The 144,179-nt window shown below is 39.0% G+C and overlaps 1 protein-coding gene and 1 non-coding gene across 2 annotated transcripts; one reads left to right on the plus strand and one right to left on the minus strand.

Annotated features, from left to right (window-relative positions):
• Nucleotides 1-18,056: 18,056 nt before the first annotated feature.
• On the minus strand, nucleotides 18,057-91,092 carry ACTR3 (actin related protein 3). Its single transcript, XM_007964759.3, has 12 exons — nucleotides 90,747-91,092; nucleotides 66,909-66,964; nucleotides 63,076-63,200; nucleotides 52,960-53,070; nucleotides 49,024-49,119; nucleotides 46,289-46,396; nucleotides 40,912-41,055; nucleotides 38,667-38,840; nucleotides 25,426-25,518; nucleotides 25,146-25,271; nucleotides 20,964-21,047; nucleotides 18,057-19,299 (listed from the first exon to the last, which is right to left on the minus strand). Exons 1-12 carry the CDS (start codon nucleotides 90,788-90,790, stop codon nucleotides 19,204-19,206), a joined length of 1,257 nt encoding a protein of 418 aa, XP_007962950.2. The 5' UTR covers nucleotides 90,791-91,092; the 3' UTR covers nucleotides 18,057-19,203.
• A 44,175-nt stretch (nucleotides 91,093-135,267) lies between these two features.
• Nucleotides 135,268-135,371, plus strand: LOC119620603 (small nucleolar RNA U13). The gene has a single exon (XR_005237093.2). It is a non-coding gene; the product is annotated as a small nucleolar RNA U13 (small nucleolar RNA).
• The last annotated feature ends 8,808 nt before the right edge of the window (nucleotides 135,372-144,179 follow it).

The following is a 144,179-nucleotide window of genomic DNA, read 5'->3' on the forward strand; positions in this document are numbered from 1 at the left end:
AGGAGAGTACAGTGTCTCCCCAGTCCCTTCCAGGCCCGGTTCAAGGACAAGCAGCACTGGCCCAGGAATCAGAGGCCAAGGGGCCATGTACCCCAAAGGTTCGGAGCACAGGCCCGGGAGCCCAACCCCTGGGCAAGTCTCATTTCCAACATTTACCAGCTCCATGACTGGGCAAGGTATTTACCCTCTTCTGTCTCAGTTTCTTCATCTGTCAAGCGAAAATAAGCTGGTGTGAGGATGTGATTAGTTAATCTAGTGAGTACATCTAAAGCACTTAGAATAGGTGCTTCATCATCTTAGCCACTGGTTGTATTATTTGTACTATTAAATCACTGAGTATCAAGCACCTGAGTGACCCTGACCTTGGACAAGTCACTTCACTTTGCTAGGGAGGGATCTCAGTTTCCTCATGCTTAAATTGAGGGGATTGCTTAGATCATTCCTAGGGTCCTGGCCAGCCCCAGGACTCAGTTTCTCTCATTCTTATCATGTCATTCAAGGCTCACCCATCCACACACATTTTCACACTACAGCTGTAATTTTGGGCTCACTCTTGTATCAGCCTTTGTTCCTACCCCTGTTCAGCCTAGCATTGTCGCTGCTCCCTTCAGTGTGTTGTCAGTCTTACCAGATTATAGGACAGAAATAGGCCTCTTTTATCTTTGTGTGCACACACAGGGTCTGAAATAGCTTCTTCTACATAGGTTTTCAGGCAGTATTTATTAACCAAATTGATGCGGAGCACGGATTGCTTTTGGCCACTTTCCAGCTATTCATCTTGCCTGACTCTACCCCTCTGGAACCACTCCTCTAGCAGAAGCCCTGGAAACACTCTGGCTTTTTCAACTGCCAGTTTAATTTGCCACCATCTGTCACAGAGTATGAGTTCCTGGAGGCCTAGAGCACATCCTCTCCCAGAGGTTTAGCACAGTGCCCCATCCAACCCCAGGCAGAGGTAATTTATACGCAAAAAAAGGCCGGGGTCATTGTGGGAGAGGGGAAGGAAGGCTGAATTTGGAAGGAGACAAACCATTGCAGCCTTCAGTTTCTGAATTATTCTCACTCAGTTTGCATTGATAGAATTTTAGGAATTCATTTCTAAATGTTTAGAAAATGTTGTGTCTTTGAGTACAGTAATCTTCCAGAAAGAAGAGATCACCCCAGCTGTATTGTTTATTCTTTTGTATATTAACACCTGTGGCACCCACTGTAAGTTGTCTGAGGTTAGACCATGATAAGAGAAGAAACTGACAAAAATTCTTTTTTTTTTTTTTTTTTTTTTTTTTGAGACGGAGTCTCGCTCTGTCGCCCAGGCTGGAGTGCAGTGGCCGGATCTCAGCTCACTGCAAGCTCTGCCTCCCAGGTTTACGCCATTCTCCTGCCTCAGCCTCCCGAGTAGCTGGGACTACAGGCGCCCACCACCTCGCCCGGCTAGTTTTTTGTATTTTTTAGTAGAGACGGGGTTTTACCGTGCTAGCCAGGGTGGTCTCGATCTCCTGACCTCGTGATCCGCCCGTCTCGGCCTCCCAAAGTGCTGGGATTACAGGCTTGAGCCACCGCGCCCGGCCCAACTGACAAAAATTCTTAAGATCCACAGGAGTGGGAAAAGGAGGTGGGAAGTGACACTTTCTTCCAGAGGTATCAGTGATAAAATCTGTAATACAGAATAAAGAAGCCACCACTACGTGAGTGAGTGGGGCAGCTTTGGATCCGTGCCTTCTCCCTAGAAGGTCAGCAAATACATTCCTATATGTTTAACAGATGTATATTTGGGCCTGTTGCACTGGGCATACTGAGAACACTCACTAGAATTTCCAAGAACTGTAACATTCCTTTACAGAGTAGCCAGATTTCTAGCAAACACAGCCCTCCAGCACATAGCCAGGACTGTGGAGGTCAGGTAGAAAACACCACAGCATCACTGCTCCCCTGTACCACCAACGGATGTGCATTCAAGAAGCACAGAACAATTCAAGCCTGAGCAAACCGTGTGCTTGCAAGCATCATGTTAATTGTGAAGCCAATTCAATCTGCTGGGCGTCCCTTTTGTGCTGCAGATATAATTCTGAAAACGAGTGCAAACAAGTGCTTCTGAATCCAAGGTCTGGTATTTCCCACTTTCGCCTTGCCAACCTACCCAGCCAATGCTAATCTCCATTGTTAATGCTGTGTAGCTTGGCCTCTGATTAATCTGATCAAAGGACATGTGCCCAGTGTCTCTTATTAACGCTTCATAATAAGGTTCCTAAGCTAGGGCTTGCTGCCATTTGCTACGAACACAATAGAGTGGTTACAGAATGACGTTTGGGGGATGATCTCTGCTCTACCGTCTTGCCTGTAGCTGTTAGAAAAGGCCTCCTCTACGTGTGCTGCTTCAAAATCCTGCCTCCTGGTCCTTAAAGGGCACATTTTATAAATCTCATGTACTCAGAGTAAATATAGCAAAAAAAAAAACAACAACAAAAACCTCTTGAGGGGTTGTGGTCATGCTGGAGACCACCAGAGCTGGGACTGCTCCCTCCTCACCCTGGAATGTATCACCCATCCTCTTCTCCACTGCTTTCCAAGAAGAGGACTGACCCCTCACTCTTTTCCAGGATTAACTTACTTTTCTCTCACTTTCCATCCCACCATCTCTTACCTCTTCTGGAAGCTTGAGTCAAACCCATCCCTTCTCACTTCTGCCTCCTTAGCCTCAGTGCACAGGTATGCTTGAGGCTTCCAGGGGAACGAACCCAAGCAACCTGTTTCCAACCTATCCTCCAGCCCTTTGAGCTTTTTTTCTTTCTTTAAGTGCATATTTCTTGAAAAAAAAGTAATAACAACAAAAGTTGTTTCCAACGATTGGAGCTGTCTCATTATTCTTACTTCGGGGCTCCTTGCAATCCTCCAATTCCCACTTCCCTTCTGAAGTTAATCCTCAAAGGCCACCAGTGATCTTCCAATTGGGAAATGTAATGACCTTTCATTCAGTCTTTATCTTTGTCGTCTCTCTGCAGGCTTTGGCATTTCTGCCAGCTGTTTCTTTCATGTCCTTTGCTCTCCTGGTTGCCAGGATACCCTGCACCCACCCACCCTAACACTGTGGCCACCCCCTCCTTCCTTCTTTGACTCCTCTTTTTCCTTGGGTCTCCTGCATATCATTCCCCGAAGTCCTGTTCTTATTTCCCTCCTTTACCTTTCCTTTCTCAAGGTTTCAGCATTCACCTCTTCATGTATTACCCTTCATCTTCACTTGTAGTTCTGAAGATGCTATTGAACTGGTGATCTGTTTCTAGATCATGGAAATTATCTCCCATATACCCCTCAAAAAAAAACAGGTACCAAACTGCACTCACCATTTTCCCTCCTAAATATGCTCCTCTTATTTTAGATACTGTACCAGCCGCCATCCTCACCTCTACCCCAGGCACCTCGGTCACCTCCCAGGCTAAACAACTCAGCATTGGCCTTCCTCCACTGCCTTTCCCCAAGTCTAATTATGTCCTAAACCCCATCAATGCCACCACTGTACTAGCCTTCTCATAGCCCCCCTCCTCCCTGTTGCCATGCTCCACCCTAATCCAGGTCTTCACAGTCTCTTCTCTGGATAATTATGTGGCAGGCCAATTGCCTGAGATACTAACTTGTGTCTTTTGTGCTGCTTTTTCCCTTCTCTGTTCCATGAAAAACTGAGCACCCTGAGCATCCTTGGCTTTAGGTGAAGGCTTCCTGGCTTTTATTGAAGAAAGCACATTTAGTGTTTTTGAGGACAACAAGAGGAGAGGGAAAGACTTAAAGATAAAAGAAGTGGAATACTACTCAGCAACAAAAAAGAAATACTAAACAACAAAATGGTATGAACTATTGATTTCTACAATATGGGTAAATCTCACACATACAATGTTGGGTAAAAGGAGCAGGACGCTACAGAGTGTATCCTGCATGATTCTATTTATATGAATTTCTAGAACAAGCAAATTAGTCTATGAGGATAAAATTTAGAAGAGTGACTGCTTTCAGGTGGGAAGAGGATGGACTGGAAGGAAGCGCAGGAGAATTTCTAGAGTGATAAGAATGTTCTGTATCTTGATTGGGGTGTGCTTACGTGAGTATTCATCAGAGCACATCAAACTATAAAATAAGGTCTATAAATTTCACTGAATACAGTTTACAAAGGTCAGAGACTGAGAGGGTGAAGGGAGCAACCGCCCAAGCTATACTGATGGCAGCACCCTGAAGAGGCAGCACTACTTCAGAGGAGATGGCTGTGTGGCCTCGTCCCTAGAGACCAAGCTCCTATGCCCTAAGCCACAGGAGGTCTCCCAGCTTCAAAGATGTCCATGGCAACCACGATGGGATGGAAATTAGGAATCCTTCCCAGGACTCCCAGACTCCTAGTCATCTTTCCAGATTCGAGAACATACTTGGGAAAGCAGGAATACCAAATCATGATTCAGACTGAATTTTCTACAAGCCCAGCAGAATGGAACTTGAAACACAACCTGAAGAAAATAAGGAAACGGGCATTTCTTGCACAACAGACTCAGGTGACTGAGAGTCATACTCCCTACAAAAGTAAACACCTCAAATTTTTCTCTCAATTCTTCTCATCCACTTCTGACAAATTAATCTTCCTAATTATAGCTTGGGTGATGTCTTTCTCCGGATAACACTTTCAATGATTCCATATTCCTTAAGGAAGATAAAAATCTATATCCTTTAACCTAACATTCAAGGGCCTCTTCTATCTCTCTACCTTTCCAACCTCATTAGCCACCACTCCCCAGTAGGGGAGAGAGGGAGGGGGACACTATGTTAAAAAGATTATTAATACCAAACAGAAGGAAGTAAGTTTTAAATGCTTGTGGTCCTGTTATTAGAAAGCCACACTCTATAAGACCATAACTGGTTCCACACACCATTTGGCCTATGTTCAGAGAAAGTGAACAAATTTTAATATTTATCTAACCCAAATATAATCTTAAGTGTAAACTGCTCAAAATCTGGGGTTTATTACAACCACATTTTTCATAATAGCCAAACATAGTAAGCCCCCATATGCGTGTGACTTAGGGAACGAGAGACAAACGCAGGTTTGGGATGAGACACAGGTTTGAATCCCCACTCTACTGTATTTGTAGCAGACAATGCTAGTGTGTATCCAACAACGAACATGCACATTCCCCACGTCTTCCAGAGAGAACTGGTTTTGTTCTAGTAGGACACACCCTTTCACTTGGTGTCTCACTGAGCCTGTCTTTGAAATCTATTCAACCTAGACACATGGTGCAGTTCTGACCATTAAGACATTAAGAACTCTTCTGGAAGACTTATAGGAAAATTTTCTTTCTCTTGCGAAGGGCCACCCAGGAAGAAATCTCTCTTCTTCACATGGATTTGATTATGTTGGGGCCTGAAACAGCAACCACCGTCTGTCAACAAAGGGAGGAGACAACCAAAGGACAGAACCTCCACACTGAGAATGACAGAACAAAAGATGGGAAAATACTGGGTCCCTGATGATGCTGGTGGGCCACTAAATCAATCAGTCCTGGAGCCACCTACCTATAGACTGCTTTGAGGTGAGATACCATTCTTGTTTAATAATTGGAATTGGATTTTTCTGTTACTTGTATCCAAAAGGGTCTAGGCAATACTCTGTGTAACCTTGGTCAAGTCTTTTATCCTTATAAAGTGTCAATTTGCTCCTCTGTAAATGGAATTAGCAATGCTAATTCATGAAATGGCTGCAGGATCCAATGCAAAACATCTAAAACATTCCCTGGCACATAGTAGGTGCTTGATAGTAATTTTATCTTTACCTACTTGGCAGCTTTGTTTTCCAGATGTAGTTCTTTAAGTACTTTCTCTTATTAATCTTTTTTTTTTTTTTTTTTTTTTTGGAGACGGAGTCTCGTTCTGTCGCCTGGGCTGGAGTGCAGTGGCCGGATCTCAGCTCACTGCAAGCTCTGCCTCCCAGGTTCACGCCATTCTCCTGCCTCAGCCTCCCAAGTAGCTGGGACTACAGGCGCCTGCCACCTCACCTGGCTAGTTTTTTTTTTTGTATTTTTTAGTAGAGACGGGGTTTCACTGTGTTAGCCAGGGTGGTCTCCATCTCCTGACCTCGTGATCCGCCCGTCTCGGCCTCCCAAAGTGCTGGGATTACAGGCTTGAGCCACCAGGCCCGGCCTATTAATCATTTCTAAACCCGATTTACCTTAAAGAATTTAACTTAAATAATCTTTCATGGAAAAATGATCAAAACCAGACTTAAGATCATGACTGAGAAGCTTATTTTTAATTTAACACAGTGCATTCAGGATTTGCTGACGCGTGTAGACTGTTGCAGTCAAATGTGAGAAGAGGATCTCGATACAGGCCTGACAATCTCTGGCAATGCATCTGGTCCTGAAAACTAGACCCATCCCCCGGAGGACTGGGGCAGGCAGGCCTTGGCAGAAGGTGGAGAAAGAGACCCAGCCAGGAAGAAAACCATCCTGGAGACCTGGAGACGTTCTGTTTGGCATCAGGAAACTCCATCAGCAGACACATAAGATAGTGATGTATAAAACAGTGGTTCCCAACTGGGGCAATAAAGACAGCTGCAGAGGGAGAGAGCGTTACCACCTCACAATAATTTTCTCCTCAAGAATGGTTCTCTCCCCTTCCCATGGTCCAAAGGAGAAATTCAGTTTGTTCCCCAACTCCCACTCACCCAAAAAAACATTTCCTGGTATTTGGAAATGTTTGTGTTTTACACACCAGTTGGAGGTCTGGCCAGCCTCAGAGTTGAGAACCGAGGCTGTGATGAGATACGGGTTTGCAGGCTTGTGGGGCTGCCACAGCGGAAGGGAGCTGTGTGTGCTTCAGCTGTGGCTGCCTCTCCTGGGAGGCTCATCACTGTCAGAGGAACTCGGGATGGCTCCGTTGTCATCAGGGCCCAATCTTTCACCATCCAGCCTTAATAAATCTATAGCATTAGGAGTCAGATTGGCAGCAACAACACATCACAGAGAGGAGAGCAAACGTCCCAACCTCTCACCCTTAATACAACAGGAGTAGGGAACCGGGGAGAGAAGTCAGACCCTGGGCCTCAGCCTCAAGTTGCTGGAGCAGTCCCGCCTAAGTCAGCTTGTAGTAAAGGATAGGAGCTCTGAAATGACTTCAGACTGCAATTGTAATATACTCATTAGAACACAAGAGTTGACTGCAATGGATTTAACAGAAGAGACTGGGGTTCACTCCCTCCTGTTTCCTTCAATGAGTTGGGCAGGGGAGGGGCAATAAAACTGTTACAGGCCATTCTTGGCATGTATATATCTCTTGAGGTACTCTCGCTTCATTAAACCAGTTGGAGTCTAGAAGGATGTAGGAACAGGGACAAAGATAAGTCCCTTGTCACTAGCTCAAAATATAATATAGTGGCACTTGTTAGGGAACAGATACCAGACAACAAAGCTTCAGAACTTCACATCAAGCAAGAACTGAGGAGACATACTATCGGGTAAGAGAACAGGCTAACTTAGAATACTAACTGTATCAAATCCTTTCTGGCTACTCAAAAGCCTTTTTCTATTATTAATTCCCCACTTTTGGAGATTCTATGAGTAGGTGAGGTCACTGCATACCCAAGTTTCAAGTAAGGAAAAGTGTCACTGTCGGTAGATCAATGACATAGATCCACTTCTAGCCACAGAGAGGGAGAGATTTCTGTTCTCCACTAATCCTCTACCTAAAGGGCATGGTCTGCCTTGAAGGCACATCCAGTAAACTGAAGCTGCTTTTTCTACGCTACTATATTCAGATCTGTTGACTTCTTCAGTGGTATACTGAGCTACTTTTAATTTATGGTTTATTTTGCTATGCCATGACTAAGGTAGTGGGTGAACAAATGTAAACATGCAAAGCTTTGAAAAGCAAATTAGATTGCGGTGAAGAACTGTCCATTTACTTCTGCATATTTTCAGGTGCAAATGACATTCTATATTTCCTTACAGTAAAACCTGACAGCTTATGACCTCTTAGTTCCTATGCATCTATTTCATCTCTAATGACACTACTAACAAGGGTTATTTGCACTTATCACACATTATGACAAACACATCTACCCATTGACTTTTAGGTGACTGCAGACAAATGAAGCTATAAAAGGCTTCAATTGCACAGCGCCTCATTGCTTAAGAGTAATTTGTGCTTTATTAGGCAGAGGTGAAACTATGATGAAGAGGATGTCACTGATGATCTATTAGGTTTCAAACTTCAGGAAAGTTTCAAGGAAATAGCTAAGATGGGAAACTTCTTTGATTCAATGTGGAAAGCATTTACTAAATATTTACTGTGTATCCAATGCTGGCCAAGGCAATTTTAAAAATCAGGTGGAACTGGCTGAGCACGGTGGCTCACGCCTGTAATCCAGCACTTGGGAGACATAGTTGGGCGGAGCCCTTAAGATCAGGAGTTCGAGACAAGCCTGGCCAATATGGTGAAACCCCGTCTCTAAAGTACAATTAGCTCGGTGTGGTGGTGCATGCCTGTAATTCCAGCTACTCAGGAGACTGAGGCACAAGAATCACTTGAACCCAGGAGGCAGAGGCTGCAGTGGGCTGAGATTGCGCCACTGCACTCAAGCCTGGGTGATAGAGCAAGACTCTGTCTCAAAAAAAGAAAAAAAAAAAAAAAAGAAAAATACACACAAAACCATTAAAAGTGGAAAACACAGGATAAAGGGATATATGTTACATATTATGTAAATACACATACATGATGATAAATTGAGAATTACTGAAATAAAAAAAATCAATACAGTTTTCTTGGTCTCATGTCTGCAGTATCAAATACTGTTAAAAATAGTGACAACAGCCAGGTGCAGTGGCTCTTACCTGTAATCCCAGCTACTCAGGAGGCTGAGGTAAGAGGATCATTTGAGCCCAAGAGTTCAAGATCAGATTGGGTAACAAAGCGAGACCCGGTCTCAAAAAAAAAAAAAAAGTGACAATAAATACTATGAATACAACTGCTTTCTTAAAGTGTTCCTGACCACTCAGTTAAAATCAATTTCTCTATCCTTTTGTACTTTTCACTTGGAATGTACTTCTATCTAGCACAGTCAGCCCAAAGCCTCTGACAAACATGACCCATTATCATGAAGGAAACTATGCACAGAGTAACCACGGAAATTAAGATTTAGGGGAGGGGTAAAATTCAAATGAATCAGTATTTCCATAGGCTCAGAACCAAGCAGGGTGTCTAAAGGGATCAGGTGTGCAAGTGGGCCTAGCATCCTGTATCCGTGGAAACTGTAGTTAAGATAGATGTAGAATGTGTGTCCAAGAAGTCCTTATCTGAAGTTCTGCATTTCCTTTGGGAATGAAGGCTGCTTCTCTGTGTTAAAGTGAATTACATAAAAGTGGGATGTTTCATTCTTACTGAAAGAATTTTCAACAGTAAAATTTCTGATAGTCTATGATTTTAGAGAACAAAGTTTCTCAGTGAGTAAGAAGGCAATAGTCACTCGAAGGGAGTTATGACAGGTTACAGCTGCAGCAGGTCCTTGGGAGAAATACTGTCTCCTGCCTTTATCTGTGTGTGATGAAGGACAAGGCAGATTTATACTTTCTCAGTCTGAGTTAATTTTTACTTACCCACTTCCATTACAACATTAAACACACACTGTCCTGCATTTTGTTAGTAATACTCAGGGCTGTCTCCATGGTACGCTATAAATACAAAGTGCACTGTATTCCCACCAAGGTCTAGCACAGTGTCTCTCATATGGTACATACTTGGAAAAAACTTTTGGACTGAACCTGATTACCAAGAAGAGGCAGTATTTCAAGTTTATCAACCTAAAGAGGTTAGGTCAAGTGGCAGGTTAGGGAGCTCTTCTATAATTAGAAGAGCTTCCCACTTGCAAAACTGAAGGCAAGCCACTCCTCCTCAGCTGGAAAAAAACATTATTTTAACAGTATTTCACTAGGAATCCATTCAACAAAGTTGATCCTACAAAGGGAATTTTTCAAAGGAAACAGCTATGCACACAGGACAGCCTGTGTAAATTCTGTTTACACAAATATACTTTCAAACCTGCACCTTTTAGATGTTGCTCCTTTTATGGATGATGACAACGAGCCTTTTCCGTCTTATCTTACCCTAGGCATACATTAACTGCTCAAAAAGGCATAGCCTATCGAGTTATTACTCAAATAATGTATGTTCAATCATCTCAGCTCAAATATATCATTATTAAACAATCACACCCATTATAGAGAACATAATGACACCATTTGGAGTGGAAAGCTGTTCTCAACCCCGTGGTAAAGGGCTTTTGTGTCATAGGAACACTTTCCACTTCATCTCATCATGAAATGTTAATACACTGCAAGGAGTTGTTTGTAAATTAGTCTAGCGGGTGTAAACCAGAGAACAGACAGTACAAAAAGCTGTTGTTCAGAAGAGTGAAAGACATGAAACTAGAACTTCTCTGTGTTTAATAATTCTAGGGTAAACTCACTGGGATTTAGTGAACATGAGATGAAACTTCCCATCTGATAAAGCAGTTCAGCTCTGCACCAAAATATAATCAAGTTCATCAATGTTTAATTACTTAATTAAAACTAGACTAATACATGAAAACCATTCCTAAAGAGAAGTCCTTACCAAGTATTCAGCCATGTCCTGTTGATCAGCCACATGTACTAGAACTGGCCCTTATCTCAGAGATGACACATAAGGTGCACATTCAAAGGCAGCAGTGATGACAAGTGTCAGGAAGGCCTCTCCATGTAAGACTGCTTTGTCTTTACTCTAAGTGTGGAGCCCCCTCTTGAGGTCAGGAGCGACATCACACATGCATTACTACAGCTGCTACTTAAGTCAGATGTGTAAGAGACATCTTAGAGCAGGAGTCCTACTTGGCACAATGAGATGCAGAGGGAAAGCGCCCTCACTCTAAAATAACTCAAGGCTACCTAAAAGACTTTTGTACTGTCAGAACACATATTTATTCTATTTTTCAAAATACTTACAAGCTTTCATTTGTATCTAACCTCAGGCAGCTTTTATCTCAATCTGAAGTGCTATCCCCAAAATTCACAAACTGGGATGAGGATCTTCTTTATAAATGTTAGCTTTAAGCTATCAATTTTGAGTCCATTTTGCAGGTTTGTAAGGATACTGTAAAAGAATCTGGCAGCACATGGAGGAAAGAAAGCTGCTTGCTTTCTTGATAAAGTATAGCTTCAGCTGGTTTGTTTACTACTTAAGCTAAAATGGCCTGCATCCACTTTCTTAAGGAACTTTACTTCCTTCTATAGTTGTTCATTTGTAAGTTGATAATAAGCCCAAAGAGGCCAGCTGCTTTGGAAAGGGTAATGATCTAGCCAAGGATAAAGTGACCCCGAGCACATAATGCCTGGACCTCAGAACACCACACAATTTCAGTTAGTTCTTAACATAATTTTATAACTTTGAGCATTTTTAAGTTATTGAAATTTTCTGTGGAAAAGAGCCAACTTAAATTGTTAGGATACAGAGGAGAGTATACCTTAAGAAAATATGTTTTGGGATATAAAATCAAAATCACAATCTTCTTTCATGGTAAAGTTCACCTTAGGAAAAAGTATCTTGGGAGTGGCATACCAATGTCAGTTCTGTGCTAAAATAATAAAGAGCAACTGGTTAAACCAATCCGTGCTATCACTTAGGATTCAGATTGAAACATTAAAAACACACCACTTATGCAGTACTAGATCACATGTTGCAAATACGGAAATAGTTTCTCAACTTTCTTTTCCAGGGAAGAAACCTTCATGTATAGTACATACATTCTCAATGGACACATGTAGAGCCAGTTTATGAGCACCTCAAATCTCCACGATGAATTAAAGCCAGTTATCATGTATGTATAATGTAATATTAAGGGGTAAAAACGTCTTACATGTTTCAGTAGACTATGCAATTAACTTCTCATCTTTTCAACTGCAGAAATTGTACAAAGTCTAACCTTAAAAGAAATGTAGAGAACACTAGTAAGTACTGTAAAAAGAGAATTTTAAGGGCAGAAAAAAACAAAAAAGAATCTTAGAATGTTACTCAATCCTTTACCTCTCCTGGATTTCATTAATGCAAGAATGTACACAATCTTATTTCTGATTTTGAAATTTTAACATTACTTTGTTGTAACCTGAATATACTTTTCAAGTTCCAGAAAACAAAACTCACGTGTTTCATTCACCACTACCCACAGCACCTTGAAGAGTGCTTGGCACACAGAATGTTCCAAATCAATACTGCTGATAAATAAATTCCACTGCAAATTTCTGTCACAGCCTAAAGAACATCTTTGGTTTTACTGAAGTCATGGGTATATGACTGAAAATGGCGTGCTTTAAATGGGAAAACGAAACGCATTATTTCTATGGTACAGATTCAATTTGCTTTTAATAGTAAGCCTTGCTGAAATATATTCACTTATAGATAAGGGCAGAAAAGAGACACATCTAGTGGGTGGAGGGAAGGAGTAAGCTCAGAAGCCACATCTGCCATTCCTTCCATCTCTTGGCTAAATGTCTGAAAAAGCCATTTGTCAACTTTGTGAAACAGGTCAAAGGGATGTTGCTACTTCAATTTCAGAAAGAATACTAGAATACTAATGACTGAATGAAAAATCTTCCACTTGGGGTTTAAGAAGTCATTTCTCCTTGAGGGGAAAATACATAAAAGCATTTCATTCATTGTTCTAATACCCTGAGGAATATTGCCCACAGAGTTGCAACCTTCCACTTTATAAAGGTGTAGATAGATAAATAGAAAAAGATAGTACTGCCCAAACCAAATAATGCTATTTCTTTTGAGATATACCAGTGGCAGGGGACTCCAGAGACATTTAACTCAGATGTTATCTTAAGGCGATCACTAGCAGATCTTTGAGCTTGAGGTCATTAAAACATATATACACATATAAGGGCTGATCCATTTTTTCAGTGGACCATCTTAAAAGGAAGATAACTTTATTCACCAAATGTTTAAGCATCTGCCACATGCCAGGCATTGTATTTTATAACATCATCACAAACTTCCCTTTTACTTGTAGCCTAAAAATGTTTTACTAGTCTTTATAAGTAAAGTGAGGTACTATTTCATAAAAGATCCAGTTATGTCACAGCCAAGTTGAACTTTCAGTATTAGTGAGATCAGAAACGAGGTACACAAATTTAGCACCAAAGTGCAGATACATAGCCAAAATGTGAAAGACCTCAAGTATGCTCCGTGGCAGAGCTAGATTAGGCGGTGTGAAATCCCCATGGTTTTTCTGTATATGGAATGTCACTTTTCTTTTAAGAGCTCATTGCCTATTCATAAAGTCCAATCCAATCTCAAATAGACTACTGAGTTTTAGGTTCCTGCATTAGTTCCGCACATTAGCCTGGTAACTGTAGTATCAAACATGACGTGGTCATCTGATACCTCCCTCTAGTAGTCTAGCACAGTAATGTTGCTATCAGCTTTCCCAATAGAATTAGTCAGAGAAGGTAAGAAATGTTGCCAAATTAATTTTGAAAAAACATTTAATAAACCATATGTTATTCAGTAAAATATCAAAAGAATTATAACCAATAAGTTCTATTCTGCCACTACTTGTGTGGTCTTTGCAGTCACTTTTTCCACAATGCTATTTATGTCAATCATGTCTGTGATTTCAACCTGAACAGCATCAACTTTTTCAGCCAATGTTTGTATTCGAGGGTGTGTTTGAAGGTGTCAGATATCCTTCAATCTTCCCTCCCACTCTTCTCCTAACCACAATATTCTATTCCCTTCCCCAATTGCTGTAACTCAAGTTGCTTCTGCCATATCTAAAACATTGTTCCCACCTACTCTCCATCTACTAAAACATTCATCTTTCAAAGTCTGGGGTAAGAAAAATCAGTCTACTGCAGTAGAAACTACCCCACTAGTGCTTTAGTCATCTCATGAATATATACATTATTCCAACTAATCATTATGGCATTAAAAACAAGTCTCAGATTTTCTTGTTGTTCACGAATTTATTTGGGAAAGATCCCATGTACCCCCCAATAAGAAAAAGACGTATGGTTCCAATTCCGATATCAATTTTCTAAAATAATTCCAAATAAGATTAACAGTCTACTGCAACCTTGAATCTTATTCATCAAAAATGGAGGAAGTTTAGAATTAAGCCATCTCTAAATCAAGTGGTTTAACATGGGCTCTGGACAATAAAAGAGAGTCAAAACCGATCAATAAAAGCCAGAGGTAGAAATTAGTCATGTTTTTACTGCTCATGTTGAATGTTACAAGACATTTCAGGACATTTCAATTATCCTTGTACAACGATCTGATTTAGAGCCCATGATCATTTACACTACAGAGATTTGGAAATGACCAAAGACTTAGATAATTATTTAAGACCTACTTCAGAAAAGTTATGATCACTTAGTAATCCCCCACTATTTTACGCAGAATTTCACTTTTAAAGTGGAAACCAGTGAACAGAAAAAAAGTCGTAACTCGGTCATATTTGACAAATATGGGTATTATGAAGGAACAAAAGTTGTATACTCATGTAATTCAGTTTTAATTTTAACATGAAAAATAATTTTTATTCATTCATTCATCAAACACATCTACTGAGACAACTACTATATGCCAAGCAATACGTTAAGGCACTGAAAATATGAAATGAATAAAGAAGATGCTACTGTAGAATTACTTTCTTCATCTGTTGTTAGATGTAACATTTAGGTAAAAATTTTAGGAGCAAAGTACTAATTTTTAAACCATAGATCCACTTTTACAAGCCCCACTTTCACCTTACACAGCTGGATTTCTCCCTCTAAACAACTATCACTACCATTTTTAGAAAGAGATATTTCACACTTACTGTCTCTCAGATCTTATCTAGGCAAAATATTTGTCCCTCCTCTAAGAGTGCCTTTACTATTAGACTAGCCTCTAAGCCAAGGACAGAATATTAATTCATCTTTACGCACAGTACTTGAACCACAGTAGACAGTCAATAAATGTTCTGGGATTGAAGGCCCAAAACTTGATGCAATATATAGGTAATATAAGTGAATGCTGGTGCTTGAATAAAAGGGAAACTTTATTTTAATTCAGCATCTTAGTTTTAATGTAATTATAAAGGTCACCAAAAATTGACAGAACACTAGAAAACAATTGCTAAATCAAAATAGAATATCATATACTTTTAATTTTTCATCTTTTTCTTTCATGTTTTTCAGCTGCCTTCTTTCCTAGATCATGTATTTCTATTGTTTCTTTTTTAATGTTCCTGTGACCAGTGGAGCACTAGTAATAAATCCTTAACTCAAATAGGTTATATTTAATTTCAGCACCCAAGCTCCAAATGCATCAGCTAAAGTGGGTTATAGCATGGAGAATACCTCAGATGACCACATATTTTAATTTATTTTTGTTAAGAGTCTATCAAGACCAAGGCAAATTATAATAAAAGTTCTCATATAATAGAAAACAAATTATGTGGAAAAGGATAAACATTTATACAGTATTGAAGCATTATCAACAATGAGTAGCAGAAAATCTTTTTCACTGAAGTCCAAAAGCCATGCCAGGCCTCCAGCAGATCCAAAGATTCTTGCTAAAGGTCAATTCAGGATATAGACCTAATATAGGAACCAAGCATTTACTGTCAAGATTTGCTATGAAAGTCCCACATAACTTGTAATAACTCTGTCTTTGGCCAACTATATATACGAGGTGCTGTTACAATGAAATATATTTTAAGGCACAGGATTCCAAACTGAGTAGAACATTTTGCTCCGAGTTTGCATAGATTTTGGATTATTTATACCAGCTAATAGAATTAGTACCAATTAACCTGAGTTGGAAATCTGGGTGCTAACAGAGAGACTTCAGAGGGCTATCCAAGGTACTCATGCCTAGTGACTATGAACTATGAAAGTTCAGAAAGAATGGGTCACAGGAATCAAGGTTGAGCTGGTAAGAGAAGGGGGAAAAGACTGGACTTCACTACTGACAGATTAGCCCAGAATGAAGGGAACAAAAACATTCTTTATGGTACAAATAAGTCTTTTACAACACAAATAATCTCCTCAATAATTTTATAAACATTCTAGTATCTGAAAGAAGTTTCTATAAATATATTCTCCAGTATTTTTCTGTAGAAATTAAGAATAAAGATCATAATTGGCCTATTATCCCTGTATTTCATATTATTTCTAAATATATTCCTAGAAATATCTGCAAGAATAGTTATTTTGATCTTTAAGTAGCTGTGAATATAAAGCAAAAAACTGTATTGGGGGTCTGAATAACCACTTTATCTCTTACAGAAAAGAAGATAGGTAAGAGGGTGAGTACTTATAGTAGGTGCCATGAATTAATGTCTAAGGGTTAAGACGTGAAAATTGCTCACTTTTTGAAAAGCAGGCATCAAGTTAAGATAATGACCATTGATTTTATTTGTCCATTACTATTTCCCACTTGATCAAAGCACTGCCTATTAAAAAGGATAAATCAGATAACACCTTTAACTACTACAAATGAATCAATAGAAAAGGCTAGGTTTTGCAGTCAGAATCTACTACACTGCTAATATTGCTATTATTAAGCTACATTATATTCTAACAACTCAAAGAAATTGTAGGATAATCCAGCATAATGCCTTTACCTTATATATAAATGGAATTAAGGTCCAGAGAGTTCAAATACTTTGTCCAAAATAATAAAAATATATTTTCCAAGTTTTAACAAAAAACAAATTTCGAGGAGCTATATCATTAATTATCAGAAACAGAATTAAAAATCCAACCACCGGCTTCAGTTGGTGCTTTTCCAATGTACCGTGCTCATGTTGCTTGATATCTAATCAGTGTTACAGACTTTTTAGTTCACCTTGGTCAACCTCTACATATTTCCAACTGAAGTTGCTTTAAGCTGAAAAAACGATATACAATCACAGGAGAGAGATATAAAGAAACAAGAATGCTGTTACCATCCTATTAGGGTTCACTCCTCCAAAAGTAGAGCAAAAGGGGTATCAGGAAATACACAAGAAAGGCTGGAATTTTGTCTCCCCAAATAAGTGTAAGCTTAAAGTTTTTGACCTTCACGTTTTTGTAGCAAACAGTTAAGAACATCTCTGTATAAATATGCCTGAGATTGTCATCAAACAGCTTTATACACATGTCTTTCTAGCTTATTCACTTACTACCCAACCATCGCCGGTGGAAAAGACATTTATGATGATGCTAACAATATTTTATTGGGCCAGCAGCAAGACATCTTTACTGCTTATCAATATAGTTCTTTATCAAAAGATCTTTAATAAAGCAAAGTGCAGAACAGTATATACAGTAAGTTCCTATTTGTGTAAAATAAGAAAGCTACATTTATTTCTATCTACACAGAAAATTACAATACAAGGACATCTAAGACATTCCAAATAGACTGTGTAATGATGTAAAAATGAGACAGGCTAGGGAAAAAAAACTTACTTTTGCTAATCTACTCTTTGGTACTGTTTGAATAGTATTTTTATAATGTTTGTGGAATACTTTTTCCAGTTAAAAAAAAAAGGAGACCTTTGATACTGACGATGACACTACTATAGGATATATAGTTTGTCTGTTACAATTCCATACTCAAAGAAGGAAGATTCACAAAAATGATTATAGGATTTTAAATATTCAGATCCACTCTAAACAAAAACTGAAGTTTACTCCCCAATTCTATCTTCATAGTAAAAACAAAAAACTAAACACTTTATATTATTTCACTTTTGAATAGAAGTATTCTAATCCTAACGTGTTATTTTCATGAATAATGGAGTTCAAGTGTTCACTGACAATTGCTAGTAAAAAGCCTATGAAACATTTCCCATTTTATCTTTCTATAAATAACTGGTAAAATTTTAAGGTCACAAGAAATTTTCCACCATACACATTACAGAGATTTCAATAACTCCCAAATCTCAACAGAAACAGATATCATATCACATACATAAAAACAAAGTAGAATTACATTACTTTAAAAAAAAAAAAAACATTAGAAAAGGTAATTCAGTTTTAATTTATTTTCATCACTTTTTCTTCATAATCCAGATATTTTAAAATGCAAAGAAAATTAACTTTCAATGGTATGTTCAGGGACTGGCACTAAAAAAAATTTTCAGACTGCAAATGAGTTATACAAATGAAAATATCAAATGGAGATCCAGTTATCAAAATGAAAGCACTCGACATATTAAAAGTTCACAAGTATTTGTATTGAGCACATTAAAAAAGTCAGCTTGCTAACAACTGTTGTGATTTTAAAGAACTATTGCAGAAGTTTGAAGAAAATAGATTTATTAGTTAACTTATAAAGAGATTAAAGAGCCTGAAACAAGTATTAAAAAGAAATTTGTGCCTTTATTAGAATGTTGTTAGGCTTTAAATATGCCAATTTTGATAAATTATTGTTGTTGTTTTGTTTTTTTTATAAGAAACAACACTACAGAACTGCAATACTGGTCCAACACTCTTGTCTTTACTCTTCTTTTAAAGCAAGAAACAGAATGCAAGTAATCAGAAAGCACTAGCAGGCATCAGTTAATCCAAGATACTAGCTCTTAGTTCCAAAAGCACTTGCAAAGAAAACCTTTTCGGGGGAAGGGGTGGAGAGGGATGGAAGCACTCCATAATAACTGGAATCCCATGAGTGTGTATGCCAAGTCTCATGAGGCTATTTTTTGAATTTATCCTTTACTTGGTCATGGTTTTTTCCCTCAAATACAATTTTTCTTTGACTTTTTTTCCTCAAAGTATAAAAAGTATGAAATATAAACAAGCTCTTGCACTGCACACTTAGAAGTGTACAGTTCAAGCATTATAGAGCTATCTACACACTGATAAATCCCATCAAATCTTGGATAATTCATTAATATACAAAATATCAGGGCACAGAAAGAACTAAAACCCACTTCTTTTTGTTACACATAAGATTCAAATATTCAATCTAAAGAAAAACACAATCACTTTCGCTCTCTTCTACATCTGCATGTTGATACACTTATTAAAATATTCCTGTATAATCATGTTTGGTGTTACTATTTCAAGTCAGGTTTAAAACCTCAAAACCAGCCATCCAGACAAAACAGGTAATCAGAAAGATTATCTCTTCCCCACCTCCCTAACCCCAGTAACTATGAAGTCAATTTTACGACATGACTCCAAACACTGGATTGTGACGACAAATGCTAGGTCCAATTTCTTCATAGTCCTTTTTGGTGTGGCATACTTGGTAGAACTCAGGCTGAAAACAAAAAATGTGTATTTTTATAAAGGTCAAAAATCTACCATCTTCAAAGTATACTGAAATAAATTTTAAGAGTGATGCTTTAAAATAGATGTTAAGTCTAAAATGTTTATTATTAGTCCATTTCATGGCATGAAAGCTTAGAAATTCTAGCAGCCATGACTTAAAACCAGCTATAAATCTTTATCGGAACTCCAAAAGAGCAATTAACTCCTGTCCCCCTATCCTTGTCTCACACACCTGCCGCGAGGATTCTGAAATTTTGAAGCATGGAAGGTTCTCAAATGCCTAGTCTTCTGTTGAGACTTTCCCACACTTTCATTGCACCAATAATGTAAAGAAGCAGCATTCGCCTAACTACAGATAAACTACTCCTAGTCATGCTATGATCATTTTTTGTCTAGTTCTAAGAAATGTCTACATCATTTGCCTTCCTCACTCAAGGTCTGGAAAAGATAGACTGTTCCATGCTGTGTTACCTCATTTCTCAAGGCAAAGTCACAAACTCAGCTAGGTTATAAGGCCCAACTGAAGAAGACTAAAATTGAGGAAGAAAATAACTTTCACCTCCTATTTTGGAAACGGTTTTAAATCCAAAGTTGTACAGTTATTCAATAATTCAGATAAAAGCTCCTTCATTTTAATATTCCATGCACTACCAGAACAAAACACCAATACTTCCTAAGTTAATGGTATTAGAACACTATAATACCTTTTAAGGGGACTTTAAAGACATTTTAATTTGGGGACAGGATTTAGAATAATTCCCTTTACTCAGTGGAGAACATCATACTTTCTATGCAATGAAACTTAACTTACCTTAATGTTTTTAAATACTTAAACAGAACAAACAAGGACCTTCTGATGACTAAATTACCAGCTTTAATAGAACTTTCCCTACAGATTAACTTTAAAACATAGTATAAAATGGTCACTCTAAAACAATGGCTAGCAAGCTTAAAAAAAAAAATTAAAATGACTTCCAATTAAATTTAAATTACTTCCAATTTTTAAAATACTACAAATACATATAGACAAAGTTTCTTATTATTTTTAGATAAAATTTAAAGGAATTTGCTTTGTTCTTCACTAAGTACAGATAGACTCTTCTACCTTAAAAAAATATGTATAAATTTAAACATAAGCTTCAGGCAGGCGCAGCAGCTCACACCTATAAACTCAGCGCTCTTTGGGAGGTTGAGGTGGGACGATCACTTGAGCCCAGGAGTTTGAGACCAGCCTGGGCACATAGTAAGACCCCATCTCAATAAAAAATAATAATAAAGGCCGGGAGCAGTGGCTCACGCCTGTAATCCCAATGATTTGGGAGGCCGAGATGGGTGGATCACCCAAGGTCAGGAGTTCGAGAGTAACCTAGCCAACATGGTGAAACCCAGTTTCTACTAAAAATGCAAAATTAGCCAGGTGTGGTGGCACACGCCTGTAGTCCCAGCTACCTGGGAGGCTGAGACAGGACAATCACTTGAACCCAGGGGGCAGAGGTTGCAGTGGGCCAAGATCATGCCATTGCACTCCAGCCTGGGTGACAAGAGCGAAACTCCATCTCAAAAATAAATAAATAAATAAATAAATAAATAAATAAATAAAATAAGAAAACAGTAATGATAAAATAAAATAAAAGTAAGCTTCATCACACTCACCGTGGAAGCCAGCATTGATCCTCCAAACCAAACTGCGTATCGCTGCATGTGGTGTGTAATGACTTGTACATCAATAGGTTTTGGCTAAGAAAGACATAGTAAGATCATCTTCATAGTAAATTCAAATAACAATTTCTGTGTCATTTAACCTTAAATGTACATATACAAAAATAATATTTGTACTAAATTCAAGTGGTATCTTACAAACCAGAAACAACTGAGACTGGCTATCTCAGAGAGAAGGGGTTGGGAACACTGTGGAAGAGACTGGGAGGGAACAGAGCAGAATAAATGGAAGGAAAACATCAATGAGTACACGTTTTATACAGTTCTGACTTGAAGAACCTAAATGTTAGTGTTTTACATATTTAAAAATAATACCTTAAAAGAAGGGGAGGTTGGGGCAAAACAAAGTACAGCAAAAGCAAATTAAACTAATTGTACTTTTTTCAAACATAAGCATACTAAGGTGAGGAAAGGGACTAACTCAAGCAACTTGTGAACACAGTATTTTGCATCTTATAAGCCTTCAGGCTGAAGATAAAATATAAGCAAATACTGAACTCTAGTTTTGGGTCTATTTTTCACAGTGGTATGGATTAACAATTCTGAAACTATTATATACATATTCTGGGATTAAGCAAAAACATAAATATATTATATAGGTAACAGGAGCCAGGCTTCTCACTGTCACAGAAGGGCATTACAATACGGAAGGGCAGAAAACTAGAGTGAACCCTCTACAACTGGAGACATCCGTAAAAATTCATGGTTTTTAATTTATGTAGAGAATTAGATATAGATGTAGACACACACACACACACACACACACACCCCTAACTCTAATCACTGAGAAGTCCTAGACTCCATGATACCCCAGTAGTAATGAGCACAAAGCTTGGTTTCTTAGCAATGTTCTCCACTAAAAGGAACAAGACAAAGATGTCTTGAAGAAAGAAAAGGGGGGGAAAAGGCTGATTCCAGGGCCAGAAAGAGAAAGTACAAGATCAGCCTGAAACACCTTGCTATGCCAGGAAGTACAGAGGTAGGCAAAAAAAGATGTGGCCACAACCAAAAAAAAAAAAAAAAATCTAAGAGCCATTTTAATAACTCCCACTGGTCAAATCTGGGAAAAAAAAAAAAAAAAAGTGCCAATAAAATTAATGATGAGTGGTATTACTGGTATTATGATATCACAGTGATATTAAAGATACAGACCACGAAATGAGAAATCAGGAGTTCATATAGATATTACTAAAAGAATAAATGAACGTGGGAGAAGGGAAAACTCTTCCTTATAGTAAAACAAGACTTAAAAACATACAAGGAATGATGGAATTTGCAAAATGCCATTTAGCGACTACCACAGCAATAACTGTTTTAGGAAAGAATCACAATGGATGCTAAAAACTAGTGACTGAAACTTTAATGAGCAACAGGATAGTCTGAAGGTGTCTCCTCATAAGATTCTTATCAAATATAAAGGAAAACAAAATAACTTTATAGTGAAGAAACCTGGCAGACACAACTTCAACCAAATGCTCAAAATCCACACACAGGACAAATTCTATCATGTGTCTACTGATACAACGCACTAAAAATGACACAACATCAATTCTGTGGCATCACTACCAAAAGTACATAATCTGAACCTAGTCAAGAAGAAATATTAAACAAACCCAAGGTGAAGGATATGCTACAAAATAAATGACTGTACTCTTCAAAAATGTTACATTCATTCAAGAAAGACAAAAAACATTGACTATGTAACAGACTGAAGCAACACAGTAAGTAAATGAAACATGCAATCCTTGACTGGATCCTGGATAAGGGGAAAAAAAAGGTATTTGGTTTTCCTTTTGTTATAAGGGACATTAGTGAAACAACTGGTAAAATTAGAATCAGTTCTATAACTAGATAACACTGGATGATCAAGGTTATGTTCATGATTTTGACAACTGTAATATGTTCCTGATTTTAGAAATATACTAAAATAATTGGGGATAATGAACCATCATATCTACAATTCAGTGTGTGTGTGTGTGTGTGTGTGTGTGTGTACACACACATATTTATAGTAACAGAATGATATGGCTTTTTTTTTTTTTTTTTTTTTTTTTGAGACGGAGTGTGGCTCTGTCACCCAGGCTGGAGTGCAGTGGCCGGATCTCTGATCACCGCAAGCTCCGCCTCCCGGGTTTACACCATTCTCCTGCCTCAGCCTCCCGAGTAGCTGGGACTACAGGCGCCCGCCACCTCGCCAGGCTAGGTTTTTGTACTTTTTAGTAGAGACGGGGTTTCACCGTGTTAGCCAGGATGGTCTCGATCTCCTGACCTCGTGATCCGCCCGTCTCGGCCTCCCAAAGTGCTGGGATTACAGGCTTGAGCCACCGCGCCCGGCCGGCTTTTTTCAAAGCTGTTTCGTTGCCATTAAAAATTACAGACTGAAGGAGAATGAAGCCAGAGATAGATAGATATATAAACACATGCTATTAAGACCTATAAAAGTTACTAGCAAGAAAAATTAAGGTGAAGAAGGCAGTCCTCCAGAACACAATGTTTTTCATATACATGATGAGCATCCCAAATCTGAAAATCCAAAATGCTCCAAGATCCAAAAACTTTTTGAGCACCAACATGATGCTCAAAGGAAATGCTCACGATTTCAGATTTTTGGATTAAGGATACTGAACCAGTATATAATGCAAATACTCCAAAATCCAGAAAAACTCAAAACCTGAAACACTTCTGGTACAAAGCAATTCAAAAAAGGGATACCCAACCTGTTTCTTTCGATATGTCGATACAGTACTGATCACTGGGTAAATTTATTTCTTATTTACAAGTGTAAAAAGAGTTTAAAAATGTTAAACGATCTTACTTTATTAAAATACTGTACTCAAAAACATACAGCATTGTTTTTTACTTATATATCTGTAATGAGTTATTAAAAGCTAAATGGCTACTTAATACATCCATAACCACACCATTAGGACAATCAGCGTCAATCTCTTAAGTATTCTAACAAAAAAACCGGAATATGCACTACATTCATTCACATAATCAATGTGATTAGTAGGATTCTCAGTACAGAGAATTTAAAATTATACTTGCAAAACCCAATGACTTCTTTTTTAGGTAGGAGGTAGGGTAGATAGGTATGTGGATAAGGAGAGTAGATGGATGGACAGATGAATGGATGAATGGGTGGGTGGGCTGGTGGTTTGGTTGGTTGGGATGGGGATGCAAAAGCAAAGGCAACATTTTAAAAGTTTATTGAGTAGACTTCCTTAAGTATGAAGTCATGACGTTATAGAGACAGAGTTCAATATTTTGCCTTCTACCCAAAACACACACTTTTTACTGCATTCCTACGGCTAGGTTTACTCAAGATAATCAAAATATAGGTGCTGAAAAGAGTCAGCCATCATGCAATTTCTCAACAATCAGCAAACCCTAGAGTGTTGTGCTTTACTTTTAAGTAATTCTGAATGATTGTGGAAGTCTCAGATAAAGTGCTCATTCTTGGTAATTTTCCAAGCAGAAGGTATTTTATTTAGCAACTTATCCTCTAAATCAATGTTCTGCTTCAATATTTAACAAGGATGAAAAAAAATGAAAAATCTATCTCTAAATATAGAAAGCAGACATCTGAGAATTTTAAATTAATTTTGATTTTTTTACCTCAAGCCTAAAGGTCCAGGACATGTAATACAAAAGTTACTTTGTTAAACCACCAATTTGATTGCACACTTTGAGGTTGCTATGTGGTAGCTAAAGTCAGTTTTTGAGAGCAGGCTTGACTACTCAACAATGGTGTCAATCTCAACTCAGCTTCGTTGTCCTTCTATAGTACATAAAATTTTGTGGATCCAAAATTAATTTTATTGTTGGTGTATCCAAAGAAATCTACTATATTAATTATCTATGAGAGAGGTATAGAAAAAAAAGTCTTTCCACAGGTATTACTAAGAATTATTTTCCAGAAATACAGACAATATCCTAAAAGAATCAAATGATCCAGAATATCATAGACATAAATCTATAACATTAACCATTTCCATTAGAATACCTGACAGGTTCCTCTTATTTTCCTAAATCAGAGGGAATGTTGGCAACTATTTCTCATCCCAATCAGGGAAGGCACCCTCAACCTTCTCACCAATAATCAAAAAAACCAACCTTCAATCTACCGCCACTCAATTCCTCACTTAATTTCAGCCGGGCATCTACAGTTCTTTTTAAATCTCTTTGCAAGCGACGTCCAAAGTCCCTGAACATGGTTGAACCTCCAGAGAGGACAATATTCTAGTGGAGAGAAAATAAATATAAATATTTAAAAAGAAAAGTTTAAAGGTATAGTACTGAAATGCTATTATATCCTTTTTATGAGAGGTGTTTAATATCAAAAAATGGACAGACTACATCAAAGTTTTTTTAAAGTTAGACCTTGAATAAATACCTTGTAGAGAGGACGCCTGACATCAATAGGACAATTCTGAATTACTTCATCTACAACTTCTGAGATAGGCTGTGTAAAGTCTGGATTAGCAAACTGAAAAATAAGTTGGATATATAATAGAGATCATATCACTACTGACAAATATCACAATAAAAGGTTAAGGTTTTCAGTTCAAAAACAAAAGGCCTTTTAGAAACTATTAATACTGGTCTCTAACAGATTCAAATTGAAGACACTGAAATCAGAGAAAACTCAAAATTATGATGATATATACCATTTTATAACTATCAGAATAGCAAACATGTAAAGTCATACATATACTACGAGCTGGCAAAAATCTGGGTAAATGGAAACTTTCATATGCTTGTGAGAGTATACACTGATGTAACCACTCTGGAGAATAATTTGGCAACCATAAAATAGTGACATGGTCTGGCTGTGTGTCCCCACCCAAATCTCATCTTTAATTGTACTCCCATAATTTCCGTGAGTTGTGGGAGGGACCTGCTGGGAGATAACTGAATCATCAGGGTGGTTTCCCCCATATTATTCTTGTGGAGTGAATAAGTTGCACAAGATATGATGGTTTCATATCTTTTCTTTCTGCTTTTGCGTCTTCCTCATTCTCTCTTTGCCTGCTGCCATCATGTAAGACAGGACTTGCTCCTCCTTGCTTTCTGCCATGATTGTGCGGTTTCCCCAGCCACTGGAACCGTAAGTCCAATTAAACCTCTTTCTTTTATAAATTGCCCAGTCTCAGGTATGTCTTTATCAGCAGTATGAAAATAGACTAATACAAATAGCTAACAAAATTGTAAATGCACATACTAGTAACTCCACTTCTTAGCACAAACCCTGAAGAAACTCCTCAAACATGTATGCTGTTACATATGCATATTTACTATAGCCTTGTTTCTAAGAGGAAAAACCTGTTAGTCCATCAACAGGGGATGAAATAAATAAACGTAGTCTAACCTCATTATTCATGATTCCATATTTGTGAATTTACCTGCTCGCTAAAACATATTTATAACCCCCAAATCCAAATATGGTTATTCATGGACATGCACATGTGCAGAGCAACAAAAATTTGAGTCCACTGATGTGCACATTCCCAGTTGAGGTTGAACAAGATGATACTCTGCTTTCTAGTTTCAGCTCTCATACTATAAACAAGTATCCTTTTCACAGTTCTATTTAGTGACACAGTTTTCATATTTTTGTTAGTGATTTCATTATTTAAAACAGCCCCCAACCATACTGCTGAAGTGCTGGCTACTAAACACAAGGAAGCTGTGACGTGTCTTACAGAGAAAAAGCCAAGTTAGATAGCTTTGTTCAGACATGTGTTCTAGTGCTATTGAATATAAATGAATATACTAAAATAATATACTAAATGCAGTGCCTTTAAAAAGAAACCTACGGCCGGGCGCGGTGGCTCAAGCCTGTAATCCCAGCACTTTGGGAGGCCGAGACGGGCGGATCACGAGGTCAGGAGATCGAGACCATCCTGGCTAACACGGTGAAACCCCGTCTCTACTAAAAAAAATACAAAAAACTAGCCGGGCGAGGTGGCGGCGCCTGTAGTCCCAGCTACTCGGGAGGCTGAGGCAGGACAATGGCGGGAACCCGGGAGGCGGAGCTTGCAGTGAGCCGAGATTGAGCCACTGCACTCCAGCCTGGGCGACAGAGCGACACTCCGTCTCAAAAAAAAAAAAAAAAAAAGAAAAGAAACATACATGAAACAAGGGTATACATTAATGGGATAACAAAAATGTTACCAGAGGCTCAAAGAAACCTAACACTGTATTTCCCTAGGAGCAACAGCTCAGTGTTCACTAATTCAGTGCTCTCAAGAACTTTTTGGCACATCTACTTTGAATAACATCAGCTGTATATTCAAACGATGATATACCACAGTCAAAATAAACTTACTCTTTCCAAACAGCTGGCACTAAAGAAAGACACACCTTTTAAAAAACTTAAAAAAAACAACAATAACTTGATGCTGGGCATGGAGGCTCACACCTATAATCCCAGTGCTTTGGGAGGTCAAGGTAGGACGATTGCTTGAGGCCCAGAGTTTGACACCAGCCTGGGCAATACAGTGAGACTGTCTCTACAAAAAAATTAAAAACTAGCTAGGCACCGTGGCACACACCTGTAGTTCCAGCTACTTGAGAGGCTGAGGAAGGAGGACTGCTTGACCTACGAGTTCAAGGTTACACCGAGTTATCATCACACCACTGCACTCCAGCCTGGGGGACAGACAGAGACTCTGTCTCTAAATAAATAATCAAAATCTAGCTCTAATTAGTCAAAAACAAACAAGTACTGCTTATCTCCTCAGCTACTCATTTTTATAATTAGGTTGTACTAATTGAGAGACAATATTCCTTTATTTATTAAACTGAGTCTGTAACTGTATTGATAATTAGTAGGCATGTGTCAATTTTTTTCCAGGTTTTTTTTTTTTGAAACCGAGTCTCGCTCTGTCGCCCAGCGGCGCAATCTTTGCTCACTGCAACCTCTGCCTCCTGGGTTCTAGCAATTCTCCTACCTCAGCCTCCCAAATAGCTGGGATTACAGGCGCCCGCCACCATGCCCAGCTAATTTTTGTATTTTTAGTAGAGACAGAGTTTCGCCATGTTGGCCAGGCTGATCTTGAACTCCTGACCTCAACTGATCCGCCTGCCTCGGCTTCCCCAAGTTCTGGGATTATAGGTGTGAGCCACCATGCCCAGTCATTTTCCAGTTTTTAAGATTAGTTTTAAATTATTTACAGGTTGTGCATACAATGAAAAGAGATTTAATGTTATCGAAGTGACACATACTAATACAAAATCTTTTAATTTAGATCATGTAAAACATCACTAAGAAAGATTCTACTGACCTTTATTATAATAAAAGAAAAGAACCTGGCAGTCAAAATCTATCTTTTTGAAGCATGCTGAGGAGTGTACATTAGGACCTCTAAGAGGAATACACACTGGGTATGAACATGTGGCTCATATGGAGCCTTTAGAACCCAACCTACAGACTAGGGTAAATTTTATCTGTCAAGGAAAACAGAATAGAGCTCAACTCAGCTGACTCTATAAGTAATTTAAAGACAAGCTCATGTGCTGGCAGAAAATGACTTAGTTACTGATTAAGTGTAGCGAGCAGCTTAATCCTAAAAATTTTATTTTCCAAGAACACATCCATGATCTTCAACAACCATTCTCAGTTTCAGACTGTGAAATCTTCTAAAGAGCCTTCAGTTCTCAAAACACTGTATTTTAATGATCCCAAAGTGACACTTTAACCTGAGAACCTATCATTTGCTCTAACTATAAAGAAAAGATTTACTTCTCCAAAATCTGTACAGAGAATATTAACGACCTGACAAAAATGTGTTCCATAATACTCATTTTTAAAAGTGTTATCAAATTGCTAACACAGAACTTGTAAATTTTTACATCGTCCTTTGTCGGCTGTACTCTTCAGTATTTGCCTAAAACAGTAACACACACACACACGTTAACCTTCCCATAGTCCTTTTCCTACCTTTAAGATAGTTTATCTGCTATACCATGCTCAAGTAAAAGGAAAAAATAAGATTATTCAGTACTGTGCTATATCTCTGTGCCCCCCTCCCTTTTTTTTTTCTTTTTTTTGTTTAAGATGGAGTCTTGCTCTGTCACCCAGGTTGGAGAGCAGTGGCACCATCTCGGCTCACTGCAACCTCCGCCTCCCGGGTTCAAGCGATTCTCCTGCCTCAGCTTCCCGACTACCTGGGATTATAGGTGCCCGCCATCATGTCCAACTAATTTTTGTATTTTTAGTAGAGATGGGATTTTACCATTTTGGCCAAGCTGATCTCAATCTCCTGACCTCGTGATCCACCCACCTCGGCCTCCCAAAGTGCTGGGATTACAGGCGTGAGCCGCCGCGCCAGGCCCTGTGCCCTTTTTATAGTAGTTTTTAATCAACAACGCACAGAAGAGGCCAGGCGCAGTAATCCCAGCTACTTGGGAGGCTTAGGCAGGAGAATCACTTGAACCCAGGAGGCAGAGGTTGCAGTGAGCCAAGATCACGCCACTCCACTCCAGCTGGGTAACAGAGCAAGACTCCATCTCAAACAAACAAAAAAAGAATGCACAGAAGAAAAATACAGAACCTTTAAATATTAACATACCCTAGATCCACACACAGAAATGCTAATTTATTTTTTAAAAAAATGAAGTCTGACTTGAGTATATATTTGAAAAAAGTATAGCAACTACTGGACAACAGAACCCCAAGTGAGAACTGGTAAAATACAGAGTAAAGCAGCAAGCGATGACTATTTAGTACATAAATGAAGAAGAAAAAGAATCAACAAATTTAAAAAGTGATAATAAATTGTTAAGAGTATTCAATGCTTTAATACTAACAGATTCAACCTAGGGTCTCTCATACTATTTTTCAGGCCTTTTCTTTTACTGTCAGCAAAATAGTCAGTTCTGCCTCTAACTGCTCCCTGGTCAAGTCTTAAGACTACTGATGCTGAGAACATTAGAAGGGACTATCAAGGAAAGAATATCTTTACCCTTCTCCAAAAAATACAGGAAGTAGCAAATATACCCAAATAAACACAGCAGTCCAAATCTTTCCTATACCTGGAAACTTATTAAACAAGTTTTAAAACCTTAGGATGATTTTCTTAAAAAAAACAAAAAATTTCCTTTTAAAAACAAAATCCAAATGCCAAACCCACTCCTTCTAAAAACAGCTATTTCTAGTATTTGTGATGAACTTACAGAACTACAAAAATAAATTTCCTTACTCTTTCATACATTTTATCCTCAGCGCTGAAGTACTGGACAGTTCAGATGCCTACACTTTCATCTAGCTGAAACAAAAAACCAAGTGAATCCTTCAAATGACAGAGGAACTAGGACACAGAAGTATCCATCTAAAATCACAAAAAAAAAAAAAAAAAAAAAGGTGTGTATGACACACTTTATAAAATACAAAAATCAGGTCTATTTTGAGAAAACATGGTTAATAAACATATGTATCTAATTTTGTTCTCTTCCAAAACACTACTCAAAATATCAGTAAAGAGAATTTTTTTTCTTTTTCTTTTTTTGAGACGGAGTCTCACTCTGTCACCAGGCTGGAGTTCAGTGGCGCCGTCTCCGCTCACTGCAATCACCGCCTCCTGGATCCAAGCGATTCTCCTGCCTCAGCCTCCTGAGCAGCTGGGAATACAGGCACATGCTACCACGCCCAGCTAATTTTTTTTTTTTTTTTGTATTTTTAGTAGAGACAGGGTTTCACCATGTTGGTCAGGCTGGTCTCGAACTCCTGAGCTCATGATTCACCCGCCTCGGCCTCCCAAACTGCTGGGATTATAGGTGTGAGCCACCGCACCCGGCCTGAGAATTTTTTAAAGGAAAAATAAAAGTATTGAGAGCAAAGCAAAACCAGCAACAAATTTGGTAAGCTGGAAAGCAGATGGACAAGACGTTGCAAACACTCCAAAACAATAAGTCATCAGTAAAAAACAAGAACCAAGCTATTTTATACCAAAAATTCCCTCTCCACATCCCCCAAAGAACTGGCTGACCCGGGTAGCTTTGAATTGAGGTGGAAGGAGGCCAGGAAGAAGGACGGGTTGAAAGTCTCTCTAAGAAGCTGTTAAAGCTCTAGATCCTCTCCAAAGAAGCAACAAATGCCGCCGCCTCATCCAAAGAAAAAAGTGATGAATCCTATTCTCTACACTGAAGAAAAGAGTTTCCAGGACTGTAATACACAGCAGAAAGTACTAAAAGGGGAGTTTTACGTGAAGGTAGGCAACCTGCAAAGTCTCTTCCCACTTGGCTGCCGGCCGTTACCCAGCAGCCAGGAGTCTTCTCTGGAAAGTAGCTAAAAAGACCTAAAGTAACACATATATGGCATTCCCCCAAAGAAAAGGCCACAGTCAACAAGCCCTTTTTTTTCTGAAGTGGAGTTTCGTTCCTGTTGCCCAGGCTGGAGAGCAATGGCGCGATCCAGGTTCAAGCGATTCTTCTGCCTCAGCCTCCTGAGTAGCTGGAATTACAAGCGTCCGCCACCACGCCCAACTAATTTTTTGTATTTTTAGTAGAGACGGCATTTTGCCATATTGGCCAGGCTGGTCTCTAACTCCCGACCTCAAGTGATTCACCCACCCAAAGTGCTGGGATTACAGGCGTGAGCCACTGCGCCCAGCCTAGTGTCCCCTTCTTAAATGACTAGTCTGCAAAAGTCTCTAGCAGGAAAAACATAGCAATCGAAACAGAGAACAACCAACTCGAAACAAGACTAAGCAACTTGGAAGAGACTATAGAAAGAAGAAAACTAAAAAACAAAAACAAAACAAAAAATAACCCTATGATTAATATCCTTAAAGAGCCAGAAGATAGACAACAATGAAATAGGAAAACGGTAGCATTTAAAAAAGAATATTCAAAAGTAGGGGTGGGGGAAGCTCTTGAGAATTAAAAATGTTGCCAGAAATTTTAAAACTCCAATAGAAAACTCAGTAGGTAAAGTTGAAGAAATAACCTACAGATTAAAACAAAAAGACAAAAACAAACAAACAAACAAAAAACCAGAAATGCTAGGGAACAAAGGGAAGATCCTACAAGCATCTGTACAGGATAAAAAAACGAAAAAACAGGTCCTATACATATAAATCAGCTTTTATTAACTTCATGTTATAATGGAAAGCAATTAAGCAACGGCTTCAAAATGCTGAAGGAAAATTATTTCCAATCTAGAATTCTATAACCAAACTATCAACAAGCGTGAAGATAAAATGAATACACTTCAGACACACAAGGTCTCGACATTTTCCTGTCTCATATGCCCTAAAAGGAACTCTATTGGCAGATGATCACCAAAATAAAGAACTGGACAGTAGGAGTGAAAAAGACATAGGATACAGGAAAAAGAGATCCAACACGAGAGAGGGAAAGGGAATCCCTAGAATGATATTAAAGGAATACGGCCACTCTATACTGGGTACAGAAAGAAGCAAGTTCAGACTGGGATGTAACAGACACTTCAGAAAATTAAACTGATGAATAAACCCTATACATCTGAATATCCTGAGAAGAGATTTATATAACTAATGAAGAGGATGTGGAGGTGAATGAATGGTATTATTTTAGCACTAAGCAAACAGTTTATTAATAACTTCATGGAAAACAGTTACTTATAGGAAGGGAAAAGATTTCATGGTTAACTACATGGCTCAGATATGAACAAAATTTGCGGTCACAAAAACATAAGCACTGAATTTCAACCTACATGAAATTATAATGTAACAAATGAGATGAAAAGGGAATAGAAAGGTTCTGTCTGTGATGATAGAAGAAGGATTAAAAAAAAAATCTTCCTCTTCCATAGCTGGAATTAGACAGACAACGCCTAACACAGGGCTGGGCACAGTGACTCCTTCCTATAATCCCAGCGCTTCGGGAGGCCAAGGTGGTGAATTGCTCCGGCCCAGGAGTTCAAGACCAGCCTGGGCAACATGGTAAAACCCTGTTTTTACGAAAAACACAAAAATTAGCTGGAAGTGGTGGCACATAGCTGTAGTCCCAGCTACTTGGGAGTCTTGAGGTGGGAGGATCACCTGAGCCTGCGGAGGCTGCAGTGAGCCATGACTGAGCCACTGCACTGAGTGACAGAGCAAGACCCTGTTTCCAAAAGAAAACAAAAAAAGCGCCTAACACTGAAAAAAAATTTGAAGTTGCAATATAACCAAGCAATACATAGCTAAGGAGGCAACCAGCAAAAGAAGCAACTAAGAAGAGTCTGAAGTTGTTATCTCTAGAAATAGAAAACGGGGAAAGAAACATGCAGGGTACTCCTAGTTTTTGTTAGGATCTGTAGACCAAGACTTTTAAACCATGTGCATATATATAACTGAATTTAAAAACAGCCTTTAAAAAAAGAGAAAACAAAACAGGTTTTTTAAAAAGAAACAGGTTTCTCATAGGAAGAAATTACTTATAAGGAACATAAAGCTATACACAATAGAAAATGTTTTAAAGTTAAAAAATTAACAAAGAAAAATTGGTGTATCAAACAATAAAGGTTATTCACACTAATAGAAAAAATGATACATGAAACATTAGCAGCAAGACACAATTTCATCCAGCCAACTATACCTTTCCTAAGCAATATGAAACACATTTCATTTACATATCTAAAGCTTCAGGGTTACGTATTTATGAGACAGGGTCTTGCTCTGTTGCCCAGACTGGAGTACAACGGTACAATGCTAGCTCGTTGCAGCCTCGACCTCCTGGGCTCAAGCAATACTCTCATCTCAGCCTCCCAAGTAGCTGGGACTACAGGCACACACCACATGCCTGGCTAATTTTTTGTGTTTTTTGGTAGAGATGGGCTCTTGCCATGTTGCCCAAGCTGGTCTTAAACTCCTGGGCTTGAGTGATTCGCCCACCTTGGCTTCCCAAAGTGCTGGGATTACAGGCGTGAGCCACCACAACCAGCCTACTTCAAGGTTTTTAAGAAACCAAGGCATCAGCTAAGCTCATTTGTCAAGCACATTCCATTCAAATGCTCATCTCCTATATCCCATGCTATTATCCATCTTGTGGTCATAATCCTATTTATACAGGATATTTGTTCAGGATCTTCTGCAATTTTCTAATTCCTGTCCCCAACTTGGAGCTTTAATATTTTTCTCTAAGATTTCAATTTCATATTAATTGACGTGCCTTAACTGAAATGAGGTCTCACACACTTCTATTAATCTACTCACATATAAAAGGTCCATACAAATATCTGTCCTAACGTCCAGCTATGTGTGGTTATCTCTCCAGTCTCTTGGAGAGACTAAACTGTCTCCACTAAAATGACAGCAAGAGAATTAAAAGGAAAGGTAAATGACCAAGGATGAAACGGGGGCAAAAAAACAATGAATAAAAGATTTCAATCCTGTTTGGAGGGCAAAAAGAGATACTAAAAGGGCATATTGGTAAGAAGTCAATCAAGAACCTTCTAAAGTCCCAGGAATTGAAGGTGTAACAAACCATATAAGTAAAGGTGAAACAAGGCTTGAAAAAAAAGAAAGAAACTGTTAAAATCCTCTAAATAGAATGAGACCCACCTTCCTCGGTTCCCTTCCAGACCTTGTATAACAAGAAAGTTAATTCGAACCCCAATAAATAAATGAAGGAATGAACAAAATGAAGCAAATTATACCATTCTGGACATGGGTACAGGCAAAGATTCCATGATCAAGATGGCAAAAGCAAAAAATGACAAATGGGATCTAATTAAACTAAACAGCTTCTGCACAGCAAAAGAAACTATCAGCAGAGTAAACAGACAACCTACAGAATGGGAGAATATTTTTGCAAATTACACATCTGACAAAGGTCTAATATCCAGCATCTATAATGAACTTAAATAAATTTATAAGGAAAAAAACAACCCCATTAAAAAGTGGGCAGAGGATCTGAACAATTTTCAAAAGACAACATACATGTGGCCAATAATCATATGAAAAAACTCTCAACATCACTGATCATTAGAAAAATGCAAATCAAAACCACAATGAGATACCATCTCATACCACTCAGAATGGCTATTAAAAAGTCAAAAAATATTCTCACAACATCGCTCCTAAAAAATGAAGGAAAGAGAAAATATTTTTTAAAAATAAATAAAATTTAAAGAAAAAAAGGTGCTGGCAAGGTTGGAAAGAAAAAGAAACACTTATACTCTGTTGGTGGAAGTGTAAATTAGTTCAACCATTGTGGAAAACAGTGTGGCAATTCCTCAAGAACCTAAAACATAAATATTCAACCCAGCAATCCCACATACCCAAAGGAGTATAAATTGTTCTATCATAAAGACATAAGCATACATATGTTCACTGCAGCCCTTCACAAAAGTAAAGAAATGGAATCAACCCAAATGCCCATCAATGGTAGACTGGATAAAGAAAATGTGGTACATATACACCATGAAATACTATTCAGCTAAAAAAAAGAATGAGGTCATGTTCTTTGCAGGAACATGGATGGAGCTGGGGGCCGTTATCCTTAGCAAACCAATGCAAGAACAGAAAACCAATTACTGCATGTTCTCACTTTTAAATAGCTAGTGGATACTAGACTTAATGCTTGGGGACAAAATAATCTGTACTACACCTCCATGACAAAAGTTTACTTATATAACAAACCTGTACCTGTACCCCTGAACTTAAAGTTAAAAAAAAAAAAAAAGAAAATGAAGCAAATGAATAAACAAGGTGAAAGTTTTGGAAAAGCTGAATTTTAAGGGAAAAGAATCACATTACTTGCCTCAAAAGTGAACAACAGTCTCAGGTATAATACTATAAATATCACAATACTAATGATTTACCTAATAACAATAACCTCACACGTGGGCAGGCTGGAAGAAAAGAGAGTCTAGAAATAACTAATCTAAAAGGGGGCTAGCACTGAAACCACTAACAGTGACATATCAAGAAACAGCTCCATCCATGTTCCTGTAATACCATCACAGTATTTAGAAACCTGGGGGTTAATACCAACAGCAATAACTAAGAGCTAAAGGATGCTCTATAGAACACAATGGCAGCAGGAGGGTGAAGAGCCGCTAATTTTAAGTCTGTCAGTGTTCTCTGACCTTTAAAGCTGTGTGTATACATCCTTTTTATTTTTTGAGAAACTGCAAAGAAAATGTACCACCAAAAACCTTCACACTCCAGTATACTAGTCTGACCACAATTACTTATCCTTCTCATGCTCACTCCTCTGCTACCAATTCACAATTATTATGTGTCAATTTATCATGATCTCCAATCCCTGTGTCCCTCACTATCCCTAGGTAATTCGGCTTTCAGGATTTGCTCTCTTCTCTATGCTGCAATACTTTAATCTCTGCTTTGTCAAAACCTTTTGCTCCTTTCCCACACCTGTCTGGGGGAGGGGAGGGGACACTATTGTACAACTAAAAGTTTTGGGTATCTAATCTGCTACCTTGAGTACAGCGCTCACTAGTCACCCTCTCAATTCCCCTCAACAGTAAATATGAAGTCATTATGCTTCACAAGCCCTCAATTTTACATCCAATCCCTTCTCCTAGAACATAAGCTTGATTCTACCTCACAAAAAAATTAAAACTATGAACTAAGACGATGAACTTCTTCAACTACCTACCTGTGCCTCTGCTCTTCCTAGTTCATTTTCCTGTACCTATTCTTAATTCCTTCCCTCCTGTCACGGGAGTAAGCCCTCTTAAAAATTAAAACTATCTTGAGCCTTATTCTCGTAACTGAATTCTTACTAGTCCACTGTCTTTTTCTTTCATAGCCATCTCTCAGAATGTCCACACTACTGATTTCCAAACCTTCACCTCTCATTGAGGCAACAAGCTGCTCTAATGTATCACTCCATTGAAACTGTTCCCCTATGATCACTGACAACCTAGATGCTGAAAAACTCCAAGTACTTCTAAGGTTTCCTCTAATGTTACTTCACTGCAGCAACTGGCACTATTTACCTTTCCTTCTTGAAACATTCACTTCTCTCAATTTTATGACCATAATCCTTTAGCTTGGCTTCTACCTCTCTGTCATCTTCAGGATTCTTTGCAGGTTCCACTTACTCAGCCATAATGTGTCTGTGTTGACGAACGCCCTATTCTTCATCTTTCTATTCCACAGTCTCTTCTCAGCCAACCTCTTCCTTTGTGCCCCACATATGGTGATGACTTTACAACACCCAAGTGTTTGTTTTTGAACCTTTTAAAAGATGCATATAATAAACTCATCTGTGTCTATTTCACCTACTCCTCCCTTTCAGTATTACAAATCTCAATGGATGGCACATTGGGCTGCCCAAGTTACAAACCTGGGAATTATCACAGATTCCTCATATTCTTACTCCCTTCATATCTAAGCAATTACTAATTATGTTGATTCTATTTTTCTCTCACCTCCTTCCTCATTCTCATTGACCCACAAATACTATTCATCCTTCATCTAAAATACTGTAGTAAAATCATCTGTTTCCAACACAATTCACACCTCTGTTCCAACCCATCCAAACCAATGCTGTGAGAGTAACCTTTCTAATATGGTAAATAATATTTTCTATGCTTAAAATTTTTGCATGACTACAGAATCCAGCTAACTCCCTTGCATAGCATATCTGCCCTTCAAGACTTGGTCCATGAATACCTACCTGGATCCCTCTCCTACCAATCTGTCCTTTATACTTTTCTTATGTAGCACTCTCATGTCTAAGACCTCTGCCTAGCTAACCTTCTGACAAAAATACATATACTCCCCTACCACACAACTGACAAACACCCATTCATCCTTTAAGTCTCAGTTCAACCATTATCTCCTCTGAGATGTTCTCCCAAGCAAACTTAGATGCTCTTTGTTCCTGTGCCCTCACCAGATACATGCACTCATTAAAGCATCTGTAACCCTACCTGTTTAAATATTCATCTCTTTTATTCTTTGAGCTCAATAAGAGCAAGATAAAATGATTTTTCATCTTTGAATACCCAGTGCTTAATTTAAGCTGGGATCATGAAAATCCAAACCATTTAACATTTGCTGAGTGAATAAACAAAATTTTAAAAATAACTATTATTAACATTAAATAAGCAAAGTACATATTAGTAATTCTATTAACAAAGTTACAATTCTGATACTAAGTTACCAGAAGAATTTTCCAGTATTAAAAGCATGTACTTCTTAATTTAATAAAGCCTTTATGTTGCTAAAACTTCACAGAGAGAAGACTATTTTGCTACTAGTTCTATGTTTTAATGGTCAATTAAAGGTTCTTTGTAAAATCGTCATTTTACACAAATGGGGAAGGGGGAGCTTTCTATAACCTTTCCCAAAATATTTTATTTAAATGATTACAAAACTTTACCTGAGTCCACGACTGAGGGAAGAAAAAAAAGTTTAAGGGCTCCCCTCTTCCCATGATCCCCCACATAAGCCCCCATATTTAAAAAAAAAAAAAGCTTTTTCTAAATCTACAATAGCAACAATTTCACTTGTTTAAACAAAAGCAAATTTTTTCTTTAAAAATTTAATAAAACTTTTTAATAAAACTTTTCATAAAAACTCAAATGGTTTTTAGTATACTAATAAAAGTTTTTGAGATCAATTCTCTCTCAATATCCATTAATTGATATTTGCTGCTGAATATTTTTAAACAATTCCGTTAAAAAAAACTTACCTCTGGATGAAAAAAGATTTCAGGTCCCAAAAATCTCTCATAACCAACATCAATAGAAAATTCTTTCTTTGAGATAGCATTGATTCCAGTATACTGTTTAATCCATTTTGACCCATCTGTATCATACTTGTTAAATTCTTTTACTAAATCTGGGCAGACATAACTATAACGCTCCTGAAAAACAAATAAACAAAAGTAACTTTTTTTGCTTATTATAGGAACAGTAAAAAAGAATGGCATGTTTTCAGTAAACTAGAATCAAATAAAAAAAAAAAAACTTCTTCAGAAAATAAAATTAGGAAATTAAGCTGGGAGTAAAATTTATGTTAGGATGTTATCATATGTGTAGTACAAATAAACATACTCATCTCCTACACATATTTTCTGACTTTAAATATAAACAATATTTGAGAGATTGGAGAGCTGATTTCTACTACTTCAGTGTTACTTCCTGAAAATGTTCATTAATGTCATTCAACATTTTCTGTCTCAGTAATAATGAATCTTGTGCTCTAGGTAAGGAGAATAAAATATAGAACTGAAGAATAAGTAATAATTGTGATAACCACACAAATTAATTAGATCCTTAATATCTGAAACAAAACTGATTACAGTCTGAGTAAATAAATGAGCAAAGAAAGAATGCTAAAAATATAAATTACTCCATTTTGTTGCATATTTGGTTATATGACACCTAAGTAAAAGTTTTCATCAAAAAATTGAAAAATATATTATAGATTATAACATATTTGTAATTTATAAACTCCCAACTGCCAGCCTATATATATATATATATTTTTTAAAGCCTTCCTTTTCCAGTATTTTTATACATCACAGGCTCCATCCGAGATAGTTGCAAATATTACTAGTAATAATTAAAATACACAAAGAGAAAAAATACTGGAAACGAAAGACATTTGATTACACTATTTGAGGTCTTCTCCAAACCTTGGAAGTGGGAATGACAAGAAATGATACTCCTTTAAAGACATTCAGACTGACCATCAATCTTCCCTGGAATAGATTTAAATCTCTGGTGTTTTCTCATTTTGCTTTAATTTTACAGACTTCCCAAAGATGTTGAATCAGTAGTATTCACATTAACTTTTTATATATTTAATTCTTATGCCACCAACTTGGGGTAACTTTTGGCAGTCCTTTACTAATTTACTACCTAGGAAGTAGTTGATAAATTTTCATTCTTAAGCTCTGATGAGCAAGGAAAATCCCATAAACATGCAAAGAGGCCCAGGCATGGTGGCTCACATCCAGCACTTTGAGATTCTGAGGCAGGAGGACTGCTTAAGGTCAGGAGTTCATGACCAGCCTGGGCAACATAGCAAGACCTCCATCTCTACAAAAACTTAGCCAGACATGGTGATATGCACCTGCAGTTCTAGCTACTCAGGAGGCTGAGGCAGGAGGATCACGTGAGCCCAGAAGTTTGAGGCTGCAGTGAGCCATGACTGTGCCACTGCACTCTAGCTTGGGTAGCAGAACAAGATCCCATCTCTATAAAAAATAAATCAATAAAAATAAGAAATAAAAAATTTAAAAATGTATAAGTGAAAAAAAAAAAAAAAAAAAACATGCAAAGAGAGACAAGTAAGTAAAAGTTACTTTTGCCAGGGCAGTTTTACTTTTCAAAACATGTGAGACCCACTGAAATTTTTTGGTTATGTGGCAAATAATAAGTTTGAAAGATGATGCTAAAGTATTTTGATAGTTTGCATGAAGCATTGATATAATACTTACATGGCAGAAAAAATGTAAAAAATACTTTAGACAGCCTTAATGTTTTTCTTCTATGTGCCCTATCACTTGAGCTGACACTGCCTCTATACTATAGCACAATGAATCAATTGTATCAAAATAACTTTTATGACAAAAGCTTTTAGAATTAAAATAAAGAATTCAGTGAAGAAATTGAGATGCAAGCACTTTACAGTGAAATAATTATTTTTAATAAAGAGAATCACAAAAATTTATGGAGAGGTCATTTGGTAAAATGTTCTTATATATTACTCCTCTCAAATATAAAATATGAAGAAAATAGACAAACTGTTGTAATAATAATTTTCTTGCAAGAAATACAGAGAAAATGTAAATATACTTAAGAGTAATAATTTATAACTGGTTAACAAGATTATTTTAAGTACTGTTCTTCAATTAAAAATTTCTCATGTTAATGTTATAAATGTGATTTTAATTTTTAACTAAACTACACTTCTATCACACTTTTTACCTTTACTGCCTTAGCAGTTTCCAAGGATTGTTCTGGAGGGATTCCTACTTCTCGGTCTCTCAGCAGTTGCTGAATAAAATATGTTATATCTCGTCCTGCGATTGGAATGTGTTTAATACAGCTGCCAATCACATACCCTTCAGCCTAGGGGGGGAAAAAGATTTCAAATTTACTTTCAATGCTTTGAAAATTAATACAACCTAAAAATATGAACCAATTTATCAAGTTAGTGTATTCATATTCTCAAGTACTGTTTTATCCCAGAATTCACCTTTATTCATCAGAAACGATAACTAAGAATGGCCAGCAACTTGAGATTTATTTTCCCATTGACAATTTATAACTATGACTAAAATAACAACACAGAAACAGTAAATTTCAAAATAGAAATATCAAATCGTTTAGATAGCAGACTTTATATCAGATAGTACTATTTTAAAATCATTTATAATTTCAGTAATTATAATTTAGAATGCATCGTAAGAAATTTGACAAAGTGCCTATCATTTTTCTAATGAAGTATGTATCCATTTCACAAACCTGAAGCTTTCCACACACCACCATAATGTCAAACAACTAAATTCTGTAGAACTGATTCACAAATTCACTGATGTGTCAGAAGTATAACAAACAGTGTGGCAAAATTAAATTTCATTAGGAAAGAATATTAAGGATGCCTTCATCGGCCATGACAGAATATTAGGGACTGAACTTACCCTCTCAACTTAAATAAAGGACGATTTATAAGAAATAAAGTTTTTCAGACATTTGACAACTGGCAGAGTAGGGCAGAGATACTTTCTAAGAAAAGGGAAACAAATAACGTGAATGTTACAAACACTCTATCCTACTGCCTAGGGAAAGTTACTAGGCCACAACAACGAGAAAGAGAACTAAAACAGAACTGGTCTCATTAAGTTAGGGATATAGAATTTAAAGGTCAGAAAGGCAAAAGTGGCTAAAATTTGTAGGCCAAATTATTGGAGGGGAAGGAGTTGCACCAACGGAGAGCTGGGAAGATGTGAAGAGAGTATCTCCTTAACTGAATACTGATCAGCACATTCCTGTGAGGAAACCATCAAGGTGAGAGAAAGAACCTCTAGAAAAAAGTAGACAGAACCACCACCAGAGCTCACACATGGCCAGAAATAGTTCCTGATCCCACTAGCCAAAGTTGAAAGATGTTTTCAAATACAAGACAACAAGTAGAGTCCTCAGAGAAATATTGCCTCAAGAATGGGGACAAACCAGTCCTGGACAAAAACCTGTTATGGACCTGCTTAATAACATTTAAAAGAGCCCCTGAGAGGATCAAACCAATTCCTGGTATCTTAACTATGTCCCAGGGAAAAAAAATCCTAAATACTTAGAAAGAACTTCAAAAATACAGCACACAACAGTGGATAGCATACCAAATCAAAAATTATAAGTATGCAAGGAAGCAGAAAAACACAACACTTGACGAGAAGAAAAATCAAACAATACAGAGGAATGACAAGGACATTAAAACAGCAACCATATACTCCATATAATGAAGAAGGTCAACAATACGCATGAGGAAGAGAGAAGTGGAAGACATAAAAAGACCCAAATGGAACTTCTAAAGAAAAAAACATAGTATCTGAAATTTAAAAATCTACCAGATGACAAAAAAACACTAGATGACATTACAGTAGACTAGACAATGAAGAAAAACTAGTAAATTTGAAGAAAGAGTAATAAAAACTACCCAAAAATATAAAGAAAAAGATTATTAAAAAAAAAATGAACAGAGCATCAGTGACCTTTGAGACGCTGTGAAGCAGCCTAATACACATGTGATCAGAGTACCAAAAGGAGAGAAAAAGGGAAGATAAAAAATATGTAATCAATAACAGACAAAAACTTTCCAAATATGATGAAAATTACAAATCTATATATACAAGAAGCTCAATGAACCCTACGGAGAAGAGACAAAGAAAACTTTACTTAGGTACGTCACAATCAAATTGCTAAAAACTGATGAACCAGGAATAAAAAGAAAATCTTGAAGACAGCCACCCAAATAAATATTACATTCAAAAAAACACACACAAGAATAACAGCTGACTTATTTTCAGAAACAAGGTAAACCAGAAGACAGTGGAGTGACATCTACAGGAGAAAACTGTCAACCTTCTACACCAAGCAAAAATCATCTTTCAAAACTAAAAGAGAATAAACATTTTTTCAAAGGATGTACAAAAGTTGAAAGAATTCAGAGCCAATGGATCAGCACTATAAGACATGTTAAAGGATGTCATTTTGACAGAAGGAAAATGATACCAGGTGGAAATGTGGACCTTCACAAAGGAATAGAGAGCACTAGATATGGTATGTGAATTAAAGAACTCTATTTCAAGGCCAGGCACAGTGGCTCACACCTGTAATCCCAGGACTTTTGGGAGGCCAAGGCAGGTGGATGGCTTGAAGCCCGGAGTTTGAGACCAGCCTGGGCAACATGGTGAAACCCCATCTCTACTAAAAAAACAAAAAAAACTAGCCAGGCCTGGTGACACACATCTATAATCCAGCTACTCGGGAGGCTGAGGCACAAGAATCGCTTAAACCAGGAGGCGGAGGTTGAAGTGAGCTGAGATCGTACCACTGCACTCCAGCCTGGGCAACAGAGCAAGACTCTGTCTCCAAAAAGTTATCTTTTAAAGATAAGTTTTTGCTACTGGCTTAAAATTGTGTTTTTCCTCCCTACCAAATTCCCATGTTGAAGTCCTAACCTCTATCTCAGAATATGACTATTTTTTGGAGATAAGGTATTCAAAGTAGTATCTAGTTAAAATGAACTCATTAATCCAACATAAGTGGTGTCCTTAAGAGGAGATTCAGACACAGACATGTATGGGGAGGACTATGTGAAGACATATAAAGAAGATGGACAGCTAGAAGCCAAGAAGAGTCTTCAAAAGAAACCAACCCTGTCAAAATCCTGATCTTTGACATCTAACCTCCAGACCTGTGAGAAAATAAATTATTCTTTAGTTACCCAATCTGTAGTACTTTATTATGGCAGTTCTAGCAAACTAACACACCACTCAAAATGAAACAAGTTAATAATGTATTATTGAGTGCACAACATATAAAAGTAAAATGAATGACAATAAAGGAACAAAGACTAGAAGGTCAAAGCTGTTGTATAATTAGTTATGAAGTAGCAGAATGTTATTTGTAATTAGACAGTGATAAGTTAAAGATGTTTACTACAACCCATACAACAACCACCACCAAAAACAAACAAATGACAACAGATATAGCATAGCTAATAAGCCAATTAAGAGAAAATGGAATAATAAAAAATACTCCACTAATTCTAAAGAAGGAAAGAAAAGTAAACAATAAACAGGAATACCCACCCACCCCCCACCACCTTGTTTTGTTGTTGTTGTTGTTGTTGTTGTTGTTTGGAGACAGGGTCTCACTCTGCTGCACAAGGTAGAGAAGCTAGAGTGCAGTGGTGAGATCATGGCTCACTGCAGCCTCAACCTCTCCAGGCTCAGGTTATCTTTCCTCCTCAGCTTTCGGAGTAGCTGGGACTACAGGCATGCACCACCATGTTCAACTAATTTTTGCATTTTTTTTTAGAGACAGGGTTTCACCATGTTGCCCATGCTGGTCTTGAACTCCTAGGCTCAAGCGATCTGCCCACCTCGGCCTCCCAAAGTGCTGGGATTACAGGCATGAGCCACCATACCAGCCAGAATACCCATTCTTAATGTCCTTACTAAAACTCATCCTGTTCCATGTTGATAACTTCTATTCTGAAAATTACCTATTCTAATTATCAAGATACTGATAGTACTGCTCAGATGTGTAGGTGTTAAGAAAAGACTGAAGAAAGGCAGAACCAGGTCAAATCCTAGTCTCACTACCTATTATTTGGTGACCTTAAGCAAGACAATTATTTGCATTTTATTAATGAATAAACTAAGGTACTCAAAGAAAAATATAATATTCATCACAGACTGATTTTCATATTTAAATGAGAATTTTAAGATGAACAATTATTTTATGTACCACTAAGAAAGAAAAATAAACTGCCAAGCAAACTAAAAAAAGCTATCAAATGCTGGACACGTCCTAATTTCCAAGCTTACTAAAGTACCTCCCAAGGGCTACATAAAATCTCATATATCCACACAACGAAATATTATTTGGCAATAAAAAGAAATGAAATACTATACATGCTATAACATGGATGAATCTTGAAAATGTTCACCTAAGTGAAAGCACCCAGTCACAAAAGACCACAGTGTTTAACTCTATTTACATAAAATGGCCAGGACAGGCAAATCTAACACAGACAAAAAGTAGATTCATGGTTGCCAGGGGCTAAAGGCATCAAGGGGAAATGGGTGGTGACTGTGAATAGATACAGGGTTCCTTTTCAGGGTGATGAAAATGTTCTAAAATTGTAGGGATGGATGGACTTTGTGAATATACTAAAAATCAACGAACTGTACACTCTAAACAAGTGAATTGTATGGTATATAAATTTTATCTTAATAAAGTTATCATTAAACAATGGCAGTTATTACTAAAACTATTATGACACATTATGAGGGTGAAAGTGGAGGAGGACCAGGAGTCTAATCCAAAGGTAGTCACCCTGAGGATGTAATCTTCAACAGACATTGCCTCGTGCTTTAAACACTGGAGTGAGAATAATAAAAAAATAAAAGTTCAAAATAATGTAATTCCTTAAATGATATTCATTATAATATAAAAATTAATTTAAAAGATAAACCTTTCTATATATACCCATTTAATAATAATCAGTATGAATTCTAGTAGTCATTTTGAATTCATTAGGCATAATTTTTTAAAAACTTGATTTATCATTAAGAATTGAAGCACAAAGGCCTTGGAAGAAAAATGTTATTTGTGGCAAAAAATCTAATTTGATGCATTTCTCTTAATATGCTTTATTAAATACAACCCATAAAGCATCTACTAAAGTTCATGTACTTACAACTAACTGTTACACAGTTACCCTGTATACCAGTCTGAAATCTGTTAATTATGAATAAAAGAGGTCATCAAATGGTTAGCACATATCCAACTGGAAAACAGAATGAAAGCCATTAATATACTTCCATTCCAGATACTGCAATTCATAATTTTCTTAATTGCAGTACAAACCTACAGTAAAAGAAACATTTTGAAATGTTTATAAAATTTTTAAAAGGTAAGCAAAATATAGCTATAACTGAACAAAAGACCAAATTATAGCAAAATTTTAAAGTGTCATATTTAAAGTTTTTTAAAACTAATATTAATTCATATAATTTAACTTTGCCAGATGTGTTATTTCATGTTCTGTTCAGTAACTGTAAAATAGCCTTACCACAGGAATGACATGAGTGACACCATCTCCACTGTCTATTACTGTACCGGTCAACGTCCGTTCTCCTACTTGTCTTGAGGTCCAAGATGCAGCTAAGGCAAGAACAGCCTTGAGCACAAAGAAAGAAGGCAAAAAAACAAAAAAACAAAAAAACAAAGAGTTAATTGAAAAAAAAAAAAAACTAGTTTCCTGGAGTACTTTATTCAATTTTAAATGTAGTTATCTGTGGAAAGAAAATACATGAAATTAATTTTGTATTATGCAATAAAATAGCTCACTCCCTACATTTTACTAAGACAAACTTACAGGTTTGTATTTGCTTTTAGGAGCATGTTTTATAAGATTTACATATTTTATAAAGGCTATTTCTGTCCTAAAGCTAAAACTGTGGAAGACTGCATTAAATAGTATAGAACTAACTTGCCAGAACTATGTCCACGTGGGCTGGCCTGTTACAAACTGCAATGTAAGGTGAAAAGTACATAATCACCCAGACTCCAGTTATTCAATACATATCTGGCTATGAACAACTATTACTAAAAGATTACCTTCAAATTTTTTTTATTTTTATTTTTTGAGACAGAGTTTCTTTCTGTCACCCAGGGCTGGAATGCAGTGGAGCAATCTCGGCTCACTGCAACTTCCGCCTCTTGGGTTCAAGCAATTCTCTGCCTCAGCCTCCAGAGCAGCTGAGATTACAGGCGCCCACCACCATGCACAGCTAATTTTTTTATTTTCAGTAGAGACGGGGTTTCATCATCTCAGCCAGGCTGATCTTGAACTCCTGACCTTGTGATCCACCCGCCTCAGCCTCCCAAAGTGCTGGGATTATAGGGCATGAGCCACCGTGCCAAGCCTAACTTCAAATTTTTTTAAGGCAACATGTGTTTAGGACTATATGACATAGAGAAAACGCCATTGCACACTTCCAAATACTACTATAATTTAATTACAGAGCAAAGTTGATAAAATTTTTCTATGAAAAACCTTGGCACAGACAATACAACACAATTCTTTTAAGTGTGAGAATTAAGAAATTAACATAGCTCATTTTTTAAAAACTAAATTTCTTATAATCCAAGACTCAAACAAAGTATATGACTAATAATCAAAAACAACTAAACTTATACTGGCCTTATTTTACCTACCTGAACTATAATAGCTAAAAGGGACCTAGAAAGCTATCTAGGTCACCCTCCTGTCTGAACACAAGATCATATTAACACAATCACCACATAATCACTATAGGCTAACAGAACTAAACATTATTTTTTGACAATCTTACAATGAAAAATTCCATCCTAATACTAGTTGTGTGTATATATATAAACACACACATATATATACACATATATACACACACACACACACACACACAGTGTTTAGATTTCATTATGAGATAGCCCTCCTTTATAAGTAAATTCAAAACTATCTATAACCAAGAATTACCTCTGATCACTTTTACAAGTCTTTTGTAAACAGTTAAGGTCCCAAAGTAGAATAGATATGAATCGGCACATCATGTTACAGAAATGTTATCGACTACTGAACATCAATAAAACAGAACAGAGATTAAATAATGAAATTAAGAGCACTCAGAGGCCACTAAGGAAATCACTGAAATACCAAATTACAACTCCAGAGGAATGAAACAAAGCTCATGATGCCAGTGTTTTAAAGTAAGCTATACCTGACAATATGGTTAAACATAAGTTTATTATATTTAATATAACATGAGAAGCAAAAACTCCCAAGTGAAAGATGATTCCTCCCAACTCCTCACTTTATTCAGATTCTAAGAACTAAAAAAGGGCCTCCCACTCAAGACTGAATTCTTCCATAAAGATCATGACAGGTGTATGTGACTCCTTAAATATTTTTAGCAACAGAGAACTAAAAAGGCAGTTCATTAAATTTATGGATTGCATTAAACATTAAAAAGTTCTTTGCTATCCAAGTTAAATATTCATCCATAATTATCATTTATTGATTCTGTGTACCCTGGAGTTACAAAAACCAGTGCGATCCCAACAAAGAGCAGAGTCAGACAGACCTCAGCTGCCTGGTATCACAGCTAACCATTTAACTCTGAATAAGGTGCCTTCCAACTTTAGTTTTCTTCCTCCACAAAAAAACAGAAACAAAAATATCTACATTTAATAGAAATAATGAATTAATACACATATAAAGCATTTGTGTTATGTCAGGTATTGCCTTTGCTACAAGGAAAAAAAAAATGAGGTAAGCTCTGATCCTAAGGGGTGGGAGAGAAGCTGTTCCATACAGATAAATGTACAAATTAAGAGAAGTGAAATATTAGGGTATCAAATATACCTAAAGATAAGTCAATCAAAAAGACTATAACAAAGGAAAAAAAGATGCATAAGGATAAATGATAAAGGATTATTTACAAGGATAAATAAATATATATACAATGTTCCTGTCATGGAGTAAGCATTCAATAAATATTAGTTCCTTTATTTCTGTCCTATGAAAGTCCCTGAAATACCCAAACACCATTAACCTACTTTTTTAACACTTCTCTTTTCCTAACTAAATATCTCCACTTCCCATAATATTACTTCTAAATTAACAATTCAGGAGAGAAGTATAACATGCTTTGACATTACGTTTAAATCTTTGTGGGGGAAAAAAAAAAAGTACTTATTTTAGGCAGCAAATTAAACCAGGTTAAAATTTAAGAATCAAACTTAGATAAATATGAACTTGCTTACCTGCACGGCGATGTACAAGCCTGGAACATTGAAAGACTCAAACATTATTTCAGCAGTATATTCTCTGTTTTCTGGAGTATTCAATGGAGGTTCAGTCTATTGAAATAAATAACATTTTAAATAGATAATATCACATTATTTTGATAACTTTCTTGACAATTTTAAAACAAGAAGTAATTTATTTCAAACATTTTATTTAAAATGCATTAAATTTACAAGTAGAAAGACACAGAGATCAAAGGAAAACTATAGAGAATTCAAACATATCCATACATATCTGAAAATATGGTAATTCACATTTAAAAAAAAAAAAAAAAAGCCCTGAATGCCTGTATCATACCACTCATACAGATTAAACATTAAAAAGAAATGAAGCAGGGAGAGAGAGGGTTGAAGGTAGGGAAAAGGTGGTCCAGTCAAATCATCCTTTAAATACAGTAACGACAAACCTCCAGAAAAAACATCGATGGTATTTGCCACAGAAGAGCCCTCATCTAAGTAACGCTTTTAGAAGAATGTCCCCGAACTATGTAGGATTACAGTAAACAAGCCGAGATTCTACAGATCGAATGGTATAGCTTTCTGAAAAACATTATATTAATTTACCTGTTAAGAGCACAGAATCAAGATGTTTGCAGAGCACTCTTCTGTTTAAGTTATGTGACTGCATACATCACTTAGAAATCTCATAGGTTAAGTCTGGGACAGAAGGCACTCTAAAGAGGCAAGAAAGGACTCAGAGATCTGGCAGTGTCGGACTTCATATTTCACCTATGCCTCATGATCACTTAAATCGTTTTAATTTTTAAAGATTGACACTGGGTAAGACCTCTGATTCTTGTGAGTCTGACTGACACTCTAATCCTCTGTGGTATCTCGAATACTTAAATGTAAAAGAAAAATTTTTTAATTTAAAAGACACAGAATTCTCTTTTTGACCTTAAAGTAAGGAATAATTCCTTAAATTTGTGAAGCACAAATCACAAAGGGAAAAAGTGATAAAACTTGAATCCATTAAAAATTATATCTTTTTAAAATTATTATTTCAAAAGAAATATAAAGTAAAACAACTAAGTACACTGTTACCTTACATAAAACCTTTATAAGCTAAACTCCCTGCGGCGTTTAAACTTATTTAGAAGAGTTCTGGAGCTATGTTTAAAAGTCTGGAGATAATTTACTGATGAATACATACAACATTAAGTAAACTAAAAACCAAGGCAGTTAAATTATAAACTCCAAGAAAAAAAAAATCTACATAAAAGATAATCAGAGGATTCACAAAGGAAAATATACAAATAGCTAATAATAATAATCATACATGAAAGACTGCTCAACATAATCAGTTATCAGAAAATGAAAATTAAAATTAAAAGCAAATGAAAAATCTTTACACACCCACCAGAATGGCTAAAATTTAAAAGACTGACAAGCCAGCAGCGCAGTGGCTCACACCTATAATTTCAGCACTCTGGGAGGCTGAGGTGGGCAGATTACTTGAGGCTAGGAGTTCAAGACCACCCTGGCCAACATGGCAAAATCCTATCTCTATTAAAATTAACAAAAGTTAGCCGGGTGTGGTGGTGCCTGCCTGTAATCCCAGCTACTGAGGAGGCTGAGGCACAAGAATAACTTCAACTTGGGAGGCGGGGAGGTTTCAGTAAGCCAAGGTCACACCACTGCACTCCAGCCTCGGTGACAGAGCAAGATGCTGTCTCAAAAAAAAAAAAAAGTATAAAACATTGACAAGTCAAATCTTGAATAGAGCAACCAGATTACTAATGCATCACCGGGGGGTGTGCAAAAAGGTTTAACACCTTGGGAAATGCTCCCTCGAGTTTCCCTTAAAAAAAAAAACCAATCATGTACCTACCCTATGACGCTGCAATTCCATACCTACGTTATTTAGACATGAGAAATGAAAACGTATGTCCACAAAAAGTTTTGTAGAAGAAGGTTCACAATGGTCAAACTATTTTATTATAGCCAAAAACAGAATTAAGCCAGGCATGGTGGCAGCACTTTAAGAGGCCATGGAGGGAGGATCCCTTGGAGCCCAGGAATTCAAGACCAGCCTGGGTGACAAAGTGAGACTCCATCTCTAAACCAGAACACATTACCCAGGTGTGGTGGCCCAGGCCTGTGTGTCCTAGATACTCAGGAATCTGAGCTGGGAGAACTGTTTGAGCTGGGAGGTCAACACTGCAGTGAGCCATGATTGGTCCACTGTATTCCAGCCTGGGCAACAGAGCAAAACTCTGTCTTAAAAAAAAAGGAAAAAAAAAGAAAAACTAGAAATAGCCCAGGTGTTCGTCAACAGGAAAATGGATAAAGTGAGGCAAATTTATTCAATGGAATACTACCCAGCAACAAAAAGCAACAAATCACTAGTATATGCAATGACATGAATCAATCTCCAGATTATGCTAAGTAAAAGTGTTTCACCAAAACGCACATATTGCATGATTCCATTATTTGACACTCAAACATGGGCAAAACTAATCTCAGAAGAAAAAGAAACAAAACAGTGGTTGTCACTAGGGCATGGGGGCAGAGAAAACTTTCCACGCTGATAGTAATTTTTCTTTATCTTGGTAAGAATTTAGGTTACACAGATGTATGTAACTGACAAAGATTGGACAATCCACATCATGCATCCTGTAGGTCAAATATAGCCCACAACCTGTTTTGGTAAAAAAAAAAAAAAAAAAACTTACACACAGACATACCTATGAATTTAAGTATTGTCTATGGCTGCTAACATGCTACAACAGCACAGCTGAGTAGCTGTGACAGGGACCATTGTATAAAAAATGAACTAAGTTTCCTCAGAGACTTTATCCCCTGCAAAGCCAAAAATATTTGCTATCTGCTCCTTTAGAAAGTTTGCCAATCCCTGGTCAAAATCTACTGAATGGTGCAGATCAGTGATTTTATGATATGTAAATTTTATATGAAAGGAATAACCATACACAAATGATAGCTCTAGTTGATGAAATACGTGCTAAAGTATTTAGGGGTCAAATGACTCCCATTTGCAACTCACTTTGAAGTGATTTAAAAACTAAAATGAAGTGACAGATGGATAGACGTCATGAAGCAATTATAGCCAAATGTTAAGGTTAATCATTGAATCTAGATTGTGGGTGTATGAGTGTCCATAGTACGGTTCTTTCAACTTTATAGTCCATCAAAATCACCATAAGACACAGAATATTGATTTAACCAAAAACTGTGATATAACTACAATGTGAGGAAGGGGAAAGGACAGTTATTTTGTGCAGAGGGAGAGAAAAGGAAAAAAGGGAAATTCTCATGTTTTCCTACTAGGAGGTTGATAAATCATGCATAATATTTTTAAAAACCTAAGAAATAAAAGAAACACATTAAATTTATAAGATTACTACCAGGGCAAACTTTTTTAAAAACTGAAAATGTTTGCCTCTGGGGAATATGAATCAAAGGTTGGGAGAGGTAAGAAAGGAAAGTGTTATTTTGTTGTTTTAAATCTTACAAAGGCATTTGATTTAAGTTATGAACATGCATTGCTTTAATAAAAAGACGTTTAAAAATTAAATCATATTGTGTTTTTGTTATGAAGAAATACCAATGATATAATAATCAGACTATTTTTTTAAAAGAAAAAAGGAAGTGCCACAGGTTTCCAAAATTGTTCTGAACCTTACTGTTCCTATCATAAAGATTAGATATTAATTACCAAAAGCACTTCTTACGTGTTTAAAATGTGGTGCTTTGAAATACTACTATTCTCCTGTAGCCATAACTAGATGGTCTTAAAGATGATACAGCTTTATTACAAAATCAATTAGACATATGACAATTTAATAACCAAAGTATACCAAAGAAGTGTGATGAAAATGTTCTCATTAAGTGTATTTAAAAATTTCCTCAGTGAAATTATAATTTGTAACTTACCAAAAGAAAATAATGGTCTTCAGGTTCTGCCCTTAAATACTTAAAGATCACTTGTTCCATAAACCTTTCCATTAAGTCCCAATCTTCAACTATACCATGGCGGATTGGCCACTATCAAAACAAAAAGGGAAATACAAATTAAATCTTATTAATATAAAAAATAAATAAAACTACAAAAAAGGAAATATTAGATCATTAGTGGATATCAGATGAGGATATATTTTCTTAGGTGCGATACTATAGACCATCCTTAAAAGATGTGTACTTAAGGATTTAAAGATAAATTAGTTCAACAACGCATTGTCAGACGGATGGCTCAATAAAAACAAAGTAAATATGTCAAAATGTTAAAAACTGTTAAATCTAGATGGAAGGTCATTGTACTAGTCTTTCCAGATTTTAAAAGTTTTCTAATAAAAGGTAAGTTAGCCTACAAAAATTAAACCTAAAAACTAAACTTTATCACGATTTCCTTAATTTTTAATTCATTAGGTCATTAACAAGTATTTGTTGTATGCCAAATATAAAAAGTGCAGCTGGTAAGTACATACCTAGAATAATCATAAGAATCAAGCATATAAAATTTTATAAGAGAAGTTTTACAAATGTGTAAGAGTCATGCTTCCAAAATTGTGTGCCAAGATACCTACTATGATTTGGATGTGGTGTGTTCCCACCAAAACTCATGTTAAAATTTAAAATTTAATTGCCAGTGTTCCAGTATCAAGAGGTGGTGGGCCTTTAAGAGGTGACCAGGTCATTAGAGGAATTAATGCAGCTCTCAGCAGGACTGAGTTAATTCTCCAGAGAGTTGAAGGCAGGCTATTATAAAGTAAGGCTGTCCCTTGTATTTTGTCCCTTTCCTCTTCCATTTCCCAACACGTTATGAAGCAGCATAACGTCCTTACCAGAGGTCGATCAGATGTGGCCAACTCATCTTGGACTTCCTCAACTCCAGAACCACGAGCCAAAATAAACCCCTTTTCTTTATAAATTACTCCAGCTTCAAGTATTCATTATAGCAACAGAAAATGAACTAAGACAGCACCCCAGTGTAATACCATAAATTCACAAGGGCACCACAAAGTTATTTTAAATTTTCCAGGGAAATACAGTATTACTCAACATCGGTTGGACACTGCATGATCTTACAAGTCACAGTAAGTCAGTTTCAACAATAAATCATACTATTATATATTCCTTTCAATGACATTATTTCTTGGAGAAGTTGATTTGTCAGCAGTTGCTGGGATAAAAACCAAGTTATCACATAAAATAACATCAATGTAAAACAAGAAATCAGGGTGGCAATGTCCCATCTGATTCCAGGTTTGAGAAGTTGTTCAGTGCCTTAAGCACCCTAACAGAAATGTGATTACTCAGCAGTGAAATAATATTTCCAATTTAAGTGTCCTATTTTATTTCACGTGGCTACTAAGTTGCCTACACCTAGGTATTTAATAAGCAGAACTATTTGACATTTCTTTTGATCTAGGTGGCACAGTGAAAAATGTTACTGAGACCCTAATGGCACTGAGAAAGTTTGTGAACCTCTGCAACTGAATATAGTTCCATGAACATAAAACATATTCAAAACCTAAAGTTAGGCAAATTAATGAACAAATAAACACCTTGCAGTATCAATTCCTAACATCTACTTCTTACTCTAGTTTCCACACTACTTTTTAAGGCATTGTATTTATAAAATGACTTCTACCCCCCAGTTTGCTTTAAGGAAGGGAAAAATTGCAGTTTACTGCATCATTCAATTTTTAACATTATTGGAAGTTTACAAATTTAAATATTTTAAGTATTGTTTATTCACCAATTATTACTGTGTACCTACTATAAGCCATTGGCACAAATGGTAAGGACACAGACATCCTGCACACAAAAAACTCAGTCTAGTAAAAGAAATATATATGAACAAATATTACATTACAGGTTTTTTAAAAGATAAAGTTCTGACTGGGCGTGGTAGCTCATGCTTGTAATCCCAGCACTTTGGGAGGCCGAGGCAGGCAGATCACCTGAGGTCAGGAGTTTGAGATCAGCCTGGCCAACATGGTGAAACCCCGTCTCCATTAAAAAATACAAAAATTAGCCAGGTATGGTGGTGCATGCTTATAATCCCAGCTACTCAGGAGGCTGAGGCAGGAGAATCACTTGAACTCGGGAGGCAGAGGTTGCAGTGAGCCAGGATCACTCCACTGCACTCCAGCCTGGGTGACAGAGTGAGACTCTGTCTCCAAAAAAAAAAGTCAGCATGATGGCTCACGCCTGTAATTCCAGCACTTTGGTGGTTGAGATGGGTGGATCATTTGAGGTCAGGAGTTCAAGACTAGCCTGGCCAATACGGTGAAACCCCATCTCCACTGAAAATACAAAAATCAGTCAGGCGTGGTGGCAGGCACCTATAATCCCAGCTACTGGGGAGGCTGAGGCAGGAGAATCTCTTGAATCCAGGAGTCAGAGGTTGCAGAGAGCCAAGATCACATCACTCCACCCCAGCCTGAGCAACAGAGTAACACTCTGTCAAATAAATAAATAAATAAATAAATGGTTCCTTGAACAAGATGATCACCTTGTCTTGTGAGAGAAAAGGTTTCACTGAGGAGGTCATATCTAAGCTGAGTCTTAAAGAAGCAACATTCTCAGTTTTGCTTTCTGGTTTTTTTTGGCAGGGGAATGAGAAGTATGGAGGAACTTGTGGAGAACAGAAAAAGATGTATAGAAAGACAAACACTGCATGGTATACAAAAACGAAAGTGAAGATATCAATGAGAAATGCATGTGCCAAAAGGTTTGAAGAAAGGTATGTAGGGAGATATACCAGTCTAGATCAAAGGGACTAGATTCTCAAAAATTTGCCTTGCATTTAGGTTTTATTCTATAAGAAATAAAACAGCATAGAAACTTTTAAGCAGGGGAATAAGAACAGCTTTAATATTTAGGAAGACTACTATAGCAGCACTGGGAAAGCTCAAATGAAGCTTAACAGAACCAGAACCAAGTGAGAACAAGAGTACCAATAATGGTATGGATGACACTGGGCCACACTGAAGATTTCTCAGTCAATAAGAATAAGAAAGGGCGGGGCATGGTGGCTCACACCTATAATCCCAGCACTTTGGGAGGCCAAGGTGAGAGGATGGCTTGAGCCCAGGAGTTTGAGACCAGCCTAGGCAACGTAGTGAGACCTTGCCTCTACAAAAAAAAAAAAAAAAAAAAAAATTTAATTAGCCAGGTGTGGTGGCACACACCTGTAGTCCCTGCTACTCAAGAGGTTGAGGTGCAAGAATCACTTGAGCCCAGAGGGTCAAGGCTGCCGCGAGCCAAGATCTCACCACTGCATTCCAACATGGGCAACAGGGCAAGACATCTGTCTCGAAAAAAAGTCAGAAGATACCAATAGGTTTCTAGCTTTGAAGTTAGAATGGACAAGATTCATTAATCAAAACATAAAAATTGTGTTTTTTCTGATCTTGGAATAAACAAGAGTGGAGCACATATAATACATTTTGTTTTAGATATATTAAAACTCAAGAGCCATGAAATAGGCAGGTAAAGATGTAGTCAAGGAACTGAAAGTAGAGATCTAGTCTGTGGTTGCAGACAAAGGAATGGATGAGATCACCTAGAGAAAGTCTTTAATGAAAGAACAAAAGATTAAGTCACACCATTTTACAAGAGAAAAAAAAGAAAAGAGAACTGAAGGCAGTGCCTGGAGAAATCAACATTTCAGTAGTGGGTAAAGGAGAAATCAGTGACAATAGAAATAACAAATAAAAACAAACAAAACAAATATTCCATGTTAGGAAGAGAACCATCAGAGTAATCCTGCGAAACAAAGACAAATCAAAAAGGATGAAAACTGTTACATATAATGGGATTTAACAAAGAGCATATCAAATATCTTGAAACTCACTAAGAAGTGTCATTTTAAAAGGAAAGAGAAAGATAGCTAAATTGCTGAGGACAGAAGGTACGAATAAAGATTGAGAGAAGTTTTGTTCTGGTTTGTTTGTAGCACTTGGAAGACTTGAAAATGTGTTTAAAATGAGTGGACAGAATCATTGGAAAGGAACTCTGGCCTCTTGACTGACTGACTTCTCAATGTATCTCTTTTGCATTTTGGCCAGTATAGATTTTATATCATCATCACTATCACCTCTCAATCCCTGAAATGTAGGTATACCCTTCTCTGATCACAGCTTCTTATTATTCTAGCATACTCAACCACCTCAGGAGATCTCTTCTGAACACCAATTAAGACTTTCGGTCCAGTGATTGCTTTAATTATTCCCTAGCCATCAATATACACAGTCTAGATTTTGACCCATCACTTTTGTTTCACGTATCCTCTTTTCATCCCGTCTACCAAAATCCAACCCAGCATATGTCCCTGACATAAACTTGCCTATATCCAGAATACTGATTATACTGCAGAAACATTTGTAACTGGGGTGTTAAAACTACGAATTCATAATCATTATTCTCAAATGGACCTAACCTTGCCTGGCAAGACTTTGCTCCTCTACTCTGTTCATCTTTACTCTCCACAATGATGATTTTCAATGCTGCCCCTACCACTCAGATTTCACCTTCTCCCCGCATCCATTCCATGACCAGCAGATGATGTCACCACATATTTCGCAGAAGCAGCAGAATCCAACAGTCAAGAATTCAAATCTGTAAAATGGATTCCACAGTCTTTTTTCTCATTTACTTCCATTGTAATGTAAGATATTCCTCATGTCAATTCAGTCATCTGTGTTCTGGATCTCATCCCTCCAGCTTTTTCAGAGACCTTGATTATACCTTAACTTTCCTGTTACTTTAATCTCTTTCTAAAAGTTCTTTCATATTAGCACTCAGATATGTCTTCCATCTTAACCTTGAAATGTGTCTCTTCATCTCTCCCTCCCAATCACAACTGAAACTCAATGAACAGTACTCTTACTGTTACATTTTTCCTGGCCTATCACTCAAAAGACTACTTCCATCTAGCCCAACTACTCTTCTAAAACTATTCTCATTCAGGTTACAAATGACCACCTTGTGGCTAAAGACAGCAAATTACCTATGGGCTCTAGCTCATCTCAGCACCATTCTACAGAGTTTACTTCTGCATATCTACCCATGCATTCTCAGTCTCTTTCACAGACTTTTCCTCCTCTACTCAAACCTAACTGGCACATTGCTCAAGCTCTGTCTTAGTTCTCTTCCCCTGTGATATGCTCCCCTAGGTAATCTCATCCCCTCTAAGGTAATTGACACCTTCTGAATCTCTGTCTCCAGCTCTGCCTTGTTTCTTAGCTCCAAAATCCACATATTTGACTCTAACAAAATCTCAGATGTCTCACAGGTACCTCAAACAGAATGTGTTCAAAATTAAACTTATTTTCTCCTCTCTATACTACCACAGTCAAAAGTGTTTCTCATTATGAAACAAGACCTCTGGTTCTCACCTTATACAAAAATCAATTCAAAATGAATTAAAGATTTAAATCTAAGGCCCAAAACTATAAAAGCACTAGAAGAAAACTTAGGGGAAACTTCTCACAACATTGCTATGGGGAAAGATTTTACAAATACAACTTCAGAAACACAGGCAACAAAAGCAAAAATAGACAAATGGGATTATATTAAAGTAAAATGCTTCTGTGAAGAAAACCATCACAGAAGGAAAATACAAGTTATGAAATGGGTCAAAATGCCTGCCAACTGTACATCTGACAGGGGATTAATATCCAGAATATATAAGGAACTCAATTCAACAGCAAAAAAAAAAAAAAAAAAAACTGATTTTTTAAAAGGGCAAATAATCTAAATAGACATTTCTCAAAAGAAGTCACACAAACGGCCAATAAATACATGAAAAAAAAGTCCAACATGACTAATCATCAGGAAAATGCAAATCAAAACCACAAAGAGATATCATCTCACCACAGTTAGAATGGCTATTATCCAAAAGACAAAAAAAAAAAAAAAAAAAAAAAACAAATGCTGGCAAGGATGTGGAGAAAAGGGAACTCATATATATTGTGGAGGGAATGTTAACAGGTAAAGCCACTATAAAGCATAGTACAGAGGTTCCTCAAAAAACCACAAATAGAACTACCATATGATCCAGCCATCCTACTATTAGGTATATACCCAAAGGAAAATAAATTACTATATCAGAGATACCTGCACCCTCATGTTTATTGCAGCACTCTTCACAATAGTCAAAATATGAAATCAACCTCAGTGTCCATATGTGCAGTATATACGCATACTATTCAGCCATAAAAAAAGAGTGAAATCCTGTCATTCCTGGCAACACAGATGAGCTAAGAAGACATTAAGTGAAATAAGCCAGGACCTAAAAGATAAATATTGCATGTTCTCATTCATGTGCAAAAGCTAAAAAACTTGATTTCATGTAAGTAGAGAGTAGAAAAGTGGTTACTAGAGGCTGGAAAGGGGAGGGGAAAGAAGGGAATAGGGAGAGCTTGAATAAAGGATACAAAATTACAGCTGGATAGGAAGAATAAGTTCTAGTGTTCTATAGCACTATAGGACGACTACAGTTAATTTATTATATATTTTTAGATAGAACAGAGAATTCTGAGTATTCTCAACACAAAAAATAAATGTTTGAGGTAAATATGCTACTTAAATTGACTTGATCACCAAACATTGTACATATCAAAACATCAATACGTACTCCATAAATATGTACAATTATTATATGACAAGTAAAAATTTTTCAAAAGCCAGGTGCAGTGGCTCATGCCTGTAATCCCACACTTTGGGAGGACAACGTGGGAGGGTCACTTGAGCCCAGGAGTTTGCGACCAGCATGGGCAACAGAAGGCGACCCTGTTTCTACAAAAAATAAAATAAAAGGCTGGATGCAGTGGCTCACACCTGTAATCCCAGCACTTTGGGAGGCCAAGGTGGGCAGATCACCTAAAGTCAGGAGTTCAAGGCCAGCCTGGCCAAAAAGAGAGAAACCCCATCTCTACTAAAAACACAAAAAATTAGTCGGGCGTGGTGGCACATGCCTGTAATCCCAGCTACTCAGGACGCTGAGGCAGGAGAATCGCTTGAACCCAGGAGGTGGAGGTTGCAGTGAAGTGAGATCATGCCACTGCACTCCAGTCTGGGAGATAGAGCAAGACTCCATCTCAAAAATAAAAATAAAATAAATTAGTGAGACATGATGGCACACGCCTGTGGTCCCAGCTACTCAGGAAGCTGAAGTGTGAAAATCTCTTGAGTCCAGAAGTTTGAGGCTGCAGTGAGCTGTGATTGTGCCACTGCACTGCAACCTGAGTAACAAAGTGAGACACCGTCTCAAAAAAATAAAATAATTTTTAGATGTTTCTCCTTTAAATTTCTCAATTTCAGCAGATAAGGGATAAATAGACTATCTCAGAGCTGGGAATTACCCTCAATTGATACATCTAGCTTATCACCAATATCCCATTAATCACGCCCTGTTACTCTTTAATTATCCACTTTTTTCCCCTTGTCAAAACAAACAAAAACCTCCTATAAATCTAATCAGACTTTTATTTAACTACCATTTACAAGAACAAAAAGTAAATATAGGAAGTAGGGTACCGTGTTACATGACCCAATGAGGATGTAATAATCAGAATCCCTACAATATAGGAAAGTTTACAAGACATCCAAGTTTTTTTCCATAAATAAATGGCAAGAACAAAAAAGAAAAGAAACATAACACACAGGGAAAAGAACCTACAGATAAAAAGAGACTTAAGAGATTTATCAACTAAACCCAGTGAGTAGACCACATTTTAATGCTGATTCAAATAGAATAACCAATATAGAAAATAATCAAAGAAATTTAAGCAATAACTAGATACCACGTAAAGAAACTGCACACTAAATTAAGGTGTCACATTTTTCTTTTTTAGAAGTCTTCATATTTAAGAGTTAAATATTTGTAAGTGAAATCGTATGTACAATATACTTCAAAATAATTGGAGGCTGGGGGTGGAAAGATTATAGACAAAATGAGATTGTCTATAGATGATAACCGCCAAAGTTGTGTGTACACACACGGGGGTTCATGATATTATTTTCTCTTCTTTGACATGTGAAGTTTTCTACAATAAAAGTTAAATGTCTGCATGTGTGATTGCACATACACAATTTCCATTTCTTTCTATTCCCACTGCCGTCACTAATATCTCTTGCTTAGACTACGCAATAGTCAATTATCTGGTTCCCCCAGAATCATGCTTATCTTACCCAAATAATTTCTCTTCATTGCTATGTGGCCTGAGTAATCTTTTATAAGTAAAAATAGCCAACATATACAGAGTAATCATTATGTTCAAAGCAGTACAGTATAACAATTTCTTTATACACATCTCCTTAAGCCTTATAACAATCCTGGGTCAGGCGTGGTGACTCACATTTATAATCCCAGCACTTTGGCAGGCCAAGGGGACAAATTGTTTGAGCCCAGGAGTTCAAGACCAGTCAACATGATGAAACCCCATCTCTACCAAAAATACAAAAAATTAGCCGGGCCTAGTGGCATGCATCTGTAGTCCAAGCTATTTGGGAGGCTGAGGTAGGAGGATCACTTGAGCCTGGGCTATCAAGGCTGCAGTGAGTCATGTTCACGCCATTGAACTCTATCCTGGGTAACAAAGTGAGGCTCTGTGTTAAAAAAAAAAAAAAAGAAAGGAAAAAAGAAAAAAAATCCTGAAGTACTAATAACATCTCCATTTTACAGATGAAGAAATCAAAATTAAGAAAGATTAAGTCACTGAATGATATCACAAAGTTAGAAATTAGCATAGACAGGATTCAAGTTCAAACAGGTAGATTCCAATATTTGCACTTTAAGCGCAAAAGTTATTCCTCTAGGTATATTCATTAATGTTACCTATAGGATAGGGTTCAAATTCTTTAGCATGGTCTCACAACACTTACAGTGCTCTTTCCTGGCCTACCTATCCAGCCTCCTCACTTCTTTCTACCTCATTCTCCATGCTTCAGGCATATTGGTCATGCATTTCTAGTCTCCCTCATACGGTAAAGCCTCTTCATATATTGGTTTCTCTACCTGAAACAACTCAGCCTGCCTACTTCAGCAGCTAACTCCTATTTTATTCTTCAAGCCTCAGCTTAAAGATTTACTCCTCGAGGACATTCCTGAATCCTCACACTAGGTTAGCTACTCCTGTAATACATGTCCAGAGCACTCTGTGTATGTTTCCCTTTTTCTAATCCCCAACATACTTGTAATTATTTCTTCAATGTCTTCCACCACATTATAAAAGTCCACCACATTATAAAAGCCTTGAACTCAGGGGAATTATTTGTCTTATACACCATTTTACTCATGATACTTGGCAAAGTATTTTACAAAGTATTTATTAGTTGTTCATTAATAAATAAATTATGAGAAGGGAAGAAGTACAAAGGAGGATATTTACAAACCAGACAAGGTCAATGTCAAAAAATAAGATGATAAAGGTCAAAATAGCGTTTATTTATTTGCGGGATTGGAGTAGTGACTGTGTGAACAAGTACAAGGAAAGCTTCAGGGTTACTAGATTTGTTCTGTATCTCTACCTGTTATGATTACAGTCATAAAAATTCTTCAAACTATATAATTAACACTTACTTACACTTCAAATAAAAGAGGGAAGGAAAAGGGTAGAAAAGAAAAAGGGAAAAAGAAAAAGAGGGAGAAACAGAACAGCACTTACAGATGGCATAAGCTTCAAAAAAGAGAAAAATGGTATAGGTTTGAATAAAGATGTGGAAAAAATGCTTGCAGAAGTAGCAATGTGGAAGTAAAGCTAATTTTATTGAGAGCCCTGAGGTCCAGTGGGTGTGGAAAAATAATAACTGCTCATTTGAAAGGGCTAAATTTTTCCTCCTAGGGGTTATTAAAAAAAGAAAAAGAAAAAAAAGCAAAGTCAAAGCAACAGGGAAGGATGCCACAGGGAAAAAGAAATTTCTACTGAGAAGAGGTTTGAGGATATTAATAAGATCTATTATAGAGTGTATTCCAGAGGGCACAAGCATTGAACAAACTAATTTTTGAAAATGTTATTTATACAAATCATGAAAACATACCTTTGTTGCATATGTAGGTTTTTCTATTGCTTCATCACCAATGAAGAAGTCTAGGTCATCAACACCTTTCATCACCCTCCTCTGAGCTTGATCACCCACTTTTGCTGACTCCTTAATAGCAATACCTTTAAAATAAGTAAGACATGTCAAATAATTCTTCTTCTTCAAATGAGACAAACTTTTACCTTACACTTCTTCCATTACAAAGTGCTACAAAGTAAAACACGACCTAGCATATTTAAATTGTCAAACTAATTCACAAAAATCATAAGAAACCAGTGACAAAATTCATTTTACACAATGAAACCTCAACTCCCACTCAGAGACAAAGACTCAAATGCAAACAGCAAAAAAAAAAAAAAATCTGTGTGAATGTTTCAAATATATATTTTTTAAATTATAAAAATCCTCTTTAGATTCTGAGTAAAACTGTAATCCCACCAAGTCCACATATGCTTGATGAACAACTGGAAAGAAAAAACTGAAAAACCCAAATGAGAAAAAAACTTCAAGGATAATTTTTTCAACTTTCTTTATATTTCTACCCTATCACTATTGGGTCTAGTAATACTGATTGGGTCTAGTAATAGTAATTACTATTGTGGTCTAGTAATTTAAATGTAATACAGATCTGTTAAACTACATACACAAAAGGAAATCTGAATTCATTTAGGTAAAACCCACAACAACATCCTTAAATAATTTCAGAAATCCAGCATACAGTTTCAAAGCTAAAACTTGTTATGTATTTTTAGATTAAGTTATAAATGTATGCATCCTTCAAGTTCAGTTCTTCATTCAAAATAATTGTCTGAATGCACTTAAACTGATCTGGCATTCACTGTTACTTTCATTTAGTAACAGCTATATCCTTAAGAAAGTGGGCAGAAAATAACTGGAAGAAAAAACATTTTAAATCCACCATCTAGTCCTTCTAAATGCCAGAAATTCTTTCTAGCAATTTACTTATAATGTACATAGACATCCGGGTGGCTCACTACAAATTTCCTAAAAATAAATATACATGTATATAAAAAAAACCTTGAACCAGTCGCATAGGCTTTCCAGATCAAATATCAATACTCATCAGTAAAAGATAGTGGCAATGTCTTTATCTGCTAATTATAAACACTGTACCTGCAGCATTAAAACTGGGTATGAAAAAACACTCAAGAATCAAAAACTTTCTTATACCAGGCAAACAAATTTTTAACATACTGCAACAAGTCATAGCAAAGACTTCATATTTTGGCAGAGAGATTAAATAAAAAATGAATTCAACAGCGATGAGATCCATTGGTTCAAACAATCAAGATTATGTAGGCCTCCAACAAAAAGTTAACACAGCCATTTAAGAATATAACCAAAACCAATTTTGCTAAGATGGCAGAAATAACTTTAGTAGTCTCCTGAAACAATCATAACAAAAGATTATACACAAAAGGTTAAAAGCCATCAGCATTGTTACAGGTTGAATTGTGCACCCCCAAAAAGATATGTTGAAGTCCTAACCCCCAGTACCTCAGAATGTAACTATGTTTGGAAACAGGGTCTTCTCAGTTAAAACGAGATTATCAAGGTGGCCCCTAATCCAATATGACTAGTGTCCTCATAGAAAGGGAAAATTTGAACACAGACACACAGAAGGATGATGATCTAAAGATACACAGCAAGAAGACAGCCATGTGACTGGAGTGATGCATCTACCAGCCAAGGATCCTGAGGAAACCTCAGAAGCTAGAAGACACCAGCAAGACCACGACCCTGCTGCCGCATTGATTTTGTACTTCTGGACTCCAGAATTGTAAGTTTCTGTCGTTTTCAGCCAACTAGGTTTTGGTACTTTGTTACGGTAGCTTAAAGAAACCAGTAAGTACATACACAATGGTCTAACACTAAACTGAAATACAACTAAAGTCAAGTACTAGCCCAAAGAAGTACCTCTACATTAGTCGGCAATAAAGCCAACATGTATCACTGAATTGTTAAAACAGACAAAAAAAAAATCAATGTATTGACATATAAATGTGGGAAAAACTATGAAGAAAAGCAAACCTGTTCTTCATGTTCAGCAGACAACAAACATGCATGAATAAAATATTTAAAAGGTAATAATAAAGGTCACTAGACTCACATGAATGAGCTGTTTCATCAGTATCACCTAAAATCCATTCTGGGTTTTAAAAAAGTATTAGATTTAAGTAGTAGCCTAAGTTCTTACATCATCGATTTCCAGAAAAGTGTATCAAAATATGAGAAACGCAAAAGTCAAATAAGTTTGTTTCTAGAAAGTGAGGAGTGGATAAAAACCCTAAAAACATTTCCGCTTTTAGGTGCAATTTTGACAGTGTATTTCTATTTCTATTTTTGTTTTGTTTTGTTTGAGACTGAGTCTTGCTCTGTCACCCAGCCTGGATGGCATGGTTTTGTTTTGTTTTGTTTTGTTTGAGACTGAGTCTTGCTCTGTCACCCAGCCTGGAATGCAGTGGCATGGTCTCAGCTCACTGCAACCTCCACCTCCCGGGTTCAAGTGATTCTCCTGCCGCAGCCTCCTGAGCAGCTGGGATTACATGTGCGCACCACTATGCATGGCTAATTTTTGTATTTTTAGTAGACACGGGTTTCAACATGTTGGTCAGGCTGGTCTCGAACTCCTGACCTCGTGATTCGCCTGCCTCGGCCTCCCAAAGTGCTGGGATTTCAGGCATTGAGCCACCGCACCCGGCCAGTGTTATTTCCTTAATGTTACACATTTAATTTTGTTCTTACTACAAAAATGACACAACAGTTGACCTCTTGTGTCTAATGAATACTCAAGCGATACCAGAGATCCAGTTTTTGGCAAAGCATAACAATACCTATCTTATTCTCAACCTCATTGATTCTGAAACATACACTGCTTTCATTACTCTCCACATATTCATTTCTCCATTTTCTTATTTTCATAAATGAGTAACAATGAAATACAAAAAATTCAGTCACATAAATAAGACTGTGAAAAATTAGTGACACTCTCAAAATTAAAATATCTAGGAGTGAGAATCATCAAGCAATGGCTCAAAAGGTTTGTCATTTGGTATGCAAAAGTTTTAATTTGGATGTAAGACAAATAGATCAGAAGTGTTACTATATTATGTACAAAAAACGTGAACTGTTTGCAAGTCAAAAGTGTAAAACTACGTTCATCGAGGAACAGATCTATGCTAACAAACAAGAGCACTAATAAACCAATGTCAGAATATTTTTTAAAAACTACTGAAAGTTAATGGTCAGCTTAAGCAAGATTAACAAAAACAGGATAAAACAAAAATACTCTAAAGACATAATATACAACAGTATGGTTATAGGATATTAGAAAATAGCTGAGGTCAACATCTCTCAAGGTGAGATACTGTCCTTCCATCCTTATTTTGAAACATGGACACTCAGTGAGGATGTCAACAGATATAGGCCTTGCAAAAAGTAGTCATATCCACAAACCAAAGGACAGTCTTCATAGGTATATGATGAGGAATAGACTACTTGATAATTAGTTATACCCACATACTATTAACTACAATATCACCCTAAAAATGGGGGTACTGTTTTATTATCAGTTCATTTCTTTTTTTCTTTAAAAAGAGATATTTGGTAGACAAGGCAAATGGGGAGCTAAACAGAAAGCTGAAATGGTCAGAGGTACAAAAATGAGGCCACACTTAAGAACTTAGCAAATCATGTTTTTAAAGAACTAAATCTTACAGGACTTCAGAACTGATTACTTCTTTTACTTAAATTATAAGGGAAGGAGATATTTTAAATCAGCTCATTTGTGACTTAAAAGAAATACTTACAGGAAGGGATGATAAACTGTGGTTCTGTATTTCCAGCATATCCTAGTTTTGTATACCTGCAAAACAAAATAATTTATAAAGATTTTACTAATATTTTAGCAATTATACATTTATTTCTTGGAATTTCATTTGTTATGAAGTGAGATTCCATCATAGGTAAATCATATACCAAACTCCATAGTTTCACTTCATTTAACCCCACTTTCACAATTGTATCAAAATTATAAATGCCTAGAGCTTTTGAAAAGAAATTCCACTTCAAGAAATTGATCCTTCAGGAATATATGTGAAATAATATACAACCAAGGTCGTTAGCTACAATCTTGCTTCTAACAGCAAAAGACTGGAAATAACAATCAAACTGGAAACTACTGAAATACGCTAAGTTTATATTATGGAACATTATGCAGCTACAAAACACAGACTGAGGAAGCTCTTAGTACAGCAATATGAAACAATTTCCAAAATGTATTCCTAATTGAACAAAGACACAGAACAATGTATCAAGTATGGTATATCTGTATAAAAGTAATGGGGAGGAGTAAAAACACATAAAATGTTTTGTATAGGCACAAGATATCTCTAGAAGACTATACAAGAATAATTTTGGTTGTCTCCAAAAAAGGGAACTGGGGAGGTGATGAACAGAAATGAGAGGGAGATTTTTTCAATGTACATCATTTCATACCAAATTAAATAAATATAATATTTAATATTTTGTCACAGCAGATTTGGCCTATATTCTTCTAACAAAATAACAACATAAATAAGGATCAGAAATTATGAAAGCTGAGCTCTGACAAGCAGTATGTGCGGGCTACTTAGGAGACAGCTGGACACTTTTTAGGTATGTGGGAAAAGCTATTAACTATAAGCAGGCTTTAAAGAGAATATAACATTTTATTTTATTCCATATTCAAACTCACTGCTAAATAGCAGACAGGTAATTGCTGTGACATTCTTGGACTCTTAATATCTGTAGAATCTTTTTTTCTAAGATAAAATGAAAAAAAATAAAAAAACTTACTGGGCTACAGAGGTTCGAGACCAGCCTGGCCAACATGGTGAAACACCCTTGCTACTAAAACTATAGAAATTAGGCTGTGAGCAGTGGCTCGTGCCTGTAATCCCAGCACTTTGGGAGGCTGAGGCAGGTGGATTACTTGAGGACACGAGTTCAAGACCAGCCTGACCAACATGAGTAAACCCCCAACTCTACTAAAAATACAAAATTAGTCAGGCGTGGCGGTGGACACCTGTAATCCCAGCTACTTGGGAGGCTGAGGGAAGAGAATCGCTTGAACTTAGGAGGTGGAGGTTGCAGTGAGCCGAGATCACACCATTGCACTCCAGCCTGGGAGACAGAATGAGACTCTGTCTCACAAAATAAACAAATAAATAAATAATACCTTTGTGGAATATTTTAGCCTCTAAATTAAGTTCAAGAACTGAGTGTGCCAAGGCCGAGGACAGACGATCACTTAAGGTAAGGAGTTCAAGACCAGCTTGACCAACATGGGAAACCCCATCTCTATTAAAATACAAGAATTAGCAGGGCGTAGTGGCAGGCGCCTGTAATCCCAGCTACTCAGGAAGGTAAGGCAGGAGAATTGCTTGAACCCATGAGACAGAGGTTTCGGTGAGCCAAGATCATGCCACTGTATTCCAGCCTGGGTGATTGAGCAAAACTTCGTTTTTTTTTAAAAAAAAAAAAAAAAAAAAAAGGTGTGCCAAATAGAGTAAATCATCAAAAATAAGGGGAAACCGTAATCTGTTTAAAAAAAAAAAAAAAAAGTGATATTGGTCTACTGACTAACCTCTTCAACAGTTCCCCACTGTCCATGTTTTTTTAAAACAAAACAAAACAAAAATTTCCTTGTAAGGTACACAAAAAAGTCCATTTATTATTTGGCCTCTGACCTCTCCCAGCTGCGCTGACACCACATTAAACTCCTTAACCATAAAAACAGCTGACAATTTCTCAACACTCCAACCCATTTCATGCCACCAAGCCACTATTAACATTGCTCCTACTATGTTAGGTGCTCTCCTTCCCATCCAGTATAGTTTAATACCTTACCAGTGGACAAATGGAACTGACTAGTATACCATATGAAAATAAAAACTTGTTTAATACAAGGCAGTCTAAAACTGTTGAACTAAAACACTCTATTTAAAAGCCTACTACTATCTGACCAATACTTAGTGAATTATTAACACCTAACTATTCCTTGGTCTGATCCCATATATTAATCTCTCTACTTTTACTCTTATTTGTCACCACTGCAATTCAAGTTGCTACATCCAACAATACCCTAAAACAGGACAAAACAGTATTTTCAACTCTAGAACTCCTACAAAGGACAAGAGAATAATATACCTAAAAACCAATGCTCAAATTGTTTTTTCCTCTGCTTTCACACCACCACCACAACAATCAACACAGAAGACTTCCGTGACCAAATGTGTGGAGGGTTTCTCCCAACACCAAATGTGTGGAGGGTCTCTCCCAACAACAAAAAAGCAATCAGTTCTTCAGTGGACACCAGCTGGGTGTTCTGTAATTCAATTCCAGTACTATCTACCTGGAGACAGCATCAGAATTCACAGGTTGAAGGTTCAGTCCCCAAGACTGCCCCTCTTCTTCAGACACCAGTCACAAGCCCCAGCCTCTGGAACTTCTGACTCACCAGCTTGAAGATGAACTCTTTGAGTTCAATTAATTTGCTAAAGTGGCTCACAAAACTCAGAGAAACACATTAGCTGGTTTATTATAAATAATATTACAAAGCACACAGATAAAGACACACACAGGGTGAGGTGTGTGGGAAGAGATGTGGACGTTCCACACCCTCTCGAGCGTACCACCCTCCCAGAACCTCCACGTGTTCGGCTATCTGAAAGCTCTCCAAATGCTGTCCTTTGGGGTTTTTATAAAGGCTTCAGTGCAGACAGGATTGATTAAACCATTGTTGATCAACTTAACCTTCAGCCCCAGTGGTTGGAGGGTGGGGCTGAAGTCCCAACTCACTACTCATGCCTCGGTCTTTCAAGTGACCAGCCCCATCTTGAAGTTACCTAGGGGCTGCCAGCCAACAGTCATCCCATTAGCACTCAAACAGACATTACTTTGGAGTTTCTAAGAATTTTAGGAGTTGTATGTCTGAAAACAGGATTGAAGACCAAATATATATATTTCCCAATTTCAAACGGCCTAACTCAAAAATCTTCAAATGATGCTCTATTGCCTACAAGATTAAGTACAAGCTTGTTTCCATTTCTGTAAAATTATTCATTGTAAAATTGTTCCTAAAGGTCCATCCACATGAACAATTATATCATTCTCTGATTCCTGCAGCTGAATATTAAAGTTCTCCATAATCATTTCCAACTTTTATAAGCATCTGCTATCACTTGCTTACATAAACCCAGTTCTAAGCTTACTACACCTGCTACTCTTTTTTCCCCTGTATCTTGTCCATTCCCCCTCCCCCACATTATCTACGCTCACACTGCACCCGCTTTAAAAAAAAAAAAAAAGAAAAGAAAAGCTTTTATCACAACTTAAAACTTCTCCAGGAAGTCTTTCTTGATCATTTTAACTATCAGGCATCCTTTCTTTCAATTACTCTTCATTTCAACTACAAGTCACACATATTTTTATGTGTGTAAATACCATCTCCTAAATACAACAGTCATATTTGAAGTACAGACCACATTGCAGTAGAAATTCCCTTAAGAAACATTCATTTAACTAGCTTACCAGACTGATCAAGACCCCATTCCTGGCCAAAATTGAATTTCCTAGGCTGAGTATATTCATCAATGAATTACTTTCATAATAAACACCAAAAGAATCGAATGAATCTAATACAAAACAGTCAATACATAATCAAAACAAATATGCTATTCCCAAAATACAAAAATAAATGCATATGGTATCCAACTGTATGGATATACCGTAATTTACTTAATTACCTCTAATGCATTTTAAATGCCACAGCAAAATAATCCACTACATTTTGGGGAGCAGCAACTAATGTTCTACTACCTTAGATTTAAATTTTTAATATCCCAAGAGAACTAAATCATGTAAAGTCTGTCTACATTAGTTCTGCAGACTGCTAAATTACAGCATTTGATAATAATCAAAGACAACAGTATTTTCACCAATTCTTAAAAAATATGAGGGGAAATATCACAGTTTACTTAACTTTATAAATTGCTTAGACTCTAAAAACTAATTTGGTTCCTGGCTCAAAAAAAAAAATGTGGTACAGGATACAATCTAAAAAAATAAAGTTATCTCCTAAACTTTTAAAAAAGGTTTGAAGGCTCAACCTTCAAAAACTCACATTTTCTCCATCAGGGAGGAAAGTGCTGAATGACCAAAAAACATCACTCTTTAAAACCACTTGTCTTATATTATTAGCAAACTTTAAAAATTAAGATTTGAAACTAAAAAAAAAACCCACAAGTCAAAGTTCAGAGAACAAGCATACAGAAAATACACTGCAATAATTTTAAAAATAAGAATAGAACCATAGAAATCTCAGACTAAAAAAAATACTTTTTAACATTCATATAAAAATATTTTAATGCTCATATAGGAGATACGAAACATTTAAGGACAACAAGAGATTTAAAAGTTGAGTCCAGAAAGACCTGAAGGAAATGCTGAACTGAGTTAAAAGGATACAACGGGACAAAGTATATCCCCAACCATTTTCAAATTAACACAAGTAAAATACAGTAGTATTAGAGAAGCACAGTCAAGTAAACTGGAGGGGATTTAGAGACAGCTATATAACTTTTGCTTACAAACTTCATTTGAATTTTCTTTATAATAATAAGAAAAAAGAAAAAAATGAGAAAGAATATTAAATACTAAATTTGTTTAAAACTTCAAAATAAAAGCTTTCCAAATGTAAACTAGCCTCCATTAATCTACCAATTCTATTGAGTTTTACACATGAAATAACTACGTATTATTAAGATATTTTTATAAACTCTAAAAATTAGTCACCATAAAGAAGAAATTTTGTATAAGCAGATGGTAGAAGAGTTTTTCTCGCTTTTTCTTTGACTAAAAAAAAAAAACTGTTGCCTAACAATTAATTGGCACTTGACATATGAACTTTTAAAATTATAATTTAAGGATGTAATCACTATATTTAAATTCAAGGCTCTTGTTTTTTGTTTTGTTTTCTTTTTTTTGAGACAGAGTTTTGCTCTTGTTGCCCAGGCTGGAGTGCAATGGCGAGATCTCGGCTCAGCGCAACCTCCACTTCCCAGGTTCAAGCGATTTTCCTGCCTTAGCCTCCCAAGTAGCTGGGATTACAGGCATGAGCCACCATGCCTGGTCAATTTTGTACTTTCAGTAGAGATAGGGTTCCTCCATGTTGGTCAGGCTGGTCTCCAACTCCCGACCTCAGGTGAGCTGCCGGCCTCAGCCTCCCAAAGTGCTGGGATTACAGGTGTCAGCCACCACGCCTGGCCACAACCCGCTTTTAACCTTACTTTTCCAAAATAAATTTTTGCTTTGAATTTATAAATCCTACCAGTGTAATTTATTTTTCCATAGCCCTTGCAATTTTCTGTAAAGTTTTCCTGGATATTCAAAAAGGTCATTTATGAGCTGGGTGTGATGGCTCACGCCTGTAGTCCCAGCACTTTGTGAGGCCAAAGCAGGAAGGTCACTTGAGGACAAGAGGTGAACACCAGCCTGGGCAACAAATCGAGATCCCCATCTCCACAAAAAAATTAAAAATCAGCTGGACATAGCAGCTCACACCTGTAGTCCTAGCTACTTGGGAGGCTGGGAGGATCACTTGAGCCATGGAGGAGCTATGACTGCCCCACTGCACTCCAGTTGGGCAACAGAGCAAGACCACGTCTTTAAAAAAATTATTATAAAATTACAATAAAAAATAAACAAAAAAGTAATTCATAAAAGCAGCTTCTCCCCTGCTCTAAGTTACTTTTGGCAAAAACTCTTTTTTGGACAGCTAGTAAGCAATCTGGTCTCATTCCCTCCTAATAAGCTTTAAAAATAGGTTTAAATGGCTTCACTTTTTTCTTAACTTTGCCATCTGGACAACTGCATTTAGTATAGCATTCAGACTTGGGACAAACTTTCATATCTCAAAGCTATTTACCCAAATCGATCCACAGATTCAGGCAATTACCATCAAAATCCTCATAACATTTTTGCAGAAATAGAAAAATCCATCCTAAAATTCATATGACTCTCAAAGCATCCTGAATAGCCAAAATAATCTTGAAAAACAACAAAGTTGGAGATCTCACACTTTCTCGTTTTAAAAGTTACTACAAAGCTATAGTGACCAAAACAGTATGGTATTGGCATAAGGACTAACAGAATAAGGAGCCCAGAAATAAACTCTCACATATATAATTAAATGATTTTTAATAAGGATGCCATAACTACTAAGATGAAAAAAGGGCAGTCTTTTGAACAAATGGTGCTGGAAAACTGGATATCCATATGCAAAAGAATGAAATTGTACCTTTACCTTATACTATACACAAAAGTTAACTCAAAGCAGATCAGAGACCTAAACACAAGAGCTAAAACTATAAAACTCTTAGAAAAAAAACATAACGTGAAAAGCTTCATGATACTAAATTTGGCTATAATCTCTTGACTATGACACCAAAAGCACAAGTAACAAAAGAAAAAAAGAGAAAAACTTCATTAAAAGTAAAAACCTTTGTGTATCAAAGGACACAGTCAACACATTGCAAAGGCAACCTACAGAATGGGAGAAAATATTTGCAAATCACTATCTGTAAGGGATTAATATCCCGAATAAAGAACAACACAACAATCAAAAAAAGCCCAACTGAAAAATGAGCAAAGAACTTGAACAGACATTTCTCCAAAGAAAATATACAAATGGCCAATAGACACATGAAAAGATGTTCAACCTCACTAATAATAAAGAAAATGCAAATCAAAACCAGAATGAAATACCACATCACACCCATTAGGATAGCTACTATCAAAAAAAAAAACAGAAAATAACAAATGTTGGGGAAATGTAAAGAAACTGAAACCCTTGTGCAACGCTGGTGAGAGTTTAAAATGGTGCAGTGCTGTGGAAAACTATAAAACAGTTTCTCCAAAAATTAAATAGACAACCCAACAATTCCACTTCTGGGTATATACCCAAAAGAACTGAAAGCAGGAACTTGAACAGGTATTTGTACATGCATGTTCATAGCAGCAATATCCGCAATAACCAAAAGGTGGAAGCAACCCAAGCATCCATCAACATGTGAATGGATAACAAAATATGATATATACTTCCGATGGAGTATTATTCAGCCTTAAAAAGGAAACACATGATACATGCTTACAACTATGGATGAACCTTGAATACAGTAGAAGTAAAATAAACCAATCACAAAAGGACAACTATTGTACAATTGCACTTACAGGAGGTACCTAGAAAAGTCAAATTCAGCCGGGCGCAGTGGCTCAAGCCTGTAATCCCAGCACTTTGGGAGGCCGAGACGGGTGGATCACGAGGTCAGGAAATGGAGACCATCCTGGCTAACATGGTGAAACTTCGTCTCTACTAAAAAAATACAAAAAAAAACTAGCCGGGCATGGTGGTGGGCGCCTGTAGTACCAGCTACTCGGGAGGCTGAGGCAGGAGAATGGCGCAAACCCGGGAGGCGGAGTTTGCAGTGAGCTGAGATCCAGTCACTGCACTCCAGCCTGAGCGACAGAGACTCCACCGCAAAAAAAAAAAAAAAAAAAAAAAAAAAAAAGAAAAGTCAAATTCATAAAGACAGAAAGCGGAATGGTATTTGCCTGGGACTTTGCATGTGGGGAGAGAATAGGAAGTTACTGTTTAATGGGCAGAGTTTCAGTTTGGGAAGATAAAAAAGTTCTGGATCATGGAGGATGGTGATGGCTAGACAATAATGTGAATGTACTTTATGCCACTAAACTGCACAATTAGAAATGGTTAAACAGTAAACTTTATGAGTATTCTACCACACACTTTTTTTTTTTTTTTTGAGATGGAGTCTTGCTCTGTCGCCTAGGCTGGAGTCCCGTGATGCCACCTTGGCTCACTACAACTTCTGCCTCCTGGGTTCAAGCGATTCTCCTACCTCAGCCTCCCAAGTAGCTAGGACTATAGGCATACGCCACCACGCCCAGCTAATTTTTGTATTTTTAGTAGAGACGAGGTTTCACCATGTTGGTCAGGCTGGTCTTGAATGCCTGACCTCGTGACCTGCCAGCCTCAGCAGTTATGAGAAAGAAAATAATACTGGATACCTACTGTACATGTTAAAGCAGGATAAATCTAAATATATCAAATATAAGGTTTAAAAGAAAACGTGATACAGTTTATAACCCTGGAGTGCAGGAGACTTTCTAACTTAAAATCCATACACTGAAAAAGTTTATTTCAATTATGTAAAGATTAAAAACTTCTTTACAAAAACACACCTAAAGTAGCCAAAAGAAAAAATGAGTAACAGAGAAAAATTATCTACACTGAGAGACAGAGATAATCTCTTCAACATATAAAGGGTACCCAGATGTTCATGACAAGGGAGAGATGGAGGAAGAGAGGAAACAAAAGAAGGAAAGGCAAAAGACACTAACCATTCCCAGAAAAAGAAAAATGGTTATTAAACAAAAGGACATTCAACTCCATGGGATTTTTTAAATGCAAATTAAAAGTGCACTGAGGTGCTTTCAAACATTACTTGTTAGAGGGAGGGCTGTATAACAACAACAACAAAAGTAAAAACATTACTAGTTAGAATGCAAAATGATACAGCCACTTAGGAAAACAACTTAGCAATCACTTAACATCTGACCCAGGAATTCTACCTCTAGTTAGAATCCACACCAGAAAAACAAAAGCAGTTGTCCACATGATTGTGTACATGTATGTTCACAACAGAATAGTTCATAAAGACCCAAAACTGGAAGCAAAACAAATGTTTAAGAAGAAAATGAATAAACAAGAGTGTTACATTCATACAAACCAAAATTACTTCACCTAGGAAGAACCAGGAAAATGTAACCCATTCTCCCAGAAGACACTCAACAGAAGGCAATTCTAAGATGACCCAAATGCTGGAATTATCAGATAAAGACTTCGAATCAACAATGAGTATTAACATAGACTTGCAATTGATAATAAAGGAAATATCACCAGATAAACGAAAATAAAGGCCGAGCAGTAGAAATTATTCATTCTGAAAACAGGGTGGGAAAAAAAACAAAGAAAGTGAAAATAACAGAGCTTCAGGGACTTATCAAGGACAATATCAAAAAGGTGACACACACAGCCAGGCGCAGTGGCTCACACCTATAATCTCAGCACTTTGGGAGGCCCAGGCAGAGAGATCATGAGGTCAGGAGATCGAGACCATCCTGGCTAACAGAGAAACCCCGTCTCTACTAAAAATACAGTAACAAAATTGAATGGGCGCAGTAGCAGGCGCTTGTGGTCCCAACTACTTGGGAGGCTGAGGTGGGAGAATGGCGTGAACCCAGGAGGCAAAACTTGCAGTGAGCTGAGATTGAGCCACTGCACTCCAGTCTGGGCAACAGAGCAAGACTTCGTCTCAAAAAAAAAAAAGAAAAGAAAAAGTGACACACTGAAGTCCCAGAAGGAGAAGAGAGGGTAGTAAAAATATTTTTTAAAAGAAATAGCGGCAGGCTAGACGGGGTGGCTCACGCCTGTAATCCCAGCACTTAGGGAGGCCGAAGCAGGCGGATCACTTGAGGCCAGGAGTTCAGGACCAGCATGGCCAACACGACGAAACCCCACCTCTACTAAAAATAAATTATGGGAGGCTGAGGCAGGAGAATCGCTTGAATCCAGGAGGTGAAGGTTTCAGTGAGCTGAGATTGCGCTACTGCACTCCAGCCTGGCAACAGAGCGAGACTCCATCTCAAAAATAAACAAACAAAAAAATTAGCCGAGCATGGTGGTGCGATCCTGTAATCCCAGCTACTCAGGAAGTTGAGGCACAAGAAACACTGAACCTCGGAGACAGAGGTTGCAGTGGGACAAGACTGCGCCACTGCACTCCAGCCTGGGCGACACAGACTCAGGCTTAGAAACAAACAAATAAAAAGAAATAGTAGCCAAAAATTTTCCCAATTTAGTGAAAGAAATTTAGAGATTTAAGAGGCTCAAGAACACCCAAGCAGAATAAATATAAAGAAAACCACACTTAGGCACAAAGTCAAACTACTGAAAATCAAAGATAAGGAAAACAATGTATTCATATATGGGGATCTAAAATAGAACCTGAGAAATAAGTAGAATGGCAGTTGCCAGGTATTGAGAGATGCAGGAATTGGAGAGATGTTGATCAACGTGTACAAGTTTCCAGTTATAAGATGAATAAGTACTAGAGATCTAAGCTATAGCATAGTAACTACAGTTAATAATATACAGTATTTTACAGTTAAAATTTGCCTAAAGGAGATCTTAAGTGTTATCACACAAAAAAGGTAACAAATACATTAATTAGCTTGACTGTAAGACTCATGACACAAGATTTCCTTATATCAAAATATCACGTTGTGGCCAGGAGCAGTGGCTCATGCCTGTAATCCCAGCACTGTGGGAGGTCCAGGCGGGTACCCTGGCCAACATGGCAAAACTCCATCTCTACTAAAAATATAAAAACTAGCCAGGCATGGTGATGAGCACCTGTAATTTCAGCTACTCAGGAGGCTGAGGCTGGAGAATCGCTTGAACCCAGGAGAAAGAAGTTGCAGTGAGCCAAGATCACGTCACTGCACTTCAGCCTGGGTGACAGAGAGAGACTCTGTCTCCAAAAAGAAAAAAAAAAACTAAACCAAAAATGTTTCTTTGTGACTTAGAGAAGCAAGTTAAATACAAAGAAAAGCTCTTACTATGGCAGCAATGAAAAACATCTACAATGCTGATTTTGGCTGGGAAAGGGAAGTTTTAAGGGACTTGAAAAATGACTTGCTTAGAGAAAGGAATATAGAGAAAAGAATTCAAAAGCACTTTTGAAGCTATCAAAGCCTTGGTGACTAGAAGAATAACAGTAGAAATATAAGAAGACTAGGTGAGAGAGGAGGCTGGACTGGCAGAAATCAACAGCAAAAGAAAGATGAGTTTTATACAAAAAAAAAAAAAAGGTGAGTCTGTCACAACAGTAATTGCCTCTGAGGAAAGGGGAAGTGGATTCGGGGACAGTCACCAATAACGCTGTTTTGTTCCTTAAAACAATGAATTCAGGTATCTGTTATATTATTGACTGTACTTACCTAAAAGAAAAGAAATCCATTAAAAGAAAGAACCTTTTTCAGTAGTAAAACAATTTATGCCTGTATCGTAAGAGCATTAACATCCCTTGCATTGGATATTATTTTTAATTTTACAAACTTCAAATGCTTGTACATTAAAAGCATGTACAATTATACTCTCTTGTTAGGGGTTAATATAGTGGTGACTTTGAAGCCAATGTTCCATTATAATTCTGAAAATTATATAGGGCCCTTAAGAATGATGCTAAATCTACTCTGCCTGTGCCTCTATATATGGAACAAGTTTTAACTTTCAATAGTTCAACAAATGAAATGATGTAACAAAATAAATACAAGACCCCAGAACTTAAGGATAGAAGAGACTTTAAGGACCTAGCACAACTCTTTCCAAAACCTTAATACTGACAACCACTAAAGTTCAAATAATTCTACCCTAATATGAATGACTTGCTTATACCCTTACCATATCATAAAAATAAAGCACATCTTACATAATTTTATGTAAGATATGGTTACCAAATAAATCCCAAATGAAAATAGAGGTTTACAAATTGATCCCAATGCCTACTCCCATAATATCTCAATTCTCAACTTAGTTTTTGTCATACAAAACCAAAGCTCAAAAAGGTAATTTGGTGTTAGAAACTTTGTCGTTGCTGTTGTTGTTGTGACGGAGTTTCGCTCTTATCGCCCAGGCTGAAGTACAACGGCACAATCTTGGCCAACCACAACCTCCGCCTCCCGGGTTCAAGCGATTCTCCTGCCTCAGCCTCCCGAGTAGCTGGGATTACAGGCATGTGCCACCACGCCCAGCTAATTTTGTGTTTTTAGTAAAGATGGGGTTTCTCCATGTTGGTCAGGCTGGTCTCAAACTCCTGACCTCAGGTGATCCGCCGGCCTTGGCCTCCCAAAGTGCTGGGATTAAGGCATGAGCCACTGTGCCCAGCCAGACACTTTTAAAATAAGAATGTAGTGGCTAATTCACAGGGAAATTTGTCAAGTAGAGTAAGACAATATTAGCTATAAAGATAAACAGCAATGGTTTAAAAAACTTTTCCAATTCCTTCCAATATTTTTCTCACCATATGCAAGTCAATGTTTAACCTGACACAAAAATACTGATGGACTGTTGAGTGGAAGAACCTGGACGCCTACTCTGTGTCAACAGAAACATTTTCCTGGTCCCTTTAAGCCTAAACCTTAAAATCTTAACTTGCTTTTCACTAGTGGGGAGAAAAGAACATGAACCTTGAAATTAAAAAGACACTAGTGAATGCTTGTTCCACCATTTACTAGCCTGTGATCCTGTGATCATAGACTATTCCTAATGCATAGGGAATAAAACTAAATTCAGAGGTTGTCATAAGTATTAAACGACCTAATAGTGAATAGAAATCACTAAGTATTCGGTAAACATTTCCCTCCCAAGATGATTTTCCTTTATCCATAGGCCTCCCTTTATTCCTCTACCCATTCCTTTAATTTTGCTTTCAAAGATTCTCAACCATGTCTTCCCAATCCCTTTGCTACAGAGGTCCAACTATCCCCACTGAAGACAACTACAGCAGTTACAGCAGTCAGCAGTTGCCCCATGAAAGAAATCAGTCACAAAAAGCCACAGATTCTATGATTCCATTTACACGAAATGGCCAAACTAGGCAAATCTATAAAGACAGAAAGTAAATTAGTGTTTGCCAAGGGTTGAGGGTAGAGGTAATGAGAATGACTGACACTGGGTGTGGGGTTTTTTGGGGTCATGAAAATGTTCTAAATTGACTAGATTCCAATAAGTAGCATCCAGGCATTAAAAAATAAAATAAGGCCGGGTGCGGTGGCTCAAGCCTGTAATCCCAGCACTTTGGGAGGCCGAGACGGGCGGATCACGAGGTCAGGAGTTCGAGACCATCCTGGCTAACATGGTGAAACGCCGTCTCTATTAAAAAATACAAAAAGCTAGCCGGGCGAGGTGGCTGGTGCCTGTAGTCCCAGCTACTCGGGAGGCTGAGGCAGGAGAATGGCGTAAACCCGGGAGGCGGAGTTTGCAGTGAGCTGAGATCCGGCCACTGCACTCTAGCTGGGGCGACAGAGCAAGACTCCATCTCAAAAAAATAAATAAAATAAAATAAAATAAAATAAAATAAAATAAAATAAAATAAAATTGACTGGAAATGGTTGCACAACCTTGTGACTATACTAAAAATTACTCAATTATACACTTTAAAAGAGTAAACTTTATGGTATGTGAATTATAACTCAATAAAGCTGTTAAAAATAGAATAAAATGGCCAGGCACGGTGGCTCACGCCTGTAATCCCAGCACTTTGGGAGGCCGAGGTGGGCGGACCACGAGGTCAGGAGATCGAGACCATCCTGGCTAACACGGTGAAACCCTATCTCTACTTAAAAAAAAAAACAAAAAAATTAGCCGGGCATGGTGGCAGGCGCCTGTAGTCCCAGCTGCTGGGGAGGCTGAGGCAGGAGAATGGCGTGAACCCGGGAGGCAGAGCTTGCAGTGAGCCAAGATTGCGCCACTGCACTCCAGCCTGGGAGACAGAGTGAGACTCCGTCTCAATAAATAAATAAAATAAAAAATAAAAATAAAAATAAATAAAATAAAATAAAATACTAGACCCAGACTAATACTGCATAAATTTACCTTTTATCATTCTTTTGCTTAATGATATACACAATTTACTACTGCCTATCAAATAAATTGCAAACCATTCTGCCCCATTTAAAATCCTTCTGAAATAAGGCAAGATGAGTAAATAAACTACTTGCTGTCCCACAGCTCCCAATAGAAATATCTGAATTCCAGGTAGGGCAATTTCCTAACTGACCCATCCCCCAAATACTTTGAAACTCCTTCATGTCTTCCCTTCATCAGTAAAATATTTACTGGGAATTATTAAAAACCATGCAGGAGGCTATCACTTGAATAGAGAATGAATGAAAAAGAAATAAACCCTGCCATTATGGAGCTTTCAGTTTAGCTCACATCCTAGATTGTTGAAGTCCTCCTTCCCATATATCGATCACATCCTATTCATGCTCTTCCAAGATCTGATCAAATTCAGCTTCTTCATAAATCATCCTCCAAATACTACAGCCCTTATTAATCTCCCCAAATAATTAAATGCTAATAAGCCATCCATAACTATTTCACACATATTAGTTTCATCTTTGAAACTAAACTGTAAACCTCAAGTATAAAATCATGCCTTAGTTTTCTTGTATATACCATGGCGTTCAGCATAGAACTGAGATTGAAATAAATACTTGATTACTTTCTTAATTCTTCTATTTTTTTTTACTTTCATTTGTGTTTTGTGCAGTCATTAATGAGCACACAATACACAATGAGTAAAATATAGTTCAGTGGAGATTATTCATTTTCAAATTGCAGCTTCAGAAATATGTATGCCTTCCTTTTGAAGATATATGTAATTAGGCATCATTTCCTTGAGCTGTCCCGAATTTATCAGCAATTACCAGTCCTTGCAATACGCAAATAAGCAGTAAGTAAATCCATATTTCACTTTAATGTGTTATAGGTTAATCACATCAGTGAACTGGTCACTAAGACCTCCCTATATGTTTCATATTTGTACTAAAAATTAGTAGCTCTGGGTTTAAGTATGTATAAAATGAACACTCTTAAAAACTGGACTAATAATTGGACTACTCTCCTTGGATGTATCTCAATTAGGGAACAGTAGAGTTGTGAGCTCTGGAATGAGACTATGCCAGGGCTAAAATTCTAAATCTACCACTTAACTATATCGTCAGTTTACTTATCCTTGAAATGGGATTTAGATAACAGTAACTACCTCATAAGGCTTCTGAAAAGGTAATAACATAAAAAACAAAACGTCTAGTAAAGGGCCTTGAAATGGCTGCTGGTACACATCCCATTTCACACATCTTTAATAACTAAAATCCAAAGATCTAAATCTCTGAAACCATAAAAAAAAAGTTTTTTAAAAACAGCATTCATTTTATGAATGTCATCTGTCCTGGCACCTACAGAGTACAACTTAAAAAAAGTCTCCAAACTTGGTTTAAAACATTATTATTGGGAAACATAAAATTAGTTTCTCATGTGTGCCATACAGTATGCCTCTGCATTACAACGAAACACTGAAGAATTTTGATGCAGGCCTCAACTAAAACTACTTTAACTATAAATAAAATACATTCTGTTATTCCAACTACTTCATTTCAACTACTGTAACTCATAAATGTGAACTCACAAGAAAATTTAAGAGAATTCAACAATACTATCAATTAATTATTAGGAACACTCCCAAAAGACATTTCTCAACTCTGAGCCTCTGTTTCATTTGTAAATGAAGAGTAGATTAAATTATCTCTCAAAATCCCTTTTGAGCTCTATAATTCTGCGTGAGTCATTAGGCATTTCCCTTAATTTACTAAAGCAAGTTTCACAAATACACATTAAATGCTATATTTGTACCCCTGAGTAACTGAATTTTAAAAACGCTTATAGCAGAAGAAAAACACACTAGATTTAATTAAAATAATCTCTATAACTAGGCAAACACTTGTGTCCTGTTATACACTAATACTAAAAACATGGTTTACACGTTTACAGTAGATTAAGCCAACCCTAAACTACAAGGTCTTCCGCACCCTAATTCTCTTTCTAGGACTTTTATCCTCCTCATTGTAATCTCTCCTTTACACTAAATACTGAAAAGCATCAAAACCCTTCCCAAGAGTATCGCAGTTTCACAAATGACATGAAGTCCCAAAGCAAGGACAAAATGTTTAAAAACAAAATGTTTAGGTAGTGTCCTTGGGCAGGAGGAAAAGATGGCATATTGAGTATCCGAACAGATGAATATTTTTCTCAGGTGTATTAGGGTTGGGGCACAGAAGGAAAGCTAAAAGAATACATCTGGCCAAGGCGGGCAGATCACTTGAGCTCAGGAGTTCAAGATCAGCCTGGCCAATATGGTGAAACCCCATCTCTACTAAAAATACAAAAATTAGCCAGGCATCGTGGCAGGTGCCTGTAATTCCAGCTACTCGGGGACGCTGAGGCAAAAGAATAGCTTGAACCCAGGAGACGGAGGTTTCAGTGAGCCAAGATCACGCCACCACACTCTAGCCTGGGCAACAGAGTGACACTCTGCCTCAATTAAAAAAAAAAAAAAAAAAAAAAAGAATACATCTGGCTAAACAAATTCATGCTATTCCTTTCCTGGTTTCAAGGAGTATGCAAGAATGACTTGAGTTTAAATCAACAGTTTGGAAAGAATTTTGAAAATTCTGAAACAAAATTATTATTAAAATTCTGCAAAATCGTCTTTAAAAAAACTAGATTTTTTTTTTTTGCTCTGCTATTAGTCAATTATGTAAGTTATGTTGTTTCCTGATATAAAGGCCCACAGTTATAAAATCAGCACACAAACTAATATTAGTAATTATCCTATTTTAAAGAACTAAATTTAAAACAATCCAATAACATCGCCTTATCTCCTATCTAATAATTCATAAATGTTGTGTTTGGTAAGCTACAGCACACATTTTTGTAGCGCTATTATTACTTAATCGCTTTGCACTTGCTTCTTTATGCTACTGCCTATCACTGATTATGGCTGTGTCATTAAAAAGGCTACATGTCTAATAGAATTACGAGGGAGCATTCAAATGCTTTTTTATTATGGTGGAATTTTGTTTCAGGAAACACATGTTGCTACATTTTAACCATTCCAAACTTCTGCTCCTAGTCCAATCCTTTAACTGTTTCCACAAGTTGGGGGAGGAGGAGCATGCTGGACAAGGGAAACTTAGCTAGAGCTGAACTCTCATCCGGATGAAGGATTTTGCCTCTCAGAAAACAGAATGAGATAGGTAGAGATTGACTGTCAGCATAGAGATCAATCACCACGAGCCGATCAGTCACTGTGATGCTCAAGAAGCTAGATCACATATCCACAGTTTTTTAAAGAAGGGAAACTGATAATCTTTCTGTTCTTTTCTCTCTGAATGCTCTCATTTGATTAACTTCAGTTAACAAATCATGATTCCCAAATATCCTTCATTCCCAAAGCTCCTGTATTTTTAATTTCCTCTAGAATGTTTCCGATTATAAATCATCATTCCAAATTCAACAACAAATTCCAATTTTACTCAGCTTCTTAAAACTAACTCCCTTATTGTCCCAACCACTCAGGCTTACAATCTTGAAATATTCATTGATGCCTATTTACAATCCACTGGAATCAACTGCCAAGTCCTAGCTATACCTCCTTCAATCTCTCAAATCAGCAAAAACATTTTGACTGTGCAGAGAACTGTGCCAAAGCCTGCAGGAGATAAGAAAATAAGCATAGCAGTATTCCTTTCTTTAAGAACTTAAACTCAAAAAAAAAAAAAAAAGAAAACCAACTGATTAGTATAATATACTGTGCTCTTACTGTGTGCCAGGCACTGTACCGAACCATTTTCATGCATTATCCAAAAAAAAAAAAAAAAAAAAAACACCACTGGGCGTGGTGGCTCCCTCCTATAATCTCAACACTTTGAGAAGCCAAGGCAAGAGGATTACTTGTGCCTAGAAGTTTGAGACCAGCCTGAGGCAACACAGTGAGACCCCATCTCAACAAAAAATTTTTAAAAGTAGCCGCACACGGTGGCATGTGCCCGTAGTCCCAGCTACTCGGGGGACTGAGGTAGGAAGACAGCTTGAACGTAGCAGTTTAAGGATGCAGTGAGCCATGATGTTGCCACTGAACTCCAGTTTAGGCAAGAGACTCCGTCTCAAAATCAAACAAAAAAAACCTATATGGTATACACTATCATCTCCATATTACAGATGGGAAGAAATATGACCTGCAGAGGTTGAAGTGTATAAAGTCATATAGCTATTAAGTGATAGAGCTTGAACTCAAAAACAGACGACTACAAAGCCTTTGCTATCCATAAATAAAATAACCCAAAATATAACTGCCAGAAGAAACGTAAAAAGAAAAGAATAATGACGAGTTGATGGGTGCAGCACACCAACATGGCACAAGTATACATATGTAGCAAACCTGCACTTTGTGCACATGTACCCTACAACTTGAAGTTTAATAATAATAAATAAATTAAAAAAAAAAAAAAAAGAAAAGAAAAAAACAATCTTTTTTTAACTTATCTCTTCTGCTCCATCTCTACTGCCAATACTAGGTTTCAGAATTTCTGCAGTTGGCCCTTGAATGGGCTGCTGAAGAATCATCTAGGAAGCCTATGTAAATGAATATTCACAGCCCAACCCTTGAGATTCTGAGTCACTGGGTATGGAGTGTTTCTGATGTGTAGTTTTTTTAAAAAACCATATTCCTAATTCTTCATTCATCCACACAACAAAGATTTGAATTCCTACTATCCACCAAGCCATGTCAAAGGTTTATCTTCTACAGAAGGAAGATCTAGTGTAGAGGCTCAGACACACTTACTTGCTACAGTATCTTGGGTAAGTAGCTTAACCTCTCTTAAGTCTAAATTTTCCAGCCTATAAAACAAAGATAATACTTTCCAGGTTATCTTTTGTGAAAGTTAAGATAATATTTAGCACAGGGCCTGACATACAATTATTGATAAATGCTAGCTATTATTATTTCCTGAGAAACACAACCTAGAGAGTAATTTTTTTCTAGAGATGAAATGTAAGCAAAGTAACAAGGAAATAGTCTAGGCATTCACACATCCGGGCGGGGCCGATGGGGGGGGCGCGGGGGGGGGAATCTAAACCAGGTAAGAATGATTACACAGAGGGGTTTCTCTAATTAGGTGAATCAAATTCATAAGGCTGAGTTTTTTTTTTTTTTTTGTAAGATTTCTTTAAACAGAAATAGAGTTAACTTTACTGACAAAAATGAAGCAACACAAAGTTCTGAAAAGGCAGTCAAGAGTCCCCAAAGTGTTAACAGAGAGAACACAGGACTTAAATACAGAAGAACTCAGGTCCAAATAGCAGATTGAACCACCTGCCAGCTAGACAGCATCAAAAAAGTAATTTAAATTCTCTAATTCTGTTTTCTCACTTATAAAATTAGGTTAAAAAATAGGTGTCACAGAAAGCATAGCCAGCAGGTCCTCTATCGGACCTTTCCCTTCTGTGCCTAAAATTCTGAACTGTGTTTTACAATGAGCCTGAAAGTTCATTCACCGCCATATAGTATTTGCAATCCAAAGTCAATATCTCAACACAAAACTGGCAGGCAGGAAAGGAGGGTGAGTTTTTCGCTAAGTCTAAGTAAGAATCTGACTTCTCACCAGGAGCATGTCTGTTGTACTTACTTCAAACAGCATGCAAAACATGACTCATCAAGGAATAAGAATTTCAATGAGTGCTTTTTGGTTAAGATATTGTGAGTATTTCTGCCTTTGGAGATGGCTAAAGAAATAGCATTATTCGGCCAGGTGCAGTGGCTCACGCCTGTAATCCCCACACTCTGGGAGGATGAGGTGGGTGGATCACTTGAGGTTAGGAGTTCAACACCAGCCTGGCCAACACGGTGAAACTCTGTCTCTACTAACAATACAAAATTTAGCCGGGCATGGTAGCAGGCGCCTGTAATCCCAGCTACTTCAGAGGCTGAGGCAGGAAAATCACTTGAACCCAGGAGGCAGAGGGAGGTTGCAGTGAGCCGAGATCGTGCCACTGCACTCCAGCCTGGGAGACGAGAGCAAAACTCCATCTCAAAAAAAAAAAAAAAAAAAGAAACAGCATTATTATTAAACAATATGCACAGAATTTATGGAAGAAACATGAACTTCCCACATACATTTCCCTCATTTACCCAGCTTTTCCCTACTGCTCTTCAAACAAGATCATTCTTATCTGCACTAATTGCTAGAATGTGGCCACAAGATGAACAGCTCCTCTTTCACTGACTCCTACAAAATATTTATGCTTACATTTTAAGATTGCTAAGAAGTTGAAGTCAATCAGCAAAATTCCTTAATCCACTCCAGATATGAATATATCCAAGACTTTGACCATAAGGCTATATTAACCTCTGCTATCATAATCAATGAAACTAATTTACCAATATTGTATTTACCACGGGGGAAAAAAAAAGACAAAAGGGAAAAGGAAATTCACAATGCAGTTCTGTAACCAAGCTACAATTTAACAAAAGTATATAAGGAGTCCCCTCATTTGGCTTGAATGATGGAGAAACTTGAGTAAAAACATGCATTTTAAAAAATCATTTAAGGTCGGGCATGGTGGCTCAGTTCCGTAATCCCAGCACTTCGGGAGGCCGAGGCGGGCGGATCACAAGGTCAGGAGATCGAGACCATCCTGGTCAACATGGTGAAACCCCATCTCTACTAAAAACACAAAAAATAACTGGGCGTGGCGGCACGCGTCTGTAGTCCCAGGTGCTCGGGAGGCTGAGGAGGCTGAGGCAGGAGAATTGCTCTAACCTGGGAGGTGGAGGTTGCAGTGAGCCAAGATCGTGCCACTGCACTCCAGCCTGGTCACAGAGCGAGACTCCATCTCAGAAAAAACAAACAAACAAACAAAAAAACGAAAAAACAAAAAACACATTTAAAAAAATGATCCCCTCCACTGCCCAGAAAAAAAAAAAGCCTTAGGATGATCGTACAAGTGTTACAATGGTTTTTTTTTTTTTAAATGTTTGTGAATGCCTTTTTAAAAAAATGCTTTCTTCACCACTAATAGCAAGTTTGAGTTCTGTTGTTTAGTTTTTAAGCCATCAATGGGAATCTATGTGCCCAAATTGTATTTTACAATACTTTCCAATACAAACCAAAAAAGTGTGTATATAAGGGTATCAATGTGAATGAAGTATTCTTTTCAAATTCTTTTCAAAATAAGCATTCTCTTTTATGACCTGAATCTAGGTGATTCATATGTTGAGTTCTGCTGGACGATCCTGACAAGTTTTGGGATTAAGTTTCAAGTTTCCTAACTCTTAAAAGCTTTCTTATCTAAGACGAACAAGTTTTACAGATGGCCACTTTTTTCCAGCCACCTTTTCCCTAATTTATATAACGAATGAAATGAGCAACCTGATTCAGGTTACAACTTTTTACTTAAACTAAGTGGGTAATTGTAATTTAGAGACCTAAGAACTGAATGCATTCTCTAAAGCATAAAGAAATAGACAAATTATAGGTGCACAATTTGCATTCGGGGCCCAAAGAATTTTGAAATGTAAAAGCTTCCTGTTAAGGCCATACTTAGAGATGCTTATCTCAGGGTCCTCGACCTCAAGGACTTATCCTCCATGTGCTAATAAAGCTGAAGGTGTAACTTCCCAGGAGGCACCACTGGCAACTTGCAAGACCAAAAAGCCTTTTGAGGACCAAAATAACTGAAACTCTAAAGGGGGAATTTCAGATTGTGACAAATGGTAAAGAGAGGGAGGTGGCAAGGGGACTCCTAATCAGTTCCATTCAAATCATCAATGTGCAGTTAACAACCTCTCCGTATCAGAGAAACCAGTGTAATAACTTAAAAATATACTATTGTAATAATTATAATTTTAAAACAGAAATACTCTAGGTTAAATTGAACCCCTCTCCCCGATCCTACCGGTCATTCAGCATGTTTTAAATTCAAGGTTGCCCTTTAGGAAAGGAGGTCACTTAAGGACAGCTGACCTCAATGAGACATCTTGTATACTAATTCGAAACTATTTCAAAGAGGGAAAAATGGAGATTAGAAAAGTAACATACTACTTGAGATGTTACCATATTATTTCTTAGGGCCACAGTTATTTACACTATTTTTTTGACAACTCAGTAATTTCTAAAGCATTAATTATGTAGCAATATTCGTCACTTTAACAAAACACATTTAAAAAGTTCTATCCTACTGACTCAGGCCAAATCTAATTTTAAAACTGAACTTAGACATAAAACTACTCACCAATTAGACTAAGAAGGGGGAAATTAAAAAAACTATTGGTTCCGAGAAATAAGAAACAATTAAGAAAAAACTTTATAATAAAGTGTTCATCAAAAACTTTATAATAAAGTGTTCATCAATAAAATACATAGAAGTTCCAAGGCTAATCTAGGCTAGTGCTTTCCTAGGGAGAATATTAAGAAGTTGGTTGTTTCTCTCTACCTAACTGGGATTTTAGAAACTGCCACACTAGCTAGTTATGAGAACGAAGATTAAAGAAATTTCACATAAAGAGTGAAGGACATACAATCTTTTAAGTAACAATAATGAAATTAATAATTATAATTAATAATTTAAAAAACAAGCCTCTCACTGCCTTCCCCCTCAAAAAAAAAAAAAAAAAAACTGGGAGTGTTTTAGGAAAAAAAAACCCTTTCCTATAAGTCATCGTGAAGCAGTGATTCTACATTAAAATAAGAGTAGTCTATTCTCTATGTAGTTATGAGTGTGGTACAACTCTCTAAAACGTCTATTAATACCAAATGAAAGACCACTTTAAAGCCATTCTACATTTTAGCAAACTACCCTACAGATCTAGGAGTAACTACTTGCAACTTAAACACATTCCTATATACCTCTATACCTTCCTGCTTCCTTCAAGATACCATCACAGAATGAACGAATACAACTTAAATTAGTTTATTTTCCAGGGTGCTTCCTTTCTCCCCTCTCCATGAAACATAAGCACATTTTTTTAAGTCATATAAATAGATACCAAGCACCTGTAATTCGGCCTCTTTAAAATCTGCTTAATTTTAAAAGTTCTAATAAGATGTGTTCAGGTTGGAAACTAAAAACTACCTTATAAGGGTATAAAAGACTGAAAGCAGGAAGCGGCTTTGACAAAACTAAGGAAGTTACAGCGCGCTTGCTCACTGGGGGACTTTTTTGAGGCTACAGAAGTAACACATGACATCTTTCTCCCTCGAATTAAAATGTGACTCGGTTCACTGGTTGAAACGCAGAGGGAGATGGCAATGACCGGGAGTCGAAAGGAGAAGGTGGGTGGTCAAATGAAAACCCCACTGTAGGTTCCCATTTTCAGAGTCCGATTCTTCCCTTTCCCCACCCACACCCTGGGCAGAATGTTGTCACAGCGATCTTGCAAAACCTACCAGGAGCGCTTCTCTTTTCTAGCTCCTCTACCAGGCCAGTCCCCGAGCTCGGCCCCTGGGTCCCCAAACCGACTGGCAAAAAGGGACACGGAGGGAAAGCAAAGCCGGATGGGTCGGGCCCGGGGACCACCCCTAAGACGACCGTCCCTAGCACTCTCTGGGCGGCACTGCCCACCGCAGTGGGGGAAGGGCCGGGAGGGGTCGCGCGGAGGAAGCTGCTGGGAGGGTTGGGGGTTGAATCTGGGGCCCGCGCCCCCGCCCCAGTCCTAGGAGGGAGAAACCAGGGGACCGGCGAGGCCCTGGCTCCGGGCCCCACCCCTCGCTGGCCGGCGAGTCTAGGACTGACAGCCGGCGGCATCACCTCGCCGCACCATTCATTTCCCGGCCTCCTCCCTCCCCCGCCATTTTCCTTCCTCCGCCTCAGTTTCCCCACCCCCGCCCGTAAGCCCCCTTACCCCGTGCCACAGTCCACCACACAGGCCGGCAGCCGTCCCGCCATCTTCCTCCTCGCCTGCTGCTGCTGCTGCCGCCGTCTGCTCCGTGCTGCTAGGGGCCAGAGATTGGCGGCGGGAGACAGGCGCTATCTGACCATCCACAGCCGGGCCGCCTTCACCGTCCGGGGGGTAGCCGGGAAGCCGAAGCAGTAGCAAGAAAGCAGCAGGCTCGGTCAGCGGCTATCACTTCCGCAACCCAAGCAGGCAGGCAGTCCCCGCCCTGCCCCGCCGCGGCCTCCTCCCCCTCTCTCTTCCCTCCTCCTCACTCCTGCCCCCACCCTACAACTTCTTCCCCTCACGCCGCCTTTCCCCGGGAAGCCAAGATGGCCGCCGGTGCCGACGCCCCGGCCAGGCCAGGCCCAGGCCCCGAGCACTCCCCCTTCCGCTCCGAGCGGGAGGGGCTAGCGAGCATGCGCAATAAGGTGCGTTCGCCTGCCGGGGCTCCGATCCTGAAGTTAGTGAAATCCACTGCGGGTTTTCCAGGAGGGTAGAGACGGAGAAGTCTAGCCGAGCTTCTAGTTCTGCTTCTGAAGCTGGAAGGGGCTTTTCGGTGGTAGCCCTTGGGTTAGTTTCAGTTACTTCTTTGCTAGGTTGAGGAAAGAGTGGAAGCGCCTCCTGCAGCCACGAATATCCTCCAGTGCCTGGGAGAAAACGGCCTAATCGAAAACGTCCGCGGCATGCATCCATTCTTAAAACTTGAGTGGCTGCTTTTCTGGGTGGAAAAGAGCGATATCACACAGGGTGAGCAGTCGGGGAACGGATGAACAAAGGCTTGCACCGTGGCCCTGATGCCTTTGTTCCGAGTTTTATTCAGTTGTACTTGTGCGTTGTTACAGGACTTCAGAATGTAGCCCTGCCCCCCAACCCCCGCCTCCCAAGGCCGACCTGTGCTCCTGAGGAAGGCAAACCGTCCAGGAATATATTCTGCAAAACTACAAATAGCCTTTATTCAAGGCTTTTGGATTTTGACAAAGATTACCCTCAGGAGTAGTAAGATTCTACTAGCAGGATAATAGAAAGGATTAAGCCCCCCCAAAAAAAATTTTTTTAAGTTAAAGACGGAGGCGGGCCGCAGTGGGTCAGGCCTGTAATTTCAATGCTTTGGAAGGCCGAGGTGGGAGGAGAGGATAGCTTGAGGCTAGGAGTTCGAGATCAGTCTGGGCACATAGGGAGAACCCCCCCCCCCCCACCACCATCCCTCCAAAAACACAAAAGAAAACTGGAAAGCCTTAAAGAAACCTTTCAAACTTTAGTGTGTGTCAGCATCACCTGAAAGGTTTGTTAGAACGGATTGCTGGGCCACACCCCCAGAATTCTCTGACTGGGCTATCTGAAATAATGCCTGAAAATCTGCGTATCTAATCAGTTCCTAGTTCCACTTTAGGACCCTTGAAGGTTAATAGCTTTCCTCTCTACCAGGCTCATCTTACAATAAACCATTCTGAGTTTGCTAATGTGAAGCTAAAATAAAAATATTCTTTAAAAGGAAGGATGTCTTATTCAGTCCGTGAGATCATCTAACGTGGTATTAAGCTGGCCTGGGGGATGGAATCGGGTGTTTCATTTATTCACTTGACAGGTAAGTATTGCTTACCTACTCTATTATGGCAGGGACTGTGCTGACTCTGAGTATTCGGTGGGACAAAATAGTTAAGGTCTCTTGTAGAGTTTGCAGATTAGCGGAAAACAGACAAATTGTGTCAAGAGCAGTAGAAAGGAGAGCTGAGGACTCTGAGAAATGAGGGCGAGGAGTGGGAGAATGGGAGGAAGGTGGAAGGCAGGGAAGGAGACTGACCAGCTGGTATTTAAAAGCTGAGATGGGGGGAAGAGTCTCCCAGGAGAGTGAACAGCAAGTATCAAGGACCTGAGGAACGAACAAGCTTGACATCTTCCACAAGTTGAAAGAAGATCCATATGGTCAAAACGAAAGAGTCAGAGAAGATGCAATGGGAGATGAAGCCTGAGAGATAAGGAAGAGTCAAACAGTGCAAGAATTTGTAGACTGCTCTAAGCATTTTAAAGTTTATCTTAAAAGCAGCTTGATAAAGTAGATTTATAGTAATTGTTTAAAAATAAAAATTAAGCAAGTTGACAGGATTTAGGCAAGAAAAAGTTGTGGCTGCTTTGTAGAGAATGGCTCCAGCAGAGTCCAGATTAAATCATACATTGTATGATATGTTGTGTTCCAGAGTTCAGGGATAGAACTATGTGAGGGTCAGCATCCAGATGGAATCAGGTATGTGCAGAGAAGACTCACTAAAGGGCGTCATCATTAATTAGTGTCCAGCATGTCTACAGCTATTCACGAGAGAAGGCTTTTCTTAGAGGTTGTTTTCAAAGAAGTCAAACAACTGGTTTTCTCAGATTTGTTGTCGTTGGTTTCTCCACTACCTTTTAGAAGGTGCTAGATGGGGATTCTTTGCTCCCACTTCTACTATCTGGTAATTGAAGTCCTTTGAGGAAGCATATGCTTGAAGATTGGCTCTGACAGAAAAGACAGATGTGGCTTAGTAGGGGTAGAATAAGTGATTGTTTCCAGCAGTTACAAGTAGTAAGTCAGGAGTGAAGAGATCCTACTAAAGAAGTTCCAAGAGCAGAGGTTAATACCCTCAGTCACTTGGGCAGCCCATGCCAGTAACCCTCAAGATGGCTACCCACACTCTGGCCTTGCACAGTTGTCATGGAAGTCGTTAACTCAAGCAGGGTTGAAAACTAGTGCTTCGAGGTCTAGGCAGGTACTGTTATTAGTGAAGGGGGCCATAAGGAGGGATGGCAATGTGAAGAACCCACAACCCAACAGAAGGCAGCAGACAACTGTTGTCATGTGGAAATACAGCCCTGGTATTGCCAGAGCCTTTTTTTTTCCCAAGAGAAGTCTGAAATCTGCATTTTTATCTTTGGTTACTGTAACGGTTTGAATGTGTTCCCCCAAAGTTCATGTGTAAGAGATACAATTTCCGATGCAACAGTGCTGAGAGGTGGGAGCTTTAAGAAGTGATTAGGCCAGGAGGACACTGTCTTCATAAATGGATCACAGGACTGGGTGCCTGATAAAAAGGAGTTTGCCCCCCTTCCCTCTCTCTTGCCCATGTGATGCCTTCCATGGTGTTTTGACACAGCAGGGGTGCCTTCACCAGATGATGGCCCATTGATCTTGGACTTCCCAGCCTCTAAAACTATGAAAGATAATTTCTGTTCTTTATAAATTACCCAGTCTCTGATATTCTGTAAGCAGCACAAACTAGACTAAAACAGTAACTCATTTTTTTCTGCATGTCATATCTGACCTGTGGCCTGCCAGTTTGCGTCTTTTGATTTCAGAAGCTACATGTGGTTCAGAAGTTTGTTGCCTTCAAATACGAAGCTCATGTCAGTGCTAAGTACTGTCTGTCATTTCATAGGCATGAGGAGACTGTCACAGTCTCACATGGCCAAGACTGTCCTGTGTTTGTAAAGGCAGTAACTGTTAGAAGCATTTGGAAGCTTTCAATGCTTGTTGGAAACGTCATTGGTGCTTATTCCCCATAATCTTGTCCACCCACTTTGCTTGCTTAAGATCCCTTCTACTTCCTGTTTGCTGCATGCCAACTTGGCCAACCTCTCTGCTCCTGTGGTGGCCCAGCCTTCCTCAGCTGCACATAGCCTTCAGATACACATCCGGCCAAAGGGTTTCTGACCACCCCGTTTGCATATGCACCCCCTCCCTGCTTACTCATCTCCAAACACAGAAGCAAAGGATGTCAGACACATTTCATCCTTCATTTCATATTTCTCCCTAATAGCACCTCAGTTTCCTTTCAGTTCAGGTCAACCTGGTGCTTGGTTCTTACCCATTTCCAAACCTGTTCCCAACCTTTCAAGCGTGTGTGAGTCTTGCAGTATCTTTCTCCTGTGGCTCAAGTAAGCCATAGCAAGTTCCTGTTACTTGCATCAAATTTGAGAAGCCTAAGTGGTACAGAAGCCCATAGAGTTTAAGTGATTTTTCCCAATATCTTTTTTTTTTTTTTTTCTTGAGATGGAGTCTTGCTCTATTGCCCAGGCTGGAGTGCAGTGGTACGATCTCGGCTCACTGCAAACTCCACCTCCTGGGTTCATGCCATTCTCCTGCCTCAGCCTCCCAAGTAGCTGGGACTACAGGCGCCTGCCACCGTGCCCGGCTTTTTTTCGTGTGTGTGTGTGTCTGTGTATTTTTAGTAGAGACGGGGTTTCACCTTGTTAGCCAGGATGGTCTTGATTTCCTGACCCTGTGATCTGGCCGTCTCGGCCTCCCAAAGTGCTGGGATTACAGGCGTGAGCCACCACTCCTGGACTGCAAAATCTTAAAGAAACTAAGGAACAGAGTCCAAACCAAAATCTAGTTCTTACGCCTTTTAGGGGCTCTTTAATTGTAACGACAAATTAGCAAATTGTCTTTGGATCTTAAAAAGTGTCCAGGAAATTCATGCCACTCAATTTCCATTATTTTAAGATGAAGAATCGTATTTTAAAAATCAACCTAGGTGTGTACTACAGGGATGACTTTGCAAATTGGCAGATGAACCAGATTCACAGAGAGCATCAATTCAGAGCAGATAAGTGGTCGAGGTACCCCACGCAGCCTAGTGGTCAGAGGGGAGGGACTGATCTTAGCAACTAACTTACTGTGTAGGGAGAGCACCGATTTTATAATCAAAAGACTTGAATTGAGTATGAACTCTTTGACTTACTCTGTTTCTTCATCTATAAAATTTAACCTATAAGGTTGTCGTAAAGCTTGAATTTTGTAAGAAGCCTATTGTAAATTACAGAGTGATTTTATTTATTTGGACAGATCAAGAGGAAAATGGTTTAGTTATAAAGTCATGACTGACTTATTACTTAAACATACAAAATGAAACACACAAAAGTTTGTCCTCTTTCCAGATGTTATCTTGGGGCCCGTGTGCCTACACTTTTGATGCTACCATTGTGCAAAATATTTTTAGAAGCTCTTCTCTAGACTTGCCTTCAAAGCCTACAGCACATTGTTTTAAATGTCTTCACTGGTGGCAGATCTTGCCCTTTGTGAGTAGATTTCATTTTCGGGATTGGCCAAAAGTCATTTCTTCAGAGCCAAGTCCAGTAAATAAATGGCTTATCAACTAGGGTTGTGTTTTATCAGAAGTTTTATGTGACTATAAGTAAAACTGGTTTTCTTATGTGACTTATAAACTGCCTCTACCCTGGTTTTAAAATGTAGTTCTAGAATATTTTATTCAGTGGCCACATCCCTGGGGACTATAGACTGAATGTCTGTTCTCTCATCCCCCCACCAATTCATATGTTGAAATTCTTGCGGCTGGGCGCGGTGGCTCAAGCCTGTAATCCCAGCACTTTGGGAGGCCGAGACGGGTGGATCACGAGGTCAGGAGATCGAGACCATCCTGGCTAACACGGTGAAACCCCGTCTCTACTAAAAAATACAAAAAACTAGCCGGGTGTGGTGGCGGGCGCCTGTAGTCCCAGCTACTCGGGAGGCTGAGGCAGGAGAATGGCGTAAACCCGGGAGGCGGAGCTTGCAATGAGCTGAGATCCGGCCACTGCACTCCAGTCTGGGTGACAGAGCAAGACTCTGTCTGAAAAAAAAAAAAAAAAAGAAGTTCTAACCCCCAGGGTGATGGTATTAGGAAGTGAGGCCTTTGAGAAGTTATTAGGTCGTGAGGGCTGACCCCTCATGAATAGGATTAGTTCCCTTTTAAAAGAGACCCCAAAGAACTGCCTTACCCTTTCCACCGTGTAAAGACACAAGAAGACAGCCATCTATGAACTGGAAAGCAGCCCTTCACCAAAGGTGCATCTGCTCACATCTTGATCTTAGACATCTCAGCTTGCAGAGCTATGAGAAATAAATTTCTACGGTGTGTGTTTGTTTGAACTGGAGTCTCACTCTGTCGCCCAGGCTGGAGTGCAATGGCTCAATCTTGGCTCACTACAACCTCTGCCTCCCGGGTTCAAGCAATTCTCCTGCCTCAGCCTCCCGAGTAGCTGGGACAACAGATGCATGCCACGAAGGCCTGCTCATTTTTGTAATTTTGGTATAGATGGGGTTTCACCATGTTGACTAGGCTGGTCTCAAACTCCTGAGCTCAAGTGATCCACCTGCATTGGCCTCCCAAAGTGCTGGGATTACAAGTGTGAACCACCACACCCAGCCAAATTTCTATTTTTTTACAAAGCCTAAATTTTTATTATTTATAAATAAATTGTTTTTGTATAAGGGATTGAATATCCCTTATCCAAAATGCTTGGGACTACAAATATTTAAGATTTTGGATTTTTTCAGATTTGGGAATATGCACATATACAAAATGAAACATCTTGGGGGTGAGACCCAAGCATAAACACAAAATTCATTTATATTTCATATATGCCTTATACACATAGCCTGAAGGTAATTTTATACAGTGTTTTTAATTTGTGTATGAAACAAAATTTGTGTATAAGTATTTACGTGTAGCATTTTCCATTTGTGGTGTCATGTCAGTGCTCAGAAGATTTCAGATTTTGAAACAGTTTGAATTTTGGATTTTCAGATTGGTGATGCTCCACTAGGGATACTTTGTTATAGCAGTCTGAACAAGCCAAGACGCTGGAATAAAAATAGTCATTATATGCTTGATTTCATTGAAAAAAAATGTATATATGTATATGTATGTATACATATATATATATATTTTGAGACAGAGTCTTGCTGTGTCACTCAGGCTGGAGTGCAGTGGTGTGATCTAGACTCATTGCAACCTCCGCCTCCCGGGTTCAAGCAGTTCTCCTGTCCCAGCCTCCCAAGTAGCTGGGATTACAGACATGTACTACCACGCCTGGGCTAATTTTTGTATTTTTAGTGGAGACGGGGTTTCACCATGTTGGCCGGGCTGATCCCAAACTCCTAACCTCAAATGATCTACCCGCCTCGTCTTCCCAAAGTGCTGAGATTACAGACGTGAGCCTCCGCACCCAGCCTGAAAATATATTTCATAGAGCGATAATGTCTGTACAACATTTGAAATGAGGTGAGATTCTGTTGGATAGAATCCTACTCCCCTCACTGCCTGTAAAGAATGAATAGTTTCAATTTTGACTCTCAGTTTGAAAGAAAAGTTATGCCCTGTCTCCCTTGTCACACACACACACACACACTCTTGCGCAAACATATACACTTCCTGTTATATATAAAAATGGATGACAAATCTCCAGTACCCAATAAAATCTATACCCCTTTTTTGGGACCTACAAAGTCCCCCATGATCTGGTGCCCACCTCAGTGTTCAGCTTGTCTCATCTTCACCCCCGTTCCATTAAGCTGCATTAACCTTCTTGTTGCTGTTCACACCCACCAGGCTATTCCCACCTGCGTCCACTCCCTGCACTTCTCCACCAGTCATCAATTAATCCAGAATCACTTGCCTCCTCAGAGAAGCCTTTCCTGACCACCCAATGTATAGTAGCCTGTCTCACTGCCTCCCCCATCACCAAGTGTTAATTCTCTGGGGGAAATGTCTTACTTACTTGTTGGTTTGTTTGTTTCTTATCAAATAGGGTTGTCTCTCCCAGTTAGAAAATACTCCCACTGGAATTTGAAGAGAGCCTGGCATGTAATAAGTGCTCAATAAATACCTGTTGAGAGAATAAATGAATCAAATAACAAAAATAAAACTGTAAATGATAAGAAATTAGAAGGGAATTTAGAAAAAAAAGTTTATGTAATCTCAAGGTGGGGAGGACTTTCTTAAGTAAAAGAAGAAACCCATAGCCATTAGTGGGAAGATTTGGTTACGTGAGCAGTTACATTCCCACTAAGATATATTTTTAAATTATAGATTAGAAGAGAATATTTTAAAATAGAAAAACTTATCCAGAGCTGTATGGAAAATGAACATGCCGATCACTGGTAGAGATGTGAATTGCCACACCCTTCTGGAAAGTTATCTAGCTGTGTCTACTAAAACTTAACATTCACATATATTAGACTTAGAAATTTCATTTTGTTGAATTCTAAAGATATGAATTCATAAAGATAGAATTCATTTTGTTGAATTCTAAAATACGGATGTTGGTGAGATCGTGATTATGAAAGATTTTAAAGTCAGAGTATTTAGAAATGCATTGTTTGTTCCCAGTGCCACTATGGCCAGGTAAATCTCAGGGGCTTTCTTATCCCAGAAGGCAAGGCTGGATCTTGAGGGACAACTAGCAATCTCTTCCTAGAGAGATATGGAGCAGAGATTGACACTTACTCCTTCTTCCTTAGTAACAACACCTGGATTTGATTCAGATGCAGTGTACCCAGCCAAAAGACTACGTTTCTCAATCTGCATTGTAGCTGGATGTGGCTGTGTGATCAAGTTATGACCAATGAGATATAAGTAGAAGTAGCTGGGCCAGGCACAGTGGCTCACACCTGTAATCCCAGCACTTTGGGAGGCCAAGGCAGGAGGATCACTTGCACTCAGGAGTTGGAAACTGCAGACCAGCCTGGAGAACATAGTGAGACCTTGTCTCCACACAAAATGAAAAGATTAGCTGGGTATGGTGGCGTGTGCCTGTGGTTCCAGCTACTTGGGAGGCAGAGATGGAAGGATCACTTGAGCCCGGGAGATTGAGGCCTCAGCGAGCCATGATCATGCCACTGTACTCCAGGCTAGGTGACAAGAGCAAGACCCTGTCTCTCAAAAAAAAAAAAAAAAAAAAAAAAAAAGCTGGGTGGAACATCTGGCAAACATCTTTAAAGAAGGCTGACTCAATTACGAGGGGCACCATTTTGTTTCTTGCCCTCCACCCTTCTTCCTGCCTGAAACAGGTAAGGTAACTACAGCTCTTTCGCCATTATGGATGACAAACTGACCTTGAGATTGGAAGCCATGTCCTATGAAAGATAACTAGAAGGAGCCCAGGTACCTTGTAACACTAGAGTATCATATTAGCCCTGGACTACCCACCTCCAGACTTATTTTGTATGACAGAAAAATAAACCCTTAGTGTTTAAGCCATTATAATTTGTCATTTTTGGTTATATGCAACTGAATCAAATACTAATTGATAATACCATGTTATAATGTTAAATATAAAAAGTAAGTTGCTAAGTAATGCCAGAAGAATATAAACTCAAACATGTATAGGTAATAGGCCAGTAATACAGAAAGGTGGATGAGTGACAGTATAAATAGTAGGGATGCAGAGGACATATTGAATTGGAAAGCCCCTGCAACATTAATAATATTTATTACCATGTGGCCATGTGGATTGAGATCTTCCAGTTTTTCATGTTAAATTTCCCCAGTGTTCTGCAAACAAAACATTTTCCCAGCTGTATCTACACTGCAGCCTATCAGTTTGTGACTTTTGATTTGTAGTATGGTCTAATATTTAGAAAATGGAATAAAAGGGAGAAGGATAGAAAGGAGAAAAGAAGGAGGGGTGGACCAGCACTTTGGGAGGCCGAGGTGGGTGGATTACGAGGTCAGGAGTTCGAGAGTAGCCTGGACAACGTGTTGAAACCCCATCTCTACAAAAAATACAAAAATTAGCTGGGCATGGTGGCATATGCCTGTAATCTCAGCTACTCAAGAGGCTGAGGCAGGAGAATCACTTGAACTTGGGAAGCAGAGGTTGCCATCAGCCAAGATTGTGCCATTGCACTCCAGCCTGGGTGACAGAGTGAGACTCATCTCAAAAAAAAAAAAAAAAAAAAAAAAAGTTACGTCTGCTGTATGTTAAACTGGGAGTCTAATATATAAACGTGTGACCTTGCCAGTTAGGAGAAAATCCAGGAAATGGTACAAACAGTACCTTGATTTTTTTTTTCCTCATCTCAGTCTAAAACTGTGCAGTTTATTCCAGTGTGATGAGAAGAAATTGGACTGAGAATCCTTTTTTTTAAATGAGGCATCCATTTTCATCCTTCGATGAAATTGACAACTTGTGACAATTCTCACTTTTTGGAACAAGTCTCCTAATTATAGAAGAAGCTAATGATGATAATATAATAAATTATAAATTATTTGACTGTTTTCAGTTTATCCAAAGGAAGTTTATCAAACTTTCTCCTCATACTTTCTGCTCCACCCCACCCCCCCAGCCCCTGATGCACACGCTGTGCCCTCACAGCACTTATGCCTAGAGAATTATGATCCTTAAATAGCAGCCAATTGTTCTTAAATAGCAGTCAGTTGTTCTAGCAGTGTATCAGTTAGATATTCCAGAATATTTCACAAAATAATAATTTTGCAGATGGAACATTATAGCTCCGTAGTCTAGCAAATGAGGGAACTAGGATACAGAGAAATTAAGTGACTTAAGATCTCACAACAAACTAGTGGAGTACTTCTACATAAATGTATCTCTAGATACTCATAGAAGGTAAAAGCTACATTGAAAAGTCACACAACTCTTCTGGAAAATAGCAAATTCAATGATGCTATAAAGTCTGGCATAATATTCTAGTGGTCAAGACACTTTGGGTAGTAAATGAGAGAAGCCAAATTCAAATCAGGCTAAGAATAAAAAGCAATTTTTTTCTTTCAAGTGGGTGGAGCTCAAGTAAGTGTAAATTCCAGGGGATAAATTGGATTCAGGCATAGCTGGATGCAAAGACTCAAAAATGTCATCAGAATCTGCCTCTCTTTCTCTCTTGGTGTTGCTTGCCACTGTGTTGTCTTCATTCTCAGGTAGCTTTACTCACACAGTGGCAACAATGGCTTATATCCTAATGGTTCATCAACCACAGGGCAGAGTACACTTTTCCTCAGCGGTCCAAGCAAAACTCCTGGGACTGACTCTCACTGGCTTACTTGGATCAGGTGTCCTGCCAGAGCACAACACTGTAACTCCAGGTGGCCAAACTTGAATCTCATACCGCATCCCTACCACCAGCTCCACTAAAGAACCACATGGACAGAAGGGGAGGAGTGGTCACAAAAGGAAAAATAAATGTTTATTACCCAGAGAGGGATAATGAATGTAAGGCAAGCAAAAACAAGGAAAAACAGTCCATTAAAAAGTTCCTATTTACACTCACATTGAACTGTAAACTAATGCAATTAAGAGTCTCATTTCTTGCTTAGTGGTTAGGGATTTATATTTCTTTAAAAAAATACTGCCAATACTAAGTAAGGGGATACTGTAAAAGACGACAATGAATAATATGTAATGAAAAAAACTGTGGGCTTTGGAAAAAAAAAAAAAAGATGTACTGTGAGTGTGTGTTTATTATATTGTTAGCCCATAAATGAACACAAAGGCAAATGAAAAATAAAAACACTGGACATCTGCCAAACATTACATTAATCTCAATGTTTGATGATTCCATCAATCCTGCACTGGGGAAAGCAGTCATTATGTCTTTGTGGTAGCATTTGTTTATTTTGGTTTCCATATCATCTGAAATGCTGATGAGCTTGTGCTAGATACACGTGGATAATATTTTATTAAAAGGCATATATTTAGTTCATAAAGAGAAGTCGTCTCATACACAGCCAGTTCCTTATCATAACTAGCATTCTCTTCATTCATTTGTCCTTTCATTCATTCGTTTATATTATGTGCCAGTTAGGAACTAGGAACAAGGCTAGACTCTAAGGAGATGACTAATTTGCAGCCCCACCCTTTCAAGTCAAAGTACAGTAAAGGGAAACAGACAAGTGAAAATCCAAGTACACCATGACAAGTGATTAACACAGGGCTTGAGAAGCAGAGGAGGACTCTAACTTAGAGATCAGAGAAAGCTTCAAAGATGGCTTAGGGAATGCTTTCCAGGGTGGAAAGGAGGTTAAAGGCAATTCTAGAGAAAATAACGTGCGATGACACAGAGACTTAAAAGAACCCTGGGTGTTTAAAAAATGGGTTACAACTCTGGCTATGACATAGGGTGTGTACAGGGGAAGAGTTGATGTGAATGACTTTGTGTGCTAAGTTTGGACTTTGCCTTGTAATTCTAAAACTCCCTCAGCTAGAACCAGACTGACACTAACGAACCATCTGGATAACTTGTTAAAAATACAGATTGCTCAGACCTCACTTCTAGAAATTTTGATTCACAGGAATCTGTGTTTAAAAAAAAAAAAAAATTCCAGCTGAGCTCAGTGGCACGCACCGATAATCTCACCTATTTGGGAGACTGAGTCCAGAGGATCACACGAGGTCAGGAGTTTGAAACCAACCTGAGAAATATAGCAAGACGTCATCTAAGAAAATGAAAGATTTCCTATGTAATTCTGGAGCACATCCAAGTTTGAGAACCATGGTATGTAGGAAATGAGGAACTGTCAAAGGGTCTTGGGAAAAATAATGACATACTTTGGAAAGAGAGGCCAGGCACGATGGCTCACTCCTAGAATCCCAACACTTTGGGAGGCCAAGGCAGGGGGATCACCTGAGATCAGGAGTTCGAGACCAGCTTGGCCAATATGGTGTAACCCCGCCTCTACTAAAAATAGAAAAATTAACTGGACTTGGTGGTGTGCACCTGTAATCCCAGCCTTTAGGGAGGCTGAGTCAGGAGAATCACTTGAACATGGGAGACAGAGGTTGCAGTGAGCTGAGATCATGCCATTGCACTCCAGCCTGGGCAACAGAGCGAGACTCCGTCTCAAAAAAAGAAAGAGAGAGAGAGCCCTTTTTTCCAGTGGCGAATTGCTTTACAGCATGTCAAAACAGGAGACGGGGAGACCTGATAAGAGAGTGTGACAGAACAAGTCAGAAATGGCGAGCACCTGCACTGTAGCAGAGGCAGTGGGGCTGGAGAGGAGGCAAATGTTCAGAGGTATTTCTGAGAAATGTAATCCACAGGACCAGATGATCTGTTTGATGTGAAAAAGTGAAAAGGGGTGGATTTTAGTTTGCAAAGGGTGCCCGTGAGAACTGGAAGTGACAGGTAAGCAGGAAGCGTGGCTACGTGTACAATAGCTGAATGTTAGCTCAAGGTGGGAGACCAGGCTGGAGCTTGCCATGGCAGAATGCCAAGGCTTGGGGTTTGGCTAGCCAAGAGTCAGAGGCTCAGATCCGGGAACCCTGAGGTTGCAGGCTTGCTGACTACCCTTTGCCTGGGGACACATCCCCTTTGTTGTACCTGTGGCTCCATGCCAGTAGTCATCTCTCATAACCCTGTAGTTAGGTTTGGTTTTTTTCTTTGTTTTGTTTTGTTTTTTGAGACAGGGTCTCACTCTCTCACCCAGACTGGAATGCAGTGTCGTGATCTCGGCTCACCACAACCTCCGCCCCAGGCTCAAGAGATTCTCCTGCCTCAGCCTCCTGAGTAGCTGGGATTACAGGTGCACACACTACCACCCGGCTAATTTTTGTATTTTTTGTAGAGACGGGGTTTTACCATGTTGGCCAGGTTGGTCGCGAACTCCTTGACCTCAGGTAATCTACCCGCCTCGACCTCCCAAAGTGGTGGGATTACAGGTGTGAGCCACCATGCCCAGCCCCTGTAGTTAGGTTTTATCTCTAGTCTATATAACTCCCTGAAGCCAGAACTATGGTTTATCTGTATGTTCTCAGACCCCAGCCTAGTGCTGACACATATTTGATACTCACTAATAATTTCTAGGTGAATGAATTTTATTAATTTCCTAGATAATTACAGCTACCACAGCCTCATTATATCCGAATAGTCCTTTGGCCTCATTTTTTGTGATAATTATATACATTTGTATTTCTGTAATTCTACATGCTTCCATTATTACTTTCCAAAATTCACATTTTTGTGATGAATAAGAGAGTAAGCAAAAGACATTCCTTTCTCCCAAACATTAATTACTGCAAGATGCCTATATAATTAGTGAAACAGGCATCTCCTACACGTGCTAATTTAGATTCCACCAAAAAGTGCTTGATTAGCAACAAAAATTTTTAATGTTTCAATTGAATTAATTTAAAACAAGGAATAATTTTCAATTTAGTTACCCAGACAAATTGTATGGATCCAGAGAGATTATTTTTAAATAAGGTGTTATGGGCCAGGCACGGTGGCTCACACCTATAATCCCAGCACTTTGGGAGACTGAGGTGGGTGGATCACCTGAGGTGAGGAGTTTGAGGCCAGCCCGGCCAACGTGGTGAAACCCCGCCTCTACTAAAATTACAAAAAATTAGCTGGCCGTGGTGATGCGTGCCTGTAATCCCAGCTACTCGGAAGGCTGAGTCAGGAGAATCGCTTGAACCCAGGAGGCAGAGGTTGCAGTGAGCTGAGATCGCACCACTGCACTCCGACCTGGGCAACAAGAGCAAAGCTCTGTCTCAAAATAAATAAATAAATAATAAAGTGTTACGATCATGTCTAAAGTATCTGTGTGTCTTTTTCACATGTGATGTCACATTGAATAAATTAGAGAAGCTTTACTCAATCCCCAAAGTAGTCACTACCATGAATGATAAGTCATACAAGGAAGAAAATGTAAGACAAGTAAGTTTCTTCACTGTGTATATGGTTTTGTTCTGTTCGTGGATTGGATGATTTCTTTTTCATTAACTTTTCCATTTTCTTTGCCTTTCTTGCAGATAAGTGCCCTCTGAGTACCCAACAGGAATGTACTGTTTATATAGAGATTTCAAATCAGCAGAAAATTCAAATAGCTATAACTTTTCTTTATAGTCCATCATGAGAAAGAGTAACAACAAGTAAGCAAGCTAATTATCAGCTATTTCAGTAGTTTCGTTTCTTTTTTTTTTTTTTTTTTTTTGGAGACAGAGTCTCGATAGGCTGGACAGCAGTGGCCCAATGTCAGCTCTCTGCCACCTCTGCCTCCTGGGTTCAAGCAATTCTTCTGCCTCAGCCTCCTGAATAGCTGGGACTACAGGTGCCCGCCACCACATCCAGCTAATTTTTGTATTTTTAGTAGAGACGGGGTTTCACCATGTTGGCCAGGATGGTCTCCATCTCTTGACCTTGTGATCCACCTGCCTCGACCTCCCAAAGTGCTGGGATTATGGGCGTGAGCCACCGTGCCTGACTTTTTTTTTTTTTTTTTTTAGTAGGATTTTGTTCTGTCACCTCCTGCCCCAGCCACCCCAAGTGCTGGGATTACAGGCATGAGCCGCTGCACCCTGGCAGCTGTTCCTAAATACAATTTCCAAGCCGATGTGAGCATTAACTTGCTTTGGAGAACAACAACAACAAAAAAAAGCGTAGCTAAGATATTGGCAAAAACTAAGAAAATGTCTTTTTTGGATTCTCATGTCTACATTTCAGCCTATTATTTGGAATGAATTCCTACAAGTGCGTAATGAATTGTGCCACTCTAAGCCTATTGACTGTTTGTTACTTCCCTGTGTGTGTTGATGTTCTGTTTCCTGGATATGGCTGAATTATCCTGAAAAATCTATAACTTCCTGTTTCCTTGATCTCCAGGAGACTGTTTTATGCTTCTCTACTCATATGTATGATGTTTATATACTAGTCTCCTGTATTATTGACTCCACTCCTGTTTATGACCCGCTTCCTATATGCAATACCTGTCATACCTCATTGGCCTTGCCCACCCCCTGGTTCTGGCTTCTCTGACCTGCCTTCGTCTTTTGCTACCCCAAACCCCACATAACATATTGTGTGCTAGGTTAATGTGCTGGTCATTTGCCTGCTTGCTCTCAGATTCATTCATTTTTGTCCTTCTCTTACTCTTGTATATCACAGGAAGCTGATTCCTGCCAACTGCATTTCCTGGGCTCATTTAACCATGCCCAGAATGAATTAGGACAATGAAAGATAAGGAGATAAAGTAGGAGCACTGGTAGAATAAGAGGAGGAGCCATATCCTCTCCCCTCTGATTCAGACAACTTCTCCACCATCACCTTCTTCACAATGGCCACTCTTCCTCTGCAATTGCGGTTCTTCTTCCCTGGCAGTGGGTCCAGGGCTTTGTTAACTCAGCTCCTCCCCAGTCCTAGAGGTAGATTGTGGAGGCTTCCTGCTATTACTACTCTCTGGGGTTCCCCTTCTTCTCCAGTTTGACTTTCCAGCCATTCCAACTCCTTTGTAACTAGTTCCTAGTATTAAAGTCACTGAACTACCTGACTTGGGTCCTGATATTTGAGTGGACCCCACCTGACACACTGAGGCTGACAATACTTGGCAAGTTGTTAGGCAAAGAGCAGAACAATTATCATAATCTTAGAAGCATTCATGTAGGTATTACAAGGCTCACATCTCCAGAATGTCCAGTGGAGACACGAAATAATTAATGAATATGTTACTGAAAATACACAGTACATAGAGTCATTTTAAATTTTTTAAAAGCCACTTTCATTTCGTTCATTCTTTAGTAATGCCCCATCAATAGAAAAAGCATGGGGGAAAGGAGCAGAGTGTACAAAGAATGATGCCCACACTGAGCCCAAAATAGCTCCAAGTGGATTTGCCTGCACAAAAGAAAGATGTAATCAGCACCCAGAGTAGGTAGCAAAGCACAGTCAACACTGCTGTTCCTCTCAAGACCCCTGCTGCTCTCCCTCCAGAAACATACTCGCTGTCTGCATTAATTTGATCTTCCCATGACGTGAAAGCATCAATTATAAGTCGTATAATAAGCTTAATATATATAAAAGAGTCCAGGGCAGTTGTCAGTGGCCTAAATGACTAAGGAGTGACCCATCTTTTGAGACAAGCTTTGAAAAATCAGACTTCTGTGCTCTGTAAAGGGTTTTGTGGTTTTATGACCTTGGGCAAGATCCAGTTCATCATGTCTAGCTTCTAAATAAATCTTCTTCTGTTTTTTTTGAAATGGAACAGAACTACGAGTCACAAGAGGGATTCGTTTTATTAGTTAAACAAAATAAACGCATGGAAATGCATGGTTTAAGGAACCATGCATTTGCTAAGACTGCTATAACAAAGTACCACACACTGGATGATGGCTTAATGAGAGAAACTCATTGTCCCCAGCTCTGGAGGCTAGAAGTCTGAAATCCAGGTGTCAGGAGAGTTGGTTCTTTCAGAGGACTGAAGGAGAATCTGTTCTACGCGACTCTCCCAGCTTCTAGTGCTTTGCTGGCAATCTTTGGCATTCCTAAGCTTCTGCTACATCATTCCAATCTCTGACTTCATCTTCACTAGCACTCTCCCTATGTGTGTGTCTGTATTTGTGGTTAAATATCCCCTTTTTTTATAAGGATACCAGTCGTATTGAATTAGGACCCACTCTAGTGATTTTATTTTAACTTACCTCTGTAAATATCCCATCTCCAAATAAGGCCACATTCTGAGGTACTGGGGGTTACGACTCCAGCGTATCTTTTTGCGGAGAAGAGAACACAGTTCAACCGATAATGAGCCATTTATAGAGATCAGCTCTCTATCTGTTTCTGACTCTTCTTTCCATACCTGCCCACCCATTTCTCTCCACATTGTCTCTTAACAGAACCTGTGGTCTGGAAAACATCTGGTCAACTTATTCACACTTAGGAGTAAGTGGCCAAAACTGCCTTTGTCTATCTGTAGTATACAGTGGTTCAAAAGGATAAAAATAATGATAGGAAACTGTCATATTTTATATTTATATGTTATCTCTCCTGTAAATATCTGCATTTTAACAAATTACAAAGAGTTATACCCATTTCTCATTATAAGTCACAAAACTTGGAGTTACGAGTAAAAGCTTGCTAAGCAACCATTGATTTTCATTGTAATTAACAGAAAAACTGCATTGGCTATTAACAGAAAGATAAAATTGAGTCTCAGTTTGGTGATACAATGGTATGCACTCGTAAGTCTCTACTTAAGATTACCATAAACCGGGTGCTGTGGCTCATGCCTGTAATTTCAGCACTTTGGGAGACCAAAGGAGGAGGACTGCTTGAGCCCAGAAGTTCGAGACCAGCCTGGAAAACATAGTAAGACCCTGTCTCTACAAAACATAAAAAAATTAGCTGGGTGTGGTGATGCATGTGTGGGGGCCCTAGTTACTGGGGAGGCTACAGTGGAAGAGCCTGGGAGATCAAGGCTGCAGTAAACCGTGATCAAGCCACTGCTCTCCAGCCTAGGCAACAGAGTGAGACTCTATCTCAAAAAAAAAAAAATCTGTTACTATAAATTTCTTCTTTACCAGCAGTAAAAGATATAAGCATTCCTGAAGGAGCTGCAAACACAGCTGCTGACATATCATCAGTATTATTTCATAAGTGGCTCAGAGGCTATGAAATTAGCAATACATTTAAACCACTTGAGCCAACCATGGCTTCCTCAGAGGTCTGGCCCCTCCAAAAATGCATGCAGGAGCCATTTCTGTACCCAATAAAATAATTTTTTTACCTCAAGAATGTGGGATATGAGAGCACAGTTATCATATTTTTTGAAAACTTAATCCCAGGCACTCTAAGAACTAAAAACCATGATGGAAAAGTTCACTTCAGGTATTATGATCTAAAATACAGTCAATTCTCATTATTCACGGTAGTTATAGTTTATAAAGTTGCTGTAAATATTGAATTAGTGAATAATATACCATTGCTCTTAAAGGAATACAGGTTTAGGTTTCTGCAAGCTTCTGGTCACGACATTTTTGCCAACCAAACATATAACCTTGTTTTATGTGTGTTTCTGTTTAAAAACACTTTAGCATGTATTGTTGATTTGTTAACATTGAACTCACAGCTAATAGCACCATAACTCATGCCTGAGTGAAACTGATCCAACACACATATTTTCTCTGTAAGGTACATCATAGCCTTCTCGTGCTTAAGAATCCTAGGCAGCACTTAGCACTATACTTGTTGGCCATTTTAAACAGCAAAATCACCACCAAGAAGAACAAAAGTGTGAAAAACATGGTACTAAATAAACAGAAAAAGGACACACATATAGTAAGAAAGCTGAAGTGGGAAGGCAGAGTGTTGCTTTGTTGAAATTCAGATAGGAATGTGTACAATCAACAACTCAATTTTTTTTTTCTTTTCTGCGCATGTCTGCCAATGATCACAAAAGTGCTGTGGGTATTTATTCGGGGATTACAAATAAATTTTAATGAGTAGGAGAATTTGCAGATATGAAAGCCATGAGAAATGAAGTTTGACTGTACGTCACCCTGGCTTCTATTGCCTATAAACCAAAAATTAATTAATTAATTAATTAAAAAGAGGGCTTTACTTGCCTAGCCGAGTGGGTTACATTTACACTCCATATTTGTAATTTGTCATGTGAGACCTCAAAGGATGTTGGATAAGTGTAGTTAATGTCCAAACCCTGCTGCTGATTATCTGAGTGAACTTGGTCAAAGGGACTGGTTTTCCGTGGGTCTCCTCTTACTATTCATAAACTGATCGTCTTGGACTACTATACACACACATACACACATAAATATATACAAATTATCATCAAACTTTTCAAATCCAACACTCATATCCAACACTCACATTTTAAAATACTCAAAAATCAGGAAAATATATAAGAAATAGTACTCTAGACAGCGATATGATAGGACTTTTTTGCTGTATTTTTATACCTTTTGGGTTTTGAACTGTGAGAATGTATTATCTTTTTAGAAATTATTATTATTATTATTATTAATTATTTTGAGACAGAGTCTCACTCTGTCACCCAGGCTGGAGTGCAGTGGCATAATCTTGGCTCACTGCAACCTCTGCCTCCCGAGTTCAAGCGATTCTCCTGTCTCAGCCTCCTGGGTAGTTGGGATTACAGGTGCCTGCCACCATGCCTGGGTAATTTTTGTATTTTTAGTAGGGATGGAGTTTTGCCGTGTTGACCTGGCTGGTTTCAAACTCCTGACCTCAGGTGATCTGCCCACCTCAGCCTCCCAGAGTCCTGGGGTTTCAGGCATGAGCCACCGTGCTCAGCCCCTTTTTAGACATTAAACTTTAAGGGGAAGAAGAAAGAGGAGGATGATGAGGAGTCAAGAGGAGGAGGAAAAAGAAGGAGAGGGAGAAGAAAGAAAACCCCTAATAGGCATTTTGCCTTCTGTATGGTAGGGAGCAGGGATTTTAAGCTCAGGTTATTCTATGATGATTAGACAACAAGGGTGTACATATTTACATATCTTTTTATAAATCATGTACTTAACAAATATCTTTCAGGTATCTTCTTTATAAATCATGTATTTGTTAAGTACTTACTCCAGGGACAGTTGTTTGTATGTTATTCTATTTTTTTTCCTTATGCGTGTGAAGTAAGTATTAGGTTGCATCATATGAAAATGCAAATATTCAACCATTTTTGACCTGCAGAAATGTCCATTTCTTATACTCAACCCAACGTTAATGTTCCCATTTTAATAATGAAGAACCCAGGATTCACAAAAGCTGAGCAGTTGCTCAGTGGTGCCACAGTTGACAAAAGAGACTTTTGACCTGAACCCAGAGCTCCTGTTTCTACTAAATAGTGGGATGAATTTCACAGAAAATACATAACTTTCTTTACCTATGTGTGAACTTAAATGCCACCAGGTGGCATTTCTTTAATCTTGACATAAATTAAGTCAAGATTTTCTCCCATCACCACTTACCCTCCATTCCCTAGAATTGTGTCTGGGAGGTGACACAGGCCTGGCTGCCCTGTTCTCCCCCACACGTTCCTTCTGCTGCTGCTGCTGCGGCTGGCAGGCCTCTAGAACTCTGGTGTCTTTCTCCCTACCTCATCTTTGGAGGCACACATCCTGACTGCTCCTTTTCTTTTCTTTTTTTTTTTTTTTTTGAGACGGAGTTTCACTCTTGTCGCCCAGGCGGCAGTGCATGTGCCACCATGCCTGACTAATTTTTTGTATTTTTAGTAGAGACGAGGTTTCTCCACGTTGGTCAGGCTTGTCTGAACTCCTGACCTCAGGTGATCTGCCCACCTCGGCCTCCCAAAGTGCTGGGATTATAGGCGTGAGCCACGGCGCCCGGCCTCCTGACTACTCTTAATCAGAAGGTCTACCTCAGAGACCACTTGACCATTTCCTCTGAAATCATGAAGACTGTCTTGGATTCAGACAATTATCTAGTCTCAGGAAGGAGAAAAGTCCGGCTCTGACATACTGTACACGCTCCAAGCCTCGAGTCTCTTCAAGGCAGTGACTTTGAAATTTCAAAACCTTCATGTTTGACTTTGGAAAAGACTCTTAAACATCTCTTTGCTTATGATTTCAATGTCCATTTTAAAATGCGAAAAAAAAATCAGAAAACAATTCTGTTTTCTTTTGTTCCTTTTTTGAGGAAATAAAGGCAAAATAACTGTTGCCTGAATAATGAGACTGAGTGGAGGGGTAGGGATAATGGAAGAGAACAGATGGGAGAAGAGGAAAAGGGAAGTTAATGTTCAACATTCTGTCCTGCCACATTCATTGGTTGTTCTTTTCTCCAACACAGCTTTTCAAGTAGCTCTCAAGTTTGAGAATGCCCATGAAATTGTTCGGGGGAGTTGCTTAAAATGCACAGACCCTGCTTTATTTGGAGAATACTCTGGACCAATGAAAACAGGCTAATCTATAAGACTATGTTAATGTCCACTTGTGATCAAGTCCAGATTGAAGTAAGAGCATACAATCCTACAAAATAGAAGGAAATATTTTAGGTGAATGAAATTGAAATTTATTTTTCAACCAAGCGTTGAATAGCAATCCAGTGCTGTTTGAATAGCAACGCCCATTGTGACTTCGGATCCATGGACTTTTTGATTTGCCTGTGAAGCAGTTCTTTTAAACACAGGTGGGTGCTGGGCCATTATTTAACCAAGACTCTTGGACGATAGAACCGCATCAAAACAGCATGACATTTCAGAGGACAGTCAAGCAAAATGTACTTCTGTGCTATATCTAAATTGCAAAGGAGAGGAAGGACTTGGGAAAACAGTGTAATTAGAGGCAATTTAAGCTCCCTCGTAGGAGGAAAAGCAAAATAGTCTATATTTAAAATTGTAGTGGGAACTTGAAGTTCTAAGGTCGTAAAGGTAAGGCTCAGGGAACAAGGAGAAGGGAGGGCTAAAAGGAAGAAGGCACAGTGTGTACTCAGATACCTTAAAGAACCAGAGAAACAGTTCTGGGAGAAAAGAATAGTAACATAACATTTCTCTTAAGCAGTACAATGAGAGACATCAGGCTGGTGAGAAAAAGAATAGGAAATGTGGGGAGAGGTTTGATAAGGTAGGGAGAACTGAGATGAAAGCAGATTGAATATCTATAAGAGAAAATAAAATTTGATTTTTTGGGTAGAAATATTTTTCTAGTACAACGTCTCCAGGCATGCTATTCATGTTTAATTTAAATTATACAGCTTTATTGTGCTCACTATATATTTTTCTTTTTTTCTCTCTCTCTTTTTGTTTTTTTGAGATGGAGTCCCACTCTGCCACTCAGGCTGGAGTGCAGTGACACAATCTCGGCTCACTGCAACCAACGCCTCCCAAGTTCAAGCAATTCTCCTGCCTCAGCCTCCTGAGTAGCTGGGACTACAGGCGCCTGCCACCACACCCGGCTAACTTTTGTAATTTCAGTAGAGATGGAGTTTCACCATATTGGTCAGGCTGGTCTTGAACTCTTGACCTCAGGTGATCCACTCGCCTCAGCCTCCCAAAGTGCTGGGATTACAGACATGAGCCACCATGCACCGCCTATTTTTCTTAAACTACCTTAAAAAGTGCTATCCAATCTTTTTGGCCATAGTTCAGAGGAGGGTAATGGAGCCTCATAGAGTCTCAGAGAATTTTCTCTCCTGAGCGCTAATTTTGCTTTCCTACATGGTCCTGCCATACTGGGAAAATAAACATGGGTTGTTTCTTCGACAAGAAACAACTCCCAAAACGACTCTAGTTGTTAAAAAGGAGGCAAAAATACCAATGTTTCAAGTTTTTCCTGTAAAAGCTTTCTTCTTGCACAAATAATCCTTCATGGCTGCGTAATACTTTATACTTTTAAAAGTAATGCACTTGGCCGAGTGCAGTGGCTCATGCCTGTAATCCCAGCACTTTGGGAGACCGAAGCAGGTGGATCATCTGAGGTCAGGAGTTCGAGACCGGCCTGGCCAACATGGTGAAACCCCGTCTGTGCTAAAAATACAAAAACTTAGCTGGGCGTGGTAGTAGGCGCCTGTAATTCCAGCTACTGGGGAAGCTGAGACAGGAGAATTGCTTGAACCCAGGAGGCAGAGGTTGCAGTGAGCCGAGATCGTGCCATTGCGCTCCAGCCTGAACAAGAGAGTGAGACTCCGTCTCAAAAAAAAAAAAAAGTCATGCACTTTCAGATGCCTTACCTCATTTAAATTTCAGTACAGTCTAGCATAAAAGGCATTTTCTATACCATGTGTTTTTTACATACTGCTTTTTCCACTATCAAAACCAATATAAGGTTAGCATAGTTAATTAGTTTCTTGTAACCTCAATCCTTCAACCTTTCACAGTTTTCTCTTTATTGTTTCCTTTGTCTTTCCTCCTGACTAGAGAGCATTTTATGCTGCTGAGCAGTTCTCTTGACTGGCAAATTGCTAGTCCTTCACTTAGTGAACCAACCAGGACTTGTAAGACCTAGAAGTCTGGGTTGGGATATGTATCTGGCCTCCTATGTCATAGCCAGCTGCTCGGTCACTCATTGGTAGTGGGAGAGTCACTGTGGCCTATTGAGGCTGTTGAAGGACATCCAGGGCTATCACCCAAAGTTTGAAAGCCAAACTAGACTTGGCTTTGAACCCTAAATTTACCATTTAATAGCTTTGTGGTGTCCTCTGTAAATGATGATAACCACTTAATGTTGTTTGTAAGTTTCTGAGTGCGGTAGAGTTCCTTGCCATATAGTAGGCGTTGAAGGAGTTTCATTCTTCTCCCTGGTCTCATAGAAGGAGCACTGCCCAAGAGAGGAGTCACCCACCGCTTAGGAGACAAGGGTAACGTATGATCTCCATAGAAATAGAGAAGTGAGACCCAGTGCACTGGCTCGTGCCTGTAATCCCAGCACTTTCGGAAGCTGAGGCGGGAAGATCACCTGAGGTCCACCTGGATACCGTTATCCCAAGATGGCCCCAACAGTGCACAGTGACCAGCCCAATGAGCCCCAGAATTATGTAACAATAAACGCAGACCTCGCCAACCAATCAACATCACCCAGACATTTTACTTTCATAATGTGGGACAGAGATAGTTTTAGTGTTTCTGTTTTAAAGGACCTACCTCCTTTCTCTTCTAAATCTCATCCCTGAGGGTCTCCTAGACTGTTGCCTCTGTTTGTGCCAGGTTCCCCACTTGGCAGTAAAACTTTTCCTTTCAGTCTCAATCTTAGGTCCTTAATAGTCTTTTTTGTTTTTTAACAGCACATGGGAAGAATTTGTATCTTAGCCTTGGAGGAAGAGGGATGGCAGTTATTTCCCCATGGGAGAAAATATAAGAAAGCCCCTGTGAATTAGATAGGATAGCTGTTGACTGTCTGCCTAAAGAAGAGAACAAAGCTGCAAGGGCTGCGCGAGATGGTAGGAAGAAGTTGCTTCAACAGCACAACCCATCTCTCTGTGACTGGCAGTGGATGTGCTGACTCAGTGAGGATGTGCTGAGTACGTACATTGGCCAAATAACACATCAGGTACCAGAGATGGGAAGGTAAGAACATGGTTCTTGTCCTAAAGACTTCAAAGCCTAGTGGGAAAGGACAAATGAAATAATGTAACACATTATGATGGTGGTTCATGCTGAAATATGAGCCAAGATGAAAATCCTCTGTGGTTATCAGAAGGGGTATGGTCAGTTCTAGCTAGGGGGTAAAGAGAAGGTGTCACACAATGGGGAATACAGATGCTAATTAGGGTCTTCATGTTGAATCTAGCCAGCAGTTATGTGAAAATGAAATAACTTATGGAGTTTATTGAAAGCTCGGGTTTGTCCTTATTCTTCTATTTTCTTTTGAGGCAGGGTCTCACTCTGTCAGCCAGGCTGGAGTACGGTGGCATGATCTCGCCTCACTGCAACTTCTGCCTCCTGGGCTCAAGTGATCCTCCCATCTCAGCCCTCTCAAATAGCTGGGACTACAAGCACATGCCACCATGCCTGGCTAATTTTTTTGTATTTTTTGTAGAGATGGGGTTTTGTCATGTTGCCCCGGCTGGTCTTGAACTGAGATTAAGCTGTTTGCCTGTCTCGGCCTCTCAGAGTGTTGGGATTACAGGCGTGAGCCATCATTCCTGGCTGATCTTTTCAATTTATACATAAATGTTTATTTCACAAATGTGTGTATATATATGTATACATATGTGTATATATGTGTGTGAGTGTATGCATACATATATACATATGTATATGTGTGTCTATCGGGGATATGTATATATTAGAAATACTGGGCTTTCTTTTGTGACTATTGGTCTTGCTTCTCTAGCTTAAATGTTCAAGGGCTTGAAGCCATGCTTCTTCTGTTATACATTGTAGATGTAACTGGTGATTTACCCTGAATAAGCTGAAACTGGGGTCACCTTACTGTACAGTTATTATTATTTTATATATATAATAATTATATATATATACACATGCACACGCACACACTCCTTTGACATTAATTTCAAAAATATCTTTCTCTCTTCTTTTTTAAGACTTCTGTCTCTACTTTTCACCATGTATTTTCTTCTCCATGCTTGTCTTATAGTTTGCCAGCATCAACCAGCCTGGGACCCAGCAATGTGCACCTGGATCCCTGGAAAAGTGGAGCAAGCCCAGTATTATCGTATTATATGTGGCCCCTGTTTCTATTTTCAAAACTCCATTCAATTCAGCAACTTTCAAATCGGCTTGAGCTTTAGAAAGTGCTGCTTTCTTTATTTGGAGGAGATGCTCCATGCCCAGCATTGCTTTCTTGTTAACCCTTAGGAATCTTTTCTCCTAATATTATATATGCTGAGGCCAGGCACAGTGGCTTACGCCTGTAATCCCAGCACTTTGGGAGGCTGAGGCGGGCGGATCACAAGGTCAGGAGATCGAGACCATCCTGGCTAACATGGTGAAACCCTGTCTCTACTAAAAATATGAGAAAATTAGCTAAGCATGGTGGCGGGTGCCTATAGTCCCAGCTACTCAGGAACCTGAGGCAGGAGAATGGCATGAACCCGGGAGGTGGAGCTTGCAGTGAGCTGAGATTGCGCCACTGCACTCCAGCCTAGGCGATAGAGTGAGACTCCATCTCAAAAAAAAAAAAAAAAAAAAAAAAGTATATATGCTGGAGCTCTCTGTTTCAACCTGCCTAAAGCTGTCTCTCCTCCAGCTGTTTCAGAGTCACACTGATCCAAGGAACAGGGATTTACTACTCTCACCTTTAACAGGAGGAAAGCTTGAAGTAGCATAACCTGATAAAGATTCCCCAACTGGGACAAAGACTCTGTTTTCTGTGCTGTTCCAGTAAGTGCCCCTCCCCAGCTAAGAAACTAAGAGGCAGAAATTCACCTATTCATCATTGTGTATCCTCTCTTGGGTAGTGGGGCAGCTGTGGTTGAAGCTTACCTCACAACCCCTCTATTATGGAGGCCACAAAAGCACGTTGAAAACTATAATGCATTATAGCAACATAGGGTACTACTGCAATTATGTTAGAAACAGCAACCCGTTAAAGAGAAAAGGTTTTTTGCATAGATCACACCCACCCCTCATTCCTCTATCACCATTTATGTGAGCTACTTTGGGACTAACTTGTTTCTTGGTGTCATTAAGAGGCTACTCATGTTATCACAAAGGGGTAAAAAGAAGACTTCAGCGTTTCAGGAGTATTCCTTTATTTTTAAAAAAATGTCTGTCTGGGCACCGTGACTCATGCCTGTACTTCCAGCACTTTGGGAGGCCAATGCAGGAGGAGCTCTTGAGCCCAAGAGTTTAAGACTAGACTGGGCAATACAGCAAGACTTCATCTCTACTAAAAAATTTAAAAAATAGCCAGGTGTGGTGGCCTATATCTGTAGTCTCAGCGACTCAGAAGGCTCAGGCAGGAGGATCGCTTGAGCCCAGGTGTTTGAGACCAGCCTGTGCAGGAATCCAGCCCGCAGACCCTGACCCAGTGATAGATGAGAGACGTACACTGACACAGATATTTTGCCTGTCAGTCTGGCTAAGGGGCTCTGCTGTTGGTCTGGAGCATTACCTCAATAAGCTAGCAAAGTTTGCATTTATTTAGTACAGATTAAATGACAAAAGTCTCGAGTAAACACCACTAGAGGGTAATTAACATTGCTCACCCCCCAAATAGAGAGCAATTATGCACCCGAGCTTGATCAAAGGTTGGTTTTAGGACTACATGAGTAAACAAGCTATTTAGATAAACTTCCCCACATTCCCTTATTATTTGCTTTTTTGCTATCAGCTGAAGGTAGAGAGGATTAGGCTGTCTTCAGCCAAATCTGTTACTGAAGTGATGTAAACCCCCACAGACTTCCAAGAAGGTTTGCTCTATTTCTTATAACTATCTTTAAAATTTTTTCCACCAGCCTGACTGAACTCCCACAAGCCTGGTCTACATAGCAAGACTTCATCTCTACAAAAAAAATTAAGAATTAGCCAGGTGTGGTGGCCCATATCTGTAGTCTCAGCTACTCAGGCAGGAGGACTGCCAGAGCCCAGGAGTTCAAGGCTGCAATGAGCCATGATCATACCACTGCACTCCAGCCTGGGTGACAGAGCAAGACCCTGCCACTAAAAAAAAAAAAAAAAACTGTGCTGAACATTGATTAATTGTAGGAGGTACATGTATATTTTTTATTATCATCTGTGCTTTTTCTCATTTAAAAATGTCTCCAGATTTTTTTTTAATTCTGTGAGCAAAACTTCATAGCTACTAGGTTAGGCTAAAACATAATTAATGTATAAGAAACAGGACCCAGTTCCATTGAATCCAAAGGTAAATTCTAAATCTCCCACATTTATCTTTTTTCTTTTAAAAATTTATTTGCTAATTTTTCTTAGCATTCCTTTCCCCCATTTATGCCAAGAATACCCAAAGTACTTATAGCAGCATCATTTATAATAGTAAGCAATTAGGATGTTAGGCACACTATCAAATGATATTCAGAATGGTAAGTCTAATGAATGAAATTGTGTCAATAAAAATGTTACATTTTAAGTGTGACATACAAAATTGGATATTATACTTTTTTTTTTTTTTTGGAAACAGAGTCTTGCTCTGTCACCCAGGCTGGAGTACAGTGGCACAACCTCAGCTCAGTGCAACCTCCATTTCCGAAGTTCAAGTGATTCTCCTGCCTCAGCCTCCCGAGTAGCCGGGATTACAGGTGTGAACCGCCACACCTGGATAATTTTTGTATTTTTGGTAGAGACGAGGTCTCACCATGTTGCCCAGGCTAGTCTCAAACTCCTGAGCGCAAGCTATCCACCCGCCTCAGCCTCCAAACATGCTAGGATTACAGGCGTGAGCCATCATGCCCAGCCTAATATATAATGTTTATGGATGCCAAAGTATGTGTCAAAAGTATAAAATCAAGTGATAGAATGGTTAATGCTGAGTGAGTAAGAGCGATTTTTATATAATGATGAACATCGAGGTAGGAGAGAAATACAATCAATAGTACATGGGGCCTCAGTGGATTGACAGTGTTTTCTCTTTTTAAAGGGAAGCAAATACGTGATAATGTTAAGATTTGAAAAAGCTGAAAGATGGATAGATGTGTGTTCCTTTATTAGTTTCTTGCTTATGTGCGTGAACAACTTCACAGTTTTTTGAATGCCATTGTTAAAACGTCATATTCCATTGTGCTGGTCATTTGAACTTTTTCACTTATTCTGTTGAAATCTTATAGAAAACAACATGCAGAGAGAATTTTGGAAGTATAAGGGAAGAGGACCCACGCAAAGTGGGGACTTGAGAGATACGAGTTACAGTTAGCAGAACAGGAAGCGAATATTCATATATTAAGAAAATTACAAAGAGGAACTCAAGTAAGTAAGTTACCTAAAATTACAATAGAGGAACTAAAAATAAGGAGACATCCATATCGGGAGGGAGGAGGGTATAAGTGAACTGAGTTCTCATCTATCAGAATAGGAAGGAAGTCCACAGATAAAGCCTGTCTGTCTGATAAATAAAGAAGTGGCGATATGACTATAGTATTTAGAGATAGGGAAGTAACCACCCAGAAGAATTTTTAAAACTGTAGCCGTTAAAAAGTCAGACTTGGTTCTAGGGTTTGAGTGGAAGGCAAAGGGGTGGGTTGGGGGTGGGATAGAGCAGCTAAGCTTTCTTACCTCTTACAATAAGCTCTTAAGCATTGTTGACATTTTTGTAAATATGTGCATGTACTGCTTTCGTTAAAAAAATGTTTTTGAAGATAACACAATAGTAAAACCATCAGACCCAAAAAAATGTTCCTTTCTTCGATAATCTGACCTAGTGCCTTTTCACTTTTTGTTTTTTGTTTTTTTTTTTTTTTTTTTTTGAGACGGAGTTTCGCTCTTGTTGCCCTGGCTGGAGTGCAATGGCGTGATCTCAGCTCACTGCAACCTCCACCTCCCGGGTTCAAGGGATTCTCCTGCCACAGCCTCCCAAGTAGCTGGGATTATAGGTGCCCACCACCATGCCTGGCTAATTTTTTGTATTTTTAGTAGAGATGGGGTTTCACCATATTGTCCAGGCTGGTCTCGAGCTCCTGACCTCAGGTGATCCACCTGCCTTGGCTTCCCAAAGTGCTAGGATTACAGGTGTGAGCCACCGCACCTGAGCCACCACACCTGGCCCTATTTACTTCTTTTTTTTTTTTTTTTTTTTTTAGTGAAAGCAAGTTTACTAAGAAAGTGGAAGAATCAAAGAATCCCTATTCACTTCTTGACCTGTATTGTATACTTTTTAGTAAATTATGTATATTTTCGTCTTTTAATTGGTATCCTAGAATGATCCTTTTTATTTCTGTTTTTCTTCCTTTTATTTTTTGCCCTCTGCAAACATTTTAGAGTTGATTTTTCTTTTTTTTTTTTTTTTTTTTTTTTTTGGAGACGGAGTCTCGCTCTGTCGCCCAGGCTGGAGTGCAGTGGCCAGATCTCAGCTCACTGCAAGCTCCGCCTCCCGGGTTTACGCCATTCTCCTGCCTCAGCCTCCGGAGTAGCTGGGACTACAGGCGCCCGCCACCTCGCCCGGCTAGTTTTTTGTATTTTTCAGTAGAGATGGGGTTTCACCGTGTTAGCCAGGATGGTCTCGATCTCCTGACCTCGTGATTCGCCCGTCTCGGCCTCCCAAAGTGCTGGGATTACAGGCTTGAGCCACCGCGCCCGGCCTAGAGTTGATTTTTCTGTACACAAGTTTGAAGACTATTCACTTATGGAAAGCTTGTTTCTGACAGACAGTTAAATGAAACAAGGGAAGCTTCTACAGTTCAAATGGGTTTAAAATATGCCTATGACAAATAGAGACAGAAAGTAGATTTGGGTTGAGGGAGGGGGATGAACAGTAACTGCTAATGTGTTGTCATCATTTTTTCTGGGGTGGGGGATGAAAACATTTTGGAATTAAAGAGTGGTAATGCTTACACATCTTTGTGAAGACACTAAAATCCACTAAATTGTATACTCTAAAGGAGTGGATTTTATGGCATGTGAAATATCTTAGCAAAAAAATTCCTATGAAAAATATTGCAAGGGAATAAATAAAAATGATAGTCATTGTGTTATAATCAGAGGATTTTTTTCTATTTTCTATTTCCCTAAAGTTTTGAGAATGTGATAATAGTTTCATAATTTAAGAAATATATTATTTATTTTATTTTTGAGACAGGGTCTCACTCTGTGGCCCATGCTGGAGTACTGTGGTGCCATCACTGCAGCCTCAACCTCCTGGGTTCAAGTGACCCTCCCACTTCAGCCTTCTGAGCAGCTGGGACCACAGGTGCATGGCACCATGCCTGGCTAATTTTTTATTTTTCATAGAGACAGGTTCTCACTGTGTTGTTCAGGCTGGTCTCGAACACCTGGGCTCAAGCAATTCTCCCACCTCAGCCTCCCAAAGTGCTGGGATTACAGGTGTGAGCCACTGTGACAGGCATAAGAAATATTTTAAAGTAACATAATTAGCTTGGATGTATGGTACCATCTTCATTTGTCCAAGTTTTCCTCTTCATTCCATAACACTTTTTATTTTCTCCTGCACTCTAATGCATATAATTGTTCATACATTAATCTGTTTTATTTATAGTTTTACCTTTGGTATTACTCTCTTTTAAAATACTGTTTTGAGACACGGTATCTTTCTGTCACCCAGGTTAGAGTGCAGTGGTGCAGTCATGGCTCACTGCAGCCTCTGCCTCCAGGACTCAAAGAGTCCTCCTACCTCAACCTCCCAAGTAGCTAGGACCATAGGTGTGTACCACCACACCCAGTTAATTTCTTTTTTTGTTTTTTCATAGAGACAGGGTCTTACTATTGTTGCCCAGGCTGGTCTCCAACTCCTAGGCTCAAGTGATCTAGCTGCCTAAGCCTCCCAAAGTGCTGGGATTACAGGTATTAGCCACTGTGCCTAGCCTGGCATTACTCTTATAAAGGGTACACCATGGTAAGGTTATAAAAACATTTCTATGAATTTGTGAATTTTGTTCCTAGTAGTTTTATACTTTGCTTTTTTTTTTTTTTTTTTTTTTTTTTTGAGACAGAGTCTTGCTCTGTCACCCAGGCTGCGGTGCAGTGGTGCGATCTCAGCTCACTGCAACCTCCACCTCCTGGGTTCAAGTGATTCTCATTCCTCAGCCTCCTGAGTAGTAGCTGGGATTACAGGTGTGTACCACCGTGCCTGGCTAATTTTTGTATTCTTAATAGAGATGGGTTTTGCCATGTTTGCCAGGCTGGTCTCGATCTCCTGGCCTCAAGAAATCCACCCACCTCGGCCTCCCAAGGTGCTGGGATTACAGACATGAGCCACCATGCCTGACCATACTTTGCTTTTTTATTAAAAAATGTTCAAATCCTTGATCTATCTGGAATGTAGCTTTGCATATGGCTTGAGAGGGAATTAATATGATTGGTCCTCATCAATGACCAGATGTCATAAACCAATTCATTTTATATTATATATTTATGTTATTTAAAATACTAAGTGGGTGTGTGTGTGTATACAAAGTCTCTCTCTAAATTTTCTAGTCTGTTCCTTTGACTTATTGCCTGTCACTAAACCAGTACCATACTGTTAGGTTTTTTGTCTAGTAGAACAAATTCCATCTCCTTGCAGTATATTTTAAAAAGCAAAAATCCCACAAATAAATAAATAAAACTTGCATCCAAATATGCTAAATGACTTGCTCGTATATCATTTGGAGATACAATTCAGAGAATAATCTCAGTCTTCTGAGTTCAGTCATTTATTCGTTCTACTTAGCAGATTTTTATTGAGCATCTACTATATAACATAGTCTGTTCCAGCTTCTAAGGATCCAGCAGTGAAGGAAACACAAAAATCTATGCCCTCATGGAGCAAACACATATTCAACATTATTATTCATTTTTAAATAGCTACATCTCTGCTAAATTTTCCATTTTTTGAGAAATAAATTTTAGTTATTAATGCAGCATAATTAGAAGAGTTGATATCTTACACTTCATATCTCACAGCTTATTTTTCTTACACATAACATTTTTTATTTGATTTATATATTTATTTATTTTGAGACTGACTCTTGCTCTGTTGCTCAGGCTGGAGTGCAGTGGTACAGTCTCAGCTCACTGAAACCTCCACCTCCTGGGTTCAAGCAATTCTCCTGCCTCAGCCTCCTGAGTAGCTGAAACTACAAGTGCACGCCACCACAGCCAGCTAATTTTTGTACGTTTAGTAGAGAAAGGGTTTCACCATGTTGTCCAGGCTAGTCTTGAACTTTTGACTTCAGATGATCCACCTGTCTCAGCCTCCCAAAGTGCTGGGATTACAGGCGTGAGCCACCATGCCTGGCCACAGTTTTTTTTTTTTTTTTAACTCTACAGTTTCATTTCTCTTTTTTTAATACAAAGTAGTCTCTTCTCTACATCCATGGTTGATTTCAAAAAACCCCTTTGTAGGAGAATTCCCTGTCAAGAGCATAAGACTTTATGAAGCAAATTAGGAAAACTGAGGCCACTATTAAACTAGAAAGAATACATATTTTCCTTAACCATTTGTTCAAATAGGACAATACATCTGGCACATATTATGTATCTGAAATTAGTAATTAATTCCCATTCACCACTTCTTGCTTTGGGAGAACTTTCTAGAACTTCTCTTTATGAAGTTTCAGCAAGACACATGATTATTTTATAACACATGATATTCATGATGAGTCTTTTTTCCCTATTAGTTCTGGTTGCTACATTTCTTGTTTTATGACTTAAATTACTTCCACTCTCTATACCCAAAATGATCCCAAGGGAACTGAGTAACTTGAGAGATGTTAAATATAATAACATGTTTGAACTCCAGAGTTAAACAGCTCTGCTTCAGACTTAGCTCCCCCACAGAAGATGTGACTTGGACAAGCAAGGTAACCTCTCTAAGTTAGGTTTCTACATCCATAAATTGATAATAATAATATGTACTTGCCTCGTAGGATTGTTGAGAAAATTAAGTGAGGTACAATGTGTCAAATTAATATCTCAGTGCTTGGCACATAATACATGTTAAATAAGTGTTAGCCAATGTTATTATTGAGATGTTTGTTAAGACCATTTCACTACAAAGAACAGTGGTTCATCTGGGTGATGGGAGCAGGGGTATCATGACGGTATTTATGGAAATGAGGACTTTAAGAATCTTCTGACGTATCAAGAAAAGCTGTCGAGCTGGGCCTCTTGGACTCTGGAAGTCACTCAGGAACTAGAAGCATCCAGTGGAGGAGTCACCGGTCTGAGTCATCTTCTTGCTGCCTTGGCAAGTTCAGGGATCCCATAGATGCAGTGACTCAGCATCCCTCCATCTGTACTGCTACCATTCCCATTTCTACTAATTTTTCAACTCTCCTATAAATACCTTTTGACTTTGGCTTACCTATAGCTTCTGCTTGTTCATAACTGCTCACTCATCCTTTCTGATAACTCAAAACTTCAACTTATTCACAATTTGTCAGTTCCACATGAATTTTCTAGGTAATAATGACTGTTTGACTCAATAGTATCCTTATTAAAACAGAGGTTCTATGCTAAACCTTCTCGTGGGCCATAAACCCATAGAAAACTTGATGGCCTTTGGATCATGAGCACATTGCTGATTCTAGTCAGCTGAGCTGGGAGAACTGGGGGCTGAGGGGTTCTGGAAGCTGGGTAGAGAACGTGGCATAGAACATGGCAACCTTCTTAGTAGGACCTGCAGGGTCCGCAGTTCCCCCAGAAATGGGCTGTGTGATGACTGGTTTGTCTGTAAACTACACTTTAGGTAAATTATATCTCATCTATTCAACATAGCCAAAAAGAAATATCTCACTCCTCCTCCATTTATAGTTATTTTATTACTTCGGTTGGTTTTGAAGGACAGTAACCTAACTTGAACTAACTTGGAGAAAAAGAGAAATTTATTGGCTCACAGGATCCAGGAAAGGTTTAAAAAGTTGATGTCCAAGTCCAGTCTTCCCATATAACTTTGTTTCTTATTTTATTTTATTTTTACTTTTACTTTTCATTATTTTTTTTGAGACGGAGTCTCACTCTGTTCCCCAGACTGAAGTGCAATGGCGCGATCTCAGCTCACTGCAACCTCCACCTCCCGGGTTCAAGTGATTCTCCTGCCTCAGCCTTCTGAGTAGCTGTGATTACAGGTGCGTGCCACCATGCCTGGCTAATTTTTGTATTTTTAGTAAAGATGGGGTTTCACCATGTCGGTCAGGATGGTCTCGAACTCCTGACCTCATGATCCACCTGCCTCAGCCTCCCAAAGTGCTGGGATTACAGTCGTGAACCACTGCGCCCAGCCTGTTTCTTGTTTTAAAATTAAACCCTATTTCCTTTGTTTTCTGATCCCCATAAACTGGGACTCCAAGTTTGAATGATCTAATGCTCTCTCAGTGACCTGTTTCTCACTTACATAACACTTGGCCCATATGTGTATGGTTCATTTTTAGCTCCTCCAGGTTTCCTTCAAACTCCTTTTACTCCCTCACATTCTTCATGTTTTACTTTCTTTAATCTTAGGATTCATATTACTTCCCCTTCCTGTATTCTGTCTCCAGTAGCTGAGGTATCTCCATAGTACTTCTCATTTCCTTTTAGTTTCATTCCATTCGCTTCCCTAAAGTTCTCTCCTGCTTCTTCCTTGCCTCTTTCTCATTGAGCTCATGAAGTTCTTTCCACTGTCTCAAGACAAAGGTATCCCTGTTGGAGTAAGTAATCTTGATTTTCTTTCCTCAGCAAAAGTTCATGTTGGGGATCCCTGGTGCATTTTTTTTTTTTTTTTTCTGGTCGCCCAGGCTGGAGTGCAGTGGTGCGATCTCGGCTCACTGCAAGCTCTGCCTCCCGTTTCACGCCATTCTCCTGCCTCAGCCTCTCGAGTAGCTGGGACTTACAGGCGCCCACCACCACGCCCGGCTGATTTTTTGTATTTTTAGTAGAGACGGGGTTTCATTGTGTTAGCCAGGATGGTCTCGATCTCCTGATCTCACAATCCACCCACCTCGGCCTCCCAAAGTGCTGGGATTACAGGCGTGAGCCACCGTGCCCGGCCACTTTTTCTTATCCTCTTATTGCTATCTCCACTATTTCCTGAAATTCATCTTCTTGTTTTTATCCAATCTCTTCTATTGCTTCCTTTATCCCCTCTCTCTCTTATAGAATTAGTTAATTCCCTGTATTCAAAAGAGTAAATGTTACCAGATATTTCCCGTATTGCTTTGATAGGGCTGCTGTAATGGAGTACCACAGACTGGGTGACTTAAACAACAGAAGTTTTTCTCACAATTCTGAAGGCTATAATCCAAGGCCAATGTGTCCACAAGGTTCATCTCTTTTGAGGCCTCTCTTGGGGTTGTACATGGCCATCTTCACCCTGTATCCTCACAGGGTCTTTCCTCTCTGTGTGTCTGTCTTAATTTGTGCTTTTCATGAGGACACCAGTCATATTAGATGAGGCCCACGCTAATGACTTCATTTTAACCTAATTGTCCCTTTATAGACCCTGTCTTTGTTTGTGCTGCTTTAACAGAATACCACAGACTGGACAATTTGTTTAAGAAAAAAAAAGAAAGAAAGAAAGAAGGAAAGAAAAAACCAGAAACTTATTTTTACCAGTCTGGAGACTGGGCCAAGGTCAAGATCAAGGCACAGGCAGGTTCATTTTCTGGTAAGGGTCCTATCTCTGCTTCCAAGATGGCGCTTTGGCTGCCATGACCTCCAGAGGAGAAGAATGTTGTGTCCTCACGGGGCAGAAGGCAGAAGGACGAAAAGGGACAAACTCCCTTCATCAAGCCCTTTTATGAGGGTACCTCATTCCGTTCATGAGGAAGGAGACTCGTGGCCTAATCACCTCTTAAAAGTCCCACCTCTTAATACGATAACATTGGCAACACTTAAATTTTGGAAAGGACACACTCAAACCATAGCAGATTTTATCTCAAAATATACAAAAGGCAATCACATTTGGCATACTAGGGGTTAGGACTTCAACATCTAAATTTGGAGGGGGGGGACATTTTCAGCCCATTCCATTGCCTATGCTTTAAAATCCAGATCAAAATTTTACTTCTTACCAGGCACAGAGGCACACACCTACAATCCCAGGCTACTTAGGAGGCTGAAGCAGGAGGACTGCTTGAGCCTAGGAGTTCACCTCCAGTCTCAGCAATATAGTGAGACTGTGTCTCTTTAAAAAAATTTTTTTCTTTAATTTCTTTTCTTCTTCTCCAGGAAGTTTCCTGATCTGAAGAGCTCACTGTGATTTGGTCCTTATAGAACTTGTATCGAAGTTTTTATCCTCATCATTCATTGGTAGTCAGCCTCTTGTTTTGCCATATTAACTTATTATGAGTGATTTGTGTTGTTAATTTCTTATGTTCTACTTTATCTACCAAATAAGATGAGATGAAAATAAACCACACCTTCCACTTTCCAAATCTCCATAGTATGTGATACAGCACTTTGCTCGTTGTATATTCTCAATACACAATTTTTTTTTTTTTTTTTTTTTTTTTTTTGAGACGGAGTCTCACTGTGTCGCCCAGGCTGGAGTGCAGTGGCTCGCTCTCGGCTCACTGCAAGCTCCGCCTCCCGGGTTCACGACATTCTCCTGCCTCAGCCTCCGAGTAGCTGGGACTACAGGCGCCGCCACCACGCCCGGCTAATTTTTTGTATTTTTAGTAGAGACGGGGTTTCACCATGTTAGCCAGGATGGTCTCAGTCTCCTGACCTCGTGATCCACCCGCCTTGGCCTCCCCAAGTGCTGGGATTACAGGCTTGAGCCACCGCGCCCGGCCTCTCAATACACAATTTTAATAATTTAGTCAATGTTCTGCCACTTCAGATTATCCTAAGTTGAAGCCGTATGAAAGCTGTTCACCCATTAATTGTTTTCAGTCAGTCAATTCCTTAAAAATGTGTTCTTTTTGAAAAGGGTCCTATTCAGTCAGATTAACAAGAATTCAGTTTGGTGAAATCAGAGCAGTTGTGGACCATGTTTGAGGTTGACCCTATTTAGGTCAAAACCAGCAGAAATTAGTGGTAAGGCTTCGATGAGGTCAGTTCAGGAAGAGGTTTTTAATAGGATAAGGGTAAGAAGGAAGGTGATGGAGTTCATTCAGTTGGCAAGAGGAATTTTGAGTACAGGACACCCCCGAGCTGCAAGTCAGGCAGAGGGACACTGCAGATCCTACTCAAGTCTGTGGCAGGGGAAGGAAGCATCTGCTCGGAGGACAGCGCCCCAGGTGAGTCTGATGGGGGAAGCATCCGCTCGGAGGACAGCGCCCCGGGTGAGTCTGATGGGGGAAGCATCCGCTCGGAGGACAGTGCCCCGGGTGAGTCTGATGGGGGAAGCATCCGCTCGGAGGACAGCGCCCCGGGTGAGTCTGAGAGAGAAACGCTGCCTCATTACTCAGCGGGTGCAGGAGCCCTTTTTACTGACTGCTGCATTGTCAGGATCCGCAGCTGGTCTATGGACAAGATTTTATCTTCCTACCTGGAGAAAAACCCTCCTGACCCAACGAGTGTGGCCTTGCAGATGTCCTCAGTTTCCACTTCACCAGAGACTGCTTCCCCCACTGGTGCCTTAGTCCCCTACCAATTGGGTCTTGAAACATCTCTCCAGTATTCCTAAGTGGTCCTCAAAGAACACGGGGCTTGAGGCCTTTCTCATGTAGCCACATGCGCATCACTAACCATGCCCTCTCACAAAGCAGCACATAACTTACTCTTTCTCAACAGGACCCTTACTCCTCATCACCTTCCTTTCTCAAACATGGTCATCCAAAATTACATCTACAGTCAAGGATTATTAAATATTCACCGTTTGTGGGGCACAGTGGTAACTAACTTCAGAAACGTTTTTCTTTGACTGCAACAATTTGCTGACGTGTAGTACATTGCTTTTCTATTGCTGCATGACAGATTATTACACACATAGTGGCTTAAAACAAATGTGTTCTCTCACTGTTTCTGTGGGTCAGGTGCGCAGGTGTGGGTTACCTGGGTCCTCTGCTCTGGGTCTCACCAGCTCAGACATGGAGTTGTAAACTGGAGCCATGACCTCATCTGAGGCTCAGGGTCCTCTTCCAGGTGCACTGGTAGTTGGCACAGATCATTTCCTTGCAGTACATTGATTGCTATTGTCTAAATGTATATGTTGAAATTCTAACTCCCAAAGCGATGTTATTAAAAGGCGGGACCTTTGGGACGTGAGTAGGTCTTGAGGGTGGAATTAGTGCCCTTATAAAAGAGTCCATAGAGAGCTTGTTTGCCCTTTTTGCCCTTTTGTAAAGAGAAGGGGCCTGTCTATGAAGAGTGGGCTCTCACCAGACACTGAGTCAGCAGGCACCTTGATCTTTGCTGTCGCAACCTCCAGAACTGTGAGAAATAAATTTCTGTTGTTTCTAGATTGACCAGACTAAGGTGTTTTGTCATAGCAGCACAGTCAGACTAAGACAGTGACCAAGGTCATTGCTAACTCTTGCTAACTCTCAGTCAGGGACTGCTTTCAGCTCTAAGAGGTCACCCTCAGCTTCTTACCATGTGGCTCCTGTAGCTACTCATACCTCTTCTCAAGGACTGTTTGATTTCTTCTATGCCAGCAGAGTCTCTCTGAGTCTTCACCTTCAAGAAAGTTACCTTCTTCTTATTTTTATTTTTATTTTTTGAGACAGAGTTTCACTCTGTTGCCCAGGCTGGAGTGCAGTATACAGTCACAGCTCACTGCTGCCTTGACCTCCTAGGCTCAAGCAATCCTCCCACCTCAGCCTCTTAGTAGCTGGGACTAGAGGCACACACTGCCACACCCTGCTAATTTTTAAATATTTTTCTGTGGAGTTGGAGTCTCTCCATTTTGCCCAGGCTGGTCTTGAACCCCTGGGCTCAAGCAATCCTCCTGCCCTGGCCTCCTAAGGTGCTGGGATTACAGGTGTGAGCCACCATGCCTGGCCAAAAGTTATCTTCTAAAAGTTAGGCTCACCTAGGATTATCTCTTTTGATGAACTCCAGCATAACTAATTAATAACCTAATTGCATTACTTCCATCTATCAAAGTTCACCATAATCCTCACAGCCCTCATGAAGTCCTTTTGATTAACAACCCCTGATATTGACCAAAACTAACCCTCCTAGCTCCCAAGTATTCCAAACCATCTATCCGTTAAATATATACAAGACACACTGTGTATCAAAAACTAGTGTTCTGTGTCTATGCTAGAAATATATTGACTGCTTTGTGGGACTGGCCAATGGTGTCAAAAAACCTAAAGAATATTTTGTCCCCAGGAAAGCCTAAACATGATTAGAAACAGAACACTGAAAGCTTCATTTGTTTCTACCCCCTCCAAAGGCTACAATCAATATTATGCCCTTAGACCAAAAGGTAAACTACGTTGGAAAACTAAAGTGTCTTTTGGGGATTGAGTCAACAAGAGATGTAGTATCATTGTGATCCCAAACTCCAGGCCAGGCTAAAAGTATCCAGACCAGTGGTCTGGGAGAAGCTTTGCTTTCTAATGCAGAGGGTCTCAAACTTGAGTCCATCAGATCCCTCGGGGGCTGTATCCCTAAGCGTCTTCCCCAGAGTTTCTCTTCAGTAGGTCTAGGGTGGAGCCTGAGAACTGCATTCCTAACAAGTTGCCAGGTGAAGCTGTTGCTGTTGGGGCTGAACCACACTGATAACCACTGTTCAGGAGGGAAGAACCAGTGGACAGAAGGTACAGAAAAGTTAGGTTTAGCTCAAGATCTGGTGGACTCTTTCTTTAAAGCAGCTACTATTCTTCAACAGTAGAACAGGCTCTTTCCTAAAATGAGTTTTCTATTATTGGACATAAGCAGACATTGAATAATTGCTCACTGGGGGATATTATAAAAATGATTGCTGCAATAGACAGTAGTGTCCTGAGAACAAGAAGCTGGGATTAATCTGGGAAAATTCATGCAGCAGAGGCACATGGAGTCCTACTAGGGCACACCATCAGGAAAAGAAGTGTAGATGCCACATGAAATATCCTTGGTATTACCTGGGAGGGAATTTAAAATTTCACCAATGATAGATGTGAAGTTAAAGTGGTAATTAGGAAGCAATGATTAGAGCAGGGCCAGGAATAACCAGACCTGTATCATTCTAGAAAGGATTATGTGGTTCATAGCTGAAGGGTGAGTAGAAATAAAAAATCAGAGCAGAAGGAAGGAAACCAAGGCATTCCGGGACGGTAATCCACAAGAGCTGGGCGTTCCATACAGTGTCCCTACGGCACAAGTCTGGTCAGTTGTTTCTAGATTGAAAGAACAGGTGGAGGATGGGGTGGCAAAGCAGGATCCCTAAAGGAGAGGAATTAAGCAAAACAACAAGTTGCACTAGAATCGCTTCTCAAATCTGGCTGATCATCAGAGTCACCAAAGGGTAGCTTTTAACAACTGCTCATCTCTGAATCCCATTGAATTCAAAATTAGCAGTGGAGGGTCACAAGTAGCTAGAGAAAGATAGGAATCTGTAATTCCCAGGCACTGCCCAGTTTGTAATTCATTAGCCCTGATGATCTCTACCACTGATGCCTAGTAGTTACACCTAAAGCTGTTTGGCAATAGAAGATTTGGGCCTTTGGGGTATTTCATATAAGCAATCCCTTCCAGTCCTCTTAATAAAAACAAAATCATCTTTCCGAGTAGGCCACTTCAAATGAAACAGAGCACATCCACTTTTACATTTGTTTTCTCTATATTGAACTACAATATAGTAATTTTATCATATTTTCATTAAAAATTTTTAAAAGACTTCTGCTTTTATAACAAATGGTTTAAAAACCATCAGATAGTTTTAGAAGGAGAGCCAGGCTTTGAAGACAGTTGTAGAAGGAGGGCCAGAATTTGAATCCCAGCACTACCACTTAACTTGCAGTAACCTTGGGTGAGTTGTGTAATTTTTCTGAGTCTCACTTTCCTTATCAGTATATTGTGGGAAATGATGCCAGCCTTGGAAGTGGTTATGCTCTCCTTGAGGTCATTGTTGTATTCCCAGTTCCTGGTACCTCGTAGTTGCTCATAGCACATTTGCTGAATGAGCTAATAGCTTATCTGTAACTAACACAGCCTCTGCTTAAGAAAAGGGTGTTAGTGTTAGGTTTACTGCAAGCTTTCCTTTTCCTGTTTTTTTTTTTATAATTTTTTTTTTATTTTGTTCATCATGCTGAAATACTACACATGCTTGTACTGCAGATTTCCCAAAAAGATACACTGGGGAGGGTGTTGGGATTTAGCAGGGTAAAGTTGAGAGATGGTCAAAGGGGACTTCATTTTGACCTATAAATTTTGTAACTATTTCAAGGAAAATTTATTTGTGTATTATTTATTCAATTAGAAAAAAATAGAAAAATTGTAAAAGTAAACTATAAAACCTCCCTTATATCACCCCATGAAAGCTCTGCTTAGGAGTTCATCTTTGATTTTTCACTTATAATTCTGCCCCCCAAGACACACACACCCATAATAGGCAGCCCACTTTCCATCTAATTAACGTATTTTCCTTCCATTGTACAAGCTGCCCTGGATTGCATAACCTGTTTCTGCTGGAGAAATATGTACATCTCTTCTTTTTTAGCAGCTGCCTCACCCTCTTTCATCTAAACCCTACATCTTATCATGTTCAGAACCATTTCGATTAATTTATTTAAGCCTCTTATCTTATCTCATTGTGAAAGCCTCTGCTTACCACATCTCTTTTTCTCAGTAGTACACACGCTGAGTTTAATACAGCCTGGGCACAGAGTGGCCTCTTAACCCTTTGCTGCCCCAAGCTCCCTTTTTGACAGCTGTCCGTCCAGAATTCTCTGCCTGGCTGTCAGGACCCTTTGGAATGGCGTCATTTGACCTAGTACTTTCTTGCACCCAGAGGTAGACTCCTCCGCTCCTCTAGTGAATGATAAACTTCCTGTGAGTGAGGCCCGAGGCTTTAAACTGTTTATGTCTCTTTTGTCCAACAGTGCCCCTTGGTCATATTGGAAAGCCTCCTACTGCACGAGTGAAACTGGAGTTTTGATCTTGTATTAAAAAAAATTCATTTAGTCTGTACTTTTTGTCTCCGGTGAATAGAAGTTGCAACCAAGAAGCAATCTGTCATTTTTGAAACAAGTAAATGGTCTATTATTTTTCAAGGTTATCTCTAACCTCTGATAAAAATGTTTAAATGTTAAGGTTTCAGCTTTTTTTGGCCGTGTACTTAAACCTGTACTGAATTCTGCTCTGGGGCACCCTTTGGAGTTTTCCCTGTATGAATGTGACTGAAGACATCTTTAACTTCTCCATTGGCTGTAGTAGAATATATTGATTTTATAGTTTCTTTTCACTGACAACCAAATCATTTGTTGGAAATATATTATTGGAGAAATTTCAATATCTTATCAAGAGATTTTGTTTTGTTTTTTGGAATGAGGGGGATATTAGTTAGTAAAGACCATTGCCTTTGGAATTAAACCTGGGTTTGAATCTTGGATTTGTCATTTAGTAGTTGTGACTTTGGAATACTAATTTCACTTTTCTTTTTTTTTTTTTTTTTTAAGATGGAGTCTCACTCTGTCACCCAGGCTGGAGTGCAATGGAACGATCTCGGCTCACTGCAACCTCCGCTTCCCGGGTTCAAGCGGTTCTCCTGCCTCAGTCTCCTGAGTAGCTGGGACTACAGGACCGCGCCACCATGCCTGGCTAATTTTTGTATTTTTCAGTAGAAACGGGGTTTCACCATATTGGCCAGACTGGTCTCGAACTCCTGACTTCGTGATCCACCCACCTCAGCCTCTCAAAGTGTTGGGATTACAGGTGTGAGCCCCCGCAGCCGGCCCTTATTTCACTTTTCTAAGCCTCATTTTCTCATCTCTAAAATTAAGATAAAAAGAAAAAACTGCCCATATATGACTATTGTAAGGATTGAATGAAAAAATGATATTAAGGACAGACCACAAAACAAAAATGAGGTATTCTCTTCCTGCTTTTACTATATGTACATATATCTCTGTGTGTGTGTGTGTGTGTGTGTGTGTGTGTGTGTGTATTCCTTTACCATCTCTATATTTCACTATGCAAACCATGGTGATCGATGTGATAAAGCAGTACCTGCAAGAAGTTCCTAGGAAGCTATAGTTACATATGTAACAAAGGAGGACTACACATAATTAGAATATCAAGGTACAAAACTGCCGACTGAAGATCATTGGTTGTCAGCCTGCTTTCAGCCAGGACACACCTGAGGAATGGTGATTCACAAGGACACACTCCCCTGTTAAGCCTGGTTTCTGGTGTGTCAACACCTGCCCTGTTATTCTTACTCACCAGGACTGAATGTGAGTAAGTGTAGTGTTAGGGTAGCAGTAGCTCTCAAATCAGTCTTTAAAAAGAAAATTACATTATTAGCAAATCTCATCACTTTCACTGCTAGTAGGCACAAATGATTTGACTGATGTTAAGAAACTGTCAGAAAAGGGCAATAAACTAAAATGTCTGCAAGGCCAGGCTGATAAATTAGTGAAGTGAACTGAATATGAGAACCCAAAGGAAGCCATTAGGAAGACCTTGGTGCACAAGAGCACATGTACACACACAAACACACACACACCCACACACCTCTAAACGTGCACATGCTCTTCAGCTCCAGCAAATCACAGGACCAGCAATGCCAGCTCCTCTAGCATCCCAAAAATAGCCAGAAATGTGGAATTTTATGTGAAATCTCTGGATTTTATTTAAAACATTTTAAAACAGTACAAGACAAGTCAAACATGTTCACCATTTACAAGACCTATGGGCTATTTATTAGTCTGTAACTAAACTTCTTCAGACCAAATGTCTTTGATTCCATACTCTTGTCAATAAAATCCCTGAGCATGCATTAGAATATAATTTATAAATTATAAGCATGTACTCAAAATCTATAAATTAAATATTAATAATGCCTTTTTTCTCTTAGGAAGAAACCAAACATAAATATTTTGATGCTTTTGCAGTTCATAAGCATGATGATTAGGTGTTCACATTCAAGTGTGGGATGTGCCATCCTCAAACCTTGCCACAATGTCAGCACTTTGCCCATCTGACATGAAAAGAAATCGTAGGTAAATAGTTCTCACATTTCCCTTCTACACTCTCCACTCTCATGGATGCCTGTGGGTGTGCAACGCTGTGGAGACCACCACTTGGACCCTGAAAGCTGTAGGGATTGGAAGACGGGGACCTAAAGAAGTAAAAGTTAGTTCATTTCTCCTGCTCTTCCACTCCTGACAAGTTCTCAATTCCTCTCCCAAAGCAGCCACTATAAAGAGTTGCTTTTTTTTTCCTTTCGCTGTGTATTTTTTGTTTTTATTAATTTATTCTAAAGAAACAGATTAGTAGTTACTGTGCACCAGACCCTGTTTTCGGCACTTGGGGACAAATATGACAAATAAGGCTGCCCACATGGGACTTTACATTCTGTTAGGGGAAACGGCTAATAAAAAACTAAATATTAAATAAGGCCAGGCATGGTGGTGCACATCTGTAATCCCAACATTTTGGGAGGCCATAGCGGGTGAATCACTTGATCCCAGGAGTTTTAGACCAGCCTGGGCATAAAAACAAGACCTCATCCTTACTTTAAAAAAAAAAAGGAAGGCCAGTAACAGCAACAATAGCAGTGATTCCCTTTCTTGTGTTTGTGTTCCTTTGCTCTGTGACTCTGAGTGTACTTTCTACTTTGGCTCTGACCTTGACCATGTGACTTGCTTTGACCAATGAAATATGACACAGTAGAGGCTTGAAGAGTCCTTGTGGTTTGGGCTCTTGGACCTCTGCTGTCATGTGATGAACTAGGCTCACCTTCTTGATGAGGAGAGAAGCATAGTCCAGTCATCCCATCACCGCAGCCAACACCGAGACACGTGTCAGGCATTTGACTGAGGCCATCTGGAACCAGTCAGCCCCAGCTAAACTGCCAGCTGACCACAGATGCATGAGTGAGCCTAGCTAAGATCAGCCAGAAGAACCGCCTAGCAAAATTATGAACTAAATAGATGGTTGTTTTAAGCCATTGCGTTTTGAGTTGGTTTGTTATGCAGCACAAAATAATTGATACAAGCTGCAGCATGAACCAGATACCATGCTGGGATCTCTCTTTACCATCATCCTAGGGCTGTCCTCTGCTTTTTCTTGTATTGGATCTCATATTTCTAGTAATCCATATCTTCCTCTTGCTTGGTTTCCTTCAGTGACTTCCCAAGAAAGAGTACATGAGCAGTAAATTAATTGTATGAAACCTTGCATGTCTGAAAATGTCTTTTTTAAAAATTTTTTTCGATTCTTGTGTTTAAGTGCTAGTTTGGTTGGGAGTAGAATTCTAGGTCATTAACTATTTTCTCTTAACATTTTGAAAACCTTTCTCCATTGCTTTGTAGCCAATACTCCTGTTCACAAGTTAAAAGTCTATGCCAAAAGATGATGAGATCACCACTTAGTATCTGAAATAAAAGGACAAAGCTGAATTTACTCCTTGCTCCAGTGAGAGCGATGATGCTCAGAAACAGTCTTTCCACACAGAGCAGACTACGAGAGTTTTGAGGAAGCATGATGAGTTCAGGGAGTTCAGAGACTGCAGTAAGATGTTATCATTTGCAGAATCACAATTCCTTAGGGGAAACTTCGTTGATTGTTCACCACTCAAAGGTGTTTTTACAGGAGTGAGTTCATCTACCACTGGCTGTTTTTCAGAAACAAAGACCTGATCTGATGAGTTGGCTTGTAAAAGTGTGTACATTGAGAGGAATTGTGTTGATTGATTACATGGGTTTAAAACTAGTTTTTGATAGCTACTTCTTATTATGACTACAGAACAATTGCCTTTCCCTAAGTTTTGGGGAACATTTTTATTCTCATAAATTGCTGATCCTGTGTATATGACCTGTATATTTTTCCCCTTTCTACAATCTTGCAGGATCTTCTCTTTGCCTTCAATGCTTGAAATTTCACAATGTGTGCATTAGCCTAAGACTGTATTCACTTAATACATTTTTCTGTCTGGAAATTCAGATTATTAACTTCTCTTCATTTTTTTTCTTTTGGGTGCTCTATTAGTCCATTTTCCTGCTGCTGATAAAGACGTACTCAAGACTGGGCAATTCATAAAAGACAGAGGTTTAATTGGACTTACGGTCCACATGGCTGAGGAGGCCTCACAATCATGGCTGAAGGTGAGGAGGAGCAAGTCACATCTTACATGGATGGCAACAGGTGAAAAAAAAAGAGCTTGTGCAGAGAAACTCCCATTTTTTAAAACCATCAGATCTCGTGAGATCCATTCACTATCACAAGAACAGCATGAGAAAGACCCATCCCCATGATTCAGCATCTCCCACTGGCTCCCTCCCACAACACATAGGAATTATGGGAGCTACAAGATGAGATTTGGGTGTAGACACAGAGCCAGACCATGTCAGACGCTAACACCCTTGACCAATTTCCTAATTGTCTTACATTTGTATCTCCTATTTTCCATCCCCTTTTCTTTTTGCTGGAAAAACTCTCCACTTTATATTCTGACCTTTCTATTTAAAATATTAATTTCTAGTCGGGTGGATTGGCTCACATCTATTATCCCAGCACTTTGGGAGGCTGTGGCTGTAGGATCACTTGAGCTCACGACTTTGACACCAACTAAGGCAACATAGTGAGACTCATTTCTACAAAACATAAAAAAAATTAGGCGGGCATAGTGGCATGTACTTGTAGTCCCAGCTACTCAGAGAGCTTAGGTGGGAGGATTGCTTAAATCCAGGAGGTCCAGGCTGCAGTGAGCTATGATCATGCCATTGCACTCCAGCCTGGGTAACTGAGAAGGATCCTGTCTCAAAAAAAGAAACAAAGAAAGAAAATAAAATATTCCTTTCCGCTATGTATTTAATTTTCAAGACCTTCTGTATGTGTTTTGTTCCATTTATTTATTTACTTGTTTATTTTTGCATAGAATTCTTTTCTTGTTTTGTGGTTATAGTAGCTTCTCTTTGTGAGATGTTTGACTTTTATTTTATCTTTATTTCGTTGACATTACTTTTTTTTCTTTATTCATTTTCTATCTTCCGAGTTAAAGGCTTTCCTCACATATCTTATCATCTTTGTAACTGATAATATTTAAGGGTGAGATGCTGAAACACTGGCTGGAAGCCCTGAGAATATGAGAGCTGGGCTGGTCTGATGTGGGTTTCACTGTAAGAGCATCAGGGTGGGCTGGGTCTACTGAGGGAACTTCTGATGTCAATATCTTTCCAAGGTCAGGTCTTTCATAATGGACCAAGCATATTTCCCAGAAAAGACTCCATGTCCTGCCTGGAGGGTAAAGGTCTAACTTTCAGTGTTCTTGGCCCAGAGAAGGAAAAGATGGATATGGTATGGGTATCCCAGAAGCTAATATGCATAAATTCACTTAATCCTCTATTTTTAGTACAGTTCTCTCACACTCAACTGCACTGGTGTTCTTCTAGTGTAGAACCATCTATTTTACTCCATTCTGAAAATAAGCTATCACTCTTTTGCCAGTTAAGGAAGGTGCAGTCTCTGGGATGCTACACAGATCTGGGGAGAAGGCTAGGGATCCAATCCAATTCCTCCTAAAGAATACTTCCAAACAATCCTCCTTATTTAGCCCATAACCCTTTTACCCTCACTTCTTCAGGGACCTGCTGCCATTAGTTTCCAAGTCTTCAGATATGCTATAAATCAGATTAGTTTTTAGTTTTCTCTTCTGCCTGATGGGATTTAAACTTCTCAAATCTGCTCATTCTATCACTATGTATTCATCTGTTTTCCAGCTTCCAAAATTGTCCCTTCTTCAGCTCTCGCCATCTATTGGGTTTAAGCCTTAAAATATCTATTTACTGGTAGTTTAACTGGGATTCCTGGAAGTCAACAACATAAAAGTGTATGTTAATCTCCTACCTTTACACAAAGCTTGCTTTTCATTTTCCATTTATGGAAAGTGTGTTAATGGCTTCATAATTGAATCTAGCTTATAATTTATTTGTGATACATCTAAAACTGGTTAATGAAAGATGGCTTCAATTATAGTAGGCTTAAAGCAATGTCTTTCTCCTTAAAAATATAGAAAAGAGAAAGCAATTCAGCACTAACCCAGTGAAGGGGGATACAGATAAGTCAAGATTTGTGTATGGGGGATGGGCACGGTGGATCATGCCTATAATCCTAGCACTTTGGGATGCCAACGTGGGTGGATCAACTGAGGTCAGGATTTCAAGACCAGCCTAGCCAACATGGTGAAACTCTGTCTCTACTAAAAATACAAAAATTAGCCGGGTATGGTGGCACATGCCTGTAATCCCAGCTACTCAGGAGACTGAGGCATGAGAATCACTTGAACCTGGGGGCGGAGGTGGCAGTGAGCCCAGATCACACCACTGTACTCCAGCCTGGGCGATAGAGCGAGACTCTGTCTCAGAAACAAAAACAAAAGTTAAACAAAAGATTTGTGTATGGGAATATTCTTTCCATGCGTTTGTATGCCCTTGCTAAAATGCAGGTTGCATAACAGCCTTAATAAGAAAATCCCTAAGCCTGTGTAAACTTGTGGGAGGGGTGTAGTCACGCATAGTCTCACACTGAAATCTGCCAAGGCAGTGAATACTATAGAATTCACAACTTCAGTTTTCATTCTGCCCCACAACTCAGAGCTGGAAACATGTGCTTATGAATCTTTGTCAAGTTAATCACTTTTTCCTTTTGCACCAAAAATTTACAACAGACTTCTTAACAACTGTCGCTAGCGTAATCTGTTTACTAATCATATGATAAATCACACTTGAGGTAAGTTACTGTTGTTCTGCAAGTTCCTGCTACTCTGTTAATTGCCGTCATTTTTTTCCAGAGTTGTGCTCTCCCGCAGCCTTTTGGGGATGGCTGGCTTCCATACCCAGAATCCATCACACCGCGACACTGAAAAAACAAAAATAAACAGGAAAGTAAGTAGAATCAGGTATTTCATCTCTTTGTGAAATGTCTTCTCATTCTCGGCCTGAAACCATTATTTACCTTCCCAACCTTAAGAAAATCTTTCCTGCATTCTGCCACTTCTTGAAAGTTACCTTTGATCTTCCGGCGGTCTTCTCTCACTTCCACTCTCTTTCAGCCCTGGCGGCATTTGTGAAGATGGCTCAGACCCTCTTTACTGACAGATAACTTATAAAACAACTTACACATCATGAGCCCCCGTAGACAAACTTCATTTCCCACCTCGAACAAACCCAAAGCTTTCCTCCTTTAACTATATCCTAATTGGTAATAACAAAAGCATATATTGAACAATGACTTACATATTGTGCTAAGAACTTTACATATATTAACTCTTTTCACCATCACAGTGACACTATGAAATACAATCTATTGTTATACCCATTTTTATAAATAAAAAAATAGAATCCAGAGAGTTTATGTAATCTGCTCAAGGAAAAACATTGGTCAGTGGCATGCCGTTTGGTAATTGGTACCACCAACCGTGAAGTCAGTTGTCCACACCAGAAACCTAATAATCAGGATTAATTGTTTTCTTTCCCTTTCTCTCCACATTCTTACCATCTCAGGCCAAGCTACCACCATGTCTCACTATTCTCCATATAAATGACATATGAATTTGATAAATCCATAATCATAATGAGAGATTTTTTAAAATCTCTCTTTTTTTTTTTTTTTTTTTTTTGAGATGGAGTTTCACTCTTGTTGCCCAGACTGGAGTGCAATGGTGCTATCTGGGCTGACTGCAACCTCTGCCTCCCAGGTTCAAGCGATTCTCCTGCCTCAGCCTCCTGAGTAGCTGGGATTACAGGCATGCGCCTCCACACCCGACTAATGTTGTATTTTTAGTAGAGACGGGGTTTCTCCATGTTGGTCAGGCTGGTCTCAAACTTCTGACCTCAGGTGATCTGCCTGCCTCGGACTCCCAAAGTGCTGGGATTATAGGCATGAGCCACTGAGCCCGGCTGGTAAGAACCTCTTTCAAAAACTGACTTCATGCAGACAAAATAGTCATATGACTCAAAAAGATTTATTTTTTATTGTGCAAATAACACAATTAATGATCCAAATCTTATGGAAATATGTGGAACACTACACACACACACACACACATACACACACACAAATAAAGAATACACTACAACACTTAGTACATTTACAAAAATTGGCTGGGCGTGGTGGCTCACACCTGTAATTCCAGCACTTTGGGAGGCCGAGGCAGGCGGACCACTTGAGGTCAGGCGTTTGAGACCAGCCTAGCCAACATGGTGAAACCTCACCTCGACTAAAAACAAAAAATTAGCCAGGAGTGGTGGCACATGCCTGTAGTCCCAGCTACTTAGGAGGCTGAGGCAGGAGAATAGCTTAACCGGGGAGGTGGAGGTTGCAGTGAGCCGAGATTGCACCATTGCATTCCAGCCTGGGTGACAGAGCAAGACTCCATCTCAAACAAAAAAAAAAATTTTTTTTTACAAAAATGGACTATGTCTTATGTCTTAAAGTGAGTCAACAAACACCACAGTCATTATTATATAAATCACATTCCCTGATCACAATATAATAGAGTTACAAATCAGGAACAAAAAGATAGTTAATCCCTCTGAGCATTAACTCTTCTTTACTCTTCTCTATAAAAAGGAACTAGCATTTTCCAGCTCCCATGGTCGCTGGCAACCTGGTAGGCTCTGCAATGGGAAGCACTGACTGCAACCTGGGGCAGCACAGGGGGAAAAGGCAAAATGTTCTCCACTTCCTGTGGATTGCTATGGGGGCACAGGGAGAGAATTCCTTACAGAGAAATTCATATCCCAGAAAGCAAGTTCTGGTTTTGAGCCTCCTCCTCGTTTTGCTGACTTCTTTCCACTTTGTTCGCCGATCTAACTTTTTTCCTTTCTTTCACCATTTCTGTATAATTCCTTGATTGATTGATTGATTGATTTTTTGAGATGGAGTTTCGCTCTTGTCACCTAGGTTGGAGTTCAATGGCACGATCTCGGCTCACCGCAACCTCCACCTCCCGGGTTCAAGTGATGTTCCTGCCTCAGCCTCCCGAGTAGCTGGGATTACAGGCACGTGCCACCATGCCCGACTAATTTTTGTATTTCTAGCAGAGACAGGGTTTCACCATGTTGGCCAGTCTAGTCTCGAACTCCTGACCTCAGTTGATCTACCTGCCTCAGCCTCCCAAAGTGCTGGGATTACAGGCGTGAGCCACTCCCCCTGGCCCCAATTCCTTGATGTTTGAAGAATCTGTAGCTCTGTTAGGAGCCTCCACTTGTCCTACCATCACCCCTGGTCTGTATAATAATGACTGTGGTGTTTGTTGACTCACTTTGAGACATAAGACATAGTCAATTTTTGTAAACATTTTTTTTGAGATGGAGTCTTGCTCTGTCACCCAGGCTGGAATGCAGCGGTGCCATCTTGGCTCACTGCAACCTCCGCCTCCTTCATGTCGGCCTCATAAACTTTATGCCAACAGATAGACTCTAAAACATCTGTCTCTTGCCTAGACTTTTCTGTTGACCTTCTTTCCCATGTTTATAACTGCGTACAGGACATCTCCACTTTACATTTTCAGAATGCCAAATTTTACATGGATAAAACTAAATTTACCATCTGCCTCCCCACTCTCTAGAACATGTTGTTCCTAATGCAGCACTTGACCCCAGCACTTTCCTACAAACACCCATCCTGGAAATCTCAGATACCCTGGGGGTACTGACTGCATCTCTGTCATTAATGGCTTTTGTTCCAAGCCCAGAGCCTGACAGGTATGTAAAGATTTTTCAAATGATTGTTAGACTCCTTTCTCTTTCTCATTTCCAGTCCCTTTCTTATTTATTTATTTATTTATTTATTTATTGAGACGGAGTTTAGCTCTTGTTGCCCAGGCTGGAGTGCAGTGGAACAATCTCAGCTTACTGCAACCTCCGCCTTCCAGGTTCAAGTGATTCTCCTGTCTCAACCTCCTGAGGAGTTGGGATTACAGGCGCCCGCCGCTATGCCTGGCTAATTTTTGGTATTTTTAGCAATAACGGGGTTTCACCATGTTGGCCAAGCTGGTTTCAAACGCCTGACCTCAGGTGATCCGCCCACCTCGGCCTCCCAAAGTGCTGAGATTACAGGCATGAGCCACCGCTCCCGGCTTCTAATTTTTATACCTCTGTAATGCCCTCTCAAATCCCTTCTCCTCTTTCTATTTCATTGTGACTAGTCCTCTGGCTGCTCACCTGGAAAGGCAGTGGAGAGGGTTGTAACTCTGGGAGTTGAATTATAACTAATCTAATGACGGTGTTTAACAAAAGCCGTGTTAAAGGCAAAGTGCTTCTGTTTCAAAAATTCTCTCAAACCCAGTTTCCTCTTGGCAACAATCAGCAACCACAGCAACAATCAGCAACACAGAAGAAGACTTCTTTGACTAAATATGTGAGGAATTTCCTGACTCACGTAGCAGCAGACACCAGCTGGATGTCCTCCAGTTCAATTCTGACACCATCTACCTGGAGATAGCATCAGATTCTATTGGTTTGGGGCTTAGTCCCCAAAACTGCCCATTCCGCAGACACCCATTGCAAATCTGGGCCTCTGGAACTTCCGACCAACCAGCTTCAAGTTGGGGTTCCCACACCTTCTCTTTGTGTTGGGTTAATTTGCTAGAGCAGCTCACAGAACTCAGGAAAACACTTAAGTTTACTGGTTTGTTATAAAGGACTTTACAAAGGACACAGATGGAGAGATGCATAGGGTGAGGTATGGGGAAAGAGGCGTGGAACTCCCATCCCCTCCCTGGGTCGCCACTGTCCAGGAACCTCCGTGTGTTCAGCTATCTGGAAGCTCCCTGAATCCAGTCCTCTTG

Source organism: Chlorocebus sabaeus, chromosome 10, assembly GCF_047675955.1.
Source record: "Chlorocebus sabaeus isolate Y175 chromosome 10, mChlSab1.0.hap1, whole genome shotgun sequence".
Taxonomy (NCBI): Eukaryota; Metazoa; Chordata; class Mammalia; order Primates; family Cercopithecidae; genus Chlorocebus; species Chlorocebus sabaeus.

Excerpts from the sequence above, each read along its gene's own strand:
- ACTR3 (XM_007964759.3), bottom strand. The coding sequence starts at position 90,790 with ATGGCGGGACGGCTGCCGGCCTGTGTGGTGGACTGTGGCACGGG. Across the intron at positions 53,071-63,075 it reads AACCTACATATGCAACAAAG|TGGCCAATCCGCCATGGTAT; the intron begins GTATGTTTTCAT and ends TTGTTTTGATAG. Across the intron at positions 25,272-25,425 it reads TCAGGCGTCCTCTCTACAAG|AATATTGTCCTCTCTGGAGG; the intron begins GTATTTATTCAA and ends TCTCTCCACTAG.